The sequence below is a fragment of the Pholis gunnellus genome (genome assembly GCF_910591455.1).
Source record: "Pholis gunnellus genome assembly, chromosome: 2".
NCBI lineage: Eukaryota > Metazoa > Chordata > Actinopteri > Perciformes > Pholidae > Pholis > Pholis gunnellus.
This window is the reverse complement of record NC_136536.1, coordinates 15961483-16105661: the sequence shown is the minus strand read 5'-3', so window position 1 is coordinate 16105661 and position 144179 is coordinate 15961483. Positions and strand designations below refer to the sequence as shown.

The 144179-nt window shown below is 41.0% G+C and overlaps 2 protein-coding genes across 2 annotated transcripts; one reads left to right on the top strand and one right to left on the bottom strand.

Annotated features, from left to right (window-relative positions):
• Positions 1–9197: 9197 nt before the first annotated feature.
• Positions 9198–40954, top strand: LOC306708403 (band 4.1-like protein 1; the record flags this gene model as incomplete). The annotated part of the gene is made up of 28 exons (XM_079176239.1): positions 9198–9269; positions 9600–9749; positions 16951–17055; positions 17844–17886; positions 18009–18084; positions 18403–18621; positions 18749–18836; positions 18930–19082; positions 20191–20288; positions 20979–21154; positions 21387–21622; positions 22153–22191; positions 24044–24073; positions 24628–24783; positions 25087–26199; positions 27342–27392; positions 27821–28222; positions 28993–29211; positions 29320–29379; positions 29609–29698; positions 30364–30444; positions 31258–31374; positions 37143–37293; positions 37406–37577; positions 38152–38184; positions 38684–38831; positions 39340–39486; positions 40862–40954. 28 exons carry the CDS (start codon positions 9198–9200, stop codon positions 40952–40954), a joined length of 4518 nt encoding a protein of 1505 aa, XP_079032365.1.
• An 11183-nt stretch (positions 40955–52137) lies between these two features.
• Positions 52138–113793, bottom strand: cntn3a.1 (contactin 3a, tandem duplicate 1). Its single transcript, XM_079181051.1, has 22 exons — positions 113730–113793; positions 104364–104496; positions 100563–100738; positions 93440–93535; positions 82893–83096; positions 82045–82147; positions 81548–81732; positions 78341–78480; positions 73532–73664; positions 71512–71662; positions 65186–65313; positions 62684–62859; positions 59094–59211; positions 58459–58617; positions 58104–58253; positions 56840–56910; positions 56344–56578; positions 55511–55626; positions 55052–55238; positions 54074–54186; positions 53037–53205; positions 52138–52251 (listed from the first exon to the last, which is right to left on the bottom strand). The coding sequence occupies exons 1-22, from the start codon at positions 113782–113784 to the stop codon at positions 52160–52162; spliced, it is 3090 nt and encodes a 1029-aa protein (XP_079037177.1). The 5' UTR covers positions 113785–113793; the 3' UTR covers positions 52138–52159.
• Between the last annotated feature and the right edge of the window lie 30386 nt (positions 113794–144179).

The window sequence follows — 144179 nt, the reverse complement described above, 5'->3', positions numbered from 1 at the left end:
ATTGGCTAATGCAGTGGGTGGCTTCCATGTATGTCAGTGGACATACCGTCATTTAGCACGACATATGAAACTCTAGCGTAAGTTCAGACAGGAAGACTTTACTCTATCACACCTGGGCCGGTTGTTTATTTCTTGTACGTCTGTCATTTACTCCTCTAATGGATGTTCACTCATAATTTCCTTGCTGTCATTGTTTGGGGCTGTCAATCATGATATCAGATGTTCTGATCAGCTGGTCGTTTCTATCCTATTGCACAACGACACAATTACAGCGGTAGCCTATCACCTTGCTGCCGTCGCTTTTTAAATATGATTGTCTCTCTACCTTCAGTACGTTCATGTTGCCCCTCCACTTTCCCATTGCCGCCCAATCTTCGCAGCTTCATCAGCTTCATCAACTTCATCAACTCATTATATCAGCCTCATCAGCCACCATCACCACCAGTGTCTGGACTCCACGGGGGGATTTATCTTGCTGCTGCTCAGGGAAGACGCCCCTCGATTACAAATCTCCCTATAGGGTCCAAGCGCCAAGGACTCTGTCAAGACTTTATCAGCACATATCATCTGTTAATTATAAACAATTATCTTTTCTTCATCTGACTCGTCTCTCCTGATTGAAATATAGTAGGCCTACATGTAAACATTTTTATGTGGCTGTGCATTTTACTGCCTTTTAGTAACCGCAGCTGCTTTAGACATTATCAACCTAAAATGTGTCAAGCTAGTAGCAGTGATATTATATTGTACATGTATAGTGTTGAATTACAAATGCAAGGAATCTTAGCAGTAAGAACAGCATACAACGATTTATTAATCTACAGCCATACTATGTGTGGCTGTACTTGAACACTATAGGGTGTTTTGTGGTAATGTCAGCATGCTAACATGCCACTGTGGATGTTTGTACCTAATTTCATGGTAATCCAGTCAATAGATGTCAAGATATTGCATTAAAAAACAAAAATGTAAATCGTATAGTGATGCTAGAGGAAATGTCTAGGGATCGCCTAAATCAATAGGATTCATCTTCTGCTGTGTTAAAACAATCCCTCTAATAGTCCATGAAATATTTCATTCTGGACTAAAGTGGTTGAACAACCAGTATTGCAATCCTGAGAGCTAGTGTGGCTGCAAAACATAAATGATGGGTCATATAAAACAAAACATTCTCCTTAATGGGGATTCTTAGACATTAAAATCAATTTATCAATGTGTGCATGTCAAAGGGCACCATGAAGAGGGATTAACCTCCAAAAAGTGCTATAAATCAATTTGTGTGGCCAACCTGTCCAGTTAACACCCTGCAAAACATCAAAGATACTTTTACACTTAGCACAAAATGAGGAGGCCTCAATCCATATTTATTGTTGATGAGAATTATCTCTTCAAACGTTCTGAAAATAAACAGATGGTTTGGAGCAAACCGCCTTTGTTTCTAGGGGAAAGTAATATCCCTTTAAATCTCCAAATTAATGAACAACCTAATTAACAGGAGTACAGTTTGGAGCATGCTCAGTTAATTCTTGTGAATGATGTACACTCAAAAGACGTTCTGGTAAAGGAAGAACACTTCCCGGAGATCACAGTAAGCACATTATCTGTGTGTCCCTGTCTGCAGCAGATTGCACATAGATTCTACTACTACTGCTACTACTTCTATCACTACTTTGCTTTTACTTCTGTTACAAGACTGATGATAAATTAGCACTAAATAAAAAGAAAGAAAAAGCTTGAATGAGCAAATATTGATGATAAACACATTTTATAAAAGCTTTTCTGTAAAAATGAGCATTAAATATGTATTAAATGTCTTATTATAACACACATCCACATTTTGTAAGTGAATCTATCCATAAACTGATGCACCTTTATGCAAAAAGCCCATTATTAAAAACATCACAACAACACACCCTCATGGCATCTAGCCATCCAGTTACTGTGTAGCCAGATGCTGTACCAGAATCACTGGTTTGTATGAACACGCTTATTGCATTTGCAAATAAGATTACCAAGTGGAAATGGAAGTAATAATGCAGTGCAGTACGGGAACTAGAACTCTTGGGGGATGTTGTGAGAAATGCTTGAGAGGCTTTTCTTACGACAACATAGCTGTCAAGAAAAGAAGAGTACAAATGGGCCTCTTTGAAGAAATCAGGTCTCATCTATGGAGTTAAAAGGAGCACTTTGATCTAAAAGCTGTAAAATATAACAATCAGTGACTTCCACAGTGAAGGTGGAGGTAGCTGATAAAACCGGACACAAAATGTTTGAGAGATGTTTTTAAAATCTCAGTGGGTTTTTATTTAGAGATAACACAGGTTTTCTACCTCCAATTAGGCGGGGTTAGAACGGGGATTTACTGTGATACATTGTTACTTCATATTACAGAATGGTCTAGACTTTCCAGATTTTCCTCTTTTTGTGAAATTCGAAACCACTTTTCTTACAAAGCTTTGATATTGTGACCAGAGGACGTGCTGATGACACTGTGATTCCTGCTTTCGTCATTGTCCTGCTCCCTCACAGTATACCAGACTCCCTTTTGTCTCCAGTAGGCTAGTGCAGTGCCAGTTCAAAACATGCCAGTTCTGAACAGGCGGATTGCAGCTTTGTGAACCTCTCATCCAAACAACTTCACACTCAACACTGCACTTCCCTGGGTCTTGAGCAGTACACCTACCCAGTGTGTAGTTGATCGGATGAACTGTTGTTGAAAAAAAGAAGGACATACAAACATACAAACACACACATACACATACATGCATACACACACATACATACATACATACACACAAACATACATACATACATACATACATACATACATACACACATACAGTACATACATTTTGGGGGCCCCTAAATTGACAGACTCTTTGTTTTAGAGACAGCTGGGCAGAACTTTGCGATGAATGGTGCATTGTGGGTATCTGCCCTAGATGATCAGCCATGTGTCTTTTACTATCTGGCAATATATCTGAGCTGCCCCGCTGCAGACGATGAGTGTTTTCAGGGGAGACATTGTCTGCATTTGGCTTCCTTTTGTTGAAGACGTGTTGACGTTCTGCAGTTTGATACCTCTTTCCTCTTCAGTGACAGCGATTTCAAAATCTTGCAGTTGATCCTTTCTTACATCAGGACAGCAGGGATGCTCAGTAATGATTACTGTGTATCTGGACGGACTCTGAAATGTAGAGAGCAGAGAAAATCATCTCCAGAGATCGTGACATGGCAAGGCTGATAGAGACCTGAATGAGCCGGCTCAGTGATTGGGAAGTCTACGTGCACCTGTATGTGTGTTTCATACAATAGAGGAACTAGGCTGAATCTAGTATATCTGTGTCTCATCTTAAAAGATGTTCACGAGCAGATCAGTTAAGCACAGCTTATCTTTTTGATGCCTGCAGTGTTTTGTAACGCACTTGAATAGGCAACACTTCTTATGGAAACAAAGCACATTCATTTGATTTGAAGATACAATCTGTTCTTTTTGACAGTCAGAGATACATCATAGATATTAGATTTATCATCTTTGACGGTAAATATTTGAAACAAAGTGCGATGTGATGAAAAATGTTTGAAATATGGAGGCAGAAAAATACAGATGTTACATTTACATTACAATTTACAGATGTCTCCTATTTTAACACAGTATTGGACCATCTGTACACTCCTCTATGCTTTGACAGTCAGCCCAGGAGGAGTAAATGACTCATTGCTCCCTCCCATAAAGGATAAATTGCAGGGTTTATGCAGGTGAATTTGCTGAATGTTAAGATGCAGCGAAGATGATCAAGTTGTTTCCTCTCTACCTCAGGGGGACCAGTGGGAGCTGGGGTTTCATTCTGCAAGGCAAAGATACACATGGTGAGACTTAACAGAACAGCTAACTAAAGGAATGAATGACGTTTTTCTATGTATGGTCACATTTTCAGGGACGCAGGGTTGCAATAGGTTGCAATAGGATGCAATAGGATGCAATGGTATTTCAAAAATCTTGGCTTCACCCCTGGCACAAACAGACAGCAGTGACAAACTGACAAAGCTTTTTGGGTAGAACTCACACACACTAATGTGTAGACTGTATTTAGACAATTAATGTATTCACCTCAGTGGTGACTTGTGAGGTGCAATGCAGTAGGACAATACTAAGACAACTGACCCAGTCAAGATAAAATCATACTTTAGAAGCCTTTAAGCCTCTGAACTCTCACACAGGTGTTTTCAATTAATCTGGCTGATGAGACATCTTCTCAGGACTGTGTGGGCATATAGAGACTAATTTATTGACATCCTCCTGAGTCTCCTGTTGGCTTTGTTGCACCTGTAAGGGCAGGACAAACTACAACTTTATCATTCTTATTGGTAGATGGAGATTTGTGACCTCAAAGGTGAGGCCCACCTTTAACCTAAGCAGACATCTGATCAGCCAGTATAACTGAAAACACCTGTCTGGGTGTTCAGAGGCATTGTGTATTGCAGGTGTTCATGTCAATGTCACCTACCCCTGCACAATTTCATTTATTGGGATTTATCATTGAAGAATTTAAGATAATAATGATGTTGTTCCCACCTCTTTCCAACAGTACCCCGCCCACTTCTGAACAAAAACATAAAGACAGCAAGATCCATGATGTGAAATGGTTACAACTCTTGTGACTTTAGTTGAATAGGTTTTTTTGGGACCTTTAACATAGTGAGTAATGTTCATTCAAACAGTGAGAATGGGCTGCAAAGCTTCCCCTGTTTTTCTATCAATATCACATCGACTTCTGTGTCTTCATGTCTTATGCAATTACCATCATTGATCGTTGGGGACTGACGCGACCTTTGGTTAGTTGTAAATGCAATCCGTTTTCATCAGAAACAGTTTGCCCACACAGTTTGAGATTCATAGCTAAAAATAGAAGTAGACAGGAAGGTGTCTGGGATTATTTTGGTCAGTTTATGACTTAATTAAATGTTCAAACCTGTTGTACAGTATCGCCGTTTTGTCGAGTGCTGTGATATACATCAAATAGATAACCATCCATAGGTATAGGTATTCTCAAATCTAGTCTGACACTGTTTTCATTTGCGCCATACACTTCTGAAGTATAAATAAAAAGTATTAATACAAATGTATTTCTGTCTTATTTAAGTAAAGTCAAGCCAACTCATGTAACTATTTTCGGAGGCCTTCAACCCTGCACATTGTTTTCAGAGCATCACCCACCCCGATGCTGTCATACTTCACAAAGACTTTCCTCAACGTTTGCTCTTTGAAGTTCAAGAACCGAAGGAGAAAGACCTTTAATGGGAGTCTGTTTGAAGACAGTGACTGAATGTTGAGTGTAAGCAGCCGCAGCACCTCATACTTCTTAGTCTCCATCATCTCCCTCACACAGATGATTAGGTGTGCGGAGACCAGAACTGATGTGAAGCAGGAGTGATTGAATCAAATTGACCCAAATGAAGGAATTGATCGGCCTCACTATGAGGTGTGTGAAAAGAGCGCGCTAAAGTCTCTGACATTGATCTATTAGGATTCTTCTCAAGTTTGCTTGTGATTCAGTGATGCATTGTTCAGACAGCTGCTTCATTGGGGGTGCATCTTTATTGTGTTCCTTGGTATGTAACAGAGTGTATGAAATGAGCTTTTGTATGTTTTTAGTATCAACGTTGGTCAAGCCAGGTTAGGACTAGCAACTAGGTTAAGCCAGGTGTAAGTAATTCAGATACATGCACATTCACAGCTTTCTTCTACAGATCACAAGGTTGATCCCAGATAACTGTTGTATATTAATGCTGGTTGATAAAAATAAGGCAAAGTACATATATAAGCACATGTAAAAAAACAATCCCAGCTTTATCCGGTTATGTGAAATAGCCCGCTGCTTGGCTAAAGAAACCAAGCTATACTCATTAAAAATTAGCATTGGGCAAAGGATAATTGTGACGTTATCATGATGAGTTATAATGTATTCTTGTACAATTTTGTTTGTACAAGCTGTTGTGACAAAACAGCCGTTTATCTGCCGATATGGCTCATTGACGATCTGCAATCGGTGGCAAAAACGGGATCGGGTCGAATTAAATCATAAAATTATTACCTTTAAGTTTTGTTGTAAACTTTATGTTATACTTTTGGTTTAGACCAAAGTGGTGGACCACCCGACTTTGCCAATATAGAGCCATACTACTTTGATTTCCCTTTAAAAAGGTATTGGTGAAAACATAATTTTATAAAACAATACCATTACATTTTCAAATTTATGATACGATCGATTTATGATAATATTGAATATTTTCCCAGCGCTATTGAAATATGCAGTTTCATTATTGTTCGTATTGAGCTCGTGAATTGACACCGTGCCTTTGAGATATCTTTGGACTAGCTGACATTCTTGAAGAATTGTTTGACTCATCGGTAAGCTCCGTGCAGCTTTAAAGTTTAGTTTCACAGCTTTTCTGCCTCTTCAGTGCCTTATATGCATTCATGTAAATTGGCTGCGGCCCTTTTCTGACTTTGACATCGTCTCATTGCATAAACATGAGTTGTATGAGACAAAGATACACACAGAAATCCGCTTTGGAAAATATATAAACCTTCATTTTATTTTTCCCACTTAAACCTGAAACACTACAAAAGGCTGTTGGTGCATATAATATACAGTGAGAATATCTTTTGAAATCAACTACGTTATTATTCATTAATTAGATTAATCAAACAACCCCCAGGCCCTTCAAAGTTGTGGAGGAACACTGCACAGTGTGAGTGTGACATCTGCAGCCTTACTGGTGCCAGACAGCTCGCCTCTTTGATCCAGCTTCCTTATGCAGAGGGAGGCCGACCTATCACGAAAGCAGAGACGTGCTGCGTTCCAGCCTCCCAAAGTGAAAACAGCTGATTGAGAAAAAAATAAGATAATTAGGACCTCTTCTTTGGGGAAAAATACCATTATATCTCTTCCTGGTTTACAAACACTTCACTGGCCGTTATTAGAACAAATTAAGCTTCTGTTTTGCTCCTCCCTAATGACAGTTTTCCCTGGAAGCTTTATTTATTTTTTACTAGAGCTTCCCATGTCCCCTCCTCACTAATCCCTTCCTCTCATTAACCTCTTCCCTTATTTTGTGCTGTTTTCGCATTTCTTATCGTCAGGCTTTAAGGTTTATATTACAAACACCGTCACAGAAAGTGTGTGTGATAAGGTACATATTTAGAGGAGTTGATATTTTCTCATGTTTAAATCAACAATTTTAGAGAGTAGTTTAATATTAGATGACAGTTTACTTTGAAGTGAAAAGCTCTTTATGGCTTTTAAGAAATTTTACATATAGTTAGTCATTAATGAAGTAGACTTTAAACAATATTACACATGCCTTAGGCTGACACATTTCCTGGAGTTACTTAAGAAGAAATTGTTACATTATACAGTAGAGTTTGCACTTGTTGCACGCAACATTTCCCTTGAGGCTGAAAAATGTAGGTATAAACAATATACTTGAGGAAAGGAACAACTTCATAAGTTGGCTACTGCCACCTTATACTAGGAAAATAAAGCACACATACAACTATGAACCCTTACCAACTAGTCACAATCCAGTCCCTCTCATGATGATTTAAGTGTCACATTTTAATATCCTATAAATCTAAATATAAAATTCAGCTAACACATAAGGAATATTAAACCTGTGACCCTGTGCTCACTTCTCAAACTAAAGCTACAGATTGACTCTTGGATAATTTGTTTCTCTTAGCTGTACCACCTAATCTGAATATCAGCTGTTGTACTATCACCCTCAGAAAGAGCAAAGGTCCAGCTCGAGTATTAGCGGTGGTTACCTTCAACTGCCAAGGTTCATCCAGATACTATCAGCTTTGTTTCATGTCTCACTCTCCAGCCACTATCTCTTTTCCCTGGTGTGTCTCTCTCCTCATAACCTCTGCCTTTAATTCAGTGCTACTCTTTCCTTTACCCTCACCCCTCACCCCCCCCCCCCCCCTCCTCTCTCTCTCTCTCTCTCTCTCTCTCTCTCTCTCTCTCTCTCTCTCTCTCTCTCTCTCTCTCTCTCTCGGTGTGTCTGCTGTCTTGTGCCATGCCGCAGGGCTCTCTGACTGATGTAATTTATGCCATCTACTTTGCTAGTGTGAGAGGGGAGCGTCATGAAGCCAGCACTCTTCATGCAGAGTGCTCCTGTGGGAGTCTGTGAGCCAGCACTGGCTGAGCTACCCTCTTTCTCTCTTTCACCATCTCTCCATGCACAGTGCAATTACCATGCGTGTGAAGAAGACACTCAATCTGCATGGCAGTACAGTATAATTACAGATTCCACATAGCAGCTGTCAGCTGGAAAGCCATATTGCATGTGAGGTCCCGCCGCAGGTATCTGTTTTGTGTTCATTATACCCAAAGTCAGTTTAAAGGAATACTTCAGCCACAACATGATCTTATATTTGTAAATTACTCACCCCGTGTTACCTTGAATTCTTGAACAAAACTTTTGTTTTGCATAAAAGGTGATGTTAACAGATGACAAATTGCTGAGATCCAGGATGCTCATCAATACAGTGTACTACCAACTCAACTCAGTTAGGTTACAAACCCTGAATGAAACACATTACATCAATACCGCTCCCAAAAAGGACATGTTTATTCTTATTTAGAGCCAAAAAACATCTGTTTTTTAAAATATATTTGTTCCTATATGTTCCCAATAGTGTAAATTGGCAAAATATTTTTTTCAGTGGATTTCATTTTGTAATACTGTGATATGATACCGTCACTGCAAACACCACCAAAAATACTGTGATGTAAACTTTATGTCGTATCGCCGACCCCTATCCCAAACGTGTGCATTTTTACTAAAACCTCACTATTTAAAACACGTCTACATAAACGGTCTCATGCTTGAGCAAGCATGCTATTGTCCTTTTGATATCATGCTGTAGTTAAACGCATCATTTTCTTTGAATATTCAAGGTAACAAGTTGAGTAATTGATAAACAAATGGTCTTTTCTTTGGGTGAAGTATTCCTTTAAGTGAATATTTTGTATGCTGTGTATGTCATGTTTCCTGAGGCTGTATTAGGAATCCATCGTTAGACTGGACTTATGGCGGCAGTAAACACTCAACAGTATTTTTTTGTGACAGGAAAATTGTTGATGTGTACTGAATATGTTTATGTTGCAGGACTGCAATCCATTTCTATGACAACAGAGACGGCTTTGGCTGGGGAACTGAAGAGCGCGATGGAAGTTGACGCCATGAGAACCAATCAGGTGGGGGTGCTGTTAAACTCACAGCAGCTGTAGATCATTTTACTCAGGCCTTTCAATCACTCAGGGGCCTTCCGGCATGTTTGATATGCAAGGCAGCTAGCCCCGTCCGCCTGTGCCAGCAACTTAACATCTCAACATCCTAGAGCAGCAGCTCACACTACATCATGCATTTGATGATTGCCTCACATGATCAAAGATTTGGGATTTAAATCACTTTGGAAGACAAGCACAGAATGCCTGTTGAGACACAGAATTCAGACATTTAAATAAAAGTCAAAGTACGGTAATTTGAAGTTCACACACTTAGAGGAAGGATTTTCTCTCTCCAAGGTTCCAGAGGACCAGGAGGACATGGACGATAGCTCAGAGAAGACCCCCAGCAAAGCCTCCAAATCCCCCCAGAAAAGCAACAAACGGCCCAAGACCGTCCCGGTCAAAGTCGCTCTACTTGACGGATCAGACTACGAGGCTGGAGTTGAGGTACGCTGCTCGCTTTTCATCAGCAAAGGATGGGGAATATGGCTGGTCAATCCATGAGAAAAGATTACTATGATTAACACAGGCCTTATTTTCATTTATATAATTTCTATCAGTAATATTAACATTTTACTTATCAAATTATTTGTTTGAGATCTGAGACAGGCAAGGCATGAGCAGTCAGACAATCACAGAGGTTTGTACCAAAACAACAGGTGAACAATAGAAACGTTACCCAAATGTTTTACAGACTGACTTCTTTGTCCAACTTTGACTTGCTTACTTGCTGCAGTTGTGCTCGCACACAGCATTCATGTGCAATGAGAGATTATTATAACATTTTTAGATCCTTATAATACTTATTAGCACCTGTTTTTATGCACATTTTCAATTGTTGCATCAGAAAACCTGAGTGGAAACGGCAGAAATTTTAAAATAAATTAAAATATTGCAAACTATTTTTGCACTTGGCTCAGGTGGAATCGTTGATTGAAGAAAATACTGACTTAAAAATGGAAACAGACTTAGTTGATATAGCACAACGTCAAAAAAAGCCTGCATCACTCAAGCTTTCACTTTATTGAAGAGATGAAAAATAGCAAAGGATGAAAATATTGAGACTGTAACGTTCATCAAATGAACACATGAAACACACTGACGCACCATATTTCCATCATGTTTTCTACATTGTATTTACTGGTTGCTCTTGCGCTCTTTAATTGTGTGATTTTGTTGCGCCCCCTTCTTCTACATCAGGTTAATTAGGGGCAACCGTGGCTCAGTGGTAGAGCAGGGTCGTTCTTCAATCAGAGCATCGGCGGTTCGATCTCTGTCTAGTCCATGTCAATTTGTCCTTGGGCAAGACACTTAACCCCAGATTGCTCCCGCAGGCTGTGTATGAATGGCTGTGAATGATTACCTAGTCCTGATGGGAAGGTGATGCCTTGCATCGTAGCCCCTGCCATCAGTGTATGAATGTGTGTGTGAATGGGTGAATGATGACATGTAGTGTTAAAGCGCTTTGAGTGGTTGGAAACTAGAAAAGTACAGTGCATTTACCAATAGAAAATGAGTGCACCAATTGTTTATCTTGACACAGCTCCTAATATTATCAGAAAGTAGACGATGGAAATGCTTTAATTAGCTTTTTTTTGCAAATTTCTTGAAGTTGATTGAAGATTTGCTCCACATATTGATGGAAACTTTGCTATTTAAATGTTTACCTCCAGATAAAACGGTTTAGAGGATCTAGCTAAACTGTTTACTTGTAACCCTGACTCAGGATTGTATACTAGCATACTTTACAGTCCTGCATGGCTATGTCCTGAAACTCTGACAGTCACTGATCTGCTCGGAAAATTTGCTCTGGGGAATAATGTTGAAAATACAGGATGGTAGGAAATCTTTCTTAGCAACCTATAAGCTGGGGAAAAAACATCAAGATTGAATTCTGCAAACATAATTACAAATAACAATAATGTTGTTTTGCAGTGCTATTAAAACACAGTTTATCCGTTTCTCACCGGCTTAAATTTCATATCTCGGTATACCAGGTTGACCAGGAATATAGCATTTTAAGAAGCTGTTGTACATTTCCTCCATTTAAACACAGCCCTTGACTCAGCACACCACGGTACACCTTAGTGGGATTTAGTCTCCCTCGGTAATACATGCTACTGGAAATGCAGCTCTGACGGGTGGAGCGAGGTAAGACAAGCTCTGCATTGTGGGGGATGGAAAGGCTCAGATGAGCAATCCCCGGCTTCCATAAGTCGTGACTCTGTAGCCTTTTGTGTTTGTAAACAGACGGGCGTAGCTTTTGCTTTATTCGAATTTCACAGCAGCCCAAACGCTCATCACGATCGTACATCGCAGAGAATTAATCTGGGGTGAAATGACTGGTAGAGCGAGGGATGTCGAAGGGGGTGTTTCACGTAGAGGGATATCCTGGCCAGGACTTACAGAGCAGCGGTGAATCACATTAAAGCCAGCACTGAAGTCCCATTGACTGCTGCTGATGATGGAGTGTGATGTGTGACGGGAATGATCTTGTTGGCTCAACCTCATTCATGTCACTATTCCTTTTATGGCTTACTGCCTCTCACGTGACCTCACATATTTTACTTCTGAGTGGAGAAATATGTCCTGAGTAGTGACCGAGGCATCACACGCACATTCTCCTTCAGCTCAACCCCCCCCCCCCCCCCCCCCCCCCATCTCTCCCTCTGTCTTGATTATGTGCGTGCATACACGCGCACACATTTCTTCATGTCACCTGGCCAGTGACACTGGAGGTATTGGGCTTTGACAGGAAATCCATAGGGTAGACAGATGAGTGCTCTTATGTTTGACCGGGGAGAAAATAGAATGGGAGAAGGAAAAGATGAAGAAAGTGGGGGAGGAGGAAGAGAGAAAGATGGAGTGGTTGCTCGTGTACTGTAGTGTGTAGGTGACTGTGTATGTGACTGTGTATATGTGCAATGGAGAAAAGGCAAGCGGGGACACTTTGATGAATGCAGTGAAATCATTGATATAATGACGGTCATGATGTCCACTGAGCGAGCGTGCACTGATGATAAAAACAAAGAGACACAGCCAGAGCCTCCTATTGATGTTTGGCTCACAACATTATAGATATTGATCGAGCTCAGTGCATTTGTCCAGTCCTTAACCTAATGCCATCCTAAGATCTTAAGCACCATGCTTACAAACTCTAGCTATTACTTTTCCCCAAAAAACATTTTTAATGAAACATCCGGCATTTTAATAAGATCCTGAGGAGACCGTTGTACCAATATTTTAACTAACTTTTAACAGTGTCAACTTTCTAACTTTCTCTGCAGGTCCATAAAATACTAATGCCCGTTTCCACTCTTCATTAATTTCTGCCGGTTAACCACATAACAGAGTTTCCACTTTATTGGAGAGGCATTGCTGTTTGGGGTCTGCAAAGCATTCTGTGCCAACGATATTTAAGAGCTCAGCTCCTGATGTTGACCAGCTAAGCTATTTATACCTTTTTTTTTTCTTTTTTTACACAGTGATGGAAATAATATCTCTGTTGCACTGGTAGAATGAGATTCTTTTTCACATCTACATTGTAATACAAACCTGTACTATCTGTGACCCAACCCAAATAATTAGCTTTTCCCTTGGGATGCAGAAGTAGCAATAATCATGCAGTAAAAAGTGGGACCACAGATGCATCTCTCTGAGCACTGAATAAAAGCATTAAACCTACAGTCCAGAGTGCTCAACATTCTTACATTCAAAGTGTCTCCTGGGAGAAAGCCACTCTCTCCATAAATGTGAAGTTCTTGTGGTTAACGTGTTAAAACCAAATAAAAGATTCATGACACTGGGACTAAGCTCGGCCTCCTTTTGGACCCTAAGCCTTTTTTTAGGCCTTTTCTCGAAAATTGTAACCCATACAAAAGAGATAACAATTCTGTAACTACAAGGTCTATTTTAAAAATGTTGATGCTTGAATAACACTAGGGATTGTGAGATTTGATGAGATGAGTACATATTGTGTATATGTTACTGGTTAATAGTAGCTGAACAAAGCAAACACAGCAAACAGGGAAAATTCCCAGGTTCGTCTGAAGAAAAAGCACTGTAATTTATAAAATTTATAAAACATTCCCAATTCATAGCACAAAGGGTGCAGGTGCCTCACAAAAAGATTTGGTGTAAATAAAGTGAAGCAAACTCCAGTTATAGGTGTTTATATAAAAAAAACATGCCAAATTCTCATTTTCGAACCAGAATTTGCAGCTGTTCCATTTTACTTTTATATACTTTATAATTATATATTTCACTATATTTCACTTTGTTTATCACTCATATTGTACAATCTAACCTAACAGAGCTGTTTGGCATCATTTTGGCATCATTCTGACCCATTTTGACCCATTTTGACCTGTCATATCTCTCCTGGATGTCTGTCTGTTTGTCTGGAGCCCTTGCTCAGGCTCTGCCGGGCGGATCTTGTCATGAGACCACTCGTTACAACCAGGTGCTCAAAACGAACACACTCGTGTGTTTCATGAAGTGATTGACAGAATTTTCAGCCAATAAAACTCCAAAACCGTGCAGCGGTCAGCCCCCAAACCCCAAGCCCGTGTATGATTCACCGCCGGCATTCTGACCACCATTTTGGCTCAGATGAACGGAGAAATGCAAATTTTAAGTTCCAGACTTACCTACTTAGCAGACGAACACATTACTAATAAGGAATAATTGCGGATTTCACTGTTTTGGCCTTCAAAACCGACTCAAGGTATGATACAGTTATAATATTTTCGCAGTGTGGGAGTTGTGCTTTCTGTGGCTTGTTGGCTGTAACTCCTGAACGCTTTGATGGAGAGTAATTTGGATGATACCGTTGAACTCTGTGTGGAATGCTAATATTGTTAGCAGTGTGATATGCCGGGTTAGACGCTATGCCCGAGATTAACGAAGCATTCTCTGAGTTGTTGTCTTGCCGGCTGTGGCGTAAAATGCATGATATTGTGGCGAATCTTCTTAGTTAGTTAGTAGAATAGTTTATAATGGTGTTTGCAGTGTGTCAAATGGTTAACCTGATTACATTAAGGAGACTTTTTTCGATAAAAAAATAAATAAAAATGTAATGTCTTTTTAAAATTTCTTTATGAACTTTGCTTTCTACGACGCTCTCTTCGGTTAAAAACCTCGCTCTGAGCCTCAAATGGGGCTCGCTCGGGTCCAAGAGGTTTTAAAGAATAATAACATCACTTTATCTTTAGTATAATTTCTTCACCCATCTAACATGTTACCCTGCAGCATATAGCTCTCTCGCCGTTCACAGCCGAATGCAGACCCGAGCCTCTGAAGGTACAAGTGAGTGCCGTCTCTAGCTCAAGAGAGCTTCAATGGGTACCTGCCAACGCTGGAGCACAAACTGTCTGGTTGAAGGGAAGCCTTTCTTAGAGCCAGCTCGTATCGGCTATGCTTCGAGCGAACAAGACTTTTATTGTTTGGGAACTTCAAAACCAATCTAATATATTTTTGAGGCTTTCTTTTTAAAGTGGTCATGAACCAACCTTTGTGAACGAGTCATTAAAGCTTTTAATAAAATTACTCTGGAACCAGTATATATTTTGTCCCTCTGACTTCAAGTTTTGCAATTTGAATGTTTAGTGCATTCACTTGTTTTTCCACCACGGTAGCCTGCTGCTTCATGTGGCCAGTGTGAGGTCTGCAACACTGTTTGTTTACTTCAACTGAAATGTAAAATAGTGTGATTGTGAAATGCAAAGTTTATTAAAGGGTATTCCACCTATTTTACACATAAAGCTCAGTTTACTCATCACAAGGAGAGTTGTCCCGTGAAAACAGTTGTCGGACGTATTTTGTGGCTCTGGAGGGAGCTTTCTGAATTCTGAAAAAAATAACCCATCAGGGTGATGTCATCAGGGTGCTCTGAGCGCTGGGATTTCAGGCTTCAAATTCATGATAGAAAACCTGTAATAAAAACTGAAGGTGTTGGATTTGAAAGATGATATCTAATATATGGGTTCCTGCATTTTGTGAGCTTTACCCAAAAGAGGGACTGAAATTCAGGATATCTTGGCCTCTGATGCTTTAATTTTGACCACAAGTCAATTTTGTGAAAGTGCCTTTCTAAATCACTATACTCCTCTTACCGCTGACATTGTTCTGCGGTGGGATTGTTTATTCGTTTCACATAATAACCTAATAGTAAAGTAAATCACTGTAGCTAAGAACAAACACTAACTCATCTTTACAGTTTTTCTTCAGTTATTTGATTCCAGTGTTATCCCTCCGCTTACATTACTTAAAGTGACTTAGTTCGACAGATTTACTTTCCCCTCGGCCAGCCATTAACCCATTCACGCACACTCACTGTCTCTCCTCACCTTGTTTTCATGGGCGATCAGCAAAATGGATTTCTAGGATTACACCAAATGGCTGCAAACACAATCAACCCACAGAAATAGCTAAATAAATGTGATCGGAGCCAATTGGAGTGACAAAGAAATCTCATCAGCAGCTCCATGCGTCAACTGGTTGCCATGCTTGGGGGACCACCTGAGATGTGCGTTACAATTCAATTTAGTAAGAAAATCAAATATATGCGCTGCTCCCTGAATAAATCCCTGAATCTGCCCCTTGCCTGTCAATCAGCATTATTCTCTCACTGCTTCACCCGTGGCAGCCTCAGTGCAGCAGGATATACGTTATTAATATGATTGAAAGACAGATCCCTTTTATAATGGTTAATTAATTAGTCTTAAATATTTAGACGGTATGCTGACTGTACTGCTGGCTTCTCCTACAAGAGATGAACAAAGCTCCGTTGTGGCCTTGTAGTAGCCAGAGATGGAGAAAGTGAGAGGGCGCACGCACATACAGAAGGGACCTATTACTTCTGTTTCCATGGTAACAGCTGCTTGGTTGCTTTGTCGCCATAGGAGCCAGGTTTCCCTAGGAGATTAATCTGGCCGTGTGTGTTCCTCTGTGTGTGTGTGTGTCTGTGGAGATAGCATTTTGCCAAGGCCGTCAGTGCATCCCACGGAGGCCTTGTTTTCAGCCCTGAAGGGCTGGATAGAAAATAGGTGTGGTCTGTTGAAGCCGCTGATGCGAGATGCATTTCCTCCCCTTATATAGACATGCAACGAGTGTAGCTCCTCCCGCTCGACGGGGGAGAGGACAGGCTGGAAGCTTCTCTCAGACCACATTTGGGGTGGATTTTTATGTCACCGTCTTTTCTTTTTTTTTTTACACCTTTTTATGTTAAGAAATATGAATAAAGACTGTAGTAAGATAACAGCTAGCTTTATTTTACTTGATAAGTACCACATAAATATATAATGAATACAATATTGGTTTAGAATAAACCATTCTTTTCTTCCTCAAAGATTTGCAGCTTGCTAATAGGGAAGATGTAGACAGGAAATATGGCGAGAGAAAGAAGGCTATGACATACAACAAAGGTTCTCGAATGGAGGTGAACCAGGGACTGTGCAGTTATACTGAATGGGTCTCAAGGACTAGGCCATCTTAGACGTCTTTATTGACTCGCATTACTACACTCTATCCTCTTCTTGTTGTCTTTTACAATAGATGATGTTCAAACAACCTGAACCTGCACTGTGTCACCTGCCCACTCGCTGTGTGTTCTTATATGTTGGTGTGTGCGTGTGTGTGTGTGTAACAGAAATTTGCCAGGGGCCAGACCCTGCTGGACATGGTGTGTGGCCATCTGAACCTGCTGGAGAGAGACTACTTTGGCCTGACTTTCCAGGACACGGACAACGCCAAGGTCAGACGCACAGACACACAGAAAGACAAAGACACACACACACTCACACACACACGCATTGAGATATCTTACTTGAGGAAGTTGAATTTAATCATTCTAAGATCATGGTTTGCAGGCATGCTTGTTTATTGTGTAACATTGTATAAAGTCACTTTAGACTTGAGTTCTGATCCTTTGTTCAAAAGATTCTTCTGTTCTGGGTTCATTACTCATGATATTTGGGGTTATTTAGGTTTCTCTGTGGTGAATAGCTTTGTAGAGTCCAAGGCCAAATATATGTGTTGACATTGAATTTGCTGTGTTTCTTTATACCTGCTTCTAATAGTTTATTTACTTTTTTTTTGGTCACTGATTTCAGAGCAAATGTCAACCAGCCTTTCAGCCAAACAGCCCATTTAACCAGACTGTTTTTCCAGGTGTCATAAAGCAGTCAGAGAGTGGCATACATGACCTTTAACCTTTTCAAAATGTGATTAGACCGTATGGCCTTTTAAAAATAGTGCACAGGGTCTACAGAGCACCATGAAAGCTCTAGTGACATTAAGCGTAGGGAGCTGGACTCAACTGGCATTCATAGCCTCAACATTGATGCTTTCAGCGTTTGTAGAAGCCTTCATCCTTGTTATTGTAGTACGAATATATTTAGCTTTCAACTAGGGAATAGATTTAAAAAGAGAAGAGCAGCCAGTGATTTATAGTTCTTAAAGGGGCACTTAAAATGTGAATATGGATGATTTTGATGATGTTAAAGTTCTCTAAGGGGGATTGTCTCTTTCTTTCTTTCTCAGCATTGGTTGGATCCCTCAAAAGAGATTAGGAAGCAAATTCGGGGTAATTGCAGCAAACACACACACACACACAGACACACACACACACACACACACACACACAACTATCCACACACACATAGAGCAGCCATTTACAAAACAACCTTTCTGGTAATTTGTCCACAGTTGGTTCCTGGATCTTTGGGTTTTCTGTCAAGTTCTACCCCCCAGACCCGTCTGTGCTTATTGAAGACATCACCAGGTAGGTGTGAATAGTGTGAATAGAACCAATACACCTTTTGGTTATTTAAATGAACTATCTTTTATTAGCTGTAGATCAATTGGCTGGATCTATGTCCTATAGGTTCCAGACCATCAATATCATTAATGCATAGGATACTGACTTAATCATGAGGCATGAGGATGACAGGAATGTCATAAGATTTGCTGATATGTTTTGTCATTGACCAGTATTGGACGGAGTCAAATTTGAAAAATCTAGCAGTCCAGATGTTTCCCGGTGATGTAGATTCTTGAAATGTAAGCAGCATTTCTGCCTCCACCTCCCTCATTTCTTTAGGTACTACCTGTGCTTGCAGCTGAGGGACGACATCCTGTCTGGTCGTCTGCCCTGCTCATTTGTCACCCACGCCCTTCTGGGCTCTTACACTGTCCAGGCCGAGCTGGGAGACTACGAGCCAGAGGAACATGGCCCAGACTACGTCAACGACTTCCGCTTTGCACCCAACCAGACACGTGAGCTGGAGGAGAGAGTGATGGAGTTGCACCGTAACTACAGGTCCTAGAAAATATGTCTTCATTAATGTAATTGAAGGCCATTAGGATAATGGCAAATGCTGGTAGTTTTGATTTGTTGCATGAATATGAGGGAAGGGATAAATCGTGTTTGGTATAATGTGCCGTAGGGGAATGAGTCCAGCAGAGGCAGAGGTGAACTTTCTTGAAAATGGCAAGAAGCTCTCAATGTATGGAGTGGACCTGCATCATGCTAAGGTACAGAGACAAAACGTAGGTACTCCCAGACTGTTCATCTGGCAGCACACTTTTGTCTGAGGTTTTTTTAAGCTCAATGCCTGTGTCAACCAGGATTCGGAAGGAATTGACATAATGCTCGGCGTGAGCGCCAACGGTCTGCTCATCTACCGAGACCGTCTAAGGATCAACCGATTCGCCTGGCCAAAAATCCTCAAGATCTCCTACAAGAGAAGCAACTTCTACATCAAGATCCGCCCAGGAGAGGTAAATCAAATCTCTCCTTATCTTGTCTTTTGCACCTTGCTTGGCGTTCACTGCGCAGTAACTGCCAGCATATTCCCAATAGAATAGCTCATGACAGTCATTCTGAAAGAGCAGAGGCAACTGGAATGAGGGATCATTTTGTAAAGAGCCAACTCCACATTTCTATTTCATGGTTTCACAGCTGTTAAAAATGACATCATTGTCTCTCTTGACTCGTCCCAAACAGCATAAATAGTCATTTCATGGTTTGATGAAAGTGTTACTTCTGAGATGTATCTGCAGCAAACCATGTGACAACTGTCGAGGACATTATTTATAGCCCTCACCGATGCTGTTCTTAAAGATTAGGCTGATAGGTCATGTTTTTGTTCCTCTCCTCCTTCTCTCTTCCGCTATGGTGTATTTAAAGTGTGATTAGCCAGTCAAGAGGATTTGCACTTTCATCAAGGATTTTACTCACAAATGTTGGAGCCACATTATGCTCGCTCTGGTTTTCAACTCCTAAAATTATTATAATTTGCTGTTTTTTTCCCTTCATTCGTTGGCCTTCGGGGTATCTGCAGTGTGTTTTACATTCACTGTTAAACTGACATTGACGTCTTTTATAGCGAATACCAAGGCCATTCTGTGCATATACTTTGTTCTGCAGATCTATCCTCTTAAGTCAGCTGTCACCTTAAATTTACCTGCAGGGTTATCATTGTGTTCTAAAACCCTTTTATTCTAAACTGTCCCCACAGATTTTTTTTTTTTGTGAATGGACTAGTCCTTATGTTTAAAGACCTGTTATATTGCTAATAACCTATTGATTTGAATGCGTCTTCATCTGCTCACACCACTAAACAGCTGATTGAGTGAGTGCATGAACGGCTAATTTGTAGGTTGGTTAGAGAAGGAGAATCTCGCTGACATGGCAGTGCGAGAATATATTTCTAAGAGTTAACAAAAAAGCATCATTGATTTGTCCATTGCTGCGGAGTAAACACAATTCACCCTGCCACCATCCCTCCATCTTTCCCCGCACTTGCTCCCTTCACTCTCCTTTTCTATTTCACCGCCTTCCTCCTCCTCCTCTACCACAACATCACTCCTTTCCCTCACTGCTCAGTATGAACAGTTTGAGAGCACCATAGGCTTCAAACTGCCAAACCATCGGGCCTCGAAGCGATTGTGGAAGGTCTGCATTGAGCACCACACCTTCTTCAGGTAGGACCCGATAGTCACAGATACTCGGACAGACACACTTTTTCTGCACCGTAGTCGTTGCACCCTGCATGAACTGTTAAGATGGAAGATATCCTTGCAACTCATTACATAAATGTGTTGAGTTCTTTTTACGGTAAATCCTCTTTTTTTTTACAGGTCCCACAGTTCTGTATAAAGTCCTTGCATGGAACAGACGTGATATGTAACTGTAAATTCATAGGAAGGTTGCTGATTCTTGGTAATTTGCTACTAATTATAGGTTAAATGGGGACAGAGAACAGTTGGTACACTTCTAATTCATTTGTTCCTATTAATTCCTATTGTAAACCAGATAGTATCTTAATCCATGCACAGCAGGTCAGCTGAACTTGCAAACATGTGACATTTGTCTCCAGGCCAGCACACAATTCAGTTAGTGTAAAGATTCTAATTATAACGGATTATTTCCTTTATTTCTCCGCTGGCAACCTCAGATTCAGAGCCCAACTAAACTAAGATCTTTGTCTGTATTTCTACTATATTTACTACCAAAACACAGACTGTAGTTCTCCTCAGGAAATTATCAGAAGATTATTACCAGTAGAATAACCTTGTCGAAGACTCTAAACTGTGTAATTAGGTAAAATATGTCTACAATGGGCAGAATCTGAGCACTTGTGGGAGATTTACACAATCTGAACCTTCCTGCAGGTTGGTTTCCCCAGAGCCGCCTCCCAAGGGCTTCCTGGTGATTGGCTCCAAGTTCCGCTACAGCGGGAGGACCCAAGCCCAGACCAGACAGGCCAGTGCTCTGATTGACCGGCCTGCCCCACAGTTTGACCGGTCTGTTAGCAAGCGGTACATGCTGCCCCGAAGCATTGATGGAGGTAAGAACCCAGATGATTTCACCGTTCACACGGAGGGTCACCTATATTTCCCAGATAATGTTGTGAGGCAAAAACAGAAATAAAAGCATCTTTCAACTTGTGTGTCATGTTAGAGCACAGCCTATTGATATATACATGGCCCTACACTGACTGTGCTGTAGATTATGTCATGTAAAGGCTTTATCACTTGAGTCCAGGTGATTTATGTTTCCCTCTCATTGCACTTCACCAGCCTCAGCTCTAGGCTACAGCATGGACCAGCTGTCCCAGCGGAGCTCCAGTGAACGCACACAGTTCATGTCCAGAGAAGACCTGGACCAAGAGGGCAGCCTGGACCTGGACCACGATCAGTACCATTATCAAGACCAGGACCAGTACACAGAGCAGGAGCTGGAGGACCAAGATCCGGTTCAGAGGCAAACTTGGGGTGCTCACATCTCAACAACCACCAAGACTTTGGAGCTCAAGGTACAAGATGGGAGGAAACATTAAAATACACAGACACCTGTTTTCATTGCAGCCTTTGCTACCTCAATGTATAGCTGTTAAAAGAGGTATGTTCAAAGTTAGTGATGTTAATCAACAAAGTCAATTAAATGAAAACTTCTCCAATGAAGACAGTTTCATTGGTTCAATTGAAAAACTACCAGGCTTTGCACCAACTCTGAAAAATCCCTCATTCAACTTCTGACTAACACTCCTCATCCTTCTCTCTCACATTCCTTTTCATATAAGAGTGTAATCACCATCCCTACCTTTTCTCTCCTTGGCACAATTTCCTCTATTTTCTGCTCCTCTGCAGACCTATAAGACTCCTACATTTCTTTAGCTGCTTCCCAACACCTAACCTAACCTAACCTCTTTGCTGCCGTTGATACTTTTTTTTTTTAACCCAGAATCCTGCTTCTAACATATCTTCTCTTCTCCCGGCTGTAATGTTAACACACTCTGCTAACCTCTGCTCTCCTCCTTGTCACCCACCTCTTCCTCTCCTGCAGGGTGAGGAGGAAGGCTCGCCTATAGACTCAAAGCCAGAGGTATTTTGGCCTGGGACCTTAGTGTCTGTGGTTTTGGTTGTTGTAGGTCATGCACGTGTACTCTGTGTTTGTTAAACACAACCTATCCTTTTTCTTGTTTGTTTGTCTCTGGAGGAAATGTCATTTCTTTTCATGTCATGATTTCAAGGATTCAACTGGGTATAATCCATGAAAACTGCATGAATCGATCTTCGGATGAATGGACATGAAATGTTTAATAATATGGATTTATTTAGGCGCTTTCTTTTTCGCTTGTCTTCCCACTGGACAAATTAGATTAGATTTTCATCATAGGCATTAAGCTCCTATCCAGAGTGACTGAAACAGTAGGGAAAAAAATATTTGTCAACACATCTTCAACAGTGTCCCCGTGTGTAATTACAGGGATTAATTGTTATTAGCAGGATAAACAGATGGCCCTTAAGCACTGTTGATTTTTCAGTGACTCAGTGGTTCCCCAGTTGGCAAATCTCCTGGTTTTTCAGCTGAGATGTGTAAAGTCTCATTATCATGGGTGGCAGAGCTCCGTCTACAGACGGATTGCCGTCAAAAGTGAATCACTTGTTCTATCATACTTATTTTTACCGCTAACACAAGTAAAGATTTTACAGGTAATGCGGAACCACAAGTGATAGTTCCACCCAGAAACATTTGACTGTACACCATTAGCAACAGGTGCTGAGGTTTGCACAAGCGGATTGGCCTGCGAGTTCGTCACGTTATGGCGACTGCAAATTTAACGGTGAAGCCGGAAGACCCTCTGCGGGTTCCCGGTCGGCTACAAGAGCAACGGTAAAGAGAGAATTGACCAATTGTGTGTCAGCGTTGCTCCTCCATCGTAGGGTGAATGGAAACCCATCAAACATGCAAACGCACACTCGCGCGATGCGCTCCGAATACATAATGTGCACGACTTCATAATGTGCAGTCACACATATCTTAATATGAAAATAGCTTTTTTTTCTTTTACTGACAGATGTAGATTCTGGTTGCCTTTTTAAAGTTGATAAAGTCCTAGTTTTTGTTCGGTAAGGAGAGAAATAGCATACTTTTTGAAGGTAAAATGTTTGGCTTTTTTCATTGCACAACCAAGTAAAAAAATTAATAAAATAGTTCACCAGCACCCATGCGTTATTTGATTTAACTAAAATTCATTACATTACAGTACAGTCATTTAGCTGACACTTTTATCCAAAGCAACTTACAATTTAGATGCTATTATACCGTAGGACACATCAACATGCAACCAGTGGCGCCAGAGCTGGGGTTAGAACCACCAACCTTCTGATTGAAAGACAGCAGTGAACTCCATTCAACCACAGTCGCACATACATACATGATTCTTATGCAAAACTGGCTTTCTAATATATATTACTTATATTATTTGATGAAACTGGTGGTGTTATTCCTGCAGGTATATGTTTGTTAGTGTTATTAAGTACTTCAGGAAATATTGCCATTGCATTTGTCACTAAAGGGTCTGCTCTTTTGTCGTTTTTGTAATGCCATCTCACCAAATCTTTGGATGAAGAAGTATGGGAATAGTCCCCCTCTCCAAACACTTATGCTCAGTCACTATATGACTGCATTAATAATCAATTGGCTGACACTGAAATGGATGGTCCCTGTCTTCTTGGCATAACATTAAATGGCTTAACAGTCTTTGTCAAAAGCCCTGGTGGTTTCAACTGTTTGTCTGGCTGTCTGGCCCCCTTGCCTTTTTGACTCACCTGCAGCACTTTACCTCTTTGTCTCTGCACGCATCTGTTCTCCCCCACCAATCCTCAACCTCCTGCTTTGCTCAAAACCCTTCACTCCATCTCACTTGCCCCACCTCGGATTTGGCCACAAGGATGTGGCCACCCATCGGCCCAAACAGGAGGTACTGCTTGCCCCCTCTTTTTGGCATGTGCTGTGTGTGACCCTCACCAGGTCTTATCCATAACTGTGACTCTCACTTACTGTTAGAACACAGCCTTCGGCAACAGCAATGGAGCGCACATAGTTGTTTGGAGCACCACTTTCTTAAATGCAATATGACGATATTGCATATTTTGTAAAGTGCAGCAACAGCAAAATACCTTTGGAAAATAGACAATTAGTCAGAGCCCCCTGTAATTATGATATTTTGAAACCTCCAGACATTTAATTACATTTATTTTTTACTACAATGCTGCAAGGTAAGAGACAGATGTAATAATTGTGATCTGTGTGCACAGTAATGAGGTTTATGTCGTCAGTTGTCCAACCCTGTGTGACAGCCTGTAATTCATCCTACAGCACAGTTACAAAATAGAAAACATAAACAAACATAAATCCACATTTAGATCAGCTGTAGAAATGATTGTTGCCAAATTAAGAAAATCCAAGATCCAGATCTAGGAGCTTCATTTATGTTAATTTGTGTTCCTGGTGTGCTCTTCACTGTGTAAGCAGCAATTCTTGGATAAGCCAGAAGATGTTCTTCAAAAGCACCAGGCCAGCATCAATGAGCTGAAGAGGGCTTTGAGGCAGCCTAACAGCAAGATTGCCCAGAGGGAGAAACGCCTCTCCTCAGCTACTCCTCCTGGAGGAACCCCCGAGCGGAAACCAGTAAGAACGGGATCCTACTACCAAGTTATAATACTCACTATTTTCCAATCAGTTTCCAACATATTAAGATATTCTAAATGTTTTCAAGTTTGTCAGCTCTTTCAATTCTCTGTCAAAAACATTGAGCCAAAACACAGAAAGCATCTTGAAATGCATCACAGTTTGAGGTTCCCCCCCCCCCCAGTTAACTGTTTTTCTTCACTAATCACTTACAGTAATTATGTGGGGTAACAATGATATGACAAGTGGAAGAGCAGTGTATCTAGCTAGGCTAATGCAACTGTCTACTCTATGTCAACATAGGCGACCGGTGATGGCAAATTGATTGACAAGCAGGATGCTTATGAAGGAGAAGTGAATACTTACTCTAAAGTGGAAAAGAGTACGCCCTCTTCTTTGGGTAGAGACATGTTGTCTGTGACACCTTGGACTGAATCAAAGATAAACAACTGTCAAACAGCCAGGGACTCTTTAAAAAGTCTTCCTGGGACATCTCCGAAACAAGAATCAGACTTTAGAGCAACAGGACTAATGGATATGAACGCTGGGGAAGATACAGTAGCAGCAAATTGGCATCAACATTCTATATTAGCGAGGAATGCCATTCAAGAAAATGGATATGGATCTCCACATGACAAACAGAGGAGTGGAATGATCAACAGAGATATGAAGCATAGTCAATATGAGCACAACATTCATCAAGAGAGAACAAAGAACTTCGAAACTCCGGTGGCTGTGGATTCTCACCCAAAAGGCAACAGAGGCGATATTGAGAGTGACCAGAGACATTGTGAGACTTGGGGGAAAAAAGCCCCAAGCCCCACGGTAGCGCAAGATTACAATAAAACAGCGAACTCGCACTCAGAAGTCACCAAAATAGTTCCTCTCAAGCCACAAAGATCAAAGAAGTCTTTGAATAAGGAGAACACAGGTGTTGTAAACACTCAAAGTTGGTCTGATAGAGGCGTCTTTGGTGCAACTGGTGATGCACAGATGACAAAATCAAAAGACGGCTCCTCTGAGGCAGGAAGGAAAGTGGATGATAATGCTGTACTGCAGCAGTCTGCTGTAGATGTTGTCAAGGAAAACACGGGGGCCTCCAAATACCACAGTGAAGCTGCAATGTCATATCAACAGCAAGCTGTACTACATCAACAGATTAAGAATGAGTTGTTTGGACAACCAGACTGCAGAGGCACTCCAGGACAAAGTCTGCGGACGAGAGGACATGAGGACCATTTTCAAAACAACTCAGAGTTTAAAGAGAATTTCCTCTCTAGCTCCAAATTTCCAACAGCTCCCCCTCGAACTCTCCCTCTGAAAATGCAATGGTCCCGAGACAGGCAGAGCAACGTGGACAGCAGCCACATCCACTACAGAGCGCCCGGCCAAGAAACAGCCAAGTGGAAGCAAGCGGTAAACCCATCTGCCCCCTAAACTGTTTGTCAATCATCGGAAAGTAAAGCATTGCATGAGCTTCAGGCGATGTCGAGCAAATCTTGTTTTTACCATCTAAAAACAAAAAACAAAATCACACATACTTCAGAACTCATGTGGCTGTGTATGAGAAAGCAAAGGTTCACGTTCCTTGGCATCGCATCATTGATCAACTCAGTTCAAGTCCATGACCCAGAAGGCATATTGCTTTCCCTTGTTCTCCTTCGCAAAGCAATACATCTGCTTGGCCATTTCAGAATGCCGCGGGCCTTTTTAAGCAAAGTTCCCTATATGCTTAAGTTTCAGCCGTCCCTTTGTCACGTTCACACCTGGTCTTTCCTTCCAACACCCTCACAGAATAAAGCTGGCCGCTGTTGCAAGGAGCGCAAGACCCTTCCACCATTTGTCTTTGAAAAAACTATTTTTCACATCTTTGAAATCCTTTTGGTAAACAAATGTTTTGCCTTGGCACCTCTGTGGCATCAGCAGAAAATGAAAAAAGGCGATTAGATGTTCACACAAGCTGCAGAGCTGCCAAACCTCTTCAGGGCTCAGGCATTCATATGCTGCATTTGCGGTTATGAATACCTCTTTCCTGAAAGGGATTTTGAAAAATCGAGCCTTTCAGTGCATGGCATTACCATTGCACTTGCGGTCATTTCTGATGATGTCTACCTGTGATATATACCCTGTGTGCATGCTTTTGACAGTAGCAGCAAGCTTTACAATCTCTGGGAATTCTCGTATGTGTGTTTATCGTGTAAGTTTAACATAAGCCCTGAAGTTGGTGAATGAATTAAGTGATTACATTTATAAATAATAATGCAGAGAACTATGCCCAGTACAAAAGCAATTGGCTTAAAAGCTGTGAATAAAGAACATTGCAAACATGATTTTCTCTATATATGATCATGCTGTGTGTTGTGCTACTAACAGAACATCATGTTAATGCAGTGACAAACAAAGGCTCTGTTTCAGCTCTCTCCTTAATGATGCAATAACACTCATTGGCTAAAGTATAGATTGGTGTCATGGTTTGTTGTTGTTGTAATTTTGTATGACTTGACATGTAGTCTTAGTTTCATGTTAATGTTTTCTTCCTGTTTGCTTTTCCTCTTTAGGATACACCTCCCACACCTGCTATTCACGAAGAACCTTTCAACGAAGCTTCAGTGAGTCGTCTCTCAGCTCCACCAGTCTCATATTTGTCTTTCCTCCTTTTTGGCCACTCCTTTGTAAATACGTAAACGAACTGTACTTAGTTATTTGTGTTCTTTTCATGACTTTGTATTTGTATGCAAAAGTGTGGAATTAATGTCACTATTCTGGTTTCATCGAAGGCTCAGTTTATAGATATATTACTATTTAAATTAACAGGGAAATCACACCACCACAATTCAAAACACATGATTTTAACTGCTAAAACTACACAATAACTAAATGTAATTTATAACGCATTCTGACTCTGTTGATGATTTTGTTTGTATAGGTCATTTTTGGAAAGAAAAACACAAAAATGCTTTTGTTTTTTCTGCAGCTCACATTCTTTGGTTTTATAAGTAGATGTAGTTTACATGGTTTAATGAAGTCTTCCCTGCAGAGGGACCTGTGGGAGAGACGTCTCGGCTCCGTCTCAGAGGATGAACAGGACCACGAGATCCTGTACCTGAAGGAGACCCACCTCGGCATTGAGCGCAAATGTTCCAGCATCACAGTCAGCTCTACGTCCAGCCTGGAGGCCGAAGTAGATTTCACCATCCTCACGGACCTAAACACGGGCATGGAGGAGTTCTCCAGGGGCATGACAGAGCTTGGGGAGAGGGATGTGTCACCCGATGTGGGTCTGTGCTTTGGCATGGACTTGCTCCAGCACCAGGGCCCCTCTGAACCACCTCCTCTATTGGTGACAGCCCCTCTGTCCAGAGGCGCCAGCAGCAGCCCTCCAGCCAAACACATCCAGGCTGAAGAAGTCCGACCAGAGGTCAAACGGCCCGATGTGCAGGTAGACCACAGTTTTGACATCAAGTATGTTTGTTGCTCCTCCTACTTTAGTTTGATTTGTTTTGATTTGGCAGGTAAGAAGAACGATGCTATTTTTAGGCACCTAAAAATATGTGTCCTCTTTTAATCAAACTGCAGTGCAGTTGAGTGTTAACGTGAATGATCCAAAAATGGCCACAAATCATAAGTGTTTTATAACTATATCTCCATGTGTTTTTGAGAACAATGAGAACTAAATTAAAGATGCAGGCAAGTGTTGTGCAAAACAACATGAAGTTGGACAGGATTTCCCCCCCCCCCCCCCCCTCTCTCTAACACCACCATATCCTGCTGTTAGTGCCACCCAAGTTTCCACCAAAGTGTGCTGTTGATGATTTAGGGCCAGTTTTGTTTACAAGCCTGTGGTTGAAAAAAAACAACTGGTTTACCACACCTGGAGTGTTAGTCAGACATTTCAACTTGTTTTTCTGTTTGGTGGTTTTTTATGTTTTGGCAAAAAGCTGTATAACGTCATAAAGGATTTGAATATACATTAATGATTATCATGCACTGACATGAAATCTTGAGCAGACAAAGGACACAGTAATTGGCTGTAATGAAACGGGTTTCGAGTTGAATGCTCTTTATCGATCAGTGTAGTGTAATGTAATGTTCTCCTCCCTGTTTTTCTTTCTTCTTTTATCTTCATTTTAATACATAATATATCTCTTCAGCACTGAGCTCAAAATACATTGTTCATCCTGTTTTACATTACAGTCACTTGTCTTTAAGCCTGTAGTACCCAAAAAACCAAAGAGGTCAGTGCCGGTGTCGTCATCGGTGGACAGAGAGTCGTACAGAGAAGCCAGCCGCATCTCTGCCGTCACACCGCTGAGCAGGGAGGCCAGTGATGTCATGCCCACACCGACGGTGAGGAAGACGGACGTCAGGACAGAGACTCAGCCCAATGGGTCAGAGGTCACCACGACCATCGTGGAGTTCACAGATCAGGTTAGCTTTATATTTTAGCGAGAAGAATTGTTAATTAAAAATAATATTTGATGCAATTAGAACTAAAGTATTACTAATCACAAAACACAATGAATTTGTCTGTTTCAGGATCATTGTATCACTGGCCTGAGTGAAGGTTCTTATTCTTCGAGACAGAGTGTATCCCCTGTGAGTACAAACAGAGGGACTTCTCCAATTTTAACTCGACCTGCAGCATACTCCCTTCTGCTCTCTCGGGTTTAAACCTACTTACTGTACAAAGACCAAAATAAATACATTTATGAATATAAGACTGGATGTCCTTAAATGTGAAAACATAATGACTTCCAATCTGTAATGATTTGTACATACGTGTTTCATGTATTTGCTAATGCCGCCAACTGTTCTGCTTTCTCAGGTGCATATGAGCAGTCTTGGAAGAGAGGCGTCAGGGTCGCCCATCCTCCTCACTGAAAATGTTACCTCGGCAACCACTCACGTCACCAAGGTAGAGAAGCTTAAAGGGGAACTAGGCCCATTTTCAAAACTCATTCATGATTGCTGTTGTCAAGACCGCCGAAACCGAGACCAAGTCATGACCAGGACCAGAGTGTATCGAGATCGAGACAAGACCAAGACTTTTGAGGGGTTGAGACCAAGACCAGACCAGTGCGAGTCCAACGCTGCATGACACACTTACGATGAAATGGGGAAGAAGTGGGGATTATGCAAAGACACTCCTCAAATTGATCTGAAAGATCCACATTCCCATAAAAACACGCACAGAAAAGAGTCATTTGGGTATAACAAAGAAAACAAATATTCTGTTGGTCCATGAAATCTGTCTTCTTTTCATTGTCTCTGGAGCAGCTCCAGACTTTATACTTGATTACTTGATGACACAGGGTTGACTTCTCTGGTTTCTTGCTTAGAAAGAGATTAGCTCATGTTCACAAATATTGACTATTAAAATATTAAATAACTTTCCTAGGCCATGGAAATAACATATAGAAAATATAATTCTTAATTTAGGTGGTGTTTCCCCCTAAGAACTTACAAAGTGCACAATTTATTGCATGATTATGATAAAGTGGTATCATCTTTTACGTCTGAGTACAGTTAAATAGCTGTACTTCTGAAGGATATTAAAAGAAAAGCCACTGTGTGTTGTAGACGGTGAAAGGAGGATATTCAGAGACCAGGATTGAGAAGAGGATCATAATCACAGGAGACGATGATGTAGACCAGGAGCAGGTGAGCTGAAATAACTTAGGAAAACACAGTCAAATCAAAAGAGCCATGTGCATTGTGGTTACTGGTTGTTAGCTTTGGGTGTTGTAGTTTTTGGGACATTTGTAGACGTTGCATATTTTCAGGTATGAAATGCTGTACATTTCTAATAGTCTATTCAGATTTTTTTTTTTTATGTTGTTATTGGAACTGTTTCTAACCTGTATTTATTGAAGCGCTTAAAATCCTTTAAGTTGATTCATTGCCATGCCAAAAAGTCATGGATTCTTGCACACAGTATATCATGCATATATTTTTGCAAACATTAGCCTATCTCAGATCGGATCAACAAGCTTATTTCAGACATGCAATACAAACAAGTGCATAAATGAGATCAGTACACAAAGAAATCTTTCTGTTCAAGTATGGCAGCCACTAACCATTATTTTTATTATCGATAATATGTAAAAAAAAGAGAAAGAAATGCCTGTTTCAACCCAATATCTAGTCAAACCACATATATTTATTTTGCAATAATATTACAATACTACATGACAAAGAAAAGCATCAGATCCTCACATTTGAGAGGCTGGTAAAGACAATATTTGGCATTTATTCACTATTTTTGCTCGAAAAATGTAGCTCTATTTGCAAGCATAAAATGTCTAAAATTGACTTTCCTAATGTAGAAAAAGCAGTGTGTCTCTTAAACTGAAATTCTGTTTTGTGTGAATTTCAGTTCTGTTCTATTACTGAATAAGAAATTTAAGAAAACTCTTTACAAAAGTTATACATTTATTCCTGTTTTTCATTCGATAGTTCACTCTCTCCTTACAGGCTCTGGCTATTGCAATACAGGAAGCCAAGCAGCAGCATCCAGACATGCAGGTGACCATGGCAGTTGTTGTCAGGGAAACAGAATCATCCACTGAGGATCGACATGGCACATCAGAGGTATTGTGCCATCTTGACTCCAAACGATAATATCTAGCCAGGATTTGGCCTCACGACCCTCCTTTTGAGATTAAGGGATTTAAGGTTGACCGTCTCTTCTTTCTTCACCTGCAGTCCTGATTTCTTGAGATGAGAGCACCCCCGTTTGGACAGAAAGTGTCAGTGCCCGACCTGAAATTGCCACCTGCCATCCCTACTGATGGACTACTGCCAGTGGCGCTCAAATGGAGACCCTTACACACATTCACAAACACACAAAGCTGGAACAAGACTTCTTTAAAATCCTTATGTTTTATTGTATTTGTCCTCGATTGGTCGACAGTATTCCACCAGAATTCCAAACATCTGGAACGATTAAAGATATTGGATCTGAATCAAACTAAATTCCCTGCAAACCTCTCAGGGCCTCTATATTTAAACCACGTGCTTATGTATTTCTCAAAGGTCAAAGGGGAATCTGTGCACTCATTCACACTGTGGAATAATCCAACGCCTTGTGCAATGTTGGTACCCATCCCATGCAGAAAGTATTATTTGGAAATAGAAAAAAAAATGGTCGTGCACCTATAGGAGTGTCATTTACATGTCTGTGCTGCTGTACTGAATAACAAAAAAAAAAAATCAGATTCCTGTTGTGAGTGCTGAAAAAACCTACTGTGTGTGTGTGTGTGTGTGTACTTACTCTTGATAAGAAAAATAATCCATTACATATAGCGCCAGTACTGTTAGAACATCTATTGAAGCAGGGTTTAGTGGGAGCAGAGCAAATCCTACTTTGAATTTTCACTCTTGCATAGCCAGTAGTCTAATAAATGAGCTTTGTCCCACCCCCGTCACACTGACTGATGAGGATGCACTGAGTAGAACGGATCATGTATAGCCAACAAGGTTCTCTGGTGGTGTTCATTCAAGTGTCTGTTACGGACCAGAGCCAGAGCTAGTCTGATCACTATACTTCTCTCTGTCTGTGTCACCTTAAAGATATTACTTCTGTAGAATGTATTTGACGATGGTGTGTGAGTTGTTGCATCATGATGGACGTTGATTGGACTTTTGGAGAATTTTTGCATACGTGTGTGGACATTAGAAGCTGTTAATATGCACAGTTTACCAGTTTATATTTATTCAAATGATGACGATGTAGTTTCTGAGCATGCTGATGTTTCAGAATGAGCCCAGTTTCTCTCCTTTCCCAGCTTTTAGATATGCTTTCAGAGTTCAGCTGGATAGAATACCACTCTGGCCATTTTGTGTAATCAATACATAGAGTAGGCTGTTCTAGTTTTACCGATGCAGCAACCCGTTCTGTTTACTACGTCACAGAACGGGTTGCTGCATCGGTAAAACTAGTATCTGAAATAATGTTTGCATGATCATTTTTTACATTATTGGATTGTAATTGAGTAATATTTATATTAACTCATAAGAAGTATAGATCAGGATGATCCAGATATGAAGGCCAAGTTGTTCACAATCTGAAGTTGAATCTGATCTTTGACATTTCAAAAAGGAAATGAAGCTTCCCGACAGGAAATGGAGAGTATTCATAAGAAATAGGAAGTATCAAGCACACAATACATTCAGTTTTTGTTATTCCCAAAATGGAATCACAGCACAGTGGCTACAGATTCTTCCTTCAGTTACAACCCTTTAATAGTTTCATCTAATTCAAGCCATTGGTGCTGTTATGTATCTTTATTCACTCTGCTTTGATTTAATATCCCAGAAAAGAAACATGAAGTAGGCCTTTCATGCTTACAATACGTTATGGTGACTGATATTTTTTTACAGCTATTTATGGTACAACACATATTCATCATCTTTCAACATACTCTGTAGAAATGGGATTATGCATCAGAGCCCCCTTTTTTTTTTCAACAACTCTGTTAAGCGAAGTACAGTGTTATGAATAAATATACAGTAGGAGCAGAATCTCTGAACTTTTAGTTTTGCGTTCTTTGGTTCGTGAATGTTGGACGGATGCCAAAGGCGTGTAGTGTTCCAAATAAGGTAGCAGTTCAATTGTACAAACTCTGATTTTATATGAAAATATTTGTATGAACAAGCTACTTTTAATTACAGAGATGCCGGAGAGCCAAATGCATAACATTGACATTGCAAGGTTTCCCTTTAATTATGGTGTCTTTAACATTACCTGCATTATTTCTCTTTCCTTGCAAAAAGTCATATTTCATGTGTAAGTCAATACGGGCAGCATCAACATTCATTCAGAAAAACAATGTTTAACTATCATGTCAGGTTGGCGAGGATGTTACTGAGGTATAACTTTGCTTTTCAGATGTGTAGTGTACTTCCCATTGTATTTCATACTTTGGTTCTAAATCCTTTTAAAGTGATGATTAATCATGGATATCAAACTGGAAGGTGAAAAAAATGCAGCCATGCATACCTTGTACTGTATAGTTGGTGCTGTTTGGTGGATTGTGAAGACGTAAAGTAGTTAATGGCCATGGGTTTGATGTACACTAGGGGGCACCAGTTACCAAAAAAGAGAGCTTTGCAAAAACATACAGCATATCCATGTGGAACCCTTCTCACCATTCTTCACTAAGGGGCAAAATTATACAAATCATACTTGGATCCACCTGTAAGGTCAAAGTTATCTTCCTCTGTCCTGGAATGACCTGCCCTTGGAAGTCTGATTAATCCCAGTCTAGTTCTTACTTGTCAGAGACCTCCTGGTGCCAAAGTCTGATTGGACGACCTCTGGCTGATCCTTAAACCGTTTCCTCTCTGCGCAGAGTCCCCCTCCTTCCCCTCCCCAGCAGCTTCATCTCTTCTGCTCTCCGTTGCTTGGTGCCGTGTCTTTGCCGTACATTGTACTTGCATTCCATAGAAATGAATAAAGAACAGAGAAAAAGAGAACAAGATGAGAAGGGAATCCCTCTGTTTGATCTCTTCCACATGTGTTTCTTTTATTACAGCTGGTGTCCTCTAGGCCCAATGATGAACTGCAGCTGCTTTATTTTTCAATCTGGAAAAAGTGCAGCCGGCTTTGTATAGGAAAAGGAATTTATTAATACACTTAAGATGCCATGTGTCTTAGTTTATTTTTGCTAATTTATTGCTTAATTTAAATTGTTTGCAAGCAGGGGTGGGATTTTAATTTCAAAGGTTGGGGGAGACGGTTATTAGTACAGTACAAATCTTCAAAAGGGCCCCACCCAAGGTAGAATAAAACACGACCATGTTTTCATAATTTTGATGATGAAATCATCAAAAACTGATTAAATTGATATATTGACTCACCCCATAAGCTAAAAAGAGCTTATGGGGTGAGGATGGAGAGGATGTTGAAATGTCCCACCTATTGCCTGGATTTAGTTCAAACTTTCATTTGGTGTGAACACAGCATAGTGCAGTATGCCTTAAAAAGACAATAAAAATGTCATTGCATGGTATGCTATGCTATAACAAAGCCATTAGAAAAGTGCTAGCCATAGAAATGTCATAAATATAGTATAGTATGCCAATAATAATGTCATAAAGTCATTCAAATGTAATTTTATAAAATTCAATAGGAAGACACCCCTTAAAAATGTCATAAATATAGTATGTCAAAAAAAGTCATCGTATACTATATTGAAAAAAAGTGAGAAAGTAAGTTTGATTTGGATTACTGGATTTAATCATTCAGTTATTCGATAACATTACAGCCTTTTAAGATTGCTTTCCAAGACCTAAACATTATTTTTCTTCCCTCCTCTGTGTCTACACTTTTAATCACACATTTATTCCTGGCCTCACCTCGTCATAGTTAGTCCTGCAATAATAGCCTCTTCATATTTCGTGCATGAAATTAGGATGTGCTTTATTGTCTCATTTTCTTGATTAAAATGACCAGCAGGATGTGATCCCTGTGAAAAATAGCATACCACTCAATTTGCTGTGACCAATTTATTTATCTATACTCATAATTACTTTTCTGTTGGTTCCACTACTTCTTACTAACAAAAGTCCACCCAGAGTTGGGGACACTCCAGGTCTGTACACTGAACTCATCAGACAATGCCTCCCCAAAACAAAAACAAAACAATGAAAAGACAAAAAAAAACACAAAAAATAATATAATGCTGAGAACACCCAGTGCGCACCAACCCGGATTTCAACGTTGATTTCTGGTTTAATACTGGTTGAAATTGGGTCTGAACGTCTAATACCTATTTTCACCGTCTTTTCAACCGGCTAAAATGTGGTTACAACATCTATCTATGGTTTCTTCAGCTGTAGGTTGAAAGAGACATTGGTTACTTTGAACGTATTTCCCCAGGCAAAAATATATATATAATATATAAAATATACTAACATTTTCAATAGTACACTGCAAATATACTTTCAAACAATTGTACTTTCTGAAAATATGTAAAAAGTATACAAAAGTCACGCTTTCCCCTATTTTCAAAATTCAACTTTTAACACACTTTAAAATAATTGTACTGTAGTATACTTTCAAGAAATATATTATAAGAAAAAGATACTTTAAGTGAAAGTTCTTTCCAATTACTTAAACATATTTTAACATACTTTGTTTGAAACATTGAAACAATGTATTTAAAGCACATTTTATAAATACAGATTTTAAATATGCCGAATTTTTGAGTAAACTTATTCATGCTATTATTTCAATATATTAATTGTATACTATTCTTTTGGAATGTGTTAACATGTATTACTGTGAAAATGCACCGAAAGCACATTTAAAAAATATATATTTTTATATCTTGCCATTTTATAAAATATATCATTTTTATTATATCATAATATAATAAAATATTATATTTTATATATGCGCTTTCTGCGCATGGGCAGAAAGCGTCTGCCCATGCGCAGCCGCTTTCCTGTCTGCGCATGGGCAGACATGCTAGAAATTCAAATTCTGAAAGCGGGGATTTATTTCACTCTGGGGGATTTCCGTTGGAAGCTCCGGCATTGCCATCTGTCCACAGGTCTCAGTTTTCAGTAAGTAAGCAATTTATAACCATATATGTGTTATATTTGTTCTAAACAGAGTTTTCTTTACACTTGAAAACAGTGTTTGACAGAAACAAGCATTTAGCTGACACTATCAATTGTGTGTTTGCTACTTTAGCTAACGTTACAGTAGCTAACGTTAGCTTAGTTGCTACTTTAGCTAACGTTAGCTTAGTTGCTACTTTAGCTAACGTTAGCTTAGTTGCTACTTTAGCTAACGTTAGCTTAGTTGTGTAGTAGCATAACGAGAAGGTGATATGTATGTTAACGTTAAGCTAACATGATATTGCGCTCAAGTGGGATGCTAGGTGAATTCAATTGTAGTAGCTTTTAGACTGTTTTAGTAGCTTGTTGACTTCACTAACATGCATGCAAATGCTAATGGTCTATTTAATGAGTGGCCATGCTGATTGCCAACTGTATATTCCTGACTGGTTGCAAGTATGTTTTCAAATATATTCAGTATGGTAGAATTAGACAAAGCGAACTGTGAAATCACGTTAGTAAATGGTGTTGAAGATGCTCTCAGACAGCAAGGGGTTAAGTATACTGATGATTAATAGGGTAGTATGCGGGTAGGGTAGTACTCAAGTATGCTAAGATTAAATATACTTAGCATATTCATTTTTCACCTGGGTTGTGATACTGTAAGTAAGTAAAATAAATTATTCTTTAGGTAAACAAATTAAGAAAATGTGAACAAAGATTTGTACACATGCAGTATAGAGAGATTGTATATATATTTGTTGTATACCCAGAAGCCTCTCCGTTACCAGCGAGCCATCAGCTACGACAGTAAGGAGTACTACGTGCGGTTGCTGTCTGGAAACCCTGGCATGTATCAGCACTGTGTGGAGCACAACACCGAAGAAGAGACCACACAGCATGAGCCCGAGCACGGAGAGGACACCATCGCAAGAGTCAAAGGTACAGACGCAACACCAGGGAACACCGTGTTCCGACTCAGAAAGGTTCTTGGTTTGGCTTTGTATTCTGTCTTCTTGGTGTGCTGTGTCTAACTCTCCGCTGTGCTCTCCAGGCCTGGTGAAGGCTCCTCTGAAGAGGTCTCGGTCCACAGCGGACGGGGCGGACGAGGACAGTCAGGAGCAGCTCCAGGAGCAGCTGCTGGAGTCGGGAGGCCCCGAGGAGGAGCAGAGGACGGACAACACGTCTCTGCTAGGCCTCCTGGAGGAGGGAGAGAAGGTCATCGGGTCCGGACTGTTAAATCACGTTTCCTCAGGGCTCAAATCAGTCTCCAGTGTTACATACAGTACTTTTCTTTAAGTCATTATTTTATGAGTATTTCTGTGAATTTCGTAGAATTAATTAGAGTTCATCGATGAGTACAAGCACTAACTTTGTATTGATCAGTCATGTTAATGTCGTAGCGCTATATTTGTGCCGTCGGTTTTTCCAAAAGTGTGGAGAAAACTGCAGCATTGTTTGGAATATTTAATTACTGTGTAGAAATGAATCCAAACTCCTGCAGCTTGTTTCAGAACGGCACAAACTCACGAAGGATGAAAACATCACTTGCATGCCTTGTCTTTAGCAACAGGCCTTTACACTTAAAGGGTTAATTGGATGTTTAGTAGTGTGGTTGTAGTAATTGTAGTATTACCGTATATTACCGTGTATTACTACAGTAGATGGAGTTTAGAGAAACAGACAGGAGTACCAGCGAAGGAGCAGAGCAATGTGCTGCTGTGGACATATGTTAGACACCTAAAGGAACCAATACCAGGTTAAGTGTTCACTGTCACTGTTTAGAATGACCGTCTCCAGGGAGATCAGGGACATCAACACGCTGCCCCCCAAGTAGGTCCAGGCTTCTGTATCCGTCACCTGGAGGAGAATCACCACTTTCACACCAGCGCTGCATTATTTATCCTGAGGCTGACACAGTTACCGTTCTTTCCCTCCCTGAATAACAATATGACATCATGCCTCTGGACGCTGCAGTGGGAGCTGCTGGAATGATGTCATGCTGCTGATAGAGCATGCGTCGTGAAACTTAGCAGAGATGTGACATATTTATCTTTTTTTAGGAAACTCGTTCCGTCTGTTCCTTTTGAGACACAACGTGAAAACAGCTGCAGCTCTAATTTCATTGTGTCACCCTCAGGTGTTAAACTGAGTCTAAACATGGCGTCCACGGGGCCTGGAAAGAGGATTCAATGAGCTTATAAGTCAATTCTTAATCATAGTAATGATGGACATTTTTAGAATCAATTAATTGCAACGGTGTGAGGAAATAAACCCTTTTTGTTGACATAAGTGTTTTCTAGGTGAAACGTAATGTCGGCCGTTGATAAAGTCCTCGCTCTCTGTCGTCCGTGTCCAATTTGCATGAGGCCATCATCCCCAGAGGAGCGAGACAAGGACAGAGTCAGCTGAAGAGAACCTGCAGCATCTTTGCCTACGAGGACATCAAGGAAGTGCACAAGAGACGCTACCTGCTGCAGGTCAGCATGCACATGTCACACTATATATATACAGGACTGTCTCAGAAAATTAGAATATTGTGATAAAGTTCTTTATTTTCTGTAATGCAATTAAAAAAACAAAAATGTCATGCATTCTGGATTCATTACAAATCAACTGAAATATTGCAAGCCTTTTATTCTTTTAATATTGCTGATTATGGCTTACAGCTTAAGAAAACTCAAAAATCCTATCTCAAAAAATTAGAATATTTCCTCAGACCAAGTAAAAAAAAAGATTTATAACAGCAAAACAAAATCAAACATTTGAAAATGTCCATTAATGCACTCAGTACTTGGTTGGGAATCCTTTTGCACGGATTACTGCATCAATGCGGCGTGGCATGGAGGCAATCAGCCTGTGGCATTGCTGAGGGTTTATGGATGCCCAGGATGCTTCAATAGCGGCCTTTAGCTCATTTGCATTGTTGGGTCTGGTGTCTTTCAGCTTCTTCTTCATAATACCCCACAAATTCTCTATGGGGTTCAGGTCAGGGGAATTGGCAGGCCAATCGAGGACAGTAATGCCATGGTCAGTACACCAGTTACTGGTGGTTTTGGCACTGTGGGCAGGTGCCAGATCATGCTGGAAAATGAAATCCTCATCTCCATAGAGCTTTTCAGCAGACGGAAGCATGTAGTGCTCTAAAATCTCTTGGTACACAGCTGCATTTACTCTGGACTTGATGAAACACAGTGGACCAACACCAGCAGCTGACATGGCTCCCCAAACCATCACTGACTGTGGGAACTTCACACTGGATTTCAAGCAACTTGGATTTTGCGCCTCTCCAGCCTTTCTCCAGACTCTGGCGCCTTGACTTCCAAATGAAATACAACACTTGCTTTCGTCTGAAAAGAGGACTTTGGACCACTCTGCAACTGTCCAGTGCTTCTTTTCCATAGCCCAAGTCAGACGCTTCTTCCGTTGTCTTGAGTTCAGAAGTGGCTTGACCATGGGAATACGGCTATTGTAGCCCATTTCCCGGACACGTCTGTGAACAGTGGCTTTTGATACCTGGACTCCAGCTTCAGTCCACTGTCTTTGAAGCTCCCCCAAATTCTGGAAGCGACTCTTCTTCACAATGCTGTTAAGGCTGCGGTCATCTCTCTTGGTTGTGCAGCGTTTCCTGCCACATTTCCCCCTTCCAACAGACTTTTTGTGGATGTGCTTTGTAACTGCACTCTGTGAACAGCTTGCTCTTTGAGAAATTTCTTTTTGTGTCTTACCCTCCTGATGGAGGGTGTCAATGATGGTCCTCTGGACAGCAGTCAGATCAGCAGTCTTCCCCATACTTGTGATTTAGTTTACTGAACCAAGCTGAGTGTTTTTCAAGGCTCAGGAAACCCTTGCAGGTGTTTCGAGTTAATTAGACGATTCAAGTGATTAGTTGAATACCCTACTAGTATACTTTTTCATGATATTCTAATATTTAGAGATAGGATATTTGAGTTTTCTTAAGCTGTAAGCCATAATCAGCAATATTAAAAGAATAAAAGGCTTGCAATATTTCAGTTGATTTGTAATGAATCCAGAATGCATGACATTTTTGTTTTTTTAATTGCATTACAGAAAATAAAGAACTTTATCACAATATTCTAATTTTCTGAGACAGTCCTGTGTATATATATATATATATACATATATATATATACACACACACACACACACACACACACACACACACAATACACATCTTTGAGTTAGACAGTTAGAAGACGTTTAGTAGCTTTCATGGTATTTTTACAACATGGACACTACTTCCCCATGTTTTTGAGTCGTAGTGACTAACAGGTATACAAGTTATTCACATTGGTTTATTTTTTTGGGAGAACGCTGCAGATGGCAGCAGCTAAACTAATTTGTTGTTCTCAATCGTCACTTGGACACAAAAACATGGAAATAGAGTCCAGGTTGAAAGATACCAAAGTTACCTCTTCCTTTTCTTAGTGTTTAACTCACCACCTGTTTTTTTTTATCATTAAATGTCGTGTATGTCATCGTCTTTCAGCCCATGGCGGTGGAAGTCTTCTCAGCAGATGGGAAGAACTACTTGTTGGCCTTCCAGAAAGGAGTCCGCAACAAAGTTTACCAAAGGTACTGAGTACAAACAAACACGGAGGTTGGACTGCTGCTCCATTTCAGCAGTCTACTGAAGTCAAAATATTAAGTTAATAGAAAAAGACTGAATTCTTTTAGCTTTGTTCAAGGATTTTTCTTTACATTCGGTACTGCCCTAGAGAGATTACAAAGCTCTCATAAAGCATCATGTTACTACAATAACAGACCAGTATTGTCATATATATCAAGGTACACTGATTTAGAAAATCTATAAAATTGCGACAAAAATTGTAAACAAAAAGAAAGTCAGATAGAAGTGTCATTTTTTTTATTCTGTTATTAATTCCTTGCAGGTTCTTGGCGGTGGTGCCTTCACTGGCTGACAGCTCGGAGTCGGTTTCAGGCCAGAGAGAGAGAGAGAGAGAGAGAGAGAGAGAGAGAGAGAGAGAGAGAGAGAGAGAGAGAGAGAGAGAGAGAGAGAGGCGCTCTCCTCCGGTCGGACGGACAGAGAGAGAGAGAGAGAGAGATTTTTTGATTTTTAGAAAACCTTTATTTTACTTCAATCAATATGAACACAAACAAAACATCGTTGTCATGGCAAACTTAAACAAATCAACAAACAGAAACAGTCACTCCTCACCGTGTGTTGAACGGAGCTTTTAAAGACTAGTTGTTCTCCAGCCAGACAACATATTATTTCACTGTAACACCATCTGTCAATGAAATCCTGCATGTTGTTCATGCTGTTAAAGTATCTAAATTCAACCTGAATTCGTGCCCTGACCAGACAGATGAAGACAGGGAGAGCTTCCTGTCCTGCTCTGTCCTCTACTCGCCTCTTCCTGCTTTTGTAAATAGACAGTTTAGCTTCTCCAACTAAGTGGTTCAACAGCTTCCACTTGGAGGCGTTCACTCTTTTATAGCAGACTCCTAGAATGAAGGTGGTCCTGGACCAGGTCTCACCAAACCCTCTAAAAACATCCTTCAGTGTGGTAAAAAGGTTACAGAGTCTGTCACACTGATAAAAACAGTGGAACACGGTCTCTTCCTCCTCACAGAATGGACATTGGCTACGAACAGTGGGATTTATTACAGAAACAAAAGCGTTAACCGCAATAGCACCGTGTAGAATCCTCCACTGGAGATCACCAGTTCTCTTTTTAACAGGCGGTTTATATAAAACCCTCAAACCTGGTTTCACACCAACGTCCATGCTCAGTTCCTGTCTCCACACAGTGTCGGCTCTCTGGTCCAGTGTGTGTCTGTTGAGCACTTTCACACACATTGTGTAGATAGTTTTCCCTTTCACTGTGTGGAGGTCCAATAGTTTACGCTCTGCTTCATTGAAACAGGGTCCTGAGACCCCATTCAGCCGTGGAACAAAACCGAGATCCGGAAACGGATCTGTGGAGTCAGGGGCTTCCTCTCCTCTGTCGAACTCCTGCAGCATCTCGACCTCATCCTCCGTCAGTCTCTGCGCCCATCTAGTCAGGATCCTCGTACTCTGCCGGATGGATGTCTGCCCGAGGAGAGAAGCCACCCTCGTTGCGTCTCTCAGTCTGGGCCCAGCTACATCCACTAGCCTCCTCAGGGTGGTGGTTCCGGAGGAGCACAGCATGCTGGTCAAACCTGGAGTTGAGCCGTCCTGGACGTCCATCCTGGCTCCGTACACCAGCGGTTCCTGAAGCAGCCAGTATAGTGAGCACGTGGACGTCGGTCTCTTCCATTCAAAACAGTTCCATGCTTTAAAGAGTGACTGGTAAAAAGGAGATAACCCACACAGGTTTAAGAGGTTAAAATCCATCAAGAAAAGTGCAGTGTCGAGCCCCAGACCAGCTGCCTTCCTTAAGATACAGTCTGTCACCTCTCTCCACACCACATCCTTCGGGCCTGTGAGGTATCTTTGTAAAAACTGGAACCTGAAAGTGGACACTCTACTGTCAATGTGCACCAGCCCCTGACCCGCCTCCTCTTTAGGGAGAAAAAGTACGCTCTGAGGGACCCAGTGCAGCTTGTCCCAGAAGAAGTCAGTGAGGATGGCCTGTAGTCTCTGTGTGAGACCTCTAGGGGGGTGCATACAGGCCAGCTTGTGCCACAGAGCTGAAGCCACCAGATTGTTGGTAACCAGAGTCCTGCCTTTGTACGACATCTGTGGCTTCAGCCATTTCCACTTTGCCAGTCTTCCCTGCATTTTCTCCACAACTCCCTCCCAGTTCTTTTTTTCAATACATTCATTTCCCACATACACACCAAGATATTTAAACCCGTCTTTTCTCCAGGTCAGCCCCCCCGGTAGATTGGGCAGACCCTCCCTCCAGTTCCCCACCGCCAGTGCTTCGCTCTTTGCCCAGTTCACCTTCGCGGCCGACAAAACCTGACCTTCAATGTTCGCTCTGATTCTACACAACATGGGTTCGATAGCCAGTGCATACAGCATCCCTGAGAGAGAGCAGCCCTGCCTCACCCCCCTAAACACTCTAAAGGGGGCGCTAAGGCCTCCATTAATTTTCAGTACACTCTCAATGTTCTGGTACCAAACCTTGATCATAGCTATGAGACCTGGGTTGAGGCCAAAACTCTCTAGCGCCTTCCAGAGGTAAAGGTGCTCAACCCGGTCAAAAGCCTTTTCCTGGTCTAGCGAAATGAGACCAGTTTTAAAGCCCAAAGAACCAGAGATGTCCAAAACATCACGAATTAAGGACACATTGTCCAGAATGCTCCTACCAGGCACGCAGTAGGTCTGGTCCCGGTGGATCACCTGGTCGAGAGAGAGAGACAGACAGACAGACAGACAGACAGACAGAGAGAGAGAGAGAGAGAGAGACAGACAGACAGAGAGAGAGAGAGACAGACAGACAGACAGAGAGAGAGAGAGAGAGAGAGAGAGACAGACAGAGAGAGAGAGGGAGAGACAGACAGAGAGAGGGAGAGACAGACAGACAGAGAGGGAGAGACAGGGAGGGAGAGAGAGGGAGGGAGAGAGAGAGAGAGAGGGAGGGAGGGAGGGAGACTGCATTAAAGAGATGTTTGTTGTTTTTTTGATTTGGTGAATGAAGTTGATATTCACTAAATTTAGTTTAAATCTATAACACCAACCTTATTTCTACTCCTGCAGATGTTGGTGATTGCCTTGCCCACAGACGAGAAGAACTCGCAGATGGTGCTGCGCTTTTTGAGTGGTGTCAACAGGTGATCTTTGAAAGAGGAGGCAATGTAGTTCCCAAGTTTTGGTTCCTCTAATCTCATGGACAACATCACCATTTCTACACTGCCCCACTTCTTACAGAGGTCCTGGAAAATGGCTTTGTCAAGTCCTTTAAACGTTTTTGAGGTTGGATCAAAATAGACACCCTGGACTTCGATCCACGTTCTTTCAGACAGATGCATAATGATGGCCTCGAAGTCTGCAGTGGTCCAGTTTATTTTGGCTTTCCTGTATATCCGCGAGACCAGCAACTCCACGCATCTCTGAACCGACATTTTCTTTATTATTTCCTGTGCTGTTGCACCTGGCGCAGATGCTTCCTCACATACTGAGCCAGGAGTAGCTGAAGGTACGTCGTCCTCGATGCTGTCGACCGGCAACTGAGTTGGTGAAAGAGACTCCGGGTCCGTTCCCTCACATACTGAGCAATCAGTTGCTGAAGATACGTCGTCCTCGATGCTGTCGACCTGCGACAGAGTTGAATCAGAGTCCAGTGTTTCCCATCCTGGGTCAGAAAATGGTGAAGGTACGCGAGCACCGTACATGTAGGTCGACGGCAAAGGTGGTATATATAACTCAGGGTCCATTTCGCGTGTGTCAATCTTAACGTTCACCTCTTTCAGGTAAGTCCATATTTGGTTCAGTAGCTCAGAGTACGTGTCACCGCATGACTGACATATAGGCTGACCTAATGTTTCTCTGGTAACCTCAGGCCCCATCCCATTTGTGAAGTGACAGGAGAGGTAATCCTTCACTTCCTCTGTGATTGTGCATCTGATAATGTTTATGCAATAATTTTCCTCACGGAAATTTGTATCTAAGTATGACATGACTCTAACGTAATCGCCAACCTTGAATTCCTTTCCTGTTGGATATGCCTTCTGATAGCTCTTCTGGTCTTTGAGAACGAGCCAAATAAAGGTTTTTGCCAGAGCTGTAACCTCCTTAGACAATCCCTTGTTTATGAGCTTACGCTTATGTCCTGTCCATTGTAAAATGTAAGAAACAATAAAAAACTTGACTGCTTTCAGAACAGCGTTCATTTTTTCAATCTCCCATTCCATGCATGGTGAGGCTAAATCTTTACTGTAAAGATGTCCAGAGAAAATGTCAATGCCCCTGTTGTAATCGACCCAGTCTGAATAACGCTGCTTCGATATCGCTGGTGCCATACAACTCACAAGAAGCCGACATTTGCCCTTTAAATCGGAATACATTTCAATTTCGTCGATATTATGGAATTGGGACATGAGCTTCACTTCTTCTTTCTGTTCCCTATCTACGACTTCTGAATAAATGTCACAGGGCGATCGACCCCGTTCAAAGCGTTGCAGCGCATATTTAAAGTCTGATAGTTGACTTTCTACTAGATCTGTTGATGACAGAGTGCAATTATCACTTGAACTCTCCGTCGGTGACGCTTCTGGTCTATCCACGGACATTGCTGTTGTGTTATCTACGGACATTGCTGTTGTGTTATCTACGGACATTGCTGTTGTGTTGTTCTTCGACGCTGCTTTTAAAACTGTTGAGGTAAAGATTTCACGTAGCTGTCACTGTAGGACGGAATGAATATGGGCTGTAGAATATACAAACAGATCAGACACGCCCACGTGACGTCACAAAGGCTCCAAACAGAACGTTGCTTGGCAACGGTCGGGACGCCCCGTCCTTTCATCTGTCGTAGCTTTAATCTTTCGATAGGATGTCAGCTTGTTTGTCAGTGAAACATTAACTCAGGCATGTCCAAAGTCCGGCCCGCGGGCCAATCACGGCCCGAGGTCAGATTTTATACGGCCCGCGCCTTCTGTCTTAAAATGCATTATTTATGGCCCGCCAGCACAGTCAAAACGGAATGAATAAATCATACAAATTCAACATGCAATTCCTCTTTTCACCTCATGGTGGCAGCACCACTCTGTAACTGTCTGGCTTTTTTTAATTGTCTCTGACCCTTCAACTGTCATGGCTACGGCAAGTAAAATAAGGAAAGTCGATACCGAGGGCCGCCGCTTTCATATTTTTTCACCGAAAAAAAACCCCCTCCGTTACAGTTCAGACTTGCTCGGTTAAGGATAACGTCCACTGCATGCGGAACTTTGTTTGTTAACATTCGTCATTATCGCGATTTAGGAGGAAAAAAAACGTAACGCGATGAAACATGCCCGGTTCAGTTCACACGGTCACTCATTAACGTTAAACCGGAACACCGGCGGATCTGCTGGCAGGTTGTTTTTTTTAACTCAAAGTAGAATGAGGATGATTTCGTGGTGACAATAACTTTTAAGACCACGATGATGAGGCCCAGATACTGATGAGATGATGAGGTCAAAGAGCTTCAGGGAGAGGACGCTGTTTGTGTAGCGCAGCTTGATGCAGGGCTGAGATGTGAAGGAGCTGGGCCTGGATAAAGGTGGAGCTGGGCCTGGATAAAGGTGGAGGTCTACTCTAAACAGACGTGAGTACAGCTTCCTGCTGTCGCAGTGTTTTAGAAATATTGATAAGGCAGGGTATGCTAAATGCTGCCTCTGCTCCAAGGAGATGAACTACAGTAACAAGGGCTCACGTGCCCTCTCATCACACTCCCAGATACTGTTCACTGTGATGACCACAGCCAGGGTACTTCCGGTCCCAACAGGGCCCTGAAGTAATGATAGAGAGGGTTAAGGTGCCTGTATCTTCATTTCAGCAGGTTGCTAATGCAGAGGTGTGTATAGATCACAGCTATTACTTTACTCTTCATTCTAATTTAAATAATTGAACTGGATTGAATGCATATTATTTGCAAATAGAAGATAGGCCACAATTCTAACAGCTTTACAGTAACAGTGGAAGTTAATACAGTAACGGGGTTCAATGAAAACTAATCACTTTATTTGTACAGGCGATGGTTCTCGCTACTCTTGCTATCTTTGTTTTTAAATGACAAACTTTTGAAAATGAGACCTCGTTCTCAATGGATTTTGTCTACATAAAAGGTTAATAATAATAATAATAGATTGAAAAAAACTATCCAGCTGTTCAACCAGAGCTGAAATACTGATTAATGACTGAATAATAAATTAGTTTTTTGCTTAAAGTAAATGTCTTATCACTTAATTTTCTTGCTACATTTTAAAGATCACATTTAAAATAAAATTATCCTTGCTGTGTCATTGAAAATATAATTATTAAATAATAGTGTATGTATAGGCAACTTGTATTGTTTAAAATAATGTCAGCAGGGACTGTTGGCCCTTGGGCATCTTCACATTATCAAATCTGGCCCTCTTTGAAAAAAGTTTGGACACCCCTGCATTAACTCAACAGCTTTCAAGATGTCCGACCAGATCGCAGCAGTAATGTCCGTGGCTAAGAAAACCAGTGAGGACCGAAATATAGACAATTTTCTATCTTTAATGTGGACAATTAAAGATATGTTCTTAAGTCCAAGACCGTCAGTGACCAATGTTACAGATGCCATAACGATAGAAATAGCTCCCTATCGGCTTAAATGTGTTTTGAGTGGCATTGAAACAGAAGCAGAGTGGAACTGTTCACAACACTCTGTGGTCAGTATGCAGTGGTGGCGGACACATGACAAAAGACTCGAACTCGACCTAATCGGAAAAAAAAAGAAAAAATCTACCATGGTTATAAATGGGAGGACTGTGGCGGTCATTGGGAAGTTTGACGTGTGGTTCAGATTTCAAGGAGGTGCATTTCCACACACGCACCCTTTAATTTGTTTACGTGTCGTGGAGGGAAGCGAGCCGGAAATGCCCTTAATTGGCCTGAACGCCATACGGTACCTTTCACATGCATTTACTAAAAATGCAGTGCAGGGCTACACCGTCACGTCTGGCAGGTATTTCGTTTCTTGCCAACTAAACGGAGTATATACAAAGGCTATGTTGCATTCATCATCGACAGCATCGTATGTAGACGCTACATGGGCTGAACAGCACATCCCCAATCAGGTCTGACCTTTGGCAGAGTTATACAGTGTCCAAGGGTCGATCTCATTTACAGCGGATGTCCCCCGTGACCGTGTAGTTGGGTGGTTCCAAGCCAGCCTCAATATCGACACGTTAGAGCCACAACAACTCAATGTGCCGATGCTGGTTGTGTCGGGCCTTAAGAACACCACCGTCATTGGAGCTAACGTGCTGCGTGTTCTCATAAAACAGAAGCCCACGGGACCTGCAGCCCAACATATTCGTCGGGGCGCTGGTTCCAGGAGAAGAAGAAAGAAAAAGAAAAAGATGTTGGCGGAAGATAAGGTCACCCCCCAGCAGTCTGAGTCCACTTCGGAGGATTCATCGGACGAATCCACTCCGGAGGACGAACCCACACCGGAGGACAAGGACGAATCTACTCCGGAGGACGAATCCACACCGGAGGACAAGGACGAATCCACTCCGGAAAACTCGGCAGAACCCACAATATTTCCATATTGTCAAGTGTGCGAAGGGCCATGTCGCTTTCCCAAATCGGCCCGCGTTCGTCAAGCTTAGACTCCTCGAGCTTGTACTCAGGGAGTTTCTATTTCTCCACCATGTGTTTGCACCCTATTTCTGTTCGCTCCTCTGCTCGGTGGTCACGTAGACATTGGGTCACTCCCAGGTGCCGTGAACCCGCTAACCTCATCTATCCTACTCTCTCGGCTCATGGAGAGCAGTTGGTGGCGGGGGGGAATATGGAATTGCCGGTCGGCAGTGCCGAAAGCTGAGTTCATCTCGGGCTATGCTTTCTTGCTCTCCCTTAACTTTCTTGAACACTACCACACCTGCAGCACTGTCAGATGTGTACTCTTTTTCTCACACTCCCAGAGCTGTGAGGCGGGGTGGTGGTACTGGCCTGCTAATTTCCCCTAAATGGAAATACTCTCCTGTCTCGGTTCCACAGTTCTCCCTGTCCTCGTTCGAATTTCATGCTGTTACTGTCACTTATCCAGTCAAGCTCACCATTGCTGTTGTGTATCTCCCACCAGGGCCTCTTGGTGAGTTCTTGGAGGAGCTTGACACATTAGTCTCGCACTTCCATGACGATGGCTCCGCACTCATCCTGCTCGGCGACTTCAACATCCAGACTGATAAGGTAGAACCTCTTCTTTCCTTCCTCTCCTCCTTTGACCTTTACCACTCCTCTTCTCCTCCAACCCACAAGGCCGGCAACCAGCTGGATTTTATCTTCACTAGACACTGTTCTACTGCCAACCTGTCCGTCACTCCCCTCCAGCTCTCTGACCACTACTTCATGTCCTACTCCCTCTCCCTCTCCTCTCCCTCTTTACGTCCACCACCTACCCACATAGTCTCTACCCGTAGTCATCTTCGATCCCTCTCCCCGGCTGATCTTTCCTCTTCTGTTACCTCTGCCCTCCCTGACCCTGAATCCTTCTCTCTCCTATCCCCTGATACTGCTACTAATCTCCTCCTTAGCACCCTTTCCTCTTCGTTGGACAACCTCTGTCCCTTCACGTCCAGGCCTGCGCGGCCAACTCCATCTGCCCCATGGCTGTTGGACTCAGTGCGTACTGATAGACGGAGTCTAAGAGAGGCTGAGCGTAAATGGAGAAAAGGCAAACTGCCGGAGGACCTTCTTAACTTCCAATCTCTTCTTTCCACTTTCTCTTCCTCTCTATCTATCTTCTTCCGCTCTAAAATCCTAACCTGTGCTTCCAATCCTAAAAAACTCTTCGAAACGTTCTCTTCACTCCTCCAACCACCACCCCCTCCACCTACTTCCTCCCTCCACCCTGACGATTTCGCCAACTTCTATCAGATCCTCCTTCTCTCCACTCCCGTCCACCCTCTCCCTCTCTACCCTGTTCAGCTCTTCCCCCAACGGTCTCCCTCCCCTCTCCATGCCCCAGCTTAGCCTATCTTGCGCCCCTCTCTAACGAGGTCCTCAAACTTGTTACATCTAAGCGCCCCACCACGGGCTCTCTTGATCCGATCCCCTCCCCTCTTCTTCAGTCTATTGCGACTGAACTCCTTCCTTTCCTCACCCACCTCATCAACACATCTCTCGTTTCAGGATGCTTTCCAACGGCTGTGAAAACACCAGATCCTCCTCTCCATGTAGGTTTGGATTTTTTCTCCCCCTTAATAATAAAAATCTTCATTTAAAAACTGCATTTTGTGTTTACTTGTGTTATCTTTGGCTAATATTTAAATTTGTTTGATGATCTGAAACATTTAAGTGTGACAAACATGCAAAGAAATAAGAAATCAGGAAGGGGGCAAACACTTTTTCACACAACTGTAGCTGATCTGTTATCAGTCACTAGAATAAAACCAGACCATGTAATTAGTAGTTTTTCTAAGAGTTTCACTGATTGTTTTACAAACTGTGATTAGTAGAAGTTGTTGTAGGTTTATGCGCAGTAATACAAACTGAAAGTAAATATACTTTACTTGACTTTAATGTTCATTTTCAGCATCAACTGTTAAACACCTTTTAAAGTATTATCTTTATGCCAAATCAATGAAACTTTGACAGTTCATTCTTACCTCAAAGTCCACTTACTAGCATTCTTCCAGAGCAAACTCCATCTGCTAAATAGCACCAAAAGAGCTTTACTTTACAAAGCATGGCCTGACAAGACTCATCCTTTCTGTCTCTTTTGGCCTCTTTTGACAGCAAAGAAAGAAATTAGGAAAATGGCATTATCTTTATTAAAAGCAGGTTGATCCATTCAGACATCCTAAGCAACGTAGGTACGTACACACTGACCAATCTCATGCCAAACAGCAGCTAAACAGTATTTTACTAGATAGTAAGATACCATCCCTACTTTGTAATGAGCTACTTTAGAAAAGTCAGTTATCACTGCCACTTGTACTGTATTACAATGCGCATCATGAAGACTTAGAAGAAAGGCATGTTGTCTCTGAGTCCAAAGCGCCCAAAAATATGATCTAAAAAGTGAAAAATCAAACACAGAGCATACAGTATGGTCAGTTATTCATAAATTATAGCATGAGTGAGCCAAAATACAATGAAAATAAACAGGAGGAAAGTAAATGAAACTCTTGAATTATAACAACGTGGATAATAATCATAAGACTTAAGGCTCATTTGGGACCTGAGGATTTCATACATACAGTGTACAACAATGCGGCTCAAAATGCTCAGCGTGCCAGACTTATCACGGATGAGAGAGGAAGGTAAGACATCAATTAATCAACACGACGCTGTAGTTTACAATGGAAGCCATATTGGGAGTGTAGGCGCTGCATTTTCTCACAATGATACAACAGGTGGTATTCAACCAAGTTGGCTCAATACCTTTGGTTACAGTCAGTTTCATGGCAACTCTGAGGTTTCAATGTAATGTGGTGTAACATAACAGCATGAATAAAATCCAGGTAAAGTTACAAAGGTCCCAAATTCTGGTTTGTCGTAAAGCAATGAGGCTTAGCTCCCCGTATTTGGCAGGGATTAGTAAGAGTTTAGTTTTTTTCTTAGACAGGTCAGGAAGCTTTCCAAAGACTACAGTCTACAGAGAGGAGGGGAATTACTTCATCCATCGCTTGTCTTAAACCGAGCATAAATATAACTTCACTCACATAAATATGAGCCATGTAAGGTCTCCAACCCCAGTTCAGATAGAATCCCAGCATCCAAGAAAAGTCCAGAGGTACATACGATATCCACTTAAAGAAACCGTTAAAAAGCAGAGTCCCACAGAGAAAACATATTCACATCCTATTGTGCGTCACAGACCGCTGGGCCTCCAAGGTTAAACCCATGTGAGAATATCCACTGGTTAGAGGGGAGCAAAGAAAGAAACATCTTCAAAGAGACTGCAGTCGAGTCACGGTGGCCTTTCACTGCCAACTTCTGAAGGAGCCAGTTCCTTTCAATAACTCTTACAAAGGTGGAGGGAAAGATTCTTCCTCGCAAAGACATCTTTGTAGAAAAAACAGGAAAGACAATAGGATGGGGAAGGGGAGCAGGTGGAAATGTGGCGGCCAGCCTCTTGTTGTCTCTGACCTGCCGTTTCTCCTCTTACTGTAATGAGCAGCTGTAGTGCCCGGTTGATGCAGATGTTTGTCATAGTACAGTCCTGGCTGTGAGGATTACCGCTGCAAGGTTGACCAAGGGAAATGCAGAAGACTCTGGGGCTGCTCCCGTGGCTACGGGGCCTGAAATACACAAACAGATCAAAATCCAACAGGTGTACGTCTTGTGTGGTCTACAAAAGTTGCTCTTTAATTAAACATGGTTTGACTATGAACTCTTGACGTGAAGGTCTAATTATCACAGTAAAAAAAAATACAGCAAGCAAAATATAAAATGTATTCAGTACAAAGGACTATAGTGTTGTGTGAGTACACAGATATGTCAATAGATGGCACTGGTACGCTGCGCTCAACTATGTCTTCCGAGGAGATGGCTGTAGAAATGTGCAGCGGACTAAGTTTGATAAAAAGGAAGAATATACTCTTAAACAACCAGCTACTGTCAATGTTCTTTGCATGTCTGAGCCCATTTTGTTGTTGATGATATGTATATTTCTCAGTCTGTGGATAAGAGACTGTTATTTTACAGCTGAGACAACTGTAAACAAAACATTCATACTTAGCTTCAGGGAGAAAAGGCTTATTTAAAGACTCACCATTTTGCACCAACATTTAATAAGGGGGGAAAAAAACCCTCAAAGAAATGTCAGGGATACCAATGTATCTAAAGACAGCAGCCTGAAAAGACCATAATGCAATGCAGCTCATGCTGTGTTTACAGTGCATATTTTTACAATTACAAACTGGTAGACACAAGAAGTCGAGGGGAAGAGGACACCAAATAATATCTTGTGTGCTCAAAACACCAGTTTACGGGTGTTTGCTGTTAAACTAACTGAACTGAACTGACGTCTCACAAACGGACACAGAGTTGATTTTCATGTTTCATGTCTCAGCGCTGTCCCAACCTGCTATCTTGGGGATGGTAATCTGGCGGCTGCTGCTGCCTTCCCCTCCCTCACTGAAGGGTTTAATCTGGATTACGTAGTCCTGGTTGACCGGTAGTGACAACTCCAGGGAGGTGGTGTTGGTCTCCACCACACTGGGATGGCTGTGTTTGTCCTGGCTGTACATCACCTGCAGGAGGCAGAGAGGTATAGAGGATGGCATGAAACCACTTCAGACGCAATGAATCATACGAGGGGTTTCAGAGTCTCCTTGTTGATGCACTGACAAGAACATCTAAGTTCTGGTTTGTTTCTTTCAGACGGCTCTGTGAGATGCGATGTGCTAACACTGAAGCTAACAAGATGAATCTTACTGTAGACAGCCGCACATGGCTGTGATGGACCACCAGAGTAGAGGGTGCAGTCGAGATAAGGGGAATGTGGAGATGCATCAATCCAGTCAGCTGCAGCTTGAATTAATCTCCCCAATTTCACTATACAGTAAGCCCCACACTCAGGAGACTCCTTTTATGTAGTGAGAATAATGTGCAGCGACATCGATATCATAGTATGATATTCTCAACCTATGAGAATACAGATTAGTGTCTGAAGGCCGGAATAATTCATAACCTTAAATGTAATTTCTGAAGTAATCATTAAAATATGTAGTTATGCATATGATACTGGCATGACAAGTCTGACGTCACAATCTAAGAAGATGGCAGTCAATCTACTGGTAACATGTATACAGCACATTTCCTGCAATATCGCCCCTCTTGAGAAACAACCAGACAAGTTGTGGATCTTTGTCTGTTGCTGAAATTATGTGGCAAAAAATAATAGGATGTGGGCGTCGCGGTTATCAAGGGATTGTTATTTTAGGAGAGTAGGCAATTTGTGGAGATCTTCAAAATTAAATGAATACGCAGCTACACATCATACCACCCCAACTAACTAAAGAAAAACCCAGTGTTCTCATATTGAATAAATTGAGCGAGTGACTGTCTGTCATTCTCTGTTATGTTACAATCTATAACACCAGACTCTCCACTTCTTACCTTATATCCTGTGACTTCTGACTCATTCTCCAGAGCGTGTACTTGGTCCCACCTCAGGATGACCTTGGAGTTGGAAGTGTTCCACATAATTTTGACCGGGGCTTGACTGGGCGCTGGAGGAGGACGAGGGCAGTAGGAGGAGGAGAGGAAGAGGAGGGAGTAAAACAACAAGCCCCCGGTCGATAAACAGTAAAGTCCAGAATCAACTCAGCATGAAGGAGTTTTCTCATTATCAGTTCATCATCCCACTGCTAGGAGAGAGCAGTGACTCTAGGAATATCTGTGTGGGAGTGAGTGTACGACTGTTTGTGAAGGGGGTGGTTGGGGAGAGTGAAGAAGAGACATGCGAGTGTGAAACAAATAAAACTGTGATATTATACCCTTAACCTATATTAACATATGATGTTACTCATCTGTCAGAGCCCTGTGAAGAACACCAGTGGCTCCATGAAGCATTGAAGTGAAGCACAGTGGACCCCTGTTTTGTTTGCAAGCACGCGCACAAGGATGCACAGGTATACACGCTCATTGACATGCAGGTGACTTATAGAAAGGAAAGTGTGAAACAATATAAAGAGGAAACAACATCATTTTCCAGCGAGGCCTGCATGTCAAATCACACAGTGTGACCGTGAAATTAAACAGGCACTTGCATCAAAGATTTGCCATGTCTATCCAATGACAAGTGAGTGCGAGATGACGTCCCTCAGTTTCACGCTATCCATGTTTGTAGGACGTGTGTGTGTGTGTGTGTGTGTGTGTGTGCAAAATAATTAAATGGTGGATGAACAAGACTCCTCCATATGGTACCTTTACGGTGCTCTTGTGTGGTGACTATTCTCTACTTTCACTCTAATTGGTGAAACATTATTGCTGAAATGACATATATACCGAATGGACCATGCACTTTTAGCCAGAGGGAAAAAACAACAAGCACAAAAAGACAGTCAGTCCCCACACTGTGTTGAGAGTCCTTACGTGGTTTCTTGGTTGTGACATTGACTATGATGCTCTGTGGACCCACTCCAGCGCTGTTATAGGCCCGCAGGGACATGTAATAGGTACTGCTGCCCTCCAGATCCCTGACGAGTACGGAAGTTTTATTCCCCACTGTCCTGATCACACTGGCGGTGTCCTGCTTCTTCCTCTCGCCCCAGTACTGCAACTGAAACCACACAAAATAATACACAGATTATACTTTAACAGCTTGCATCTGATTTGTTACTCAACACCTCCATCTGTAACTGCACCAGTGTGGGCATGAATCCTGGGGGGCTTCCTGCTGCTCATATACTGTAGTTGACTTCATGCACAAATAATCATATAGACACTAACAGAAAAAGGTCATTGCATTGTTATCCAAGATATGCCACTAGCTGTTGGCACTGTCCACTACATTTATACAATTCCTATTGTGTGGGCGTGTGTGGGTTTGACCTCATAGCCCAGGATGCGTCTGCGGTTGTTGCTCCAGGCCAGCGGCTTCCAGGTGACCTCTACCTCGGACGCTGATACACTCTTTGCCCTCAGCCTCCCTGGAGCTCTGCTGGGCTCTGAAAGGCACACAGGATAGACAGGATAAGGAGGAAGACACAGATTCACTACACCCACGTCTAAGGAATGACATTTTGAATACACTACACAGTAGCTACATCCAATCCATCCATACAGTACAACCCCTAAAAACTGAAGTCCAAATCTCAGGTATTTCTCTGTAACATTAAATATACAATTAATAATTTAACTTTAAGTTCAGAAGAAATCATTTATAGTTATCATTTAAGAGTTTGCCAGCCACAACTGTATTGGATCTACTTCATCAGACTGTGTGGGTGTGGTTTGATGTCAGTTTAAATATTGGTGAATCCCAATTGGTGCGTGAAAATGTGTGACATCATCTTTTTTTCAGCTGAGTCCAGCCCACTTCAAACCAGTGAAAGGAGCTCAGACAAAAACACAATGTGAAATGACCCAAATACTAAGTTGGGCAGAAATGTTTTGTGTTCATGTGGGACCACATCAGTCACATTATGAAACTGTATGAGAAAATATGTTGTCTCATACAGTTCACTTTTAGTGAATGTGTGTAACTTGACAGTTGTTAATACACTTGATGTTCATGCATGGCTTTGTGGCACTGGGTGTTTAAAATGACAATTACTAAAAGTGCAATCAAAATAAAATCTGATAACAAAAAAAAGAGGTGCAGTACATTCCCCGAGTCAAGCTAACGCATACATAGTTGGCTTTAAAGTTGTAATAGTACACACCTTCCTCTGCTGAGTAGATGGTGGTCACTGCACTAAAAGGGCCCTCTCCCCTGTTGTTGTAAACCCCGACTTTGACTTGGTAAGGGGAAAAGGGAGGGATGCTCTCATTCTTGAAGACATATCTAGAGGCGTCCGGAGACGTGACAGCAGCCTGCATCCAGCCCTGCGCCCCCAGTGGGCGGAAAGCCACCACGTAGCCAAAGCCCGGACCACTCTGCAGCTCCTCTGGAACAGTCTAAGGAGGGATGAGTCAGAGGGATGACTCAAGATGACTGATCTAACATGAATACCTAAAAGAAATGCAGCTATGCACGGATTAGGGTGGTACTGTACTTGCAAGCCTTGAATGAACTTATCACTCTGTCTAGTTAAATAAAATCATTACTGTATGTTTCAATTTAACATTAAAATAAATTAATATAAGAAATATTCAAACAGTAAGTCCATTACCGTGATGCTTGTGTGTGTATATATATATATTTAAATATAAGTCTACCTCCCAAGTGATGACCAGCTCTGAATGTCCCCCACCGCCACCGTTCACTCTGGACGGAGTCACCCTGGGAACTAACAGATCAAACACAGTGTTAGAAGGAGCAGTTTGTATATTCAATTACCTGCAATTTGAAATGACAGTATGGAGTATTATGCTGCTCACTATTAAATAACATGTAGTTAGAGATAATAAGCATGTTCAATATCAATATCAAGAGTTAGACCTTTCTTAAATTCTGACTTTAAAGAGTGCTCCATCGGACTCATGATGGACAAAGGTTTTGTATTTATTCCATGCATTCTTCTTCTTTGTCAAAACTTGGCCCCCACATTGGGTCAGAGAGTCAGATAGCAGCTAATGTAGCCTTGAGCTGCTAGCCTCAAGCAGAGATGAGGAGCGGGCTACAGAGGTCTGGTGAGCTCATTTCTCCTCACTTCTTTCTTTCTAACTCCACCCCCCGAGTTAAACTCATAGTCTTTAGCCCCAACCAATTTTGCACTGTGACATCACTTGAGCCAATTTATTTGATTTAGTGCAGCCTCCTCTGGACCCGGGGTTTATACATTTTACAACATATGCAGTAGAACTCCACTAGACCCGTTAACAGACTTTGTGTAAAATCTGAATTTGCCTTTTGATGTGCAGCACAGAGTGGATATACATTTGAAGTGGAGCTTCAAATCCAAACATCTTATGAAGCCATAAAGTACTGCTCTGCTCTCAGTTAGAGTGTCTTTTTATGGGTTGGTCATTATGAGACAATATATTGCTGTATGTTTTTATATGTATCCATGTAAGTGTGTATATGTGTGTACTTATCTATGCATCTGTATATGTAGGTGCATGCACCTGCAGTTATGTATAAAAACTCTGCATCTATGGCTACTAAATTACAAATTCAAGGTGAGCGATTTAATTGAATTTTCTCATTTTAAATCTCTTTTTAATCCACTCTGTTGACTAGATTTGATTCATATTGGTTCTGAACCAAAGGTACTGTATCTATTATTATTTTCTATGCACTGCCCGCTCTCCACACACACATGGATGAAACTGTGTGACTAGAGCTGCCAGGCATCAACATATTTATTGTGTACTTAATTCATTCATGTGTTGTGCGCCCCGAAGAAGCAGCGAATTCTCGGAAATACACTGGTGCAATAAAGTTCTTTGAAGGGATCTAATTGCTGTCCTGGGCATAATTCGCGAACAATTTGTGCCACTGTTGGCAGCAGAGGAAATGTAAGGAGCTTCTGATACGTACGCATTTCTTTGGTGCGGGCCTTTTTGGAGGGTTTGCTGGGCTCTCCTGTTCCTATGCTGTTTGTTGCCAGGACTCTGAACTCGTACTCCACCCATGGACTCAAGTCAATGACAGAGGATGACAGCTGCTTCCCCCCGAGCAGCTCAGGAACTGAGAGACATCACAGAAATAACCATTCATCAAAACCCTGAAAGATCTGTCTCTGAAAGTCAGCCAAGCGGATGATGTGTTATTTACTGTCACTTCATGTGTGGTGTTTGAAAAGGATACCAGTCACATCCCCTTCCCTCTTTTTTATCTAATAACATCACATTCACTCAACCTACAGTCAGACTGTCAGATGAAACCAGCCTACCGGTGGTAACGGCTTGCCACCCGAGAGAGAAGGGCGTTCTGGCCTGGATGGTGTAGCTGTGGATGGGGCTGTGATGGTCCATTCCGGGTCCCCAGGACAGAGAGGCAGTGGTCTCTGTCATCTCAGTCACCTGACAGTCAACAGGGGGGCCCGGGGGACCTGGAGGGATAATTAGTAGCAGTTTCCAAGGTTAATCAGAAAGGGTTATCAGGATATGAAGAAAGAAAGAAAATACCTGAACATAATTGACTGTTCTCTAATCTTTGCTTTATTGTGAATGACTATATAGTTTAACATTTTCTCAAGATTAAAATGAAACAATCTAAGGATACTGTAAGGAAAAATCACAAATTCACAACTCCTGAACATATATAAACTTTGATGAGTAAACCAAAAAGGTTGGGAAATAATGCGAGGGGTTTATGTGGGAGCGCACGGTGGAACATTACTGTGCGTCTGCATCGCGATGCATGGCGGTCGTAGTAGAAATGGCTTTGCTAAATGAAGATAGAGTGGCGATGTTGCGTGTAAACACCATCGTTGTGCCAGAACTTGATAACGCAGAACAACAAATCTGACTTTACGGTTTGATTCTTTTTTTTTCAAACATGTTTAAGTTTGGGAGACATCCTTACCTCTGACTACCACATCAGTGGCAATAGACACACTGTCCACCTTGGTCTGAACAGCACACGTATATTTCCCAGCATGCCTCAGCTGAATGTTCCGGATCATGATGTCACCAGCGGAGCGCTGTCAGTGCACAAGTTAGGAAAAAAGACGACAAAAAGAGTAATAAAGTAGAGTAGAAAAACAGTAAAATGTTGCGAAATGAACTAAAAGGACTGCAGAAACAAGTGCAATGTCACAGTGATTTCTTTTGGCATTCAATATATTACATTATGGAAGAGAAAGGTAAAACACAAGTCCAGGGACGCACCAAATGACTGAGTGAAGGTTTTTGTGATCATTTATGAGGACAGCTCTTTGTGGGAAATTAAAAAGCTCTTCTTTCGTCTTTCAGCTCCGTCCCTTTTATTCCTTCTGATTCAATTTAATCTAGAGAAAATCATTCAATGCCAAATGCATTATTAGCTTTGAACTTTAAAGTTAGAGCTAATGTTACATTGATGGCTTATCTATGAAAGTAAGGGACTGTGAAACAATATGAGCCACGATAATTACGTTGATGTATAATCAGGGACATTTTCTAAAGATAAAAATCCAGTTGCTGCAAGTCATTCACTCCCTGCCATCATTAAAATAATATAACTGGGGATGGAGCGGGTTACAGATCTCTCACTCTGGCAAATTTTATATACAGCATGAACAAAGGAACCTCTAAGCTTGCTTTTTAAATCAATTGAGACTGTAAGAAGTCCTGCAAAATACAGTAACCATATGTTGTGTGGCTTCTAGACACAGAATATTCTTTCCATTGCAGGTAAAGTCTGTATCTACAAAGCAGTGCTATTGCTTTATGTTAATGCTGACTTGTCATAATGTATGGGGTGTTGGGTTACATGGGAAAAAAACATGATAATTAAATAGATGTACAGGAACATTCAGTTTTTTTTAAAGTATTTTTCAACTCAATACTGAACATGCTGACTGGGTTTCACTGGGGTTTGCATCCTTCAGTCAGCCTTTTTGCCTCCCTTTCATCTTAAGTGGTATAATCTCAAATCACGCCAAAAATATTCAGCATCTCATTTCTGCTGGAAAGTATATATCAGTTTGTTCTATACTGTTGTTCTTAAAAATGTCTTTCAATTCCAGATGGACCTTTTTTTTTCAGAATAGACACCATGACTCCCATCATTTTATCAATCACAGCCACTGCAGCAGCGTGACTGCAGCTCTGGCAGCAGCAATAAGCTCTACAACATGCAAGGAGCACATCTCTATTCGGGACCGCAAAATGCTGGAGGCATATCATTTTCATTTTGTTCAACACTTGAAGGATACAGTATATTCTTCACCAGCAGACTTAAATCAGATTCTTGCTGGGTTTTGCAACGTTACTCCTCATTTTAATAGTCAATTTGAAGATAACAAGCCCAAAATATATAATTATTCTAAATCCGTTTCTATTTCTGAGCCCTAAAGTTTGTTGTTTGATGTTTACTGAAGCTTTAAAATGATAATATTACAAGGTATTAGGGTACTCAGCTTCTTAACATTGATATTCTTGAGTTTACGCTGCGTTGGATAGAGAAGGCAACAGATTTCTGAACATTTAGAAAAATGTTACAACGGGTGTAAAAAGTCAACACTGGGATTCATACATTTAGGGAGCATGATACTTAGACCATACATTTGCTCCACAGATGATGCTTACATCTTGCATATAAGCCAATGACTCACTGCTATTGTGCGTTCCGAGCTTTAATCTCTTTGAGTTCAGAGCAGACGCTATCTATAGTGAAAGTCATAGCCGGCTTCAAAAGAAAATATCTGAACACTGTTCAGATATAGATCACAAACATTGAAGTGATGTGAACTTCTACTTCAGTATCTCAATAGTTTCTCTACCTCAACACGTCGGCATGGGTTTGATGCGAAGGAGTCAAGTGTTCAGATGAACCGCAGGGCTTCATGCAATTATAAAGCTCTTGCTGTCGTTATTGTGCCGAATGCAAAAAAAAAAGCAAGAGGTGATAAAGAAGCAAAGACCTCATAATTGCTTTTACTAATTAAGAGAGAACAAATATGTGGTGTTCGATGATCAAGTGTAACGCATGGCTGGGCATTGCGTAATAAATTCCTTGGTTGCTGCTTTTGTCAATGTAGGAAGAGTTATTAACAAGCAAAACAGGCAAACAGAGGCTTCTTGCTCAGGCAAAAAGTAAAATCTCATCTGTATGACTCATCATGAACGAGGGTTCAATACTTTTCCCCTTAAAAGATGAAGCTGAAATTAAGCCGTAGAGGAATGAGACGTAAATGTGTTAGCGATTATTTTAATGGAGTTCAAATAGCTTATTTCCTTATGAGTCACTTTAAACCAGGGGGAGTCAAAAAAAAATACGGCCCGATTGCCAGAACCAGCCCACCAAAAGGTCCAATCCGGCCCACTGAATGAGAGTAGCTATATATATATACAGGACTGTCTCAGAAAATTAGAATATTGTGATAAAGTTCTTTATTTTGTGTAATGCAATTAAAAAACTAAAATGTCATGCATTCTGGATTCATTACAAATCAACTGAAATATTGCAAGCCTTTTATTCTTTTAATATTGCTGATTATGGCTTACAGCTTAAGAAAACTCAAATATCCTATCTCTAAATATTAGAATATCATGAAAAAGTATACTAGTAGGGTATTCAACTAATCACTTGAATCGTCTAATTAACTCGAAACACCTGCAAGGGTTTCCTGAGCCTTGAAAAACACTCAGCTTGGTTCAGTAAACTAAATCACACGTATGGGGATTATCACAATATTCTAATTTTCTGAGACAGTCCTGTATATATATATATAGAGAGAGAGAGTAGTTGTTAATTACAATTTTCCGATATTTGTCCACTGGGCGTCGTAATAAGAGTAGCAGGCCCTATGCTGCTAGATCCCACGTGATTACATACAGGCTATGTAACGCACAACTCTCATGACTCGGCTATTGTTCATGCAGGTTCCGCCGGCGGGAAGAGTCTTTGTCAAAAAGGAGAAAAGTGGACTCAGACACACAACATCTTTCAATGCTCAAACAATATAATATTCAGTGCCGCTATCAGCGGACAAATGAGTACAGAGAAGGCAGATTAATCGTTGTCAGGTTTGATGAAACAGCCGTCTGTTTTTAGTCGAAGCTGACAGAGCAGCGAGACATCTCAGGTTGCTCATCATCTGTTTTGCAAATGGAATGTTTATTAATTGTGAACATAATCATAAATTAGCTTTTAGAGAATAGAGAATATTTATAGGTTATTATGCAACGGTTTTACCGGTCTGGCCCACTTAAGACCACACTGGACTGAATGTGGCCATGAACTAAAATCACTTTGATTTAAACTACAATTTTATCTTTAATAGCAAGTAGTTATGTAGATAATGATGTTCTGAGTATTGTTAATGATGTAACTGCTTGCATATGGCTTTGCTTTAAGCCTGCCTTCAGATACTGGAAGCTAAACGACACTCGTGTGTATGATTTCTGTAGCTCACAGTTCTCTTGCAACATATCATATACTGTATATCACTAAGACCTTATTGCACTTACTCCACCAACTTTTTCAAAATACGCCCAGTGGCTTCCAAAGTGGATTAGCTGCTCGTTGAAGAACCAGGTAAACTTGAGGTCCAGCGTGGGGTCATGAGAGACCTGGCAGGGCAGCACGATGCTCTCCCCCACGGTCACGTCCAAATGACCGGCTGGACTGGTGATCGCCGTTGGCTCTGTAAGCAGACAGCACCGAGTTAGAAAGGTGGGCATGTAACAGTGTAGACATACCTTTGTTCTGTATGTATAGTAACCCACTATTTGTTTTATACTGCTTTATGTTCCCGGAATATTGAGGAATAATTGCAATAACATGCCACACTCAAAAACAAATCCTGCCTTTTGTCAAATCCTGTCCTGAATGATAAAATAAACAAGATAAATTACTTTCGAGTCTGCCAGTGAGCTTATATTGCATCTCTTTCTTTGAGTTTAATAAATCAGAGTAGGGTCTGATGTATCACTGAACAACAACAGAGTGAAATAAGCAAACAAAAAGAAAAACTCAACCATTACGGCAGGTCAGATCCGAGTCTATAATTTGGCTCTGTTTGTGGCGAGACAAAAAGCCATCCCATTTCATCCTCAGCGTGGTGCGCATCAACACAATCTTGCGTCCATCTCGGCTGTATGTCTCATTCAACAGCAGTGCGGTGCACAGCATATAGCGCAGGCTGAGAGGCCCATACACTAGTCCACTGTGAATTATGCATGCATGTCATAAGCACCTAATGGACAGGAAAGCCAATGCAGCATGTCAGAGGGAGTAAAGGTCTATATTCAGCTCTGTCAAAACAAGCCAGCTTGTTTATCTCACACCCCCAAAGGAGCACCGGCTGGTCATGGCAGTGCATTCCAGGTGAGTCTTGGGGAAGTTTGGCACCAGATGCAAAATGAGAGGGGTAAAACTTTCTGCTTCCGATTGCTCAGCTGTCACGCTCATTTCCTGTTATGACTGGAAGGAAAATCACAAATTGGCTCCCTCATTCCCTTCAGCGTATTCAGCGGCCATGGTTTGTATTGTATGGATACATGCAGGATTTTAATGTTTCCAATTGAATTACCATATGAATTGCTGGAATGTGTTTTTATGCCCATTTACTTGAAACATATAAAATATTTGATGTATGTAAAGTATGAAACAATTTAACTGACATTTAACTGACATCTGACATTTACATAAAATGTTTACTTACATTTTTCTTATCAGTTTAATCAAATTCAATAATTAGGTTGATTAAAAGGTTACCTTGGGCTGTAGGAAATGGAGATGACATTTTATAGACTAAACAATTTATCAATTACTTGAAAATAATATCTTCAGAGTAGTCAAGGATGCAAATATTCTGTAGTTGCAGCCCTAATTATTCTTTTATTTTTTATTGTTAATAATGTTTTCTTTCAGCGTTAATAATTAACATACACTGACATGTAAGCAGTAGGTAACATAATGGTGGCTAGAGCAAACTAATATTTTAGGAGATCACTTCATGTTTTTTAAGTCTTTCTTGCTTTGCAGTTCCTTCAATTTATACTTAAGTACAGTATTTAAATAAATATATAATTTACCATTCAACTCTGTCCAACACTATTAATAGACACACATACCAATACACAGTACAGTAGATGTACAGTAAAGCCTCTTTACATGGAAAAAAGCTAAAATGTGCTTCTAGGCAAGCCAATTTGCAATTCAAAAAATTTGTGAAGTGGAATCACCAAAAGGCATTTTAATAGAGCACTGTTGTTGACTCTGCTCTTTAGAAAGACCTGGAAAAACGCACTGCTCTGCAGAAGTGAGTGATTTAAATGGATTGAAATCTTGAACAAACCGAGCATGGCTATGAGCCACGGTGCAAAATGTATGAATTAAACATAGAGGCGCATGAACGCAATGAGCTTCATGTCTCGCTTCCTCCAGCCACTGCCTATCAGCTAATTGGACTGTATATCTGTCAGGTGAGAAGAGGGTAGTCTTCATAGCAACTCTGCTTCACTGTGTTTGTTCATCAAGTGTGCAGTGAGGGTCAGTGTTGGTTCATCTTGAATGCAGCACCGGTACGGCTGTGCAGACTGACACATCCTTTGTTCTGTGTCGCTCCAAAATACTGACAAATGTAAATGATGTGCTAGTTTATTAAAAGGGCTGAATTAAACACCTGCAGGAGTCCTGATGTTCAAATGGATTATATATATATTGTATATATTTTTTTAACACATAACCAATCCCATTCCTGAAATACATGACAAAAAGCAGACAAGCTGTTAATGTTTAATATCTTACATGTTTGGTGTAATTGTACTGTTTCGTATAATAGCGATATTGTCTTAATCGATGGAGAGTGTTGCTGTATTATTTACTGTCTGTGTAGTTTAGGAGCAGTTATAACCAAGGAAACAGCATAGGGGATAACATAAACAATAAACAAGCAATATCCAGCTGCCATTTACAGGAAACCAACAAGGGATATTTGAAGCCAAGTCAAGAAAATAATATTTTACCTTTAACCAAAAGGCTGCCAGCACTGCTCGCTACTCCAAACTGGTTTCTGGCTACACACGTGTAGAGTCCAGCATCCATTTTAGTAACATTGGAAATCCGTAGGCTGCCATTATCCAACACCGTAACTCTGTGGGTTAAAAAAACAAACGAAACATATATATCACCGTACTGGGCCAACTGACAGCGCACCAGTTTATAAAGGAAGCTTGCGTGCTGTCATTTCATCTATTCTAAATGAGAGAGTCCAGTGTCCTAAAGCATTTGTACTTTAGCATGAATTTATCTCAGTGAATTTTAATTGGCTTCCTGTGCGTCAGCGTGACATAAGGAGAAACTCAGTGTGAAGAAGTTACAGTTTGATTTCTCAACAGAGTTGATAAGAACAGTGCAGGCTCACTTTGCGGGGGGGACGTCTCCTTTTGAGTTCAAGGGGATTCTAAAAAAACGGATTGTTATAGATCTACTCATACTGCATAAGTGTTACATGTTACGTTGGAGATATTGCTTCAGCAGACATAAACACACTAAAATGCAATAGAAACCTTTCAATGCAATTGGGATGTTACCTAAGAAACTCTGGTTGTCACACATGTTGTACTTCATGCAAAGGTTAATTCATGTTGATTTTAATACAGTTTATCCAGGTTTCCTGCATACGGTGCAACATGATGGTTAAGACACCTTACCCTAAATACACCGTTAACAAAAGAGGCAGGTGCAGCATAACACCCAGTAAAAAAAGGACTGTGCCTAAAACAACATTTAACAGAGTTGCAGCCCAAAATAAGACAATTAAAACCAGATTTTTTAAAGAAGCAATAATAAGATTTTTTTAGTTCATACTATTGTTTGGTTCACATACATAATGGCATGCAATGACCACTAAGCGGTCTGAAGCTGTTCATTTCTAACCTGGAAAAGAAAAAAAAAGAGTTAACAGCTAAAGTGCAAACGACAAGTACTACTCCTAAAATCCAACCCACACAGTTATTGGATTTTAACTGATAGAGTCTTGCATGTCAGTACAATTTCACCAGCAGAGCAACAAACTCGACGCGCCTGGTTGTGTGGTTATAAGTTGAACCACTCTTACAGATTGCATCACTCTCATTTAATCTATTGGTGTCTTCAGTCAAGCCTGACAGATTTCCTCCGACAGAGAGAGTACTGCTTCTACTTCACCAGCCAACAAGGTGCTTGAGTGACGTGAAGCCAAATATGAAAGATAGGTCAGCAACAAGACACTAACTGAATAAAGTGCTTATGCTTCCTGTCTTCCATGTTTAGATTTCATCTGAAGACTATTATTTCATCTCACAGCAACAATGAAATTCATACGTCATTTCACTCACTTGAACATAATCACACATTTGAGCTGAACAACTAAACTTTACAAAGGATCATGGCCACTGGTGAAAATTGGTAGGAGGATGGATCCCTAAAAGCATATCAGCAAGGCCTTGAATACAGTGTGTTCAAAAAGATTTGCAAAAAGAACACTTATGGAAAAACATGACATTAATTTTGCCCTTTTTAAGCACAATTTGAGCAGAGTCAAGGATAGAGGACAAAAGAAGAAAATAGTTTAAGTGAAAGTAGTTTGGTGAAATCCATACACACTTAGTTTATAAAAGGGAAATGAATGGCAGGGTCACAGGTGACTGAGGCAACAAAAAAATAAATAAATAAAATAGTTTGTTTAATTCTATTTACTAATGCCAAAAAAGCATTCTCTCGCTTCAGTGGAAAACTGGCCACAGCTGTCATGCTGCAGAGAACGCTCCGGTTAAAAGCTGAAAGGATTCAGATCCATTCATTTTAAAACCTTATTTCATCAATTAATGATCAGATATAAATGATATTAGCTTGTTGTGATGTATCACAAAATGATTGATCTTAGATTGTCTTTCTTGTTATCAAAGCATTTCTGCTATAGTTTATAAAACATATTTTACTTGTTCTTTCTCTTTCGTCTCTGTAATTACTGGATGTGATCTCATCCCTTTAAGTTTTTCTTACATCCTACACTCTCCTCCTGTTTCGCAGCTTACCGGTGCTTCTATCTGGCTTTGTGGTGACAGTAATCATTGGTTTTACCGTATCTTGTTTTTCAAAGAAAACAGCCTGAAATAAATACTGACTTAATATGTTCGTCCTGATGAAGAGATGTCAGCAGTGAGCTGTAATTGTGCATGATCGAGCTACATTGGCTTTGTTAACTCTACTAATTATAGCTGAGGTAGGTGTCTCAATGTGGCTTTTCTGTCAACCTGAATGGGTTTTGATATACAGAAGAAAGGAAACACGAGTACGAGTAAGACACCTCATCCCATTTCGTGTGACTTCTTGTGGTGTCGATAGAACCTTTTGCAAGTGTCACAGTTTAATACATTTTAATTGCTCTGTGGTGAATCAAATGTGCAAAACTTGCTAACAGGTGGAAGTATCAGATAAGGCAAAGCAGATCTACTACTTTCAGTTGAGGTGAAACATCTGAATACCTGTGAACATTAAAGGGATAGAAATATAATGACTTAAGTACAGAACTAAAGTGTACTTGCAGCAGTGCCCTGAGAACACATTGGAGCCAATCGCCCTCACTGATTACCACTGAATATACGTTGTAAATCTCTAGCGAATATAAAGAATTAGAGAGGCAGGAGAGGCTAGTTGTTACCGAGCTCATCCTTCAGTTGTCACAAAGAAGTCAAGAATCTGCCTAAAGACGAGATGTCCTAAAGCAACACTGAGCCTTTACCAGCTCTTTATCTCCCAAGAAGCATGAAGAGAAGTCCCTGCAGCGATCATGGAACATCACAGTGTTCTAAGACATTCCCTGGAGCTAACAGGACAGCCACTGCTTGTTGAGCTAATAATTAATTTGGCCTTGTGTTATCAAAGTTATTACTAACAAGCCTCATGCGCAGAGATATTTCCTGATGGGAAACAGTTGTCAGACTTACATTGTGATCCCACAGTTTAACAGACAAAGGGAGGTTATTCATGACCATTGCCATGTGATTTCTGTCTTGAAGTGTTATTTGTCAAAGACAGAAACTACAACACTAAGTAAAAACATTCAATGCTTGTGGGAGAAATGTGTTATCGACTTTCTTTTGATGGATGCAAAGCACAAAGAGCTTCACCTCTTTTACAAAGTCGAGCCACGATAGAAAATCTATCTACAGTTAATTTCTTTGGTCAGAAAAGTCACGCCAGTGGATCGAATTGTATTTTACCAATCTTTGATACTGCCCGTCAATCGTGGCTGTAGAGTGAAACAATTTCCTGACCACATTGGACTCCTATGAAATTATTAGCGACTTGATAAATGCCTTGCCCTGTAAATCCTCACTAGGAGCTCTCGTCTCATCTTCTGAACTGCACAACAGTGTAATAGGGTTCAGCCGGTGTTTCAAACATAAACGGTTTGAAAGTAGAACTTGATCCCTTTTTTCTTAAAGATCCCTTGAAGGCAGCCCCTGGACCTCCCACAATGATCAAAAATGAACTACATCGCCTTAAAGGCTGAAAGAATTAAACATACTCCCGTGGAGCCGGGGGTATATTCTCCTAACTGAACTGAGGGCCTTCCTTTGTAATGGGCTATAACAAAGAGTTATGGATATGAGATGTCACAGGGATAAGACTTGCCATTAAACTGTGCAGTAGCCTATGTCAGGCCTCCTCCGCAACAAAGCAAAAAAAAAAGATAAAGATGTAAGGTGCCTTATCTGTCTGAAATGCTTTTACTTTGTTCCCTCCTCTCTCAAAGGTTGCCCTGGAGCAATTAAGATATTGGGGGAATTTGTGGGGTATATTAAACTTGAGCAGTGTGATATAGTAAACAAGCACTTTACCTCAATCTTATTGACCGGTGTTCAAGTGAGCTATTGGCTGTAATCTAAAAGCCTTCTCTGCCTCTCCATGGTGTAACAAAAAACTAAGAGGCCACGCCGTCAATGAAAAAACATTATTTTAACCACATAAGAGGGATTGCATAATTAACTCAGTATATTACTAGGAACTGTTTATTTTATTGGCTAGCACTGCACGTTCTGTATTGGCAACAGATCCAGAAAGCTCTTGCTGTTTTAGTAGCAGGATTATAAATTGATTCGCATTACATGATGAAGCAATACATATTGTTCAGCATAACAATCTTAAACACAGTGGTTCAATCTAAAGGTAATATTCCTGAGAGCTATTTCTTATATCCGTTTTACAATTGCTGGCATCGGTCAGCAGCGAAATTAAATTAAGGTAAGCGCTTTATCGTTAACCTCATAGCTCCCTGCATAAGTGCACCGCAACCCTGTTATGAGGCAATCTTGTTATACATGCCTGGGATATGAACTGATATAGGTATCACCACGACGTGATTTCATTAACTAATCAGATCCTGCCTTGTTCTTAGTTGATTTGTTCTCCCCTGCTCCAGATCCTTGAAAACATTATCCCTGGAAGATTAGAAGGAATTATGGGTATTTCAGTTGAGCCAGTGGGATGGATTAGTGTTGTGCCACCGCTTTAATAGCATTGGTAGCAGCTCCATTTCGATGTGGAGGAAAGTAAATGCTAACGAGCCAGGGACAGGGGAATAGGTTTGTGAGAGATGCTGCAATAATGTCGAAGTCTAACATCTTGTATGCAGCTCACCCACTTCAGGGTAGGGCTGTAACGTTAAATCTCAAATGGGAAATCTCACCTTTATGAGCGCGATTGATATTGCACATTGCGGACTGGATGCGTTTTCCTTTCAATAGTTAAGAGGAGGATGAATCTGAAAGATGAGCGCAACATTTAGCAGGCATTTGCAATACACAGTCTTTATGCTGATTCTGCTGCTAGCCTAAAAAAAAACCCTCTCTCTGCTGTAACCAAATAGTCTCGGCCTGGCATCTTTACTAGCAATTAGATCGCACCTTTAGTTTCCCAAACATGCCGTCTGACAGGGGGAGTTGAGACAAAACTAAACCTGCTGGAGATCCACCGTGTTGGCGATGGATATCCCAGAGGTTAGGTGTAGAAAAGCTGCTGAGCCAGTTGAACAATTAATCCCTTATCAAATGAGAGATGTGGACCCCCACTACGTCACCACATGTGCCCGCAGGTGGGCTTTGACTGCTGCTGGTACATTCCTGCACAAAATAAAGATGTTACCAAACAGAATGTGGAAATGCATCATTGAGTGATTTGTGAAGACAACGCTTTGTTTTATACAATGACAGATTATGAAAGCGCACCAGAAAATGTAAGCTTGTCCAACAAAAGTTTTCCTGACAGAGCAAACGACTAAAAGTGCAATAGCACATCAGAGCGATCTGGCTCTTCCAGTTTGACTTGTTGAATGTTTTGAGCTTGTGAGAACTGCAACAGTGCAAATATCATCAAATGGAGACATTTCAGAAAATGGAGACATCGAGGTATACAGTCTATTTCCTGTAATTGGTTGTTTGTGCAAGTTGACTCAGCATTTGAAGCTGAGCAAACATACCTATATGTCCACTTCACATCTAGTAATGCTAAAGATATGAAGGACACGTTGTTTGAAGGTGCTTTCTACCATCACTGCATATTTCCCTGATTGTTGCCATGTGAGAAGAAACAGTATGAATCCTGATCAATCACTGACATCCTACTGGTTCTTTGACCAGCATTGTATCTTGGGAGGGGGGGGGCAGGTTTTCCTTGTCTGATTAACATTTGTTTTTCCTTTTTCTTCTCCTCTCCAGCACACAGAGGCATTGCATTGATCGGCACTTAACCTGATTTCTAAATAAACAAGGTGTCCAGCTAGTTCCCTTGGTGCCACCACCACTATCACACTAGAATGTATGCTGTTCAGCGGCTAGCCATTGATCAGTCCTTTTGGGATTTTCACCTGCTTCTTCCTCGTCTCGATGGTAGCCTGGATCATCGTCTGCCTTGTGCTCTAATGACCCTCCAGGCCTTACATGCTGCTAATGAGCTGATGGATCAGTGCATTGATCCAAGTGCCGCAGTCTACGAACGGCCAATTACCTCAAGTAAACAGCGCCGAGACCGGCTCTGAGCACAGCCAGGAGGGAAAAGGACAATGGAGTTGAGGGAAGAAATGTAGATAGCAGGAAGAAAGTGGTGGAGTGCAGAATGTGTTATACAATTCAAATTGTATTGTGTCACACTGTGGTTCTGTTCTTTGCAGTTTGTCCCCATGAATACAAAGTAGGGAAAAATAAAATAAGTCGATGAAATACGATTCTGCAAGTAAAGCAGACAAAACTTAACAATTGTGGTCCCACACACACTTGCACTGACTGCTATACACAAAGAAACCTGGTACCTGTGGCTCTCTCTCAGGGCTTCCTTCCCCTTCCTCCAAGAGATTACACCCCGAGGAGACATCCTGGGCTTGCATTCGATCAGAACGTCGCCACCCTGTCGGGCCAGAGTTTGGGCCTTCAACAAGTTCTGGGAGAAGTCTGGAGCGATGGCTGATAAGGAGAGTGGAAAGAGATGAATGTAAGTATAGTGAGGGAGACAGGAGGAGAAGAAAACAACAGAGCTGAGGTTTAAGTCACTGTCGGAGGAGACAGAGGAGCAAAGAGGCTCGAGCTATAGAGGAAATGAGCCTGAAAGAGCATCCTAAAAACATGCAGGTCACTCCATCCATTAGGCAGGTCAGCTCGCACATCCTTTTCTTTCAACACACATATGCACTTGTTTGCACACACGCAGACATCCACAAATGACTGCAGGAGAACAAACATGGTACATCATTTTTAAGACGACATTTTATTTGACAGACGGTGGTGGTGTTTTTTTTCAATTCCATGAATTTTCCTTAGGAGGACATTATGCATTAGGAATTAAGACGAGGTGCTCCGAGGCAGAAATGAGAGAATGTAAAACAAGAGGGAGGCTTTGTTGCTGCTCCTCTAGGCCTTAATTACTAAGGCGCCGCCGTCTGGAGCTGTTTTGTATGCGTACCGACTCAGCGGAAAGCTCTTTAAAGTGAACACAGTGCCTGGCGCCAGTGACATGGCTGAGCACCTGCCAAGGCATGTAAGTGCACATCAATATACACTATGATACATATGTAATCATACACACATGGCATCTCACAATTATTCCTTGACACCAAGTGTGAAATGTCAGTGTTTTCCTCTAACAACAGACATTTCTCTTCGCATAACACATGAGCGGAATATATATGAACTCATATCTTAAAGCAGAGTTGGAGGAATTGTTGCTTCAATAAGATCTGTTCCTCCTCATGTATATTACATGACTGTGGCAAGCTTTAAACAGATCCTCTAGTCTGTAGGGGGCCATGTATACGAAGTAAGACATTTATACCATGTATTCTTTTTGAGTTGTGTTTTCATTACCGTATAATAAAGAGATAATACCCAGATAATATGATGGTGGATGGGAAATTTGAATGGTTTAGCAACACACGCAATAATAGTAACACTAAAGCTATACATCAAAGTTGAGCCTGTCGTATGACAATTTATTTCATGACTTTTGATTCAGGGATTAGCAGATTATCGACAAAAAAATTGTTAAATAATTTTAAATTTTCATGATCTAATATATATTGAAATTGATAGAATTAGCATTCCCTTGTTCATGTCAACTAAGTGACAGGGATTGCTGCTTTTATGTCACCGTGGGCTCTGACAAATCGTAATGGGCATTTTTCACAAGTTTTAATAGCTAATTATTAGCTGCAGCCCAAACACACTACAAAACACAGTGTTTTGGTCTTAACCTTTAGCAGGTATATCATTGTGAGGAGGTGAACATTTAGTAAATCATGAGGAATAGTGAAGTGCAGAGCTGTCGATTGATTGCTCGACAGAAAAATTATCGCCAACCATTTTGATAAATGATTAAGAAGTAATTCCCTTACTAATTATGAGAGTAGAACTAGGGTACACTTCTTCTCAGTCTTCTCAACAGAGAGGCATTGGAAGAAACAAACCGTGCTCAGTTTGAATTCATCCGTCAGATGTGCTAAACAGACTTTTTTTGGCAAAATTACAAAAACAATTAGCATTAAGGGAACAAATGTTTTTGTAAAATTATCTTGGTGATCCAACCAGCAAAAATTGCAGACAAAAAGAAGAACATGTGTAGCAAAAGATTTGCCAATATGACTGTGGGTTTAGATTAGATAAATGTGGATCTTTAATTACAGCGCCCCCACCAGGCTATTTTGGCAGCTTTTGCCCATGAATCATTTTCATGTTAGTGTCTTTCATGCACCATCTAACAGCGATTTAAGAGATGGCATGAGGTCAACTCCACTGAATGTGTTTAGAGATATCAACAAAGTCTTGTGTGTTTGGTCTTACCTATGACTCGGAGCTCAGCGTTGGTGAAGATTCGGCCATGCTTGTTCTCTGCCACACACTGGTACATGCCGATGTCAGCCAGATTCAAGCTACTGATCGTCAGCACTCCATTATTCACCTGAACCCTGTCCTGCTAAAGATACACGCACACACACACACACACACATAAAGAGAGACACATTTAGCACCACGATTGAAAATGGAATCTGCTGGGCTAACCTGTCAACAAACACTAAACAGGCTTAGACAAGCTGAAGAGTCAGCAGGAGGCTTGAGTGGTTGCCTTCAAGTACAGCCCAAGGTTTACATCCAATCAGAAAGAGGAACAAACACACACACACACACACACACACACACACACACACACACACACACACACACACAATATATATATATTGTGACACATTATTGCCATATAAATCAGTTCTATGTCTAACGTGTTAGTAACAACCGCCTATATGTGAATGCACCAAACAAAGAGAAACTGTAGCATTCATTTGGAGTCATGTTTCTGGCCACCTGGTTCCAATATTCACTGTCTTTTTAAAAAATCTATTTAGCTAACTCCTTAGAAAGCTATTACCAGCTAGTAGCTGTGTCTGTCTGCTGTTGCTGCGGAGGTAGGGTACAGAGGATGACAAATCTCTGTGATTTTGTCACAACAGTAACCCACCTTACATTCAGTCATTGGATCCATTGCTATCGTAAAAATATTGATTAGTGGAGCTAAGACAGGAGTTTAATCAGCCTCTGTGGGAAAAGGAAGATACAATCCTCAGAGCTTCCATCCAAACAGCATATTAACAGGTTACAGTAACCAGCCTCAGATTCACATTCTTAAAAATGCTGTCTGAGAGACCTCAGTGGATGATCCCTTAGCAAAGCTGACATTAATCCCTAAAAGGACTGACACCTGTTCATATAACATTTCCATTATATAAACAGAACACACTGTACAAGCATACTAAATTCAAGGTTTTCTGATATACAGGCCGCTACAGGCGGGGCTTTGGTGTGTGTGATGACACACACAACAATGGCAGCTCCTGAATAGGTAAGCGTAGATGCTGCAATAGTATTTCTTCATTGAAAGGAGAGCAAAGAACGACCCTGAAGGCTTTTCTCGATGGAAAAGACGTTTTCACTCTGCAGTAATTTGATTGACAGATGGTTTATTCAATAATATGCCAAAGTGCCTGTCCTTTTCCAAACATTTTGTATTGACAGCTTCTCAGATGGTTCTGCGTCTCAGGTTAGTATTACATGAACTTTTTCATATGTCTAGTTTGGAACAGCATCTGCAGCATTTAAATAAACACATTTTTCTCTTTTTTTCTTTTCAAGACTTACCTTTAACTTTATATTTAAAAAAAGTGTGAATCTGCTTTAAGGGAAGCTTCTAAACACTGCAATTAGTGACAAAACAGCATCACATACTAGGAGTTAGTAGGAGACTACTGTACTAAAAAACCTTTGAGGTAGACAATTAGGACTATATATGGGCATGTTAAGTACCACGATGCCAGCTGCGTTCATTCTGATGAATGACCTGATCTAATTCAAGCTTCAGCCACACTTTTTCTCTCCTCAGGGGTGTTGATAATTGAAACACCGCTAATTTTCTGTGGTCTTAATAGCCCCGCAGTGACTAGTGTAACCCCCCTCTGCTTAACATAGCACTAAGACATTATCAAACGGTGGTTGGAATAAAACCTCGGAGGAATTAGTTAGGAATAAGCTGCAGCAAGCTGCTTGGTTATACTCCATCCACCAAGGCTCATGGAGTTTATTCTAATATTCTGCATTAGATGGTGTTTGTTTAAAAAGAAATCCATACAATTTTGAAAACGCCTACAAAGAGTACAAATAATAATTACACCCGAGCAAAGTACTTTTCTCCCCACTGCTTCTTTTGACCTTTACCAGGATTGGCACTACTTTCTGCTCCCTTTTTATAGTTGTGTCAATTTAAGTGTGGCAGCACTCATTGTTCTTGCCCTTGATCTTTTCCATCGAGTGTAGCCAGACCTTTTAATGTCACTGACAAAGTAGTCCAGAGGGTCCTGCCGCCAGTCTGTCTGTCGTCTGGAATCATTACAGCACTGCCACTTGAAAAGACAAGGACTGTCCCTTAACATCAGTCAGGGACACTGTTGAGGATCTTCAAATAGGCCTCTCTCTGAGGGCCGGGCACACTATGGACACATGGCTGACCTGGCGCTAAACCCACCGCCAGAGGAGGTCTTGTGTGAGGGATGTATGCAGCAGTTTTCAAGTGGAACACAACAAGTCCTTAGGTTTTTACTGGATGCTTATATGTGTGTGTTCAATGGGATGATAGAGAGAAAGACAGAGAGAGACATAGCGACTTTGAATAGATGATAGATGGTCCTTTTCAGGTTACACAGTGCAAGGGCCCAGAGGGGGAGAAAGAGATGAAAGAGATCTGTGTAAGTGCATGGGTTGGTGCCACACTACGCCATTCGGTGCCCAGTGCCCTACTAAAAAGCCCTCGCAGACTCAGTGGTGATTCTATCGCAATCTCTTTATCACTGGAGACAAATGGTAGCATTTGGCTGCTTTATGGCATCATTAATTATTCTTGACTTTTCTCTGATACCATCACTGTTTTAAGTTGAGCTGTGAAAAGGCAAATCATTTCTCCCTGACTTTGGAGGTCAAAGGTAGAAAAAATCAAAAAAACACACACTCGTGTATGAAACTGAAAGGGGAGCTGGTGGTAAAGTGGAAAAATACAAGCGTGAGTGGGTCCTTGTTTCACCGGTATGACATTTTGAAGTGACAGCCCTCCTCTGCGCCATTTAATTCCCATGGAGGTGGCCCAAAATGAGTTGGAGAGAGAGGGAAACGAGAAAGAAAAAAAGCTTGAAAGAGAGCGTAGGAAAGAGAAAGAGAGCAGCAGAGATGTTGAGATAAATAGAGAGAGAGAAGGAGAGACAGGGAGAAGGAGGACTGATCCATTCTAATGAGGAATAACAAATGGCCCTCTTGGCCTTCCTCTCCTTCTCCCTCCCTCTCTCTACATCGCTGACCTTTGGGTTTGGAAATTGATTTACTGTTGCCGCTGTTGATGGTGGCATTTTGAAAATGGTAACACACCCCACCTCATTAATATAGCCACATGTACAGAGAAAATGTTACCTTGGCCAACCGCCAAAGGAATTTTTACAATGTTATTTACAAATCAATACTTGAGATGCACAGGTGGAGTGATAAGGGTTTCCTGTGGTCCAGGATGTGTGGCAAATAGAGGAAGTGACCTTTGTCACTCAACAGCCACGAATGACAGAGAGAGGACATGTTCATGACAATGAGGCTTATTTGTACGGATTCAAATCTCACTTGCTGCATATCCAGGAGTCGTAGTTAACTACTTCTGTGGCATAATGGCAAAATATTTAGAGTGCAAAACTCTGCAATCTTTTTCACCGTGTCAATTGTGATTCAGCGCTTTAATTTAAGTGCCCCACATTTCAAATATTATCTCAGCCTTCAATTCAAGTAACAGAAAAACTAAACCCACCTTCCACCTTTAAAGACATGTCAAACAAAAACAGTCTGGTTTTGGGCTCGTTGCCCAATCCAAACACTGAAAATACCAGATTCACAGGGAGCCGTTCTTTTTAGGCAAAAGGTACGCTCACTACAGCAGCACAATACCACCAAACAAGGCAAATTGCCTGACTGTGAAATGTATTTTGGATGACAAGGCATTTTCACCCTCCCCAGAGAGAAGAGACTTGATGACAAAATTGAGAGCGGCAGATAGGACGCGTTGAGCGCTAAATTGTTGAGTCCCTGGTTGATGACAGGCAGAAAATGGCATCAGTTTGGCTTCTTTGCAAAACACATACAAATCCCCCCACCCACCCACACACACTTTTAATGCCACATTTAGTCCCAAGCAATTTCAAAGTAGCATATTCTTGCCAAGTATAAAGCTTTGAGATGTGACCATTATGTGATTCATCAGCAAAACGAATCCAGCAAAACACTGTGCAGTAACACTGTGCATTCTTTTAGTAAGATGCTGCTGACTCTACTGTCATCTTATCATCTCACACATTATGTTTATCTACAGCCACTCAACTGCCTAAGGGCGGTTGTAATGAAAACAATTATTGACACTCAGTTAACAATAACAATACAATAAAAATACAAGCCTGAGAGACTGAGCTTTGCAGATTTCAGCAACTTCAACGTGTTCGTAACCGTCATAAAATTAGCTGTTGATTAAAGTTGGAGCACACAAATTAACACACTTTGCATCGATTGTTTTTGTACCACGCACAGGTGTCATGGACACAGATGTATGGTTAGATTACTCTAACCATACATAAAGGTGTACGCGTAAAGGTGTACGCGTGTGTCTGGCTTCTGGCTTAAATGTGGATAAGAACAACGAACAATCTACATATAAACTATGTTTGAAATGTCTACACCAGTTCAACGTAGGGGCTGCAGTTGAAACATCGTATCACAGTGAAGTTGGAGAGAATCCCAGAGGTGAAGTGTTGGCAGCAGGTGATTTACACAAACAGAATTTGAAGTAGTAAAATACAGTCAATGCTTGATTATTGTACCAGACATACTTCCTTTTTTGTTGCTATAATAGGAAAGTGTGGGAGATGCTCTTGACTGATTATTTGACGGGGTTTCCTTTTTTCCTTGTTGGACTACTGTGGGTTTAGTGCTGCATGGTGGGGGGTGAACTATGGATCATTCTCACATGCATATTCTCTATATTTTAGTGTTTGTCATTAAAAGTGATTGAGAAAAATCACTTACCTCCATGGGGTCCAGAGGCTCTCCGTTCTTCAGCCAGCGGTAGGAGGGTTTGGGCTTGGCACTGGCTTTGCACTCCCACACCAGCGTATCATCAATGGTCATCTGAACATCTTGAGGCTTCTCGGTCAAGTTAGGTGCCGCTGTGAGGTCACAGACCACATACTGTAAATGAACACTTTCACGCTACACCTATGCTTGAGTATTTCCAGCATGCAGCAGTTTTAGAATAAATCGATGAACCAACCAAGCGGGCAATTAGATCATTAAAGAGGCATCCAAGGGCACAAATCATAAATCCACTTCCAATTAACCCAAAGCTCACCTCCAGTTGAAAAATATATAAATTAAAACAACTGCATGAACTTAACACGTGGAAGGATCGATAGCTCAGTTGAAATCTTTCACTGTAAGGTTGAAAGCTAAAATACATCTCGTGGATTTACTTCAAACAGCTTGAATAAGTTATTTTGATGAAAATCTTTTACAAGAATCGGGTTTACTGACTGTAATATATGTGATGCATACAGTACAATAGAAGGGTTGTATTTTTTAGCAATGCTGTTAATAACAGAGATTATATTCCCTTTTTGTCTTTTGAAACATCTGAAATTCATGGAGAAAATGCCTCGTTATTTATGATCGTGGTACTGTGGCACATAAATGACTAGCGCCGTATCTCTAGCGACAGAGGCAGAAGATTTATGGCCCTTGTGAATCACCCACATAAATACAGGACGTCGTGCCAGGGTCAAGTCTGCCTGCTTGCCTATAGCAGTGTTACTTTGATAATGTAATAATAATAATAATAATGATAAGAATTATTACTATGCAACATTTTTTTCTTGCTTGAAATAGCCTTTCATCTTATCTCTCTCTGGGAATATGAGAGTACATTTACAACTGGAACAGTATCCATGGTACATTCAGTGTCAAGGACTCTTTAGCAGGGAAAGTACTGACCCACACACAAGGTTTAAACATGCTACAGTCTCCCCCATCACTAGGTCATAGTGTGGCTGGTCAGGTGTGAATCTGTTTAAATCAGTCAGGATGTGCTCTGTGAATTCCTGTCGGAGATCGACAATTTGTTTTCGGGGGGTTTCATTTAGAACAAAAGTTTGGATTTTCAGCTGCGCCGAACACGACTGAGCGCACTGGAGACACCACTACGCCACGCACACACTCTCCCTTCTCTAGCCACCTCACCCGTCACATCCTCACCACCTACACATATGGATTGGGTAAATTAGCAAAGTCTGGAGCTGGGTGTGTTTTTTTCCTGTGAGACCAGACTGTATTTCTGAGTAGGTTGATAGAACGTACCCAGGGTCAGACCCAACATGCCCCACATTTAACCAAGAGCCAGTCGACCGTAGTCCTATGTTCTGGGAATGTCACAGATTAACTGAATTCTGGAGAGACATTTTTAAGAACTGTTTCACTTATGAACAGCAAAGATATCGATCCTAAATCTCTGACTTCTATCTATGGTGAAGCGCCTGACAAGATGCAATTACTCCATCAACAAAATCAGACAGAGGCTATAGATTTGTTCAACATTATTGGCCACCGTCTCATAAACGCAGGGTGGAGGAGGTAATGACACGCCTCGAACACCTTGAACACATCATCCAGGGCTCTTCTTGAAAGTTCTTCAAGGTCTGGCAGCCATTTCTTTTTCATTTTGAACACAACTTCCTCCCTTCTCAGTATTTGAATGAGAAAAAGCCTACATAGAGGAAGTGTTTGGCAGCCCCATATGAGAAGTGAGATCATATTTTGTAAAAAAAACAAACACATAATACGTTTGGAAACGAGCAAGCTACTGAATTGAAAAGACATCACTATACAGAAACAAACACTATTGTGCATGACACCCAGTTAACAATATTACAAATGAGACTGTCAGAGATAACATAATGGAAGGGAAGACATGATGCAAGCGGCTTCTATTCAACGTCAATCTGATCGTGTGTAAGCTCATTCAAATGCAGTCATCTGCTAAACCATGATCTAATTTCATAAATCCCCTGGTTCTACAGAAGGACAATTAAGTGGGAAATCGAAAGAGAGGCCACCCCTTATTGTTCCTGCGCCCGCATTGGTTGGGTGTCGCAAACACCACATCCCCATATTGATTCTCCTTCGCTTCTATAGAGTTGATGGATGTCCCACAAGCTCCTGTCTATGAGAGTTTAAAATGAGATTACAGATTTTTATCACCTGGCGGCTGGCCAGTCTGCGAGGCTTTGAGATGAGACGGGCCTTAAATCTTACAAGGAGAAACATGACTTCCACACAACTACAGCAAAGGAAATGTGCAGAGGCGACGCAACACCGTACCAAGACAGCGATAGCTACAGGTTGTTGGAAACATGACCTTGTTAGCAAAATGACTTTAACATGATCATGCAATTTTTCACTGTTTTAAGGCCTCTAAGTCATCAAGAGCGATGGTGTTTTAAAGCAAAACATGTTTGATTCTGAGCCAACCTACAGGTACTGTGAGCATTTCTCACTAGACCCACAGGTGCTGCAATAAACTCCATACTACAGCATTATCATATCAAAGGCACCCTTCTTCACAGGAAAGAAAAATCTGGATTTGATGATTTCACTCAAGTACATCCCGACAGGGCCTTTTGGGCAGACATCATCAATGCGTAAACTGCAAAATAATGGAGAGAGAAACCATAAAAATCCTTCATCAAGGGCCATTAAAAGCTTTCCTCAGAATATGGGCCATAAGTCCAGTGTTAGTGAGGGGAAAAATCCCCCCCCCTCTCTGAAAGGTAGTATAAATCTGTGTGCGGCCTGGGTTAGCCGCTGGCACAATAGAGAGCTTGTCAGAAATGAACTACTGGTAATAGGTTAATTTATTACTACATTCCACTATATGATGCGGTTATATATGGGTTCTAATAAAAGCTACAGATTGCATGACAACAAGTAAAACTTTTTTTGTAAGACTCACACCGAAGCTACACTCTTACTCTGCAAGATTTTCAATCAGTCTCAGTTGCAGTGAAGTTTTAAAAGGGTATGAATCAATAGGAAGAAGATTTCGTAAAAGTCTAAGAATGCACATGATATGTTGGGAAGAAGACTGACAGGTTAAAGGCATACGATTTGATTTGTTCCCAAGACTAGAGGAGTGAGGTAAAATCAGTTTTAGATCAAAGTCAGTGAAATCATCCTCCTACTCACCATAGAAAGAGAGCTTTCCTTTAGCAGAGTTTCTTCCTCTGCTGTTTTCAGCCACACATTCATATACTCCTGCATCCTCCTGCTGGAAGTAAGGGATTTCTAATACTCCGCTGGCTTTATTTATGTCCACCTTCCTGCCAAAAGTGGCTCCATCCACTCTCCTCCAGCTGATGGTTGGCACTGGGCTAAACGCATTGGCCACAACATGAAAAATACGTTAAATATGTTAACTACAAATTTAGCCCAGGCTAATACACATATATGTTACCAGTGAACACACATCTATAAAGCATGTCGATGTTTAATCAATCGGAAACATTGACTGGTGAATGTTTCTTCTGTGTATTGTGGGTGTACAGCACAAGAAGGACTCATTAAAATGCAAGATCTTCTGCTCTCAAAATCACTTGCGAGGGTCCTCACACATTAGCATGCAGCTTAGAATGAGACAGTAAACAACGAATGGCTGTGGTATAATAACACACAGTGGGACGTACTTTCCAAGTGCAAAACATTCCAGCTTGACGGTTGAGCTCTTAGCAACAGGGACGACTTCAGGGAACTGCACTTCGATCTTTGGCTCATATTCACCCATCACACCTGGAGATACAAAGAGAAACATAGAAACAATGCCATGCATGCCTGAAGGGAATTATTTCAGCTCAAGGCTATTAAAGGTCACATAGAAACAAAGTTTAGGTCACTCATGACTGTCTAAGCTAAAACAAATTAAAACTCTAAACTGTGTCCAACGGCTTAGGGAAGTATATCAAATCTAGATTTTTCTGACCAGTGACCACCATTGCATTGCTTTTTTTTTTGTATTTATGCTATTTTTCTAGAAATCACACTCCAGTCCTGTAGTGATGGTCTACAGATCATCAAATATCTACAAATCACAATTACAAGCCTATCTTGTTTCAACATGAGAAGAATCAGATGAAGTGATGCGGTGGCCTCATGAGGTTGACACGAGTCCTCTTTTCCAAACCAGTCAGTCAGTCGGATAAAAGTCTACTTCAAAGAAAGCTTTGATGGTGTAATCGGCTACACTGTTTCACCAGGAGACTCATCACTCTTTTGGACGTATTGATCAGAACCACACCACCATAATAAAATGTGCTGGCAACAGTTGGCCAGCAGCCGGCAAAATCGATGTTTGCCGGCTAAAACTCTCACCTCCTAAAACTTGTCAACTTGCCAGGCTATTGCTAATTCAAGCAACTGCACCAGCAATTTGAAAGCTGCACTGCTTCAAATTTAGATTGAAATAAATAATAATAAATGTATCACTCTTCCCCTACCTTGTACCCTATGTATAATAAGTGGGGTAAAAGTGTCATACCATCAACACGCAGCACTAGAGGAGTTGGTGGTCCTTGAACACTGCTTTTGGTGACTGTATTGGTGACTACACACGTGTAGTTGCCCACATCGGAGGATTCCACTTTGGCGATGTAGAGGTTGCCTGTCTTCTGGGACACAAATCGTCGTGTGTCCTGAGTGACAAACGACGGGTACTCATTGAAGATCCACGTGAAGGCAAGTTCTGAGAACAAAGTGACAGCGACAAGTCAAAAACACATTTATGCATCATCTATACCCGTGTAAAGATAATGTGTAGTGCATCAGCAGTCTTATCACTTCAGTGTGAGTGGGTGCCTTCAGGGATAAAGCAATTAGTGGATTGCACTCAGTGCCAGCCTTCCGTGATTAAAAACACAATGTATAATTGAAGAGCAATTACTCTTACTCACTGTCAGATAAATGCACCTAATATGATAAAGATTTAACAGGTTCATTATGTTGGAGTGATGGTGTCGAGGATATGAATGATTGACTTTTCAGGGAAGTACATATTTACACTGACTGCAGAAATGTGGAGGTCTTTCTGCGGTGGCCCGCTTGTGTTAAGATGAGGAGTGTGGTGGTGATTTAACGACTAACACTTGTCCCTTTCTTAAAACCAACAAGTCAACCTTGTCCAAGGCATTTAAGTCCCATCTGTTCCAGTATTGCTGCTCAGTGACATCTGGGGTAATGCCATGTTCACACTGACCGCACAGCCTAAGTGAAAAGAAAAGTAAAAATACAAAAGCAGCCCTCTCATTCATTTTAATGAGACCACTACCCGTCGGTCAACAATCACGGACATGATTGCATGAACGATTATCGCACTGGGGGAAACTTAGGTTGCTACTGTGATAACTTTCCAGAGCTGTAAAAGACTTTCCAGTGTTTTGGAATCTGGTGAGCCTTCCAACACTTAACACTCAAATCAGAATTCCTGGATCATATTTCATCGTCTGTCTGGTACCCGAAGACAACTAAAGCCTTTGGTTGTTCTGGGAGCATTTCCAGGTAAATGTGAGGAGAGCGTTAGATTTGTACTAAGCAAACTCACCCAGTGTAAATTAAACTTAAAATTGCATGTCTGCAATTGTATTAGCATTGCATCATTCAATAATTCCCTGTTCAATAAGGCCCTGTTTATTTCATTTCATATATTTAGTTTCATCTACTTCCTTATCTATTCTTGGGATTTGTTACCTAATTTGAATATATTTAAAAAAGACAGAGACAGTGGTTGTACATAAAAACAACAACAACAACAACAACGACCTCCCTTTGTGGCTGTCGTGTAGCAGCAGAGGACCTTAAATCAACCCTTAAGCTGCAGATGCTGCATGAGAAACTATATAATGCCCAATAAAACCAATGTATTACAGATCATGTTATTCAGTATGGTACCACCTGGTCTACTATTCATCATCCTTGATAACAAACTTCTGGGAAAGACTCCCGGTACTATCAACCAAATGGGGTGCAGTCAGAGAGGCTTTGTACTAACAATGAGCCGCATTTTAAAAAGGAATGATGATGTTTTGACATATTGACACTCGGATAGATTGCTCTGGACCATATTGCATCCCTGTCCCAAAAGCAATCTTGGCCGTTGGTAAAAAACTTGTTTAAGCGATGACTCTGCACTATGGTACAGGGAATAATTGAGACACGAGTTGGACACTCATCTACTGACTCAGTGTACTTCACTTTTGCTCTTTAGGGGGCAAGAGGATGTTTGAGCTTTTTACATATCACTGCAAACCTTGCAAATCACGACGCGGCACAGAATCTTGAGATCTCGAGATGTTCAAAATGCTCCAGTACAGAGTGCAGAGTGGGTGTTTTTAAGTGGGTTGGACTGGTAAGAGGTGACCTTGTGATCATCCCAAGAACACGACATGAGATTGAAACTTGGACCGCGCAGTGTCATCACATCTGTCGGTCTGTTTCGTGCCAATGTTGTTTTCTGCTTTCCAATGTGGCACATTTTGAGAGTGATGTGTACAACAACTGCGCGGTATATACAATCTAACGCTGCTGTTAGTTTCATACGTCTGCTGGACCAGTTTTTGGCTGGAAGCAGTAACTTCCTTGAGGGTTGCCAGGCAACCAGCAGAAACTCCTGTTGAAAATGTTTTAAGAATTCTTTTTCAGCCATTGTACGAATTTAACAAAAAAAAAAAAAATTAATTGAATTAGTTGCTTTTTAAAGTTTTTTATTTTTACCTTTGGACAGAGCCTGGCTAGCAGTTTCCCCCCCGTTTCCTGTCTTTATGCTAAGCTATGCTGGCTTTGACAAATTGAGAGTGGCATCAATCGATTCTTCTAGAAGGCGAATATGAGTTTCCCAAAAAGGTTTCCTTTAATGACTAACAGACTGATATAAGACATGTAATAAGAGAAGTGGCATTTCAATTACAATGTTTATCTCTTGTGGTTTCTACTGCTTTGAAGTCCATACTAGCCTCCGTCATTTGTAACAACCATAACTTCTTGGTTCGACCCGTCCGACCCTCAGAGAGAACAGCTGTAATATCCTCTCTCCCCTAAATAATATATCCCAGCTCCCATCATCACAAGGTCATGTATATTTAATGTCTGTTTTTGAAATAATATCTTCCAAAGGTGCAGGGCATGACGAACTGGAACAACAGCAAATAAGAGGTTACTAATTGGTCAGTTAAAGATTCATGATGAGAAACAGGAAGCAGGAAATAGGAAGTGGAAAGTACCAATGGTTGTATTTGATGATTTGACTTGAGAGCCTCCTGCGGATGGGCGGTAATGGAATAATGCAATCATGACTGACAGTGAGTGGCAGATTTCCATTGTGGTTCCATTTAGCCCTTGTATAATGAACAGGCAGCATCAATTGCCCCTTAATGATCTGAGAGGAGGGAAGAGAAATGCAACATGACAGGCCAAGGACATACTGAATCCAGAGTGTGTATTGTATCAAAAAAAGAAAAGAGTATGCACAATTTGTCTCAAAGTTGTACTCGTAAGTCTGTTCCCCAGACAGTAACAGCCATTAACCAGGGCTAGCCATCTGTATTCATAACACAGAACAAGTTCACTCTATGAAATGGCTTAGGTCACGCACATGGGAAAAATCCCTGCAAGCTATGTGTGTTACTTGCCAGCGAGCAGCCTCTGTTTTGAGGTATATGCACTGCAAATAGAGAACAAGTGATTTCAGCCTTGAGTAAATCTAAAAGGCCCGATTCCATTAGTGAAAGGAGGTCAGATGCATTAGGTCCTGGACTAACCAAAGTCATTCAGACCCTCTTAAAGCAGATCATGACAGACTGACATTCAATGCAAATACGGTACACTGCAGTGAAACAACACCACTGGAGCGGAGCTCCTCTTCGCACTCGACAATATTTTGGTCAGTCTTTAAGTGCAACTTCACACTGCCTTACAGTTTCAAAGCATCCTGGCTGCACCAAACTACTTCCTGCAGCTGTCTTGAGGGTTTTGAGGCATCGTTAAAATGAAATAATGGCTTGCTGAATCATGCATGGGATACTGAAATCCTTTAAATGGGAGATGAGGCAGATCCTTGTCGAAGGCAGTATCACGCTGATCATGAATTTTGTCACACTTTACTTAATGAGAGCATGTTTCTCACTTTTCCAACACTGTGTGAGTCTATTGAAATGACAGTCAGGCTTTTCTGTTTCAAATGTGCAACAATACATTAATAGTGCTGTAATTACAGTACAACATTTGTCATGTATTTACCACAACTTTCTTATGTATCCATATTTCTTTTATGAATGTAAACTTGGATGCTAAACTAAAAAAACATATGGAGACAAATGTGGCTGCCAATTGATACTTGAGCTTGAAGGTATGAAGCTGGTTCAGATTTCTTCCCCTTACTTTTTAAAAACCTTTCCTATCATTCATACTATATATATATATATATTAGAGCTGTGAAAAATAACGCATTAACACGTTATGATTAAATTACAGGATTAATTCGTTATTTTTTTTTAACGCATTTAACGTATGCGCAGAATGAGCTTCCAATATCCCACAATTGACCGTTCGCCCCCTTAGTTACTGTTGCTACGTCGACAAAACTCCCAGGACTGTGAACCCTAAAGCATGGCGAGGACGGGGACCAGTGCTATATCTGTCAGTGTCAGTGATACTTTTTGGAGTAATATCTCCGCGATATTCTCCGGATCAAGGCAAAAGGGACTGCAATATGCAGTGGAAGGATATATCCAAAACATTAAGATCACGAAGGTGACACAACAATAATCGAAGCAAAAGCATACAGGTCTCAATCAAAACATCTCTAATGCAGTCAGACGTTAGCTGCTATCCAAACAAACTAATGTAACAGACTGTCTCATGTTTGTCCTTTCTGGTGTTGAAGATATGTCCCATCAGCGTTGCCGTAGAGAGGGGGCAATTCCCGCCTCTAGGAAAAGGGGCGTAAACGTAAACGGGAAGACGTTATCGCTTCACCGTAGCACTACCAGCCTAAATTACCATCTCAACGCGACGCATGCGTTGGTCGGTGAGGGGAGTTTAAGTGGAATGCGCCAAACCACCCTCACTGAACAACGTAGTTCCCTCACTAAGTCTGTCTGTGACAAGTTGACTAGCACAGTTGCCAAATGGATTGCAAAAAGCTGTAGACCGATTAATATTGTTGACGAGGGGAAGTTTTGCGAGTGGCAACGGGGGACTCGAGCATCAAAGCACCGCAAAGACGCACAATAATGACAAAAATCGGTAATATGTGATTAATCATGATTAATCCACAGAAACCTGTGATTAATTTGATTACAATTTTTAATCATTTCACAGCCCTAATATATATATATATATATACACACTTTTCAGTTTTTACAGGGCTGCAACTATTAGTCAATTATTTGATTAGATGATCAACAGAAAACAAATAAATCAACCCTTTTGATAAATGACTAATCAAGTATTTTTTTTGCAGTAAAGCAAAACATAGTTACAGCAACTCAAATGTCGACTTTTTCAGATTGTATTACTCTTCTGTGATAATAAACTGATAATTTGTTTCCCGTTTTGAACTGTTGCTTGGACAAAACAATGTAATAGTCATTAGTTGCAGCCTTATTCTCTTAAAAAAATGCTGTGGATTAAAGTTACCAGGTGCAGCATAGCCATTCATATTTGTAGTCTAAGAAAGGGGCTTTAGGACAATAGAATGTGATTATAAAGTGTGTGGGCATATGTATAATTGTGTGACCATGTCACTAAAACTAGATGTGTTACATTATTACCATAGCAGATATGGCCAGGCTAGCCTTTCAGCAAAGATGTTAGAAAATTGGAGATAATTCATCCTTCAGCACATCTCAGAATCCTCAACGTCTCCATCAATAAGAATAATCTACGATGACAGCCGCAAAACAATATTGTCAGAAAATGGATCATTGAAAGCACTCTGCAGGGTCTCCACAGAAGAGCTATGATCCACAAGAAGGAATTGAGAGGTGCTTGGTATAAACAAAGGCAGTCTGAATGGTACTGGTTGGTCAGACAAAAGCACAATGTCTTTATTTGTTATGAGAAAATCAGCAGGGGAGCAAACTGACCTAGTTTTAAATTAATTTAACCAAAATTAGCAATTAATCACAGATTCCCCCCGAAAAAAATAATTGTTGACAGTCTGATAGCATTGATAATGCATAACCCTGTCCTACATGTTATGGTATCAGAGGTGTTGCATGTCTTCATTCATGATTAACATTTAGTAGCACAAAATCTGCCCCCTTATAAAGAAATAGCGCTCTGTTGTCTATAACATAACCTTTTCATCGTTTTAACAGTATATTAAAATAACTATATACTTTAATAATCAGCTTGACCTTTCCCCAAAAGGTTTTATCATATTTTCCAAAAAGAAGAAGAAAAAAGCAAAACGACTCTTTATAAGCAAAGAATCTGCTAATGCTCTGTTGCAACTAATAGTTCCTGGAAAAAGACGGATGCAGGCATTTGACATGCTCATGAAACTGCCATACCTATTTTGGTTAATGTCGTTAAAAAAATAAATCTAATATTAATAATTCAATCATGCACACAAACTATCCATATGCACTGCAGTGTTTGAATTGAGGATGATTATCATCAACTTTATGTCTGTGAGAAAGAGGGTGAGACGACGTCATTTGTCACATTTACACTGTAATCTGTAGCAGTGCAGATCTAATGACTTACAGTACTATCTCAGGTTTGTTTGTCTTTAGCATTATTGATGGTTTTAGTTCGTTGATAAGGGTTAAGTTTTCCACAGTTAAGCAAAGTTCTGTTGCACTGTGTAAATAAAACCTCTTTTAGTCACGTTTGTTGCCTCCTACGGCACAGCGGTGTACCAGTTAGCACTATCGCATCACATCAAGAGGGACTCAAACCCCCTGGCCGGGCCCGTCTGTGTGGAGTTTGCATGTTCTCCCCATGTTAGCGTAGGTTTTCTTCCTCCCACGGTCCAAATATATGCAGGTTAGGATAATTGATGGATGTAGATCGCTTTCGGTGTGAATGTGAGCGTGATTGGTTGTCTGTCTCTGTGTGTTGGCCCTGTGACAGCCTGGCGATCAATCCAGAGTGTACTCTGCCTTTGGCCAATGTCAGCTGGGATCATCTCAAAATGATGATGGCGAAACATTTGGCAAATCTACAGATTTAATATTAGCATCGACGTAGTTATCATTCCTTTTTGAGAGCAGGTAAAGGCTTTGTATGAGACTGGGTGTGACAGATGTGGGCCAGGTGCAATGTAACAGTGTTGGTTACTGACAACAGCCCCTCCAGTACCCTAGTCCCAAAAGATCAGTGTCATGTTGGAGGCAGGGCCCAGAGGGAGTTTGGAGTCAAAATAAAAATAGCTCGTTTTCGTAACAAATGACAGACAAGATGAACATGAATTATTGAAGAGAATTATTGAATAAGTCTATTAACATTTCCCTGCAGACGAAAACATCAAGACCCAGATAACATATCTCCAATGATTTAGTCAAATTCTTTACCCAAACACACTGTGGCATACATCTTTGTAAACATCTGTGAAGTGCGGTGTTGTCAAATATGCAAGATCGCAGTCAAAACAAAGCAGCTGGAGTTCTTGAGCAAAGTACAACATCAGAAGCTGGGGGAGTCTCCTGAATGTTGTGAAAATAAGTTCATAAAGAGAGATGTTACATTTTGAATGCCAGTTTCAATAAAATGGTGTCCTGATATCCCCTTAATGCACGAAAGTATAGCAATGAAACATAGAAACCCCTGCTGGTTGAACCATCTGTTAGTTAAAAGGTTAAACAATACATTTCATCACCAATAAAAAAAGAAGAAGAAGAAGAAGCTGTGCCATTGACGGAGTAACACACTATATGTGAGAGGGAAAAAATGGAAAATGATTCACATGATTAGAGGAGGTGATTTTCAAAGGTGTGATGTTTCTCACAGGGGTGAAGCTCCCACCTGCTGTTAACTTGAATAAAATGAGATCCATCATCAGACGTGTTTCTACGCTTCTATAAAATGAAGGTGTGACTTTTGCTCATCCGACACTTGCAGTCCTTTCCAGAGCCGAGCAGCAGCACTCCTGAATAATTCTTGAGGTTTGAAAATGTGAGTGCCCCTTGGCCCTGTTCTTCAATGCAATGCAAAATCTTCAAATAAAAACCAAACACCAAATGTGTTGTACTTGTCTCATACTTATCTGTACTTAAAACGTAGTATGCCATTATGTCCTCACTCACATTTGTTCTCACACAAAAGCGAAACAAAATTAACAAATTAATCTTTTGCTCTGAATAGAAACAATTACCAGCAGCAGATATAAAAAATTCAAACTTTTACACCAGTAACTCCACTTTGCTTGTCTTTCCTTACTTTTTGTAAATTACGCTTTTTATATATATATGAACAATGTTTCAATATACAGTATGTGGCAATGAATAAAATGGTACACGCTATACGCTGACTTCAGCATTCATTAAAACACGCAGACAAGAGACTCATTAAACTACATCATTATATTTCCAAGCGAATAAATGAATGCTTGGTTACCGAAACATCTCCCACTTCTTCAGACTGGCTTGCAAACAGTGCTTCCGGCCGGTTTGTGTATGTGTGCAAATTACCCAAAACATTTTGGAACATGTAATGTTTCCAAGGAGAAGTCAGTCAATGTCGAATTATTTCTGCACTCATTGCTAAAAACCCCCAAAAGGTTGGCCCGGGGAGCGCCACACTCCTCGTCAATGCAGTCACATAAAGGGAGCAATCTTCCTCTTCCAAATTACAAACATTAGCCTGGTGCGTGCACAATGGCCGTCACGACAGACAATGCATTGAGAAGAAATGAGACCGGATTTAGCATATGGGACATTGCCACGACTGAACTTGTGCCGTTTCCCTACGAATCACAAATAAACTACTGAATTTAAATGGTTATTGCCAAAATCGTTGAAAAAATATTTTTGGACCCCGTCATGACACTGCTACTACAGCCCAACACTCCTGACAATGCTGCGGTTTTGTTTTTAGCTGGCTGGAGTGCGTGTTGGCATTTGGACACCTTCCACCGGGGGATGTGTCTAAAAAAGAAAAAAGCCATTACACTACGAGGCTGCCAAAAGTGAGCATGTGGCTCATTGTCCCAGCTTCTCTTGTCAACACAAGGTGGGATGTCTCATTATAACATATACAGAACAAAGCATTACAAATGTGAGCCTACGCTTAGGTTTGCAAGTACGTGTGTGATAATGATAAAAAAAAAAAAGCATCTCATCCTATTGTCAAACAAACAGCATTCGTTCTGCACAGTAGCACACAGTAGGAATCAGTGGAATAAAGTTTCCCAAAACGACACCAACAATATTTTATTTGTTAAAAATGACATTCAGCAGCAGAAGCTTTGAGTACTTGTTTTTCAGTTTGTATAATATTGTTTCAGGCATTCCCTTATTGGGCTGGGCCATGTGCAAAAATCAACATCACAGCATTAAAGGTGATACATTTGAAATTCATAGCATTAATAGGGCAGCAAACAACTATTTGCTATGTAAAGACAAAATGTAGTAACGTCTATTTGAGCAGAGAATGAAGTCGCTCTCCCTCTGTTTGTGTTGTTAACCAAGCTTCTCTGGGCGTTGTTGACATAGCCTGTCCGGCTGTTAGTGCATGCGAGTCCCAGTGGGTGCCCTACTGGCTAGCTAATCGCCGCCATTCTGCAGTGCACTCATACGGCAGTTACCGCTGTTCACCCCATCCTGAATATGGATGCATGAAGAGAACTGGATGCAGCGTTGGACGGGGGGCCCCCGTTCATGAAAGTTGCTCAGTAGCGCATGAAGCATAAAAAGTTAGACTTCTAAGTGTAAAATTCAGATAAAATTACCCGGATAGAGCAAACACACCAGCCGTTTCTTTTAACCTCACCTCCATCTATCCAGCCTTGTTCTCGGGCTCATTCACATGAACAGAGGAAGGAAAATAACTCTGGATTCAGCTATTAGTGCAGAATAAAACTTTTAGGACCTAATGATTTAAATAATGGCTATTCATGCGTTCCTACTTGGAAGTTGAAAACACTGCTCTGTGCTCTGTCAGCACTGTTGCCATTGCGTACACTGTTAGCGCTGTTACCTTCCTCAATAACTCATTCAAGGTTCCAGTTTGCCTGTGGTCATTAATTGGGCAACATAATTGAGTAAGACTATAGGATCACATTGTCATGATAGAATTCCACCAAACTTTGTGAAAAGATACTATTGAATAATAATAGCCTTAATAACAGTGTACAAATAATAGTAACCACAGCTTCTTGACACAAAAAATGTCACATTAAGAGTCAACTGGAAATACCAGTATGAGTTGTAACACCAGCTCCTTTTTAACATCACATAAGAGATTGCCACAAAATATATATGAGTCACTGCTTTTTAAAAGAAAAAACAAATTTAGAAGGATAATTCAGACCAAGCCACTGAAAAAACACGATCACTAAACTATCATACGCTGATCTTTAGAAATAATGGCTGAAAGGTGGAGAATTTCATTCAGCCTTGCTCGCTGGTAGAATAAAGCCCCATCTCCAGACCCCTGTGTAGGAGTTAATAGCACTGGATGCTAACTCCCAATGATAATGTCATGGAAGCAAAGGGCTGATGTGAAGCACACAAAGCACCTTCAGAGAGAAGCTCTATTACTCAGCCTGGCAGGGCCCCAGCCACAGACAGCCTCTCCAGTCTGCATGCCAGAGTTTTTCCTCGCCCCCATTGAAAATCAGGCTGACAGGCCAGAGTGTCCCAAAGTAAAAATGACTCACTCCACTGACCCCAACAACACAAACAAACAGCCAGAAGATCTGAGGGGGAGAGCACAAATGTACGTGACTTCCACTTTGTCCATATAAGCACGGAGTGGATCCGTCCTCACTGATGCTAAGTTGTTGTTGGGCGGCAGCGCAAATGACTGAATGTGTGAGGGAGCAAATAAAATGACAAGATAAAGAAGTTCGAGATAAGGCCGTCTTACCTCCGGAGTGGTGTGGTGGGCCACACAGTAGGACCACTCCTTGACCTTCACGAACCCTCACTGGACTTCTCTTCTGTGTCTTGAAGTTCTCCAAGTCTGTTAACCACAACACACAAAAAAACAAAACAGCAAAATGATCAATTCTTCTCAAAAGCCATGTGCACACAAGACATGCAGAGTTGTTTGCAGAAGTAAAAATGCAGCGCGGGTCATATCTGTGGTTGCTCAATAATTTCATATCGGGTCAGAACACAGCTATACAGACCAGAGCTCAACAGTGGCACACGATGCAGAACTTTTGCATATTTCCATAAAGCACGCTATATGTTTGCATAAATGCTGTAAAGACCTAAACACTTCTGACTGGAGCAGAAAGCAATTCCTCAAGTATAAGTCACGCATGGGTGAATTTAATTGGAACTGTGAATTGTTATCACTTTCTGTGTTTCATCCACTGCACACAGACCAGTAACAATTAAATGACTAAGACTGAAACATCATTTGTATGGAGACCAATTACTTGTTGACAACCTGCTGAGAAAAAGCAAATAGAGACAGCAATCCTCGAACATTCTGCCTTTTTCTTGCCTGCTGTGGCTCTTGGAGATATCGCAAGCCGTGCAGCCAAATACGCGGCTGCCATATAATGACATAATCAAGACTGAATGCGAAAACAGGCAGAAAGAATGCAAAACTGACACCTCCTGTCCACAAGCACAGCAGGATGAGGCGCCGCATATTAAATACAGAACGTGATCTTTGCAGACCTTATGAGTAATTGAAAACTGCACCCAGCAGAACAGCATGTACATTATCGAAATTGAAAGCAGATCGCTTTTTGGGGTTCGCAAATGATTTAGCGGAAAGCTTCTGAGTGACTTCACAAATTAACAAGTAGATCATTAAGTTCTTTTAATATTTGGTGCAGACAGATTGTGCGGATGCTTCAGTGGCCAGTTCTAAATCTATGGCTGATCCATGAGTAACAATAGCATGGAGCCTCTCAGTGGAGGAACAGATTGAGCACAGTCAGGGTCCCTCCGGAGCAGCAACCCATCTTTACCGCAGATCCCTCTGATACACTCCGAAGTGAATGTGAGAAATGTATTCGTTTATAATTCAATATTAATTCATCCAAAAATATCAATTTATAATTCGATGCTTTGTATGTGAGAAATGTTTGTAAAAACAATACTTTTCAGGCCTCTGCTGATGTTCATGCTCAACTTGATGTCTTAATGTAACATTAGTGCGTTAATAACCACAATATAAAAAATGTAAAATAGCTTTCACAGCCGAACTTCAAACTGAAATCAAATTGAAGCTGAGACTGTCAGAATATCCAACACTCTATTGCTATTGCTCGCAGATATTAACAACAAACGTTGCCTTTCTGTTATTGTGTTATTATCTGCTAACATAAGTCATTTCAGTATATACATAGTTCATTTATTTATTAATTATATTGGTTAGTTATTCAATTTCAATCAACCATTTTGCATGAACTCCCATCCATATTACCTGCTTGTCGTGGGTCCCTAAATACCTTTAGCGATCATACTTATATTGCATTATTGCTTATACTTACATATTTAGCTAGCATGCAAAATAGCAGGACCCTGAAACGGAAAATTATTAATCTTGTATTTAAATCTGTGTTTTTCATACTGTGACAAGTCAAAATGCCTGCTGTGAAAAAGGCCAATAGTTGTTGGGACATTTCACTCAAAACCACAAAAGTCAACCTGCATGTGGTGCTGGAGAAAAAAGCCCAAATGAGGGAGTCGTATTAACTGCAGCTCCATTTTCTCCCTGCCTCGACATGCTCTTTTAGCTTTGTGAGGAGGCAAACAAGCTATCTGAGAACATATTAAACTACAGCTGCTCTGGCAGGGCCACTACTCGCTGAGTCAGACTGTATGTCCCAGCTGCTGCAGTAGCACTGCCTCTGAATGGTTTGATGTTGTGAATCGTTTGGTTTGAGTTCTTTTTTTTTCTGCAAACGGTTGTCATCATAAATGCTGATAAGAAATAATACACTATCCACTGTTGTTCGTCTGAGGTTTCAGATTTGCTGCAAAAAAAGTGTTGCATTTTGGGTGTTCAATATGTGTGGTTCCTGAGACAGAAAATAGGTCTGTGTTTGTCTTCTGGCTTCAGGAGTCTGCGGAGTTTATGGTTTTTATTAGAAAAAGAAAAAGTTTGATCAAATAAAGAAGTAACTAATATATAACAATATGCAGTACTTGTCTCGCAATACCAGACAATCGGAGATCAATGAGGCGGTTTTAGCAGCCAAACTGAGGAGACGTATTACATGTGCGTTAGAAAAAATGTAATGTCAGTTTACCAACTGCACAGTTAAAGAAGGTTTCTCAGCTTTGAAAAAAGAACAGGCTTCATTCACAGATGAAACGGTCTTCTCTGATTAAACTGTTTGCACAATTACCATGCAACAACTCCTCTTATCCACTCTTTACCACTAAGTTAAACAACTCACATGAGCCATCTGCTCCAAACAAGCATCTGTGTGTGTGTGTGTGTGTGTGTGTGTGTGTGTGTGTGTGTTTGTGTGTGTGTGCTGTAGGGAGCATTGGGTTTGAAAAACAGTGTATTTCTGGTAAAATATTTGATTTGATACAGAGAACTACAGGGCCAGATTTTGGGTGCCTTTTTGCTCACCATGCCCGTTCCATCATTGGGCACGACATACAGGAACAATTAACTCCTTTCTAAAATCAGACTCATACATTAGAAAGTAGCAGAGTTGCTCAACTCACACTGAGAGTGAAGCTCTCCTGATCAATATTCCTTTGGAGTATGGTGGAGCGTAAATGAGCGAGACACACTAAAAGCCAACAATGCCTGACAACCCAAGCTGTTCCGCACCCCGTGGATCATCTTATCAAGCCCATCACGGCTCTGCACCTCCATGTGCTTCTCCATGGCAGGGTTTAGGCTATTTTGAGTGCTTTCAGATCCATGAAATTGGATGTGAATTTGCATTTTTTGTGCTAGCTTCATCAATGTGACCCATTGTAATGAATGAGAGGTGATCGTAGGGAAGACAAATTGAAACCATTCTGTGTGAGTGTGTGAGCTCGAGGGCGATTTGTGATATGGTTACATTTGTCACCTAACCATTGGACAAAAGGCTTGAATAGTTTTAAAAACTTTCCTAAATGGGCTTTATTTGAACTCTAGCTACGGTATCATTTGCCTCCATTCAGGGGATAATTCGTGTTTCTGATGTGAGCTGACCAGTTTGGATATAATACACACAAAGCTAAATAAATAATAATATATTACAAACCCTATGGCTTTCATCCATACAATCAAATAAGTGGTTTACATGTATATTTTAGATTAATTAAAAAATATTTAGTTATTCAGAAAATATTTAGTCGAAAATTGTCTCTCGTCCAACTGTTGTGTCTTCTGCAGCAGCTCTGTCACGCTACCACCAGATTCCATGTTGGATTTTACTCTTGTTTATAGTTTTTATCTATATATTAATTAATGTCATCTCCCTGCACTGGAATGCTATTTGTGCACTTTGTTGAAAAACGATGATCAATATTATCATAATCATGACTTGATCATGTTTTTTGGGAGTCTTTTTTTATTTGGCCAGACCATGATTTATGTAAATTCTGCAAGATTTTGCTTTAACTTTATTTATCTCAAAAATGTCTACTTTCTCATTGAAACAAATACACATTGAATTTGTCATTAAACATTTAACATCAAAGACAGAATGTGGTTTGGGGGGGAACAGCAAAAAAATGTTCACGCAGTCCTAATAGAAAACTCTGACATGCAGCCAAGTACAACAGCTGAGGCAAAGCCTTTTGTAATGAAGTGAGAATAAAATAAATAATAAAACACTTGAACAAATTGAAGCAAGCTTCAATAACCTTTCTAAATGGGTAAACCCTAAACAATTAGAACATAAGATAAATGATTGTCCTAATTCCTATAAAGTACACAACATCTGTGTGATGTTACATTGAAACCCTTTCAAAGCTGTAATTTACAGCTAACCCATGCTACACGTATTACACAGTTATGGATAAACAGACTGTGGTTGTAGAGTGAGGTAGGAAGGGTTACTAATCACTAAGTAAAGCTGTGTAAACTCAATTACTGGTGACATAAATAATTAAAGTAAAATGCAAGTCACCAAAAAGCTGCAATCAATAACTTGTCATATGTTGCAATCATGAGGGTAAAAAATAAATGGATAATTTCTTCTATGCCTGCTCCTCGTCTTCCCTCAACTCACCTCTCCTCTGTTGTCAGAAAAGCATCATGCAGTGAACAGTGAGCAACGCATGACATTTGAGTAGTGATAAACATCAAGAGGGGCCTAATTCTCACAGAGCGCTGCTGCTGACGTCTCCTGACAGTTACAACACTGTTGTGAAGTGATTCATTCAGAATATGCCCACCGTCGCCCTCCCTCAAAGAGGATTTGAAGCCCAGATTGAGCAGCGAGCATCGCAGTGCTGACGATAAACGCTATTGTCCCTTCCTCAGATGCTCTCCGGCTCAAAACAGACTTAATGTTCACCCAAGGCAAAAAGCAATGAATAAAGAGCACAGAGCTGATAGAAATGAGAGAGGCAAGAAAAAAAACAACAACAAGCGATAGAAATCTTGCAAAGTAATTACACAGATAAGGCAGTTAGGTTAGACTAGAGCCAGTAAGAAAAAGAAAAATGCAAATTATGTGCAATTACAGGAGTAAATGTGAGGAGAAATCATGAGAACCAAGATACAAGGGAGACACATCCTGCATTGCTTTCATAAATACACCTATTTCGCCCTTCATTAAACACTTGGTTACCCTTGTGGCTCTATAAGCAGCGCAGCATTCAGGCTGTAGCACGTCCCCTCTTCGGGTCAGGCGTCCTATACACTTTGACTATATTGCAGGCCTCATGTTCTGTTGTATAATGTTGCATCTTGCATCAGTGAAAATCCTTAGTTACACCAAAAATACCCCTTGGGGATTAGGAAATTCAATCTGGCTCGATAACCAACTAGATTATTCCTTTCCAGCACTTTCAGCAGGCGAGCAGAACCTTTTAAATATTTAAGTCTGTATTGTCAACAGGATCAAGGACCTTTATACGGTTAGAGCTTTAAACTCCTACCAGATGGCAACGGACACTGTTATGTCATCCATCCTCCAGAGGATTAAACATGTAGGCTACGCACTACACAGCCATGCAATACAAACCTGATGATATGTGACATCATTAGTTTGTGCAAATCGTAGACATTGATCTCGTTCGGACTTCCAAATATAGATAACACTGTTAAAGAAGGCACAATAGTGGTGTTTGATTATGAGCAGGCTGTAATCACTGTTCTACATTTGTTTTTAGCAGCAGTGCCCAAAAGCCTTTGCTTTAGACTACCAGACCTAATGCGATTACCCTCTACACATTACTGTAGATCCTTGTGTTTTCCTTATTAATGGCCTTTGCTTTGGCCCCTTAGTGTTTGAAAGACCATGCCGAGCTCCTCGGAGTCAGAGTCGGTTACCAATGACACGATACAGACTCCTCCTCCATGAATTATTCCCTTGACCCGAGACCCGCTCAATCATAGAGCAGACTTAATTAAGTTAAACAAGAGCAATAAATAAGACGTATGACGCGTCGGCACTGATGTTTGTTCTCATCTGTTGACAAAAGCAGCGGGTCCCAGGTCGGGGCCCAGGCAACGGATGAGACCAATCACGATGATATACAGTTCAGGTCAGGCCTCGAAAATTGAAAGGAAATGTGAATATGATCAACAGCTTGCCAGCAACTCAGGGCACCGATTTGCACTTTATGTCGAAGATTTAATGCTGCTTTGTGACAAAGAAGCACCAAATTGTGGCAAGATGGATACCTCTGTGCTCTCCCTGCCAAGGATCATCTCTGCGTCGGCTATGGCAGAGAAACAGACATCAGAATTCAATCTAGCTGCACCATCTGTTCACAGATATCAGGGCTGTCATTTGATATGGGCTGCCCATCAAGAGTGGAGGCCTCAAGTTCACCTTGCCATCAGAGATGCCTGAGACTCTGGTCTTATAAAATGTGATGGATGAAGGCTGTAAAGCATCAACTATACTGGTCTGTCAAGGCCCAGCACACAATCATCACAGGGGTGTGAGACGTTTACTAGAGCAAACACCGGCGCTGGATCTTTAATCAGGGTTAAAGAATAAAAGTGTGACAGGAACCTCACCGGTTAATTTGTGTTTTCTCATTAGTAACTTTAACAGTATCAGCCTACTGTAAGTGTCTCTCGTTGCTGGTTGTTATTTTTAGTTCGAGAAGATCAGGTCTGACAACAAACAATTTCCAAAGAATCCTACCGGGTCATTATACTTTCAGTGAACCAGAACTTCTGATGTTTAATGAAAACTTTTACTTTCCGAGGCAAAGACGGAACTGATCTCAACGGAACTGTAGTTGAATTGAGGTGAACTAAACCCAACTGAAGTCAAATAACAAAACTGAAAACTGCTTTTGGTTATTAAAAATCATAAACGCATTACCGCATGGGCAAAGTGGAAACTTGCCCAGGGCCTTGAGGGGCCCTTAATTGGCCTTAAAGTTAATTATTGTCTTTTTTTTCATTTGAATTATTTTAGTTTTTAAGATATGAAGCAAAAATCATTTTGAAAATGTATGATTATGAAATAGTTTGAATGTTTTGTAAATTAGCCAATTAACCCGTAATGACGTAAAGACAACTTGATCAAGGACTGTTCTTCAAAGAAGGCCAGAAGAAAGACAGTGGTTTATTTAAATTAGGGTGTCTTTTCACATATACTTTGTTTATGTTTGCATGTTTCCATTACGAGGCATGTATAGAACTACGAGCCGCAAATGACAGTAATTTAACATGTCAAAGTATATACAATTTCAAAGTAAAATACATGCTACTTTGGGGTTGTGGCATGTTGCTATTGTACGACCAAACTCTTGCCGCTTGCATATGAAGAGGGGGGGTCCGTGGTGACTTTGTGTCCTGGTGCTGCGGTCATGATCGTCCGTCCATGTTGCAAATCCTTCTGATAAGACGCATTGTTTGGTGAAAAATAATATGGACTTACATGCGATGTGCAGACTGGCCTCCCTGCTGACGATGGTGCCAAAAGAGTTTGATGCCAGGCACTGATAGATGCCAACATCTTCCTCTTTATTCAGACGGCTGATGTGCAAGTTTCCTCCCATGAGAGAGTAACGGGACCCTGGTCTGGGCAGGACGAAGGAGTCATTGAGCATCCACCTGTGAATATAACAGAAAAATCCTTAATACAGAGAGTAAAGATGCCCTGTATTTTGTCTTACCTAATGTTCAGACAAACTGATGCTGTTGCAAAAAGTCCAATTAATGTCAAATAGAGAAAAGACAGTAGCCTAAGCTGTGACCAAACAGCCCTACTCTGGATAAAGCAGACCAAAATAACACAGTCTGATGTGTGTTGCAGCAAAACTCAAATTAATACAACTAAAAGGATAAGCAATCAGCAACAAAAGACTGCTCATTTCTTTTCAGACTTTTTCTCACTTCAAACATCTCTTACTCACCAAGCAAATGCTCTACATTCCTCTGACATCTCCTTTGTCTTTCCAGCCTGTCTGTCCATCAATGACAACCGCATGAGTGAGGCCCTTTCACCGTGAATCAAAGTCCTCCCCTCCAATCATAGTGATTATCAGACAGGGGGGTCCAAGCACCAGGGGCCAGATTCATCCAACTCTGTGCAGATTCACAACTAACACTCTGTTCTGATTCTTCTTTTTCGTCAGATTCATAAAGCTGCGTGATTCTGCATAAACACCTCAATCATCGCAGAACTGGGTGCACTTGTACGAGCCTCATTTCCACACTCGCAGTTAGCCATATATGGATGTAGAAACACTATTTGCATATCGATGATTAGACCCGTCGATGAGAAATACGGCAAAAGAAAGTGCAATTTCTCCAATAGCTTATTACACACGGCTGTGGCTATCTGTAGCGTCAATACTGCTTATTCATCACATTTCTGCAAACCATCATTGTCGTGAATTCTCAATCATCGGTATTATTAAACGTCTCGGGTGACAAATGATTCATTCATAGCGCTCATATTGAAACAGACTAACTGCTTCACAATTCAGGATAAAATGAATCGACCATTAACAGGGAGATGATGGCTCGAATGTAAATAAAAAGAACAATGGAATTCATCTCTCATAAATAGTTTCAAATGTTTATAAATGCAGCTTGACATTTTACAAAATGCTGCATCGCCTGCGAAAATAATCACGCAATCGGTGAATTTGTTTAAACATCCTACAAATATTGGAGCAGGTCTTTCTAATGATATTCAATCTCCTCCTTCTCACATCACCCACTGCTATCTCAGCTAAACCTGGTCGATGCCTGCTCTGAAGTATGCGATGGTGTGCACGTTCTTCCTTCATAAGTACCTGTGCGTGGGAAAAGGCTTGTTTTCTGTCCCAGGGACTGCTAAACACATATTTATATTGCAGCATAATGGTGCTTTTTGATTAAACCTCTTGTTTTGAATAATATGGGAATCCAGCAAGTGTGTGAGGGGGGGGGGGAGAGAGAGAGAGAGAGAGAGAGAGAGAGAGAGAGAGAGAGCGAGAGAGAGCAGCAAGATGCAATTGCCAGCAATCAGTTTTTAACTGTACGCGATGCCTGTGTGGCTTGATTCAGGAGATTTAATGTTGTTCACTTTGCATAATTAAAGCTTATGGTCTAAGAAAACCTGCTGAGTCGTTGATGCCAGTTCAACCGAATGCAGCATGTGATCATATTAACTACCCAACTGATTATGTAGACTACAAGACAGACTTTACACAAAAACACTAAAGAGTTAAACCTCTTTTACAGAAAACTTTCTAAATGTATTTCAGATACATTTCATCAATTTAATAGGTTGTTGAAATTGTCTGTATTATACCCAGGAAAATGGCACTTTCGTTCTCAAACTGAATCACAGTGAAAGGGACAGAAAATTAGCAGAAAGAAGAGAGTAAACGAAGACAAACAAGAAGAGTGACACTTCCTTGACTCTCAAGAAAAAGCTTTTCATCGGAGGAAGTAAGACACGCATTAAGTTGAATGTTAGCTCCTCGGTCTAGATTTTCAGAGCTCTCTGAGAAAAAGGAGGCTTGGGGTTTCTATTTCTGACCTTCTTCCTCCTCCTTCAGTGGGAAGGATTAAGACAAAGACAGCGGCAGAGCAGGGCTGAAGGGAGGGAATGGTGGGACATATGCAGCAGAGCGGTGCTCAACGGCAGATTGGCTGATTAGATTGATTTAGTGATTTGGTGTTGCAGCTGGAACCGGTCCAAGAGCTCCAGATGAGACAAATCAAGGGTGCACGGTGACAACTTGGAGTGGGGGTTTTATGTGGTAGGAGTCATTGGGTAGTCTTTGGGCAAATTAATTTGTCCTTGGCGACCCTGAAATAGACCTGCTTTCATACACAGCAGTCAAGAGCCACTCGGCATATGGTGTCCTGCTGCTGGAAATCACAAAGACCCTCAACTCATTCCCAAGTATGGCACAAGTGACCTTTGGTCAGAAAAAGAAAAGTGCAAAAGGCGACGACAGCCCGATGATGTATGCTGACTGAACTAACGACACAGCAATATGTCCATCTGAATATCAGGCCCATCATTAAAAGGGATACAAGCATGAACTCATAACAGCTTGTGATTAATCTGAAAACTACTTCTTAATGTGCTATATCAACTGCCACAGTTGGTGGCACTTGCAGTAATTAAAGAGCTCATTAAAGCCAAATTTGATTCGATTTGGAGTCGGACATGCTCTCAGAATTTGAACTTGCAGATATGAACTCATGAACTGGTTTTCGTTTTAAAAAGGAGGACTATCCAGATGGCGAAAGAACGACTGATTGCTTCATAAGTATTCCAGTCGATCCCAGTGATAAGATCTTGAACATTCATTTCAATTTGTGCCCATTAGGCATAACACCGAGGATCTTCAAGCTACATTAACGGCTGCATATGCTGATATTATGAAGGATCGTTTCAACCTATTACACATTAAATGCTTGGCTTTGCAATTTGCATTTAATTACACTGACAGGAGTACAACAGCTATGTGGCCTGATTTGATAGATTATAAATTAATAGTTTATGCGCTTGATGCACTTTAAAGCAAATCATTGTTTGTCATTTGTTTTCATTTGTTGTCATTTTAGCAGCAACTGGGTACCAACTCATTTCTAACACAACTGCCCGCTCAGCCTCATAGAGCCAGAGTGCCGAGCATCAGTTCCTCCGCACCTCCGTCCATCACGTGATTTAAATCATGCGTAGTGATAACCTCCAAAATCAGATGCCCTTTGGCAATGTGGGCGCAGCCGTGGGCAGTGATGCTGCACACAAAATGTAACTATAGCTGTCCCGATGCGGTGATATGGTGGGGCATCTTCTGCCACATCATTTCTGGTATGTGAAATACACTCCACTGGTGTTTTCCTCCCCACTCCATCTCTGTCATGATAGCAGCAGAGTTTTGGTGCATTATTCTCTTGGGTCACTTGATCTTTGCAATGGTCAGTGATACTGACGACAGGAAGCTCTACAGCGGATCAATGCCCCCCCCCAAGGCGAATATACAATAGACAACAACTCAGGCCAATTAATGCATCATTCTCAAATTAAACATGACTGACAGGGACGCCGAGTGCTGCAGGCATGTGAGCAGCAGCGAGCCATAAGGTCCACAAATCTCCACTTTTCTCAGGGTAATAAATCTAATCTCACTCGGGTTTCTTTAGGAAAAAATTCTGCACTTGAAAGCTCTGAGAGAGTTCTGTGTAACAAAACCTGTGTGCATAAAGCAGTGCCTGGAGGAGTTACCTGTAGAAGGGCGGCGGGTGTCCCTGGGCCTCGCAGCTAAACACCACCTCTCTGCGATTCTCCCCCGCTCGAAGGGGAAAGACCACACTGCCGGGTTGTTTGGTGAACACAGGCCTCAGCAAGACTCCGCTTCCTGGGTGGAGAAACAACAAAACTGCATCAGCTTTGATGTCCCGGTGAGCATGAAAAACATTTTTTTTTTTTACATTTTTCTGCTGGCAAGTAGATATTGCAAGCTTAGACAGGAAGGAAGCAAGTGGGAAAACAGTGCAGCGCAAGCGAAGGTTGAATCACTGTAAGAATCTCTGTATAGCGTGGATCCATGTGAGCAGAGCCCATGAGCATTTTTCATATTAGTCGTAAAAGGCTGCGAGATCCCCCAAGAACTGCATAATCAGCTGGTAACCTTCATAAAACTTTAATGCAAACATCAGAATGTACAGACTTGTCAAAAGCACACTACGCTGCCACCGCGCTTCAGCACAATTTCATTTAAACCCCACTTATCACCATCTTCTCAGGGGGTGTCATCCAATAGGAAATTTGAAATAAAATGCCACAACAAATGCTGAGAGCAATTTGGTCTTATTTTGAATCAGCCGCTCTCATTTGAGCCATCCGCATGGTGCCCCGTGTGACTCAGATGGAGAAATAAGCCAATAATTTCCAAAATTGGAGGAAAAATACTTGAGAAGGGTTGTTATCCTTCCTGAAATACAAAATCAAAACCAATTATTGTGCTCTGATAGTTTGTATTTCACTTCCTCAGAACAAAAAACAAACTGACTTCATTCTGAATCTCATCCGAACCACTTATTATTATTATTATGTATAATGCACGTTCGGGGAACACTTTCTATGACGTCCATGTCTATAATGCAATAAAAATATACTTATAATACCTTGTAATCTACTTATAGCACTCTATAATTACAGTTATAAGCACTCATAAATATGCATAGTGCTATTTAACTATAATCATAAAACAAGAACACAACAAGCACAACTTCATAATTGCTGGGCATTCACTGACATTTTTGTTGTTGTTGCAAAGATCATATATTATATTTCCCATAGTTGTATATGCATTAAAATCAATGTTATAATGTGATTACAAGTCACTGTGGTCATTTAATGCTACATGTAAAACAAACTGTTTTGTGTGTTCTTGCATAGATTTAATGATACTTTTTTCATTCTACTTAAAAGAATCAGACGACTTTTAATCCAATATAATGCATTAAAACAGTGAAAAAGATTAGAACGTATTAAAGCTATGGGAATTATAATACACTATGATCAGTGAGTGACCACCAATTATGACGTATTATGATACTTTACCTAATAATAAGTCAGTATTCATAATAATACCTAAAATGTTTTCTAATGGGTTTTGATTATTGTTATAAATAATTATGAGCATTTACAACTATATTTATACAGTGCAATAAAGCAGATTATAATACATTATGAGAATGTTCATAATGCATTACAAACATGGGTGTTACAGTTTGCAATTATACAATAAATCACCAGTGCAGCTTGCAAATACCTCTGAATTACACTTATTTCTGCATATATGCCATGTGTGTACACGCTATTAATATCAGTATTAGTCATCATGTGGTGTTCTGCAAGGAAGGAATACTTTTAAACATACAATATAGCACAGCAAATAGATTAGTACCATAACTCTAAATGTGAGTAACATACAGAATTGTCTTTGTAAGAAGAAAAAAAAAAAACAGAAACTACAAAGACAGCAGCATGTCTAGTGTGACATTTGTTTCCTTGTTAATTACCCAGGCACAACAGTGAATGTATGTTGTGAAAGCAAAGCCCACAGTCACAGTGACCCATGGGGTAGTCAACTCTTCACAGAAGTAAACATTCCTTTCTGAGAGGGAAGAGAATTCATTAGGATTTGTCGGAATGCATTTGCATTTCTGTAACGACAAAGAAGTGGGAAGATTCTGTAGGTAGGGTAACTCATTTATATGAGAGGCAGGTATCCTTTTCAAGTCTCTGGCGCCATGGGAGTACAAGTTTATCCTCAAGACTCAAAAATAACTCTCTGAGAGGGTGGGGATGTTTGACAAGGGACCTTGTACGCTGATTGTTCCTCTCCACAAGGATAAACCTCTCGGAAAGTTACGCGGAATAAAAAGCCGCCTAATTATAATCGTTGTTAGATGAAGCGTGTCCCTCGAAGCAGCTTTGAGAGATGATTGATTACCAGAAGACACCTCTTCCCATACTCAAACACAAATCTGATAACGCCTGAAATAAACACAAGATGAATCGCTGCGCCCTATTACATTGATAAATGAGCCCAGTTATCAAGTCACAAACATTTGCATTCTGCATCATTTTTTTTTTTTAGCTGGGAGCCCCAAAACATTATCCAGCCCTTTAGTTATTAATTAGCACTTTAAGTCGCATCAATTCAAAAGTCAGAACCCAAGGACTAATCATTAGATTCAAAATGTATCGTTCATATCCCAAATTAATTATAGATTTTTAACTAATCATAATAACTAATCAATGTTACACGAACAGAACAGTATTTCTGTGTTTGTTCCATCTTGTGAGTTTGTTTTCCCACGTGAATAAAACCACAAAGGTGATCTTGCATTCCCTGATACTCAGTGTTTGGATAACCTTGTTGAATGGTAGAGGATTCATTCATCATGTATGGTCGAGCTTACTACAGAGAATAATGTCAAAGACTGATGATGTTACAGACCCAATGAGATCTTTAAAAAAGGGTATTCAGTCACATATTTGAGTTACAGTATATATGGCACAATTGTTGAAATGTACTGTTAAAGTGTGGCAATTATAAAAGTAAAAACTTAGGGGTTATCATATTTAAAAGAATTGTAAACGTTTGCCATACTCTTGTTTTTTTTTATGAACAGTTGCTTTATTATTCAGGGCTGCTGCAGCAGTTTCGTGTGCCAACAGCTCAATGAATCCTTGGAAACTTTAAAAAGAAAATGCCCTGGTCTGGCTCGTCCTAAACTTATTTTCATGACCACCTGATTAAGAATGTGGCTAGACTGGGAACAGTGAGGGATTCATGGCGCTTATTTAATGTGTTGGACCTCGCACTCATCACTTGCGCCCTGCATTACTCCTTCTGCACACACAAGCAAACACCCTAACCGCGCTGAACCATGTCTGCCAGAACAGTTTTTGCCTTGGTGTGCATTGCACGAACAATCAATCCCTAAAACGACTGCAATGCAAAAACTCGATATTCAACTGGAAAGGTGCACTCAGTAGATCTCCGCCAGGTGTGTCTGCAGCAACAACTGCTGTAATGTGTGATTGAATGAATACAAGCAGTGCTGTAAGCAGACTTCGTTCAAACTCAAAAACAAGCGGCGATGTTGGGTTATACATGCTATGGGCTACAAGTTGTTGTATAAAACACAAAAGCCGTAGAAGCACTGAGCTGTGTTAACACTAGCGGCCCCTACTGGCCAGGGGTCGGTTGATAGTGGTGAGTGAGGAATAAGCAGGTAGTCAATTGCATACATACAACAGGCTATAATAGGTGTTCTGAGAAAGTGTGAGGCACCCAACCACGAGAGGTCCTTGAGCAATCAGCCATAACTGGCCATTCAAAATGTTGTGCAGCTTGCTGCGGCACATTGCAAGAATAGCCGTGGACGGACATAAAAGACGCACGCTCACTCAGTCACAGGCACACAAAACGACCGAAGACATAACCTCTCCCCGGGCTGTAATACGAATGTAATCAACGTGGATATTTGTTTGCAGCCTATGCTCTGTACCGACCTGATCTTTGGTAGCACCATGGCAACTGTTAGCCTATAACAATGGTGACAAAGTGTAATGAGAAGGGATTGAGCTCTGGAGGCTGTGCCTGAGGGCTCAGCTCAAACTGATGCAAACTCTCTGAAACCCTTCATAGGAGGGAATGTAAGATGCAGTAGGAAAAAGCAGAATCATTTTCGAGCCTGCTTTCTGGTAATCAAACACAGATGTGCGACACACTACACCAGACATCGAGGGTATTTTCTCTTTTTCGGAACGATCTAATTTTGGTGGCATACCAGTTGGCTTAACCAGATCGTAGATGCATACTGGAGAGACATCTGGTAAACGTTAAAAAAAAAAATTAGCTCAACATGGACACTCCGATTGGACAGATTGGAGGGAATCAAGAAATGATGTTGAAACCAGGATATCAGAATCTGATGGCGGATCCAACACCGAGCACCCCGGAGCACAGGCAGCAACATAATGAAAAGCTCTATCACAGAAGTATACTGATCAAGAATCCTAACAGGAAGTTGACTGCACAATGCCGCAGGACAGAGATGGAGGTCATTATGAAAGGGTCTTTTAAAAAAAAAAAAAGGTGGGCCGCCTACACTCATATCTGTCACCTGCTGCCAGATGCAGCCGGGTTTTTTGGAAGGGCTCTTCAGACAACACAAGACTCAGCATCGAAGCACAAGTGCAAGGCAGAGGGAGCTGTTTAGGAGGCTGAAATAAAAACTAATCTCAAATTCAATACTAGCTGACAGCAAATGAATTCCTCCAGCTTACCTCAGCATGAATAAACAGGCACACGGGGAGTCGGCTGTGGGGGAGGTATCGGTCGTTTGTGAGGTCCCAAATCCATTCGTTTCAGCTCAGGGTTTTATGCATCAAATAAAAAAAAAAAAAGCCAATCTTGCTTTTTAAAGCATCTTTCCCCTCTGTCCAGGCCGATAAGGTGCACCTTTAAGGTCTCTCATTCAGGGGCAGCAAATGTTACTCCAGAGCAGGAGGAACGTTGAGGTTGTTTTGAGCAAAGTACAGATTCAATCCCATTCCTCCAAATATTGGAAATATCCGTCAAACCTGTTTTTCAAGGCCCTTGAAATATAGCAACATTGGTAATACACACAATCATAGGTAATAAAACCCTTAATATTTATTATTTCATCAGTAAAATTGGGAAAAAGGTTAATAAAGAACTATTGGAGATGGACACATTGGTGTGATTGCAGTACTAAATAAGTAGTGAGAAGATATATTACAAACATAAAAAGAAATAGCACAAGAGTCAAACATTTTTTACTGCTATGACTATCAGCTAGGGTGTACTGTACTGTACTGCAGACTCTCGTTAATTAAATTAATTACATTTTCAGCGACACAGTCTGTGAGGAGAGGAACGCGGCCAACACATTCCCAACTAATAGCCAACCGTGTCACACCATTCTCAAGCTAATCAAAGCTAGCGCATGTGAAATTAAATAACACCCTTGTATCCAAGGTATCCAATGCCATGTTCGCTGGTGAAACACAGAATTGATTAGGTCCCACTCCATTTGTGGGAAAGGCAAATTAAAGCCATTTCTTGCTGCTCTTGCTCTCTGTTGAATGTCTACATAAACCCAGAAACATATTGCTTCTGATAATGCTATTTGTCATCTAATTGTAGTAATATTGCAACCGTTTCCTCCTCGAGATTGGTTGGAAGGTTGTTTGTCACTTACCTCCTGCTGTGGTCTGCACTAATGGAAACATTCATCATGGTTTAGAGCTATGCCATGTTTCCAACGATAGTAACTTACAAAATGCTTGATTTGGCCATTAGTGGTTCCTTTTTTGAAAGTGCAGTTTGAATTCCTGTACTAGGGCTGCAACTAACGAGTATTTATATTTCTGTATTAATCTGTCAATTAATCGATCAGTATAACATGTCCGAAAATAGTGAAAAATGTCCAAAGTGATGTCTTTAAATGTCTTGTTTGGTCAGTCAAATAACTCCAAGCTATTCATTTTAATATCATGTAAAAAAGAGAAAAGCAGTGAATCTGCAGCTGAAAACAGCTTTTTCTGCCATTTTTGCATGAAAAGTTACTTTAAGGATTAATCAAAAGTAGTTGGCACTTTCTAATCGACTGATCCATTAGTCACTGCTTCAAGCTATTGGGATGTATCATGGCGCTAATATGGTATATACTGCTGTTTAATTGACAGTGATGTATTTACAAGAAGAAATAAACAGTATATAATTAAAACGCTACACAAACATTTAAATTGGATGATTTGTTTAACCCTGGATGAAGCGAAAATACAGCCAGCCATGGGAGGAAGATTCACTGGGGGAATATTCCTCATCTTCACATAAACACAACTTCAAAGACGCAATTAAATCCTTGCTTCTTAAAAGGTTTTGCCGTGTTCTGATGAATCAATGAGGGCAGTCAATATTTGAAACTCTAGTCGTCTCTGAGATGCCCACAAAGCAAAGTAAAAGTAGCTCCAGGAGATTATAATGCTGGCCAGAAGCAACCCTTCATATCAATGAACAGTGGGGTGGTAAAAGTCATGCATTGCAAGTATTTACTTGGGGTGACCACTGGCTGTGTCATATTAAAAAGGATAGGATCACATTATTATATATCAGTCCTAAAACTATACGAGCACAACCATTAGTACACATTTTGGTCTGTGTGATCCTCCCTTCTGATATAATCGTCCTCCTGTTCATACAAATGTTATTTCAATGTGTTTCAAAGGGATGGTCCTCTTTTCTGTGTCACAATGCATCCCATCATTTAACCAAAGCTAATACGAGAGTACACCAGTTGCAATTAGACAAATGAAGGAAGTATCTTACAAAGTTAGTACTCTTTTCGATAACTGCTCAGCTCAGGGCGGAAACACTAAAATCCGGACAACTTGACGACACCCACTCTATTTGACCTACTCAGACTGCTGAAGGCTCATATTAGCTTCAAAATGTATTTTAATCAGAACAAAAACTTAGGATTTTGTCCTCCATTAATATACATTACCGAAGGAGAGGATATCTTCACTATCAGTATGGACACTTACAGCAAAGAGTGTCTAATAAGGCATTTAATGTACATGCAGACATGTCAGTATTGTATTAAAGGATAAGTTCACATTTTATAATCCTACCTTAAGGCTTACAGGAATCAAGTTGCACAACCACAAACTCAACTCATCATTCTATGAAACCGTCAAGCAAGCGTTTTTTGTTTTTATTTTTGTGACTCATTACTGCTTTGTTGAATACTTAGTTCTGATTGGCCGATAAACACTGCCTGAGGTTACTTCTGATCTGAACTGCTGGCATTAAACTAACCATGGAAGATGTCCCCATATTCATTCTGAATTGTTCTGCAAGCACAGAACATTTGATTGCTGGTTAGACCCTCAGCAATAATCTTACTGGAATTGTTTCAATTTTCTGTTTGCAGTGTTGCTAAATTGTAGCCTTTCAATGCAAATGACAGATGCTTCTGTGACTGCACTCCTGCAGATGCTTGTGCATTTAGTGAGCTTGTCGTAAAATGTTTTGAAATCTATGTATTTTTGACATTAAATTATTTAACTTTTTGGCAAGTGGTTGTGTAGTAAAAGGGAATAAGTACAGCAAGCTTAACAGCAGGGACTTATTTTTTCTTCATGACCAAATTGTAGTAAACAGTCTCCCTGATATGTATAATCTTTTTTCTTCGATTTTGCAGTGTGGTAATTGAACAGAAATCCCATCTCCTGTTTCCAGTCTTTACAGACAATGAGTTACTTTCTAAGAATAAAAGGAGCCTTCTTGGTTCTACAACCGGGTTGACAAAACCACTTCTGTCAGATGGAGACTGTTGACCCAGTCCTGGAAGTGGCTTTCAGAGCGAAGGTTAGCTGTGTGTGTGTGTGTGTCTGTGTGTGTTTGGGGGGGGGGGGGGGGGATAAACCACATCCAACTGTACCTCAACGCCTCTTCTTTGCTCCCCTCTCTCTCTCTCTCTCTCTCTCTCTCTCTCTCTCTCTCTCTCTCTCTCTCACCCACACATTAACAAACATACAAGCAGAGCACGCCCCTGCATCGGGCCGTTCAGACCCTCTGGGAGCAATGGGGGGAGAGCTGGTTAACTTCAGATGAACTCGCTATGGGAGTGACTTACTCTTGGCCCCTTTGCTCTCTCACACAGCCGATGCCCACTGAAAAAAAGAAGATGTGCCTACTTCTGGATGAATATACTACCTAGAAGCACCTATCTAACTTCCTCACACAAGCTCTCTCTCTCCCCAGCATTGCAGGTCTGCATACTAAAACGCTTATCAAGAACACAGAGGCTTTGGAGGTCTATCGTTGTATTGCGCCATACTTGTCTTGCAAGCAGAGCATATGTAATATAACCCCTTACTGAATATTAATGCTAAGTTACTTTGTTACACCAACTGTGAGTGTGAGCCTCAAGAGTGAGGCAAGGGCTGTGCAACACATTGCTTTTCAGAAGCCATTTAACCTCTGCTCCTTTCTTAAGCACTAATTTGCCTTGAATAAATAAGCCTGAATGCGGTTTCTGTTTCGTGGCTGGGATCTATGGTACAGACTGCAGTCTTGAATTGTGTCCTTGAAGTTGTCTGTCTGAGATAAATAATTCCACCGGTGTTGAAGACATTCTCTAGTCTGTAACAGAAATGCTTACGTTGGACATAATATGTGATCCGGACTTGTGCTTTAGTTCCTAACCCTATAGCGAGTCACAGTTCCCTGAGGAAAGCCTCGTTAGACGTCCATTGATGTGTATCGGACTCAGTGATAAGTGGTGCTAATTGCCATGTCGGCAAATTTAGGTGCCGACGTGCTGTTGTGCGTTTGCAGAGAGACACGCATGCACGAAGACATTTGTGGCAGTTTCAAAAACACACATGCACACATGTACGCACACTAATTATTTTAGGTCCCAGCTGTAAGGAGGGGCTGCTGATTTGGAGCAAGGCAACATGAAAGATTACTCATTCCTCAAGATACTGTGCTCATGTGAAAAAGCCCGTATTCATCTTGTTCTCATCTTCAGACTTTGACATTCTGAAGAGAACTAGTGTTTGACCCTGAACATTTTGTAAAGGGGGGGAAATCAGGTCTCTCATTAAAAGCAAGATCAATGACAACATTTCTGCGCTGCTGCCAGTGCAATCTCAATTAGAGCAACAATTGAGGGTCTCTTTAAAATGAATGACTACACACTCAGCTGCTAGATTTCAGAGATAGGAACCTGGCTTACTCTTCTTCCAACAGGAGTCACTGCCGCTGAAAGAAAAAAGGTAGCTGCTATGCAGAACTCGAGCAATGTTGATTTGCTGCTTTGAGCCGACAACAAGGTGAACCTTTCCTTCCATTTGTAAAAATTGGAGGAAAGCTTTCGGCGCTCTTTGCCATAAAGTCTTTTAGTTTTTCCTTGTTACTTTTAAGTGCCATCTGATATGTGTGCCTCACAGAATAAAAGAAATCTATAAATAACAATTCATAACCCCTATGCTAACAACATAAGAAAAAAAGTGCATGTTTGGGCGGCTTACCTGCCAGACACTCCGCCAATGACAGCAGAAGTATAAGTTTCCATAGCAACTCCATTTTAATAGTCTCGGGTCAATAGAAGCTCACATCAAATCACAGGTGTGTAGAATCCTGGCTTTGTCTGTTCCAGCACTTTCACCGTTCTTCTGTCAAATGAAAAGAGAGGGAGGGGGGGGGGGGGGAGCCATTAGACACAGCAGTCGTGGGCAGTACTTGTCCATGTTTGCGAGGCAATGACTTGTATGATATAAAACACAAAAGGATAATAAAAAAAAAAAAACAACAACATTTAATCTTTGCAAACACTTTTCGGGTCAGGATGACAGCTGACAACAGCAGCTCTATTTTGTAGTGCAGACATTGATAGTCTGGGTACAATCTACATTTGTAAGGATAATCAAGAAACCGCTCTGTCTCCCGCAAACACAAACAAAAAATGATTTGTCCAAGCAAAGCACTCACAAAACACTTGTGCAGCAGCGCTTGCTTAAGTGTGCTTAACATCGCATAATAGGGATCATGTCTGCGAGAGAAACATAAAGGGATTGCTTGTACTCAAACCTGCTGAGACAAAACAAAAAGCAAGCTGCTTGTCAGACACTTCCCAGGCATGTAATAAAGCACTGTCCTGGCTGCTGGAATTCATCCGAGCTGGAGGGATTATGTATTTCTGACATGAAGAGATGACTGTAAGCAGGGCAAACCCATTTTCAGTCCCCCGGGAGACTCACACAATTGATTTTCTCAAGGACTAAAGCGTAATTTATCCCCGCTTAGACTCAAATGAAGTCCCGGAAAAAAAAGTTGTGAAACGATAATGAGGCGGATTCCTCCCATCGCTGACAAGCAGTCATGTATTTATTTGTGTCCACCCCCCCCGACATGTTGATAGCCATGATCCTTTCTGATAAAGCAGCAGATAGATGTTTGCGTACGATAGGATGGAGAGAGGAAATTAGCCATCGTCTTTGCTCAAACTGACTCTGGTACATTTAACTGACTGATGGCACAGTTTCCTCTGACTACACACCATCAGCATGCTGAAATTAATGAGGAAGAAATTACTCACAACATACAGTACAGTCTATCAAAAGGCAAGTGGCAAAAAAAAAAGAACGCAGACAACTGAGCGATTACACTTTCATAGTTTCCCAGTTATCTTTACGCCTCTTATCTTTGCACCACTGAAAGGCACGACAGAGCATACTGATGCTTATGTGAATATATCAACGGCGTCCCTGACATGTTCGCCAACACTCCTCTTCCTTCTGCGTGTACTAAAGCATTCAAAGGAAACGCTTTTTCCCCTATAAATCCCATCATGGAGATTGGGTTTAGAGTGTCATCTTAGTTACCAATTTATCTTGCAGTTATTAGGATGCAAATGTCACGAGTTAACGTTGGCTTTTAAAAAAAAAAAACAAGAGTGACTTCAAATCCCTTTATGTGCTCCTGGGTATTTTTGGAGTGCTCCTCCTTCGAGGAAATAATTGTGAGAGATGCGCTGAATAAATTACTCCGCAAAAATTACTTTAACAGAAGAAAAAGAGGCGCCTGGCAATTCCACAAGAGTTTATATTCCAACTTCACACATATGCCATGTTATCTAAATGTATGGTTAATGTCTAACATTTCTATGACACTAAATTAGACAATTCAAGCTGCAGATCGCTGTTGCTGCAATTTGACACTCACTGCTTCGTGTTTTCAAACAGTGCAAAGTTGGCTTTCAATGAGAGTTCTTGGCACTCTCATTGAAAGTTAGAAATCCTTTATTGATACATGGATAACCAAAACTTACTTAATTCAACATCACCCACACTAAGTTTCTTGACCCAGTGCAGCGCTCCCTATTTTCTTTTCTACCGGGTCATCTAAAATGTATTTATCTGCCTTGACAGCAGCACAAGCGAACACAACCAGGACATGTCAACCACTGAGACGCCCCATTCAGAAAAAGCAGGTATCTTTTGGCCTGTAACAGCAATCTCTTGATCTCTATTACTCAGCAAACCCTGAGACACGAGACATCAGACGACGGGTTAGCGAGGGATAAAAGACGGCCATTTGATCCAAAGAAACGCAGCACTCAGATGGCGGCTGGGGAAGCCGGGGAGTGTCCGCGGCGGCAGTATTTGACTTCCTCTTCAGCACAAATTAATTACCCTTGTGACCTTAAGTGGTAGTGACAAGGCCAATGGCTTACTTTCATCCCAAATTGATTCTCTCATTTGTTTGCTGTACGAGATGAAAGTTAATGATAGGGATTGGTGTTCTAACTTTGCCTTTCAAGTTCCACTCGCTTTCATGTCTCTGGAAAAAGCCAGTAGTTGAAAAATGGAATGAGATGAAAGCTGGAATGACAGTCCCGGCCTAAACATTTCCTGTCCCCAATTTGCACAAACTCAGCTGCATTTAAATGTAACACAACGGCAACGAATTCAGCCTCAATGCAGATGTCGGATCACAATGCAATAAATGACACTCATTTACAAATGTACTTTCTCCGATGTGATGATTGAACCGCTGCTGGCCGTGTGATGGGCATACTGCATAAAGCATCATCCCTGTCAAGCGCCTCACATATATTCCTATGAAACGGACATTTCAGCTCAAGAACTTCCACAAACGTGTCAATATCTGGAGGAAATAGAAACGGTATCTGCCATATTCAACAGCTTTGACATTGTTTTGTTTTTTTTAAACGGGCCGGACCGCTGGTGATTGGTGTTGGGAGATCAGACGCGAGTCGTGATGATGAGCGGAGATCTGCAACATGTCAGGTGCAGCTCACAGATCATCTCCGACTTCATGAACGCTGAATGAAATTTCCCACAACAATCATTATGTAAAATGCCCAAATGTCACGTTATCATAATAACCAACATCCCAGATGATGTCTCTGCTTATATGAAGACATCAATATTACAGCACATTTTCCTCGACAACAACTTTGATGATGAACTGATGATTTAGGTTATTTATCAAGCGGCCAAAATGCCAAGCATTCTCTCACTCAGGCTTGTCAAATGTGAGGATTTGCGTCTTTTCTCAGATTTATTTTATTGTAAATTGAATACGTTTAGGATTTAGGACTGTTGGTCAGACAAAACAAGCAGTTGGAGGAGCTTACTTTAGGTTACCCTTCCTTCGGGAAATTGTGATGTGCTTCTTTCACCATTTTCTGAAATTTCATACTCAACAATTCCTTGTATGTCAGAGAGGCAGCCAGGGTTCATTCCTCAGTGTACTACTTGGACTTCATCTCATCAAATCCAATCAATGCCATGTATTGGAACAGCAGAAAGCTTGGATATGAAAAAAACAATTTGACTTTTGAGGAAACGCAGCTGCTTTGAAGGAAACCTCAGACAAAGCGCTCCTCCAAATTTCAGTGTTGTCAAAGTGACACCTCTCTTTTTCCTCTTCTTCTGCTCCGACAGCACCAGCTGGAGTTGATAAACCACAGATTGTAGTTCAGTCAGCCAGGGAAGCCGACAGGGATGTCAGCTGATTCAACCCTCTCCACTACACCCCATCTCTCCGCTGCCATTACATTTTTCAGGGCTCAAAAATGTATTAATAGAGGGGTACTCCAGGTCCCTTTGGTTGAAGAATCCAGATGAAGATAAAACTCACGCCACACACACACACACACACCCGAGCTCTGAATCATGAATGAGACCAGACTCTCACACTCTGCAGGAACGAGACACGACCAGGAAAAATAGCATACAATGCTGCATCTTTAATCACCTGAGCTGTGACTGCACTTGATCTGCAGACGCCGGCTCGATCAGTGTTTTCCTGCATGCGAGGCTCATCTCACGGCTCGGAGTGCCTCCAGTCATTTAAAATTCATTTTCTGCTGGTGCTCGAGTGGAGACTCGTAGTAGTAGGGAACGTGAAATTCCCTCCTAATCCTGCACACTTTGATTCACCACACACATGAATCAAAGATTTACCGAGCCACTGTGTGGAGGAGTGGCGGCGATAATGATATGGAGTCCTAATCAAATAGTTTTTTACATTAAATATTCAATTATTGAACCAAATATACATCAACTAAAATAATCATATTCTATTTTCTTTTTTGACTGTGTGAGATATATATATATATATATATATATATATATATATATATATATATATATATATAAAAAGTGACCAATGCTATATTGCTTTTCTCTTGACGGTTTGCAAATGTTTTAATTTTTTCCCCATCAAACTGACGATATATCTGCTGAACCCAAAACAACTTTAACGTGAAAAATAAAGTATGTTAAAGGTATTTTAGAAAAAGCTGCTTACTTCTTCTCGTGCTCAACGTAGACATTGAACTCACGGAACTTTCAAAGTTGCACAGATGTGGAAAAAGCCACAAAACAACATTAAACTCCCCTCTGCCAATCTCGCTCTTCAAGAATCTCTGCGCATATAAGCGATGAGCTCAAAGCTTTCTCGAAGCTTTCATGCGTGCCAACTGCCAACCCAAGTTTTTTTGTTTTTTTCCTCACAAATCTCGCACACCACGGGAGTCAAGGAAGCGCCAACGTGTTCCCTAGCCAAGATTCTACCTCAAATAGTGGCACAAGACAAAGAGACTAATGGTGTTTTGATCTGAGCACACAAGCCGCGGGGATGACATAACGCATGCCAGCTTCTTCATTTCTCCAGACCACACCAGGGGCGCTCCACGAAAGCACTCGTCCCAGTCTCCCCTGTGACACGACCCACTGAGCGCGTTGCAAGGTTCTCCCTGCGTGCACGTGCATGCCCCAAGACCAGGTTTTACCACAATTAGCACAGTATATGGGAATAATTATCAGACCGTTAAAGAGCTATGAATCTCACTTTAGTTAACGCTTCTGAACCTTTATTCAAGTATTATATATTGAATGGTTAAACCTCTAGGGATGCACTCATTGTAAATGTCCTTATAGATGTAAGTGAACTGATAAATCACTGTGACTTTATTTTATTGGAAATAAACTAAATGTGACTGGAGTGGACTAGATTGCAATCACTCTAATGAGGCACCTGCAGCAAACATATTGTGTATAAATTGTCTTACGGTTGATGCTAGCTCTGACTCAAAGTGGTTGACAATTTCAGTGCACCTGCATTTACCAAGGCACTAATTAAGAATCCCATTAGGATTTTAGAGCCTGTCAAATTAATAGTTCCTTAAATACACAGATTTAGGTCTTTGGTCAAACACTTCGGTTGTTGGAAGCCGGCAGTTCTCGTGGGAAGCAGTTTTAATCCCATGACCAAGAACGGCTAATCTGTTATTACTGTGAGGAAAGAAAGAACCGCTTACTGACAAAAAAAAACATCAAGCATCTGTGGGCCAAACTGGGAGAACGCTGATCACAGAAGAATCCGAAGGTTGATATGGAAAAACACAAACTACATCGTATGTATGCTCTAATGTTGGCAGCTACAACACAAGAAGTTCTATCATCTTCCAGGTACTTCCAGACGTGCATATCAATCAAACTGCAACTTGAGAATGCTACTTTCAATTTCAAAAGTGAAGACTTCACAAGTAACAAGCAACAATGTATTTCCTATGTTTATTCCCTTACTTTCATGTTTCCTGTGCTTTCCCCTGGAAACTTCCAGCTGTAATGTCCATCAACAGCACGATGACAAATTGAGAGATTTCATCTTCGTCTATATACAAATAAATAGAACATTACTGGAACAGCAGCATATTACAAATATACACATGCTGTGAGGAGAGGGAATCATTTTCCTGTGATTTACATATTTCTCTTCCAGCAGAAAATGATGTTTATTGCTGGTCTGAAGATGCCACTGATGTAAAAAGTAGAGGAGGTTGGAATGTGGACTTATATATAGACTTTATACTACCCCACTGAGCTGGTCTGCATGAGAAATGGGGGGGGGGGGACAGCCACACATCGCAAAAGACTGAGTATGGACCGATGTCTGGTGCAAGGAAAAGGATCTGCAGTCCGATTAGTACAAATCAGGGTTTCAACATTTTCAGGTAATAGTTAAGCAAAGGGTTCGAAAACAGCAAACCCTACTTTCACCCATCAGTGAAACTGTTTTACCCGCATCAACCTTCGTCAGTCTATGTGCTGCTCTTTCTACTTCTTATGCAGACCAGGCTCCGCTCAGTGGGGTACTATGAACTTCATGTCCCAGCCTCCTCCTCCTCTCTCTGAGCCAGTGACATCATGGGAAACGTGTCCATCCATAAGCACACTCCCCTGAGGAGACCTGTAGTAGATCTACTATTCCAAACCACTCGGATACTAAAAAGGTAAGAAGAGTAAGTGCACTCCAAAGTAGCGTTTGTGTAGGGAATTAAACCACAGCTTCTGGTAGAAACACTAGGCAGGGCACATCCAGCTGGCATTATGTCAACATGAAACAAAAGAAAGTGCTCACCACACAGAGGAGAAAATGACACAAACTGCAAACAGTGTGGCACAGAGAGTAGTAACTTGTCAGAAGAACCCCCTCCTGAGCCACCGCTAATTTACTTAATAGCAGAATCATAATGTGCAAGGCAGCTCCCTGTCAAACATATGGACACTTGATTGCAAGAGGAGTTATTTTCAAACGGAGTCCCACGCTAAAGGACTTTAGACAATCTGAACTGCAATCAGGCTCGGCAAGGATGCAATCAAAAGGAAGGGAGAGATGATGAGACTGGACTGAGTCCAATCCCCTGTTGATCGCTGACAACAAATGAGTGCTGTCAGAGTTTTTAAATTAGGAAGAATGGATAGGTGGATTCGTGCTCTCCTACAGAAAACGTGCATGGTGTAAACGATGGTCGTGGCAATTAGAGGACACGGAAAATGTCATTATTTCTAATGGGTTGTGGGGAAATTGTACAACTTAATTGGGAATTGGTATGTCAACGCTGTTAGTCTTCTAAATGGCAGGTTGGACACATATAGTATATGCCTTGACGTGCAATTTCACAGTCAGTAGTAGGCAGCACACACATATTACACAGCATGTCCTGGATGTGGGAACTAAAAATTAAATGAGCATAGTCTGGAAATCCCAGGATATGACGGGCTGTATGTTGATACGTTTCATGTCTAAAATATTAGGCTTTACACAATTTGACTCGTTTATCCTCGATGCCAGAAGTGGAAGTTTCTGCAGACTGAGGGTTAAGAGCAGCCTGATGATTGCACAGACCGAAAATAGGCGATAATGTGTTAGTGATATTAAAAATAACAGTTTACACTGAAAAAATAGAGAAAAGCAAACAGTTGTAGGTATTTACCTGAGTGGGCTTACGTTCCCTGCGGTGTGTTCTGCTGTTTACCCCTTCTCGGATATCCATGTTACACCGCGCATCTATTCACTCCTCCAGCCCCCTGCAGCTCCCAGCGTCGAGTCGACGGCGACAGTGAAGTTCCGTCTCTTCAAAGTACAGATATTGTGCTCTCGTAGAAATGGAACCAAAACTCTCCTCTCTGCTCCTCTCGCCTCTTCGGAGGCAGGCTGCTCTAAACGCAGGCGTTCACTCTTTTCCCCCTCTTAGTGCCTTCGGTGTTTTTAGAGTCCTCAGCTCTCCACAGTCCAGTCCAGTCCCCCGCCCCCCCCCCTCCACCCTCAGCACATTCGTGTATAGGGCACCGCGGCAGTCCCGCTCACACCGCGGCCAGGCTGAAAGGAACCAAACCCGCAGCTGTGGCGTCCGATAAGGAGGAGGTCTGCGGTGTGAAGGGTTTTTTTTTAGATGACGGTGTAGGAATTAATTTTTAGGAGCAGATAGTGCTCACGGTCTAGTTGACGGCGGGGTTCGGTCTGAGCGTCGGGTTGAGGACTGAAGTTGCCTGCGCGCGCGCGGCGGCAGTGGCACATGGGGCATCGGAGATTGGTATACAGTAAGCCTAGTGGGCTGCCGTAGGTGGACTGCAGGTTCACGGCACGTTCTCCTCCATGTCCCGTCCTCAAGATGACACGAAGATGAATCTATACACGATCTTCCTTATCAGAAATGTGTGTTGCTGTTGTTTCTTTTCTTCCTACGGGTTTTAAATATAAGCATTCAACTTTTTTGTTTTTTACCTGAAGTATAAATACCAATTTGGATAAATATGCTACAAGTAAAAGCCCTGCATTTAAAATATAACTCACGTGGAGAGTAAAAATACATAAATGTTATTATAAAATGTAAAAAAGTTAAAGTTATTACCTCCACACACAGGTGTTTTCACTTATGTTGTAATTAGAGCTCTTCTCAAGACTGTAATATTGACAAACTCCTGGCCCTTGTTGTATCAAGCTACTAGTTATCAGTTATCTTATCAGTACATAGAGTTCCGTGGCATAAGGTTATACCCAACGACATACACCTGGCAAGGCTTGATTAGCCAGAGGAATTGAAAAAACACCTTTGTAAGTGTGCTGCGCCTTTAATCTGCAAAGTAACTCCTGCATTTGCTTGTCAGCTGTAATTAACCAAGTAGTAGGCCTACAACAAGGAAATAATTATATAGATTACAGTTACCTCAGAATTGTACTCAGTACTTCTTCAGTTTAATGCCACTGCCAAAGAATGTAACATGCACGGGCAAAATTGCACAAAAAAACATAATAAAAAGACAAAACTGCAGCAACTAAATCACCATCACAGAGGTAGCAGTATAGCCTCTACAGTAAAGTCAAATATTTACACTGTGCACTGTATTATTGTTACAGAAAGTAAACAAGGCAGCTATAGATTATAGTTACTCAAGTTACATTTTGTCTGGTAGCCTATTTGTTGCATTTTCATTTGGTAACAGAAGCCTTTTTTCGGCTCTGTTGGTTTGCCTTCTGCTGCTTTGAAAGTCACAGAAAAAAGTGATGATTAAGGTATTCCACTTCAAATAACCTGTACCTCTGTAGCAGAAATTATTCACAGCAATTTATCATGCAGTGTACGTGGTATGGCATAGTAAGACCAAATTAGGAAGAAACAGATCTGTATAATGGGTGTGCATTTGTTTCTATCATTTTCTACTTCTACTCAACAAAATTGCCACCTCATGAAGTTTAAACAGTCAGAACTTGTTATATGCACTATGCCTGTGGCTCATAATCCACTCATTATGTTGAGTGGGATTTAAGAGAATCTACTTCAGTTTGAGCCAATGGGAGAGTGATAATTACAGCAGAAATCACTGAATGCCCCGCTGCACCTTGGAAAGGCAAAGGGGGGAAAAAAAGAGTATTTGGATTAACTTACTGAATGAACAATTAGTATAGTCACCCAAACACACAGCTAATAATGGCATATCAGAGCTCCAAGGAACACTTAATAGTATAGGCATCCTAAACACAAATAATTGCCACTGGGCTCGAACATTTCATGAATTCTTTAACGCTCAAGACTGGAGGGAAATTTTCTTATCATTTTTCTGTGATGATTCCAACCAAAAGAAAAACTAATAGAATTTTACCTCATGCAGCTTTACTCATTTCCTCGGCTCTGCAGAGACTGCACAGCGACCATCCCTGTGCGACAATGAGCTTTTCATTGTTGTTTGGAAGATGTCATTTAAATACATGAATTACGTTTGTCCCGAGGCTGTAAATGAGATGCTGAAATGAGCAACTTGTCAACGCCACCAGGAGTCAAAAAGACCAGCATTTCTCTCTGAGTGCAAGAGAGGGCAGATTATTCTCTGCAGAGGTGACACACATGCCACACGCCCTTTTAGACACACTTAAACCGATGATCTTAAATAAAATATTGCCTTTAATTTCAAACATTTTCCCTAACTTGTTCATGTCATACTGTTGTATGTCAAGCTCCTTTTACATCCGCCTCTGAGAAAGAGTCAAGTTAGATCTATAAATCCTAAATGAATGAATGAATTAATATAAGATAAATACATAATTTGTAATCCTATCTATAGATTTTCAACTCTGTTTCACTTCAGAATAAGTATCAGTCTTGCTGACATATTACCTGTATCCTTGTTGCCATTAATAGCTTCTTTGAGGCTTATTTGGAGGCAGGGATTTGTCTTTAGCCAAAAAGCTAACTAGCCTGCAAACACCTGGTTCTTGACTCGCTAGTTGCTTCTTCACAGTATAGCAGCTGAATTAACATGTTGAATCTGAGATTATTCTCACGTTATGTAGCGCAGTAAAATAAAACCTTGTTTTTACTTCTGAATTTTACATTTTTCTTTTTGCCTTTTTCGGTGGGACTGGTTTAATTGGCGCTTGAGGTGAAGGGGGTAATAAACTGGACATGAGCGGCCTGTCAGAGCAAAGTTTTTTTTGGCACAGATGGTAGGCTGGGTGTGAATTGACTGAGTTAGGGCAATCCTCCCTGCCCTTGTCTCTGCATGGTGTCACTCTGTTTTAATCAAATGAAGGACACTCAACAGCTCAGTAGCCTGCTCAGCAATGCAGACAGCACACTAGAGCTTATCCTTAGGACAGGAGGATGTGGCGTGCAACCAGCGGCTGATGCCTGCGATCAGTATACTTTTCTGACCTGCAGAACCGGACCAGGAATGAGATTAGATTTTTCAGCAGCAGTGGGCAGGACATCCACTACTTGATCTTTCATTTTGGCTTTTGATTGGACATAGTTCATGCTCATGTAATTATGACAGCCAAACCTTACAGCATGATAAGGACGTGCTATTTTGTCAAAAATGGAGTAAAACTGTGACTTGGTTAAGGCTTCACTTGGTTTAAGCTGTTTATATAAATATATACAGGGAAAAAAAAAACACGAGATTGAGATTCACTTTTACACTAAACCACTAATTTCCGTGATTAAACTCATGATGGATTCCTGTCCACCAAATGGGTCAGAAGCAAGAAAAAGAAACAAAGCTTCATTGATAATGTGAGATGGTCTGCCATGTTTTATGGCTGACATTAAAATGAATCCGTGTAATGGACTAAGGAGGAGCAGGGGTAATATGTGTACATCCACAGTACCCATTTAACATCAAAGTGGGGCAGGCATGTCGCCAAGGTCTGGGTGCTGAAATGATTTGTCGATTAATTGATTAGTTGCTCGTTCTATCTTCTGAAATGTGGTTATTTGCCGCTTTATAGCAGTTTTATAGCATTGTAAATTCAATGCCTTAGGGTTTTGGGCTGATGGTTGGACCGCATAAGCAATCTAAAGACATCATCTTGCGCCCTGGGAGCTTGTGATGATCATTTTGTGGACATTTTATAGACTCACTGATTAGTAAACTAATCAACAATAACAATTCAGTAATCGTTAGTTGCGAATCTATAGTCCCTGAAGAGTGAATTCTCTTTTCCACAGTTTACATACAAGTGTGCTCAACTCAAGGGTGTTGAGTGGTAGATTTTAGGAGCTGAAGCTCACAAGACAAGTGTTGTTTAGAAACTAAAGAAGCTTGATGGAGACGTTAGGACATACAGCCACAGATGTTCAGTGTGTGTAGTACACTTGTGTTTGAAGCCTGGGATTTGACAGGTAGCTGCCTTCAGTCTGTCACAAAGTCCGATATCCACCCACTCACCGAGGGAGCAGTGTCGAGCTGCAACACATTGCCGTGTGGCAGGTCCAGGATAACAGTGTTGAAAGCAGAGGTGATGATAATCTCAGAATATAAAGCAGATATTAGAAATGGAAATGTGGATTATGCCGTCACCAAATATATTTGAAGGAAACTGAAGCGCTGTTTAGGTTCATTGGAGGTATCGAGTTATAAAGAGGTGAGGTCACCAGACCTCGAAGATGCAATCGCTGCTACCTACTGTAGCCTAACGCACCTGAATCTCCAAAGAAAACTGTAAACTGTCCGGTTGCATGACATGGATTAAAAATGTTCTCATCTCTTTTTCTGCTGCATCGACTTCTTATTATGAGTTCAACAAGGGGATATTGTTGAGAAAACAAATACATTTTTTTTTTTGCAGAAACATTCAGTGGGAACATCTTTTGATAGCAATGTGTTCTACTGCAAATATTTCCTCATTATGTTAATAAGAAACATAATCTGGGTGGCAGTGCATTTCCTCTAAACCACATGTGCTGATAGAAGTTTGTTGTTCAACATCATTTTCAGTAGACAGGGTTAGAAATTTGGGTCAGCCACTACTCTAAAATCTTTTGGTTTAAAAGAGTCTTGCCTTCCCAAAGTGGAGGCAGCATCATTAAACTGCTAATGAAAAGAGAAACATATAATGGATATATGCACACCTTCAGTACTGTAGAGCCTAATGGTCAAAGTGAGGGAACAGATTTGAGTCAATTTTTATGATAGAATAATGTCTCTTTTTTGTATCTGCAGGAAATTTACCTCAATTTACCTCAATTTAGTAAGAGTTGAGTCACACAGATCTCCCTCGCCCACCCTCCCAATATTTTGTCAGTATAAGATGTAATTTACACGCCTGATACTGCCAAGTCTTCTGCTTATAATATTTGGATAAGATTCAACTTTTTGTAGCTACATTAGCTTCTACAATCCTACCACACAGCTGATCACGTGATAGACATATCTGAAGAATCCACAATGTGCACAGGTTTTTGAACAAATGACTCAATAAATTAAGTTGATCTGGACATTCTTGTTGTGTGCCATAATAATATGTTATTAGCTTCTGCCAGTTTCCTAAGATCAGTAGCAGTTTTAACGAATACAGCTTAACTGACATGAGCTTAAGCAAAACCATTATTTTGACAGAGATACCTGTTATCTAACGACACAGGTGTTATACAAAGTACGCTCTGGGAAATACTTCCACAAGAAGACTTAACTATTTTTTTCTAATTACTCATGTTAGTTTCAAATAGTCGCAACATCTGGGCTTTGATATTGACTTGTGACTACTGGCTCCACGGGCCAAATTATCTGTGTAGGCGATATCTCACAGAAAATCAAGAGGTTTTTTTCTCTTTCCACAAGCCTTCACTTGCTGCACACTAATGACCGTCTAGCCAAAGCATTTAACCTTGAGCCAATCTGTCTTCTCACTTAGAAAAGCTCAGTTCTTGAACCATGAAATGGAGGTACTTGTCCCTCTGAAAGGAGGTTACAACCCAGACTACTTCAAGTTTAAGCAATTATTGCCAGTATTGAAGTCGTCATTATCAGAACTTTGTTATTTCAATCTGCCTTTTATGTTAAGTGTCACAATAAATTCCCAACATATCATTTTAAAACACTGGACACACAACACGTGGGCGTTATTAAAATAAATCATGATGGTACACCTTTCCAAACACAGCAGATGTGATGACAAATAAGCAGAATTCATTTGTCACACTCATCCTGATCCACAGAACTTCTGCTGCCAGTAAATGTGTTTCTAAAAGTGTGGGTATGATCCAGTGCCTAGTACCCAGCTGTCTCAATGCAACCGGAGAGCAATGTGAAAGGGGATGAGGGAACGTGGCAAATCACCCACTGAATGTAACACAATCAAAGCAAAACCTGCATGAAGAAATGCCCTCTGAATTTTGATTTGTGAGTGTGTGTGTGTGTGGGTGTGTGTGTGCGTGTGTTTGCTCCTATGCAAATTAAACATTTTCTGAAACACGTCACACTCCTGAAGGAGGATCTGAAATACACCAAAAAAGATTTATATGATACATATCCCCTGGAGCCTTTAGTCACTATGGTATTTAAGACATATTCCAGATTTGAAGTGACAGCTACTTCTTCAAAGAACAAACTGACAGTGACAAAATGACAACCTTTGTTGCGCATGAAAATCAGAAAAGGTTGTGTATTTGTGTGTTGCATGCCCTTGAGGTGTTTTCACTAATTTGTACGTGAGAGATGTATGGGAGATTTGCTATTATTTTGCTATTCTGTATTTTTCATATATTGTTGTGGATGTTTGCCAATCTCCTGAAGCATACGAAGGCCACCTACTTGCGGGCACATTTTGTTTAGCAACATGATTAATACATTCATATATTTAGCCTGAACTCAATGAGCTTGGGTAATTCAAAAATACATTCTTCTACTGCTGTGATGATCAGTAATGAATATGCTTTTATACGCAGCTTTTCATGAGATTCCTCGCTCTCATCTCACAGCTTGAAAAGAAGTTATTCTTTGAGTGAAATGCAAATTGAAATTTGTTGTGTTGACACCTACAATCAGTGAGAAATCATCAACTGGGTATATAATGTATAATGAAATGTGGGTATATATTTGCACCTGCAAATATATGAATTATTTCAAACGCTTGTCTCTGCATCTGACTAAAAGTAAGCACAGAACCAGCAGAACCAGCAGAACCTCAAAACAGCCATACTGCCTAACTGCACATGGATCTAGCATCAAGGGCAGCTTCCCTTCCCTTTCTCTCAGCTAGCGTTAACATTGTTATGTCCGATCACAGATAAGGAAAATGTATAACCAGTTAATACAGTGTTTATTGCTGATGGATCAGGCATACTGCAGTTCCTCACATAAGGATGCTTTGAAGCCTCACACATGTAGGGCTGCACGATTATGGCCAAAATCATAATCACGATTATTTTGATCAATATTGAGATCACGATTATTTGTCACTAATTGCTTTCAGTGTTTTCCCTAGGTTTACAGCTTTCGGGGGGGGGGGGGGGTGCTACTGGCAGGAGAGCAACTGTTGCATCGTGCGCGCGGTTCGGGCGGAACACCGCCGTGCGCGATGCAGAGAGCAGGGGAATTGTAAACGCGCGTGCATGTAGTGACAGACGCGACATGGCGGCGTGTAAATAAATTAAGCAAAAGTACTCGTCCTTCAAATTCCTGTCTCTCTCCTCTTCTACTTCTTCTACTTCTACTTGAGGCTGCCGCTGCAGGGTGCGCGCATATTACACCTCTCACCTCGTTCTCCCCCTGGTGGTTGGCTGACTGTTAGTTGAGGAAGCGCTTGATTTGATATGTAGCAGAGCACGCATTTTAAACGTCAATAACGCTGACGATCATGCTCATTTAATTGTGGCAGCCAAAATCGTGATCGCGATTAAAATTCGATTAATTGTGCAGCCCTACACACATGTAAACTAATCTGCGTGCATGGATGAATATGCAGGGAGACTAAGTCGGAGACCAAATTGTTTGAAATGATTCATGTGAAAATTATGCTATGCTAGTGATCGCCTGTCCACCTTTACCGTGTCCACATTTAGTCATGCAGTAATTAGTATTTTGATAAGAGTATGTGTACAGTGGTTACAATTACGCATCAGCAAACCAGAAAGTGCTGCAGGCCTGCCCCAGGAAAAGGCCTTTGCCCTTGTTTCCATTACATGCAGGTTTACATTACCATCAGAGGCTGTATTGTACCTGCTCCAACAGAGGATGCGAGAGAAAGCGAAACACTGGGAATTGCAGCACTTGCGCTCTGAGATTTAGGGAGCGATATGGTTAAGCTTTCATATTCTTTGTCTCCAGTACACCTATGCAGTGGCAGCAATTGTGTCTCTCCTGTCTAATGAATAATGCACACTAAGACATCCTGAGTTATCCAAAACCAAGTCCCTCTTATCCCTGTTTGAGTGCATTGATTTCCTAGCTCTCACCAGCATCTGCAGAGGCTCAAAGGCTGCTCCCGTGCGTGTGGTAGGAGGATAAAAGAATAACAACAAGGCAAGCATCGAGCTTGTAGTGCACTCATGGATACTCTGGAGTTCACTACCTGGCGCTCAGATGAAAGCTGAGGCCACGTCATCACGGTGCTTATGATATCTGTAATTAGATATTCAGTTGAACCTGATCTGTGGAGACTGTCAACTTTGCTGTGATCACCTACAAAACAGGTAGCTGACACTCGGCCCTGGTGAGGCTTATCCCATTTCAAGGCGAGGGCTTGCAGTAAATCCTTTGTAATTATCTACTGGCACAAGGAGAGAGCTTTTAATGAGCTGCGGACGACGATGCTGAAACAGCCTCTGTACTACAGTTGAACCAACCAATTCTCATTTTTCACAATCGGTAACATCACTCACCCAAGGGAAAAGATTATGTGCAACATCTATTGTAATCATAGCAGCGTATTAGTGAGGATGAGAGCAGCAATGGTTTATTAATTTGTGAAATATTAGAGTGCGGAAAACAACATGTATTCACACAGACATTTATTTTAGATCAACAAGTCGTACACGTTTTACTGTATTCCCCTGGGTGCAAGCAGTTTATCTTATTATACTACATTTTGCAGGAGCAGCATACATATTTTCCAGTTCCAATGCTGCATGACACATCATTGTTCTCGCAGTGTAAAGAGGTGCGAGAGGTGTACAACTAAGGTTATTTCTCACTACAGTCTCGCTCAGTCCGCTGAAGAACATGCTTTAGTCTCCAAATGCCACGTCTCTATGCAGAAAAGAAGACAGACAACAAAAAAAAACAGCATATTATAGGCAACGGTTTCAAAATTCAAGGTCTTTCTACTGTCACCATCTGTCTCATATTTAACAATTTCAGATTAAATCAATATTAATCTTCTGCTGACCAAAAGGGACTTCACTCTCATTTAAATAAACCAATTCAATTTGATAAGGAGCCAGACTATTTGGATAAGCATGGCGAGCAAATCAGCATGAGATACTCTCTTGGAGATTGTCTATTTTTCTCCCCTTTCCTTGATTGCTTAAAGGACTTGGCGCACTGGAAAGTAAGTTTAGTGGAGTTTCATCAGCGCTGACGACAAGGGTTTTCACAAAGGCTTGCAGAATACTCAAATAACTCAACTATTTAAAGGCCACCAGTGCAAGGTATTTGGTATAATCTCACCTCTCAAGTCAAAATAGGAATCAGAGAAATGAACGCCCCATATAATCCAACTCAAGGGAACATTTTTCACTGTGTTCCAAAATGCATAGAAATCAATATTTAATCTGCACCAAATATTGGAAAATGCACAAAAGAGCCCAAGATACTAAAAGCTAGACTGTCAATGGGATGACTAATCTTTTAGAATTGATTGGAAATAAACTTTGGAAAAGCATCGCTGTTGCGTTAAGTGGACTTCAGAATGTCACACCATGTGTTTACAGTCAACCCCAACAACCTCAGGGGGCGAAATAAGTTCCCCCTTGACAGTCACTGGATTCTCCGCTGTCAATGGGTGAATAGGCATTTGCGGCGGATAAGAAATACATTCTGTGGCTAAAACAAAGCATCAGCGTTGCAGACAGAGACTTGTTGTCTTGTTGAAGGTGACCTCGGCATTAGACAGAACAATACGTTTGCGTGACATTGCGGCTGCTGTGGGTATGATCAAGATGGTAATTCATGCCTGCGTTGTACAATGTCTTGTCTGCCTGAAAAGGGTGTGTATGTGAGAGTGTGTGTATGTGTGTGTGTGTGTGTGTGTGTGTGTGTGTGTGTATGTGTGTGTATTCACAGTCTAAGGGATATGTCTTATGCTTGTTCTAATAGGCTTTGCTCCAGTGAGTGCCGTGCTTACAGGTGTACTGCCTCCTATACCACACACACACACACACACACACACACACACAAGGTAACATTAGATTTCAGGAGTCATCTCACCTTTCTACTTTGCATGCAGCTGAGTTTGTCCCTGCCTCTAATGCGAAGCCGTTTTCACATTACTAATCCGCTATACTATATTGTCCAATGCAGCTACTTTTCAGGGACTATGGAAACATGCGCCATATTGTTTGTGATTTCACTGAAATGATGCCACTGATCACATATCATGTAATTTAGTGTAATAACTATTTTTGGAGGGAAATCAATGAGCTGAATTTGATAAAAAGCCAAAATGAGCACATACATTGTGCTGAGGGGTCTGAAAACACAGACACAACCAGACCGTTGCATTGGTTACCACTGGTCCATTCAAATCCGCACTGTAAAACGGCCGCTTTAGCGTTTGCTTGAAAATGCTCTATGTGGCATCTCTGGGCCAGAGCACATGAAAGCCTAGCCACCAACTGGGACACCTGGCAATCCAATCTGTCACAAATGTGTCACACACCTCTTGGACTCGGTAACAGAGAGGACACATGATCCCTGAGCACAGAGCTAGCACCGCCCTGAAGGGGCTCCCATCTCTGACAACTGGTACATCTGTTCCTCATGATCTGTCCCAGACAGGACCAGCAGAACCACAACATCCGATGGCACTAACAAGGTAGTTACAACGTCAGCTTGATTATGTCTCCACAGAGGGGTCTCAATTTTCTTGCGGTTCTTAATAAAGCATTCGGTTTAATTTGGCCACAAAGATGTTGTCATAATAACTTAATGACTGCGTTTCCCTTTTTTTTAAAACTTTTTTCAGAAAAAAAGGAATGTGTTGGCAACATTTCCAGGCCTGTCTCTTAAAGAAAAGGGCCCAGTGAGAGACGGACAGCCGGCCTCACAGTTGGTCACTGCATCATCTTGCCAAGGTCAGGAAAGTTCAAAGTCACCACATGCCTCCTAATCCAGAGCCATATCACTGATGTACCTCTGATGCACAAACAAAAAGAAGAAGGGCATGTTGTGTTAAGACCCAATATAAACTTCATATCCGGAATTTGAACAACATTAATGTTGATGTCAGAATTACACGTGTAGTAATTGGTTCTACAAATCACCAAGAAAAGAATAGTTTTAGCATACAAAAACAGCCTGCCCACGGACACGTCTGATTTTTCCTGATAGCTCAGTAGGATGACAAATTCAAAAAAGACGCGAAGCGTTAAGACTTGAAACAGTCTGCAGGAGACTCGCTCCGAGCACAGCTCTGTCCTGATGAACACTTAAGCCCCCAACAGACTCTGTGACAGCATGTCGCTAATAGACCATGGATTAATATTTCATGCATATTAGGGCCCTTAAATTATAAAGTGTCTGTAATTTAAATTAAGCAGAACACCAATAAGTGAGAGAATTCTTTGGGACTTATTTCGCACCATCACACACATACTGTACACACATAGTGCGTAAATACAGTAGTAATTGCCTCTGCATTAAAATGATATGAGAATATGTTTAAACATTTTTCATTTTTATTTTTTATGGGTCCAGATTGGGAGAAGATGAATAAGCAGCAGCTCCACAAGGTGTTGTAAATCATCAAAGCCTTCACTCCACATAATGTAATACTTACTCACTAAATCCTCTTTTCTGCTGGCATTATGTCTCCACCATACAAATCAGCAGGACTTGCCACTGCCCATCATCTATTGACAAATATGTGTAATCCCCCCCAAAAAATGTATTCATTCATGTAATTAGCCTTCTTTGAATGAGTAGAGCATTGAGCAATATCCTATAATCCTCCCATTCATCTTAAATTATCAGGTATTCTGGCACCAATACAATTTACATGTAAATGTAAAATGTCAACTATTTCTCAAATGTAAAAAGAAAGAAACAAGAATCTTAAAATGTTTTCTTCCACATGTGTTCCCAGCAATTGGTCATGTAAGTGTCACCAGAGCTTTACTAACTTCTAATAAAAATAGATGCTACATGATGTCAGTCTTCTTCCCCCCCAAAAAACATCTTCCATCTAATGCATACTATTCTGAAAAGCAGGAAGGACGGGGAAGGGAATTGTGTGTGTGATTCACTGGAGTGGACGCTCGAACTGCGAGCATGCAAACACGGGTCAGCACATAGATCCACTCAGGAGAAGAGCCCCCCGCAGGCTACAACATGCAGCTAAAGGTAGAGAGCGCTCATTGAGGAACATTATAATGATGTTTGTCACTGCCAATGATTCTGCTTGAGTAGAGAACAAGAGGGGCGCGAGTGGCTTTGTACCCAATGGAGCAGAAGAATGGCTGAGAGAGGTGGGGGGTAATGGATGAGGGGGGGGGGGGGGGCAGGGGGTTGATAAGATAGGGTGGTACGCTGAGCCGGCCAACGCTGGCTGTGTGATTGTGTGGTGTGGGAGAAGGTATGTATTATGCAGTAACTTCTCCGCTGATGACCTCATTACATGAACATCACCTAATGATGTAATGGTATGCAATTAAACAGATGTTGTTTGTGATTGTATAGTGCGGTGGTTGGAGACTCCAGTCATGTTGTGGCATACTGGTCGTTACTGGCATGGATTTGTGTCTAGCTGTGGGAAATGTCAGGCGCATCCTATTATGTTTCCTGTTCAGCTGCGGCCACAAAGTAGCCACAGGTCACACTACAGCACGGACAAAAAGGCCGTAGCTGGACTTTGATTTGGTGTTCATCCCAATAACCTCACTTCTTGACCCCATTCAGTCCCATCAACTGTTGGCTAACCCAGACTTAGGGATGTATAGCCCCAGGACATTGTTGTGGGTCAGTGGCTTGACCCAACAATATCATAGTGAACAATACTTTTTCTGACCCACTGTAAATCCTCTGACCACACGTTAGACCTAAACCACATGAAATAACTGACAGCGAAACAATGAGCTGACAGCCACTCTAAAGCTCCGTAAAGCCAAGAGGAGCTGCTGGTTCTTCACTACAAACAACCCCTTTCACATTGACATTTGATACATTATTATAAAAAATATAGATTACAGCCGCCCTAAGCTTGCTGCGAAAAAAGGTTTCTCCACGAGTGTATCAAATTATCTGACGTATAAAGCCCAGTGAAATATGTTCTCAGAGAGAAGGAAGAGGAAAAGGTCTCTTGCATGTCAGAGAAACTGCTGCAGTAGCCGGTTGCAAAATTTCAACGAGGACAAATTGGCTTGCTGATTTGATGTTTTCAGCCCCGGAGTGTGAAAAAGCCGAATAATTTGTCGCATACAATCGTGGTGTTGGTGAGAACAGTGATTGGAGGGCTATTGTGTTAGCTACTCTGAAGTTACTACACCTGGCCACTTGAATTGGCCGGACTTGAGGGTAGACACACGGAGAAGGAGAGTAGGATCAAACACCGAATGATAAAAACATCACAGAAGGTTGTGGAGGTGCTCCCTGGAGAGGGTAGTGAGTTTGATATGTGTGTGTGTGTGTGTATATTGTCCAAGAGTCCGTGCGCTTGTATGCGTGTCTTGTTGTTAACCATCATCACACCTCACCAGCTGTTTTGGTGTCATTCAGGTTTACTCGTCTCCAACATCTCGACACAACAGCTCCATTAGTTTCCAAATGGAAAGCTGTTGGACACATGTTGTTTGGCTGCTCACCACAGATTGACCAGTGTTTCTCTTGAAAATCACTTTACAGCAGTGCGATTCAACGTGGCCGCCAGTTTCCATCTGTTCCTCTGTGCGGTTAAAATCAGTGAAGCATGGCTAATGCGGAATTTGATTTGAATTTACATTTGTTCTTCTGCAGGCAATAATTGTGGGTGTTAACGTTGACTAAATGAGGTGAAGCTCACTTGTTAAGGTGAAATGAGTTATTCTGGGACTTTACCTTTGTCGGTCTCCACCTTCAGCTTAATCAAGAACAATTTAGCAGAACAATCCTCATGCGTAAAGCTGGTAGACACAGTGAGTAGATTTCATTGTGTTCAATTGCAGATAAAGACAATTGTTTCTTTTCAACAGACTGGGATCCAAAGGAAATTTATTTGACTCATCTTGACCAGAATGCTCCTCACACTGTGAGTGCAGTCTGGGACTGGAGGCGGCAAAAACGTATTCTATTTTCATGTTGTTTTTGAGTGTTTCCTTGTTATAGTTAAGAGCAATCTTTCCCTTAAATTCATCAAATGACACTACACCAGTAAAGCCATATCATCAAAACACCTGTAGCCAACGCTTTAAAAATGGGGATGTTACGATAAATGTGTTTTGACTCATAATATTCACGCAATTTGCAATGAATTAGAAATCAGTCAATTTGTACTTTGAACACATTTAATTGGGAATGAGACGATAATTGAATTACGACATATTGTGGCATTATGTAGTGATATTTGCTAGTTTGTTTAATGATGAATATATGATACTGAATTTGAATGTGTTTGTCTTGATTATAGTATGTTTATGCTATGCACTTATTACCTGTGCTGCAAATGCTGCTGTGTAAATGAACATTGCAGAATCAATTACTTCTTAATTTCTAAGCAAAGCAGCATACCATAATTGTGTGATTTCCTGTGAGCATGAAATAGCCTGTTATTTACTCAACAGAAATCTAAATACTCCTTCATGAAATGGTTCATAATTGTCAATTGTCCTATTTACCTCTTAAAAGTCTGAGGCATAACATGCTGATGGGCTGGGCTATAAAGACAGCAGCAAACAGCCATAAGGTTTGACAAACTACTATTGTATTATTTTTGCATGTCTGGAGGCCCAGCCAACACTAGGTTTATCTTTTTTAGACATATTAGTTTCCCTACAGTTGTCTATCTTTTGATGGATTGGTGAGGCCTCTGCTACTGTTTTAGGTCACAGAACACACTAAAGCTCTCCATAGAAAATCAAATGACTTCTCAAGACAGTGTGACCATTTCTGAAGCTGTCCAATCACACATTTTCAGCCAGTCCCGGGGCTTAATGGGGTCTGGCCAATCTGAAGTGTGTGCGAATGACAAGGAATTGTATGTTATTATGTTTTTATCAGAAAAAATAAGAGGGCAAATGTTGAAAGATGGTATATTCTACAGACTCATCTACTTCAGCTTCATGTCCCACAAATAATGTTCAATTGAAACTATTATTCATAAGAAAAATGTTTTGGAGTTTTAGGGAAAAGAAGAGAATGTTCACGTTCAACATTTTTAGATATCTGTATGTGGGAACTTAAATATAAGACATGGATAATATCAGGCAACTAAAACCCATTTGTTAAGGTAAGAGAGATATGCATGTATAAAATGGAAATTTAAAAATTGACCATGGAAAGAATGGAAATATTTGTGATGACTAGCCAAAGTAAAGCTAATTTTCTCCCTTTAATATTCTGTGTTAAATCAACTTCAAAACACATTAGATTGGATACAAATAGAAGCTACAAACACGGCCTCACTTTTTAGATCAGCAACATTGACAGCTAGCCATTAGCGCTTTATTTTATTGTGATGATGGCTGTTTATTGCTTTCTGAGGTTCTTCTATTATAGGATGAGAAACAAAAGTGGGCTGCCAGCTTTGAAAGTAAATGCTTATTGGCCATTCCACCACCTTGACTTTCACACCCTTATTTTCACTGCACTACGAGCGTCACACTACTTCCTACATGAACATAAATAACTAATATGAAATAGCTGCATATTTGAAGTGTAGTGGTACCTTCATATTGGATATGTTGCTTGCTTTTTGGTTTCTGACTGTACTTTTAGTTTTCTTCAGGGAGGACTCAAATGCAAATAAATAGAGAAGCAAACAGTAAACAAAGGCAAGATCCCATTCTTGAAATATAATTATTGCTTTTAATACAAGCACCTATCATTTTAAATTTGCTATAATTTAGGCTTATTGCTGATGTCAATTTGGAAGGAGCAGGGCATCTTGCATGTGGATGAGGGCCTGGCATACAAAAACAACTCCCTATGTTCCTTTAGAAAAACTGCTCTGGAGACAGAAGCAGCTTATTTTGACTCCTAGATTACTGGGACAGATGGTAAGACAGGGAAAGCATCTGTGTGTGCAGGTCACAAAAAAACCTATGGTACTGACAGAAAGAAAAAAGGAAGGAAGCATTAGTCAGACATGCACCCATAGGCAATATTACAGAGACTCAGCAGTGACGTTTCCAACGAAACTTGGAATGGCTAAATTGCTCCATACATACCACCGCGCCGCAAGTTCCAAAAGTCATCTTGGTCTGTCAGAGTTAGGATTTGTCAAAGTCACAAACACTGTGGAGCCACATGGTCCTGTAATGCTCCTTATAACGGAGTGCTGATACTTCATATAGCGGTACAAATCCATGTGCAGGGCTAGAATGGTTCTAACCATAATAGTGGCTTTAAAAAGCACCTTTCAAGGTGTACAAAAACAGTCAAGTGTCTGATCAGAGTACGACCACAAACTACCATCACGATATCATACAAATTACATTGTATTTGGCCAGTATACCACTCCCAAGTTTCTATCCAAATTTGTTGCAAATACATTTTACACAAATGTACAACTGTTGTGAAAATATTTAAGAAGTTGGAAGAAGACAACGGGGCAATGAGATAACTTTGAGACACATTTTGCTCCTTAGATACACCAACTTCTCCACCTCACTCACTTTTTTGTTGTTGTAATATTTCAACTTTTTGCAGACTTTGCACACTCAGCACAAATGGAAAATGATGTCTTAACAAGGTAGACATGCATAACAAAGTAGACTTTAACAGTGGGGCTCTCTATAAATATTTTCTTTTTTATAAAAGCAGTCTTCCTGAAAACTGGAAAGCATGGCCTTTTCAAGTAAAACATATCCTGCAATCAGTTGTATTGCACTTTAAATAAAGTAGCAATATTGCCAAAGTTAAAACATTTTAATTAACTTGTGTTTAAAATAGAAGTTCTTACCAAAGTATCCGAGGACATTTCTAAAACTGTGGGTATATCAGCTTCATACTAACTAAATTCCAACTCCTGTATCTTTATTTGTATTCTTTAAACTGAAAACAGACAATAAACTGACACCACACAGTTGTTTGTACCTTCACATCTACATGATCACTTGCACCATATCACTGTATATGTGCAGAGGGCTCTTAGATCCCTCTGATATGATTCACCAGAGTCGGCTTCACATAGACTGCAGTGTACTCCCAGCACAGCTCTGGCAGTGTTGGAGAAAGCCTTGTGATGTGTGTCAGGTTCCTGACGTGTTGCTTTGATACTGATAGACCCTCATGGGTGGCACCGGAGGAGTCCTCCTACAACCCACAACAAACAAACTAGCAAAAGCATCGCAAATGACAGAAGTGACATAATGAGGACAATGAGAGCACGTCTCTTGCAACTGAACCACCGCATGCCGTCTGTGTCCATGAGACAGGGTCGGAGTGTTAGAATTTCATCCACCTTTGCTACTTTGTAGCGAAGGAAACAAAACAAGGTGTATTGACATTGTCCTGGCTCACATCTTTATATAAAATTGTGCAACTTAGCCATGAGGGATAATCGCAACCTGGACCCGCTCCAGAGCCAATTAAATTACTATTTATGTGGACGATGACTACATTAAGGTGCCGCCTCAGCGCTCCTGTCTGCTGTTGGGAAATGGGATTCCTATGGTATAAACCCTCAAAACGTTCCACAAGTCTATAAAGTCAGACGTTCGTAGTCTGGGGAACAGCTCCTGTGCGTGTCTGTATCAATCATCTGTCCTGTTTGCTTCGGGCATCTGAAAAACGTCTTCATGTTCACGAGCTGTCCACGATAATTGGAAAAAACATACTGCATGTGAAATTTCATCGCAATCCTTTTCTTGTTTGTGATCTCTTTCTGCATATTTTATGTTGACTGTGATACAATCATTTCAAAACAAATGCACCTCTCTCAAGCTGCAAAGTTGTATTTGTTCACAGGGATTAATAGTAAGGCAGCATATTATTAAGGAGCATATATAGAGTTACATTGAAACCAATGCTACTGAGTGTTTTTTAGCTCCATTTTTTAATTAAAATAAAGTGTACTTTCAGCACAGCTTTCAAACAGCTACTCCAAAGGTTAAAATGTAGAAGTGCGAAAGGGCAACAGCGCATGAATCAAACAACCAGGCCTTTATTAAAATGTATGGAGTAATAATGACCCTTAGCAAAAATGAGTAGGGACTAGGTCATACATTAACAGAAGCAGTTGTTCAGCGGACAGAGAGTCTTCTCCCACACAGGCGCCCTACGCTCCCACGATCCACTCGCCAACCCAGGCAGCCCAGTCACATCACACTGGGCCAGAAGGCGGTGAAGGTCTATATTTTAACTTTTGTATATTCAAGCAAAATGGGCAACATGTGTTTCAATTAAAGGATAATTCCAAACAATGAGCAAACTTATGAAAATAAGTTTCAGGTTGAATAAATGAACAATTGAAATCCATCTGGAAACCTTGTTTTTGCAGACCTCCACTGGTTTAACTTGTCACCTTGCTGCTGCGATGAAGCAGTGTGCTCCAGGGTGTGATAACAGGGTAACCTTTAGGAAGTTAGTGCTTCAAAAACAAGCTTTTTAAAAAAAATGGTTATTCTTTTCATTTTGTAGGACAAATCAAAAGTGTATAGTTGCTCAAATGTGGCCAAACTAAATAAAGAACGAGCAATGAACGAAATACAGCTATTACAATATAAAAGATACAAGATTACATTCTCTGATTTCCATTGTCTTCCCACTCTTAGTGAAAATGCCATTAATGACAGGACTGTAGATTGTATTTTACAGATGTCTTTTTTAATTTTTTATCTTGTTAGTTCAGTTTAATGCAAAAGCAAATATTACATTTCGAAGACAAAAGGTTTCGACATAACTTGTGAAAAACCTCCCATTGTAAATTGTTGTACAATAATGAACAAGATGGTGAATATTAAGAAAATGTTATTGTAATACAAATATAATGAAATACTCCCTTCATCATCAGAAGTTGTATTCTTTGACAGTGAAAATTGACAGTAATGTTCTGAACTATTGCAAAAAAAAACAGATGAGGCTGGATCTGGCAGTGGTATGGAGGAGTAAAACACTCATCCAACCATGAACAGATCCTCTCAAACGTATATCCTGGCACCAAGCATTGAGGGTTTGTGAGCTTTAGAATTGGGATTTTACAAGGCAGAGAGCGGCAGATGGAAATGCACTGTGTTTTGGTTGAAAGCCCGATAAGGCAGCATTTCATGTGGGGTTACAGCAGGGAGGTGGGGGGGGGGGGGGGGGGGGGGGGGGGGGAGCAGGAGTGTGAAAGTTATGTTGTCAGGGGGAGAGAACAATTGGAAAGGACAGGGGAGGCGAAGAAGATAAGAAGCACAACAAAAAGCATCATGTGTTCGCCAGGATGCCTCGCTGTAACGCTCCACTAGAACGTATTGGTTTCTCTCATGTGTCAGAAGCAAGGCAGCAGAGCGGGAGGGCAAAATAGAGCAACACCTGTTTGTGGTGTTGACACCTACAAATAACTTTTTTTTCTTTCTGTATTGACATCTGTGATTTTATCATGAAACACTCCCAGGGGTGCAGCAAAACACACCCATGAGCTGCGACATAAACATTTACGCTGCTTATTATTACACCCTCACTTTATTGAAAATGTATCTGCACTCGCGCATATATTTGATTTAGTACCGAACCCAACCTAATCTTTATCCACAACTGCCATCATTAAAACCTCCAAGCGAGCCCACATGAGACCACTTGATTGGATTGAAGTGGTGATGTCACTTTTGGTTTCAAGGGAGGATGTCTCGACTTTGTGTGGGGCAAATTGATGTCAGGAATGGTGGAAGGAGGGGGCAGTGGTGGAGGGGGTCTCCTGATGCATGCTAAAGTGCCAGTGAGTGGACTGGCATCTATTATTTATCTCCCCTACCCACCATCAAGCCTGTAATGAGCTGGTTTAATTCACTGGGCAAACAGGCTTACAGCAGTCATGTATCAATAAATGTTAATTATCCTGGCTCCTGGTCGCGTCTCGGAGTGCCCCAACGCTGCAGTCCTGGTCTGATTGCTCCAGCATGGAATCCAATATGTTAGATGTCAATGCCGCGTCAAATGAGGAATGTGGTGTGTGTTGTTTAGACAATTAGGGCTCCCCTCCCTAGTCCTTGGTTTAGAATAATGTTGCAAGCCCTCTATGGCTACAGCAATGCTGGCTCATCTGGATTCTCTTTCAGAACGGCTTTTGATCTGGTGATGGATCAGTGTCAAAACATTGTCTTTATGCGCTGAGTTGTGGATCAGGTATTTTGAATACCATACCATGAAGCGGACTAAATTTAAGTTTCTAAAAATGATTTATTGGCAGTGAAATTGAGCATTAAAACTTAAAGGAGCAGTGTGTGGGATTTCAGACTGCATCCAACAGAATACCCCTCCACTCACCTCTCCTTCTCCAAGGGTTTAGAGGACTACGCTGGCCTTCAGGAAGCGTAAAAACACAAAAAGCTCTCTTTAGAGCCAGTGTTTGGTTTGTTCAGTCGGGGCTACTGCAGAAACGTGGCGGTGCAACAGGGGGGACTCCATGACGTTAACCCGATCACTATGTAGATATGAAGGGCTCATTCTAAGCTAACGAAAACCCAACGGTTCTTGATTATACACTAATAAAAACAGAGTTACGAATACTATATTCCATTTCTACCAATAAACCCCCTTAAATCCACGCTGGGCCTTTAAGCTGCTTATTAAAATGCAAAGAGATCCTTTTTCTTCTACAGTATGCTGATCTAGGACATTAAACTCAGTGGATTACAATAAAATCCACTGCTTTTGACAATACAATGTTCTCATATGAGGTGTTCAGTAGATGTACAAATTAATCCTTAAATTGAACTCACTATACTGAAACATAATTGACACTTACTGAATCAGTATATTTTAGCCTTGGAGCTCCCCTCTGCTAAGATAAGCTAACCAGCTGCTGGCTGTAGCCTGTAGCCTCATATTACAGCAGACAGATATGTAACTGGTACAGATCCTCTCATCTCACTTTTGACAAGAAAGCTAAATTAAAAGTGTTTCCAAAATGTGGAAATATCGTTGAGAATTGAGTATTGCGATGACTCTTACATCTTAATCTGATCATGCAAACACGTAGAGAATCCTTCATTTGTTCCCCCTCCATGAAACAGCACAGAGAGACGAAACAATAACCTTGTGTGGAAAACAATAAATCTAACTCCCAGCAGTCCAGTGAGAGGACTCAGCTCTTGAGTCAGTAAAGATTTACAGCTCAGGCACCCACAGATCACATGCCTCCGATTTCTTCCGCTACATGTCATTTAGTTTAAAAAGAACAATGCCTTCTGCCACTTTACCCACATTTTGGGTGAAGACTGAATGTAGCAAAGCGTCACTTCTGAAACAGAATGTGATAAATCTGCGCCCACTTTGCCTCTGTCAGGTTGAATCAGCGAGGGTGGCTGTGAAGGAATAAAAAAACAATGTTTGGGATTAAGAATTACTACAGAAAGAATAACATTACTAAAAAGGCAAGCATATCCTTTTGGACTGTATTGCCAGTGAGCCAGCAGCACAGTACTTTAATCTTTCTTCCTCTCTCGCTCTCTCTCACACACACTCACACACACTCACACGGTTTTCTTAAGACATGTTTTGGTTCAGCTGGTCGTTGCACTGGTGCATTTTTCCAGTTCAAGTGCAGTTCAGCCCCCTTATCCCCTCACCCTGGGGTTCATCCAGTGAGAGATGCATGGCATGATTAATGGGCAACAGAGGTGGTTGACGGGAGAAAAAGGAAACACCAGCATTAGGAGAAATAATAGATGAGGCTTGATGAACAGCTAGAAAGTCAGTACAGGTGAAAATGTCCTTCAGTGGATTTGCACGATCACCTTGAAGAAGGATTTCTAACTCTAGTTTGTTTTAAAAATGTATCTTTTTACTGTAATATTTGGGAATTTTCTCAAAGATGGCTTGTTCTTTGAGTGGTTATTATAATAATAATAATAATAATAATAATAATAATAATAATAATAATAATAATAATAATATCTTTACATGGCAATATGGCAGTCAGGTCTTGGAGAGTACCGCTGCATATAAGAAATGAATTGTATAAAGCCATTCGTGATTACTGAAGTAGCTACGCTATATCTGAAAAATGTCACTTAAGTTAGCATCAGTTGGTCCTGAAGAGTACTAAGGGTCCTCTTTAGTACGCTACTCATCTCTGCTTGATGCCAGCGGCTCGAGGCTACATTAACCACTACTAGCACGAGTGTGTTGCATTGTGGGTAATGTAAGCTTCAGGTTTTGACAAGAATTGCGTGGATTGAGGAAAAGACAATATCTCTGGTTCTGCTGCATCGACTTTGATTCTTCTTATACTGTTGTAGTGCAATGCTACATCAGTAAAGTACTATTCTTAAATATAGTTAGGGGATAGGCAGTTACAACACTCACAGTTGATAAAAACATGATCATGACATGCTGGTCTGTGACGGGAGGTGAACCCCAGTCAGATGGACCCGGATTGGCACTTAGTGTTTGCATTGGATTGTGAGTTGTTATCTGCTGTTAATAAAAGTCTAACGCTTTGCTGTGTTGTGTTGCGCCGGTCTTTCTGACAATGGCACTGCAGTCTACCTCTCTTACTTCAGCAAATAACACATCCGAGTTCACCTTACCTGATCCAGTAGACGAAAATAAGGTGAAACAAACTCACAAACATGACATCAAATCAAACGCCCCATTATCCTTGATGTAATCTAAACCAGCAGTCACCATATAAAGAGAGCCAATTTGTCGACATCTCCAGCACAGATACACAGTATATGTTTTTGATGGGGGATATCTCCTCTGAGAGATAATGAAATAAAATATTTTTTCCTGTGTTTCCTAAAAACAAGCCAAAGCTAACAACAAGCTGGTGGAAGAGGAGTTACTGGTAATTTCAGTGGCCACCTGTGGATGATGCACAGTGTTCACACT

Bases quoted from the DNA above. Each gene is read 5' to 3' on its own strand.
- cntn3a.1 (XM_079181051.1), bottom strand. From the start codon at position 113,784: ATGGAGTTGCTATGGAAACTTATACTTCTGCTGTCATTGGCGGAGTGT. The intron at 83,097-93,439 runs GTAAGACGGCCT...CTTTGTTCTCAG, and splicing joins CCCACCACACCACTCCGGAG to AACTTGCCTTCACGTGGATC. The intron at 55,239-55,510 runs GTCAAACCCACA...GTGTGGTTTCAG, and splicing joins GACGCATCCTGGGCTATGAG to TTGCAGTACTGGGGCGAGAG.